We start from the raw sequence: 144,179 nt of genomic DNA, 5'->3' as shown, positions 1-144,179 counted from the left end.
GGCCCTGATTCTTTCAAAAGAGGATTACAGTTCTATTTTTCTTTCCCTTACATCTCTGTAGACCAAGAATAATTCCCAGAGAATGTGGAACCCAAATCAGGCTGAAAATAAAAGAAGCTACTATTATATTCACATCAAGGCTAAAAGCACAGAGGATAAATGAGATGAGGAAAGCAGTGCCCTGCCAGCTGGAATTTTACCCAACATGTACAGAGGGTAGCAACCTCCTACTTGTTAATTCTTGTACCTTTTACAAGCAATTAGATTTCAAAAAAGGAATTGTAATTAGACTCATAATCAACATAAATTTCCTCTACAGAGATTTTGATGGATCAGAGCAGACCAATGAAGGCAGTAAGATGTCTCTTATTTCCTGTAACATCTGGGCTGTCAATACATGAAAAAGCCTAGGTAGTTCACATTTCTCATTTTCTCACAGACCTTCTGTTAATTATTAAAAATACTTCTGACATTTTTAAATACTTAAGGAAATGCTTCTTCTGGTGGAGCAGAATATTTAACAGTACATCTGCACAGATAGGCCTAGATTCAGGACTTAGAAGGTAAATTTCTTAAAATATATGGCTATCTGATAAGACCAATAGCTCTCCTACACCTGCCTGCCTGAGCAGGCTTTTGTTTTAGATATTCATATAGAATTCTGCAAGGCCTAATTTAGAATCTACAGAAAAAAACAGATGAAAAATGTTTTGTCCATCAACCCCCTCTCCATAAATTGCAGTAACATAATAACTATACACATCATTCATGTTTACTCTTAGTTTGGGACTTTATCGGCCCTTTAAACATATTTTATGGACAGAAATTTCTAGTTTCCCCTGGCAGAAGGTTTTATTTTCATTAAGTCCTTCCAGCAATTCAGGTAGGCTAAAATAACCCTGTACTCAGGGTTAATGGCAACCATAAAGGTTCTTTACTAGCGTGCTACTGAAAAATTCCAGCAAATAATCTTCATGAAAAGAACCTTGTTCATGTTGTGATCTATTACATATTGTCCTTTCTTCCATGATAAAAATCATACCAAAAGATTAAAATGAGTCATGACCCAGAATAAGGTCACATTCTCATAGTAAATAACATGGAAAGGGGGAGTTGCAGGGAAACAACAACAAAATTCTCATTAAAAAAACAGCACTCACTGGCTCAATGAACAAAGTACAGAAAGGTAATTTTTAAAAAACTGATTATTCAAAGTGAATGACAGTTTCAACTTAATATAGTTTTAATTCCTCAACAAAACCAAGCAAACTAGTAAACAACCTGTATTCATAATCTAGCTGAACTTTCTTACTAATAAAAAAAAACCAATTCATTAAATCATGCCTGTTTACCTTACTGTAATTTTTCTTATAAGATCTTACTCACAGGAGTTTAATTTTGGTTTTTAGTAAAGGGTCTGATTTTGCATAAAGGGCTTGGATTTCGGTCATTTAAACCACATCTGGACTAAATTTCTTCATTTTAAGATATATAAGCAGGCAGCATGTCTCACGTGTTTCAAAGTCGTCTATTTTTAAGGTGACCAATTTGTCCATTCATCTTGACAGGATCCTTCCTTTTTAAACTCATCCCTATTCCCATGATTTCCTCTGCTCAAGTTTGCCAGTTTTTCTGCCTTTGAAAAAAAAGCTTTGCCATGGGCTCTGTGTAGCTGTTTTTTATAAGAGAAGGTTATCCTCCCAGAAGTACTGATCCTGCATACCTGGCCACTGCACTAGAGATCTAGACTGATGGAACAGCCATTGAGCTCTTCATTTGCCAATAAATAAACTTGGATACACTTACTTTTGGTTGGCAAGGCAACAGGTGCTCTGGGTCCATCTCAACAAACCTTCTGAAGAGCACTGGCAAAACCAATTCAGAGACTAGTCATGCTATTTTTTTTCAAGTTCCTTCTCCCTGTTTCCCTGGAAAAAGATTCACAACACAAAAAACAATATCTTGAGAAAAGACAGTGGCAGCATAGCAGAGGGAATAGACCTAAAAAAGTGCCAGTGGTAACATCAGTTAAGCATTTGGGGGGGGGGGTGTTTTATTTTAAGAGAACATAGTTGCTCCTTTCATGAGAAAGAACAAAAGTCAGCGTATTCATTTGTAGTCTTGAATGCTACAGATGATTTCTGCTCCATATTCCAATATATAAGTACAAATATGTACCTTTTTTTTTGATTTCTAGTATCTCTTCCTAATAGCTGACTGACAGGACACTTTCTTCTATTTCTCTAACAGCGTAATTGTAACCTTGGAACTTAGCCACAAGCTGGCAAGAAACAGTATGGGGCTGGGGGAAAATAGGTACTAAAATGACAACTAGGAGTATTCTTTCTGGTTCATTTCAGGTACCTTTGAAATGGAAAGAGTGATGTAATACAAAACTCCATTATTAAAAAGACCAGAATAAAATAATTATCTGGACCTGAGAACAATTTTATATGACTTGAATAACATTTTACAGCTTATTTTTTAAAAGTCTTTTTTCTCCTCAAGTTAAAATCAACCTTTAAGGCTGCTCAAATGTTTATTATTAATGATGAATCATTAGACATACCTCTCCAAAGTCTTAAGTTTAGTCCTAAAGAAGTTAAAGAACTTCAAATACTATTTTTCATTGTAACATCCATGTGACAGAGGATTACACAAACCATAATCATCCTTTTCCTTGTTCAAATATATTCATTTGTACAGAAAAAATAGAGGCTCTCAATTTTTCAACCTCTAGCCCAATTTTTTTACACTAAAAAAAAGTAATTTCAAGCATGATATAAGTCCCTCATTCTCATTCTTTCAATCTTGAGGAGAATTAATTTAAAAAAGTAGGAATTAATAAAAAAAATTAATGAAAACACTTAATAAAAACAAGCCTTGCATGATGAACCTCTTACTACAAGCCCAAACATTTGGTAACTGAAAACCCCTGTTGTCTTTGCAATTTATCTGGCTTTGTCTGTGTTCACAAGTATCTTTTTGTGGTTCTTTGTGTATTAGCTACAGAAGTCATTGCACTCTAGTACCTGTGAAATTAAAAGCCTACTAAATATGTTAAAGCTAAAGTTGGCAACACGCATAAAAAGGGAAGTGGAGTTACAGTTGTGTAGATGTGTTCTTAGGAATATCCCCCACAGGCAGCATTTCAGTGTTTTGTGATATATTTTAGGCACAGTAATAGCACTGCCACCAGCCTGTAACTCCAGTGTTTTTCAATTTTTTCATTTAACTGCACAATGGGCAAACTCCTCTGTCCAAAATGGGATGGGAGAAATCATTCTCAATCAAAATATAAAATCAAGATATAAACACTTCTCATTAAGCATTTACAACATATGGTTTATACACTCTATTTTCTATTAAATATAAAATCTTTCTATAAACTGGAAGCATTTTTATTAGTGTAATAAAACTTAGCTCATTAATTCCATGTTAATGAATGAAGGTTGACTCCAGGAGCCACTTTTTTATCACATTTATCACTACTATACTACACTAGATTAGAAATATTCATATTTTTGGTTAGCTGTTCTTTAATGCATCCAACAAATACAATTTTCGGCTAGACTGAAAAAGAAACACTTAAAGAAAATCCGCTTATGTAGAATTGATTTGTTAGCTACAATGGATCTACTATATTTAAACCTTCTATGCCCCACCTTTTTCAGATTTTATTTAGATTAATTTAACATTTATGGAATGTTTAAATCAAATGGAAAATAAATACACTTATTAAAGACCTTGTGCATAATATTTTTTCTATTCAAGATTGCCTCAACATTTACTAAAGATCATTCCTTTACCCTCTTTCTCATTTCTGTCCATAGCTAACAGAATCCATTGCCAAATAGGGTTTAAAATAAATTGATTTTCATTAATTCTTTCCTTACACATATCAAAAAAATTGTTCTACCTATAGGCCATATATCCCAGACAGTCAGGCTGTAAAATACATCTATATTCAACTGTGGGGTTGGTTCCTGTCCCAGTTGAGACATGAGGCCTTGACAATCTGACTAGAAAACAGAATATGTCATTCTATTGGAGTTTGGTCCAGTCATGTCATGTTGGTCTATATCATAAAAACATAAGGAATAGGAGAGAATGTGACATTAAAAATTGGATAGTGAAGGTTTTGTAATGTTAAGCAACTCTAATATTTCCTCTAATAAAAACTTACTGAAAGCTGATTAAACTGAGATTACTCACTGAAGTATTGCTACACTTATAGTCAACTGCTTCTTGCTTAACACCAAAGAAGGTTCACGCTTTTAGATAGGCTTATCAGTTGCATAACCATGAATTTCTTAAAATATCCATTATTTTTACTGCAGTACCAAGTAAAAGATTTCAGTGGCTCAGAGACATTTCAGAATGACAAAGCACTGTCAGAAATGTTAGAACTAACTGCAAAAAAAAAAATCAGTATTCACATTCTGAAGAAAAAAAAAAAAAATCTATAAAAATTTTCCCAATTTCCCTTGTGCCCAGGACTTTACACGGCAGAAGCAGAAATTAAATGCAAAGACATGGAGAAACTATGAATCTGAGATAAAGGATACAAGGTCAATAGTACCCACCAGACCTTTAAAATGTTTCCATTTGTGTTTCCAATGTACACCAAGGTTTCTCTGAAATTACTCGCTAGGATAATGGCTTAACAAATCTGTCACATTTCATGCACTTGAGAAGTTATTTAGCCTTCATATTGCTTAGTACGTGCCAAGCTTGGTGATTGAGAAGAGCCAGCATGGATTTACTAAGGATAAATCATGCCTGATCAGCATGATGTTCTTTCCCTGTAACAGGCTGCCCAAAGAGGCTGTTTTGGAGGTTTTCAGGATCCAGCTGGATCTAGCCCTGATCAGCCCAGGCTGACCTGAGGACCGACCCTGCTTTGAACAGTGAGTTGAATTAGAAACCTCCTGAGATCCCTTCCAAACTGAATTACCCCACAATTCTGGTATATCAATATTCAGTGGATTACTTGTATGCATTTTCCACTACATGTGACAGTGTACAAAATGACCTGCAGGTGAATAGGAATAAATTATCTGTAGGAATATAAACCAGGTGTCAATACTACTAGGAATAACAGACTCAAAACACATCTCAGAACACTTCATGTTTTTTAGACTCCACCATGAGAAGAACAAGAGCAACTAGAAAAGAGACTGTCAAAGGGTGAATTACCTGAACTCCTGCCTTTCCATATCCATTCATTTTTAATGAGTCACTATGAAAAATTAAAAAAGGTGCTTAAATTTTATATTCCACATTCTACTGTTCAATGAAATGAATTTCCCCCTTTTTAAGTAGAAAATAAATGTTGATAGCTATTATAAAAACTTTGTTTTTTAACCTAACCATATACCACTATAATACACTAAATGCCTGATGGGAAGTACATGACTATCCAACAGACTGAAACAATCCCAGGTCAGCTTGGCACTCCTTCCCCACCAAATCATTATCCATGCATCACTGAAGGATTCTCCAAGAGATTAATTAAACTTTTTCCTAAAAAAAGGCCCTCAGTGGTAGCATGGAAGGTCTCATGTGCTGGGTCTTCTGCAAAATACCTGATGCAGGAGCTCAATGTCAGACTTCAGATAGGAATGCAGGATATCCACAGGAGCCTTCCTCTAGGAAAAGTCCATAAACTCAAAGCTGTGAGTTTATGGAAAATAAAAATGACTTTTACTGAAATAACAATATAACCAGTATATCCCATAACAGAAACACACAAAATACTCCTACAGATCTCATCGTCAGTATGACACTTCTGTATCAACTGTTTTACTTGCCAATTTTAGTTTGATTAAAATAGCAGTAGCAACCTATAGAGCTTTTTAAAGTTCTGTATTTATATACCAAACAAAAGGCATTTACTTGAATTATGTTAAAGGAACACACCCCATAATAACAAAGAAGAAAATTAAAAAATGGGCCCAGAAAACATTAAACATAAGACAACTTTGCAAGCAAATCATACATTCTCCATAACAATATCATGATCAAGGCAAATCTTTCTTGATAATTACAAAAACCGACCCTCAGCCAAATTAACTGAGGCTTCTTTGCACGTTCCTAAAATGGACTGCTTGCACTTTGAAGCTCTTACCTTGACAGAAGATCCAGACTCCACATAGAGATGGAATCTACCCTGTAGGTGGATGAAGTAAAGAGTCAGGTTCCTACTGATCTGCTAAATCACACTACTGAGACACATATTTACAGAACACTTACCCACTCTTGGTTACAAGTCAACTGAGTTCTGTACACACAAAAAACCAACCAAACAAACAAAACAAAAACCCTCAAAGGTGGTTATATTTCGTAGAGCTTGGAGAGAACTGGCTTTCATGACCCATCATGCCTTTTTAAAATGTAAGCATTTCCTACACTATTCCATAATGGACCTAAGATATTTTGAGATTTTCATGCAGCAAACAAAAAGAGAGCAGCCAGAAATGACTCCTTGTCAGTCTCTCTGCACATTTCAGTCTCATTTATAAAAATAACTGTCTAGGTAACCACCTAGACAGTCTACCTTCTTTTGACTTTCAGATACTTACAGGTCATTTATATGAGAAAGTAACCTTGGATAGGTCAGCATATGATTCCTGAGTTGGAATAGCATTTCCAGATCAATTTTTACAGGCTGCTCTATTTCCACATAAGTTCTGTGCATTTTCCAGTTAAAAAAAAAATAAATAAAAACCAAAGCCACATCTTTAGCAGTTCAAATAATTTATTATCACAAAAAAACCCAAAAACCCCCCCCCAAAAAAAACCCAAAAAACCCCCAAATCACTCTGATGCACAGAAAGGGTAAATGGAGCTTAAAGAATGAAATAGCTATATAAAATAAAAAAATAATATCTAAGACCCCTGGTATTATTTTCTGCAAGGATTGAGAATACAATGGATTCATTCTCTGGAAACATAAAAGAAAAGGTAAAGGATGACCAAATGAAAATGTCCTTTAACTACTGACTTGGAAAACTGTTTTACCTTAATACAAAGTTCTTATGTGATGCTTTGAAAATCATTTATGTATTCTTTGTGTTGCACCACTGCCTGTGAAGTACAATGCCATACAAATTATAAAAACTGTAGTCATTTTAAGCTTTGCACATTAGTCAACTCTTTATTTTTTTTTAATTTTAGAACAAAAGTCCAAAAATAAGTACATTTTGAGTCAAAATATTATTCTATCACATAAAGAAAGAAATGTAAAAAATTCCTTCCAATTAAGTATTTGAGAAAAATATTGAACAACATTTTAGAGGGCAAAATTCACGTGAGCTGGGCAGCCATATGGAATTCACTCTGTGATCCATAGGCAAACTCTGAGCTGAACAGAATGTATCTGTTGCTTACAGGATAAGAAACCATATTCTCAGTTACTTATATAAGGTAACACGTCTGAGGATTTGCTTTTGCAAGTCTGTGCAAAATTATGGTAATGAAGGGTATGTTTCCACATGGCAGCTGAAAACTCAAGATTACCAATACTTGAGTTCTGCACTTCCATTAAGACTAATCTAAGAACTTGATGGAAATTTTACCCATTTCAGTGGTATTGATTCAGACCTTCAAGTTTTTATTTGTCTTTACCCACTGGCACCCTGTGCTCATCATAAACTTGAATAAATTATTGCAGGTTTACTATTCTTCACCAGGTATACAGGGTGAACTTCTACCAAGTTGCACAAATGATAGCTGAATTGTCCCATACTATTTTCTCTTACACATTAGACTTCAAAAATTTTTGACAAAATAATTCTTACACTGCAAATTATACCAAATTATAGCAAAATTACACCAAGTGAGGTAAAATAAAGTTACTATCATTGACACTAGCAGAAGTAAAACAGGACACAACACAAAAAAGGATGAATTAGTGAGTCAGTTTCAATGAAATCACAGAGTAAAACATCAAATATACCAACATAACTTTGAACAAAAAAAGCCCTACCACAACATATCGTGAAAATAGTAAAAAAACATTCAAAAACAGTAATAGACTATTATTGTACAAGTAATAAGTTGAAAAATGGAAAGAAAAAAAAATTATTTATGATAAAACACATTCAAGTATTAAGGTTGACATACATTCACTGCAATAAAGTAGTAAAGGTTCCTAAACCTTATAAAATATACAGTGCATTACAATTTCAAAAAAATGTGGGAACACAGATGAAATCCTTATGGCCAAGGAAGTTTTTTATTCTCCCTCCCTGTCATAAAAATGATACATCTGTGGTTCTCCCTTGGAGAACATACTTACCTATTCTTTTATGTAGACATTTCTCTAAAATATCAGGATTATACATATACACCATTTAGAGAACTCTTTCTAAAAAAGAGGAAGAATGTGTGAATATTGACACCCATTTTCTCCTAATGAACCTGTATTTAGTAGAGGCAATTAAAAAAAATAAGTAAAAAGAAAACCAAAGCAAAGTTTTCTATTTGATGCTACATCACAATTAAAAGTTGTTGAAATGAAGCAAAACTCATTACCTGAAAACTGTGAGTGGTACTCTCAGAATGACATCCTAAATAAAGGCAATAAATGCTGCAAAATTTAAATACCACCATTCATAGTGACCTAATTGAATAATAATTAAGAAAGATTTAAAAAATAAAAATTTATCACAGAAATCTTTATGGAAAAATATATGGAATTACTGTGTTTTCTCAGCAAACCTGTGGAATGATAAGTAACTGTTGTTCATTCAAACATTTTTAGGACTTCTTATACAATATTCGTTTTTAAAAAAACCCAAATCAACAAAACTGGAGGTATCCTTTGTCACTAAATTATTTCAGAGCATATTCAGTGGATGTATCTTGAATAGTTAACAGCACCTACATGCATGTTGCTCATTGTATTACCCCAGCAACATTTTTATTGCATAAAAGCTCAAGTGACTGGAATTAGATGCATATGTTTTCACTTTATGTCTGGTGGAGCTATCAGCTCATTACCATCACTCCTTCCCTTAAATCATTCTTTTAGGAATAAAACCTATCAGACTTATTACCATTCAAAATGACAAGTATTATAAGGCACGGTTCTAGAGATCTTTGAGAGGAGAGAGGGAGCTTGCCTTTAATCTGTAATTGCAGCGGGGACTGTGAATATGAACTATGAGATATTTGGAACGAATACTGCTTTATAGATATGAATTCTTAGTGGTACTGGCTACAGTAAACAATAGTTCAGCATTCCAGTGAAGGAACAGGAGGTGGGGTGGGGAGTTAAACATGCAAGGGTTTCTTCTCCATGGTGCTCTGGAAAACAATAAAGTTTGCTGTTTATTTACAACAAATCACGTGATTTTTCAATCCTTATGCATACAAAATGGGACTTTATATTAAGGTAAGGTGAATAGGCCACAAAACACACATTAAGAACACATCTGTGAAATCTGCCAATGATTAAACACTATAACAAAACAGAGACTCTTAATTGCACAGCTTAATTAGAAAATACATTTTGTTTTGACACATTTATCATTGAATGATATATGACACTCAACCCATTGAAGTATTGAGACATTAACAATATGTCTAAAGTTTAATTGAAAGTCTTGAGATAAATTTTCTACATTTGAGTAATCTCATGCTTACTCTACAGAGCTTGCAAGTTCTCACAAATAAAATATTGAAAAATGCTCAACTTCCTGAATTTGAACTTTGGGACTGCAAACAAGATAGTGTGTCTTGTATGCCCAAATAGCACTGAAGCTTTTCCCAACTGGTATTACTGTCCCAAATAGTCAGTAGAGAACCACAGAATCACAAAGGTTTAGGTTAGAAGACACCTTAATGATCATGTAGTTCCAAACCCCTGCTGTGGGCAGGGATGCAACCCACTAGACCTGGTTATTCAGGGCCTTGGACTCTTCCAGGGATGGGGTATCCCTCACTTCTCTGGGCAACATGTTACAGTATCTCACTACCCTCATGGTAAAAAAATTTCTTCCCAACACCTGACTAAACCTGCCCCCTTCCAGTTTAAAAGCACTGCCCCTTGTCCTGTCACTATCTGCCTGCATTCAAAGGCCCTCTCTCTCTCTCCTTTTTATAAGCCCCCTCAAGGCACTGCAAGATGCTCTAAGGTCTCCCCAAAGCTAATTAACTGTGAAGCTGAACAATCCCAGGTCTCTCATCCTGTCTTCAAGGAGAGGTACTCCATACCTCTGACCATCTCCCTGGCCCTCCTCCATGGCCCTCCTCCAACAGGTCCCAGTGCTTCTTGCATTGAAGACCCCAGACCTGGGCACAGTGATGCAGGTGGGGTCTCACAAGGGAGTTTCATTCAATCTGTATAGCCCTACAGTTACTAAAAGGGCTACAGACATAGGTCACATGCCGAAGTCACCATTTGCTGTGGCCTTTGTCTGGGGAGTCAGAGCACTGGGAAATCACTGAGAGCACAAAAGCACTCCTAGGACTGACCAGAGTGGCAGCTAAGGTGAACATGGGAGACGTGTCTGCATGTCAGACATGCTGCAAAGAAGACAGCATATCACTAAGAACAGACCTGAGAGACATGCCAGAAGACTTACAGTCACATTCTCAGAATTCTAAAATGCAAAGGTGATATTCTTCAGTGGTTTTACAAACTTGCTCTAAGCTTTGTGCTGACACTTTACATGACCTTTATATGATCTTTACTCTTGAAACGGGTACAACTATGTCTACCAGATTTCCCTGACAGGTAAAAAAGATGAATGAGTAAAGAAAATGCATTACAGAGTGATCAGGCCAGCACGTGCTTGAAAAATCCAGGGATATTTGAGCTGCCGTAACCTCTGCTTTCATTTTTAGGTAAGATACAAATACACATGTACTATGTAAACAAGTCCTTATTTTGATCCACATTAACACTTACCAGATGCAAGGAGATCAAGAAAACTTTCTAAGGCTACTGCTGTGGCCAAGTCTAATCTCCCAAGAGACTGCCTGGAAAATCAAATACTTATGTTCATAAAACAAGTGAGCATCTGTGAACCTGTTCCTGGCAGATGAGGAATACAACTGCTGTGCAACTCTGAGCCACTCATACTACAACTACTGAATTGTTGCAACACCTTTAATTTTCGCCCTTAAGACAATATGTAATTTTTCCTATGGCTACTTAAATTAAAAAATATTTTTCATATTTATGACGCATTAATGTATTTACAAAGAATAATAGAACAATTAGTGTTTTCTGAATGTTTATTTCCCTTATTTCAGAAGTCAAACACGCTTCTCTGCAGTGAGATAAAAAAACCAAGACAACAACAACAAAATCCCCACCACCTTTCAGTTTTCAAACCTCCACTGACTTCCACACCAGTTCCATAAGCCAGCATTGACACACAGACTTAACCAGAGCCACATGCTCTGAGGCTTGCCTGAGGGCCAACAGAGAACAACATACCAGTATTCAGGGCACTGAAACTCATCCTGTTCAAATAAGGGATAAGAGCTAACCAATGTTCTTGAGACCCTGTAAATTGTAAACCATGAAAACAAGGGGATTGGTGCATTAGAGGCCTGACACTTGTCGTGCTATAATATGAACTAAAGGGCACAATTCCTCCCCCTCAATTCAATCCACGTTTTATTTCTCAGCTGCACTGCTGTAGCTGTCCTATCAAATACCTTTGAACTGTTCTATTTCAATACAGAATTATTTTACACTTAATATACTTTGCTGGATAAGAAAGCAGAATTCTGAACTCCCATCAAAAAGAGAAAATCATACACTAGAATGATTATCCAGGACTCCCATTGCAGAAGACCAGCCACTGAATAGAAAACCAGCACTTTCCTACTGCAGCCTTCTGGCTTCTCAGCATGCCTGTTCATAATAGCAATTGGCAGACAATGGTTGGGGGTTTTTTTCTGTACAGATTTGATAATGGAAATTTCATTTGAGGTTTGTTCCAGCGGGTCTGGATTTATGGGATAAAATAGAAATAGCACATCTAGTTCATTTACTGAGGAATTTTGTGCCCACTGCACACATAGAAAATTTTCCCAGGGAGTAAGGAATGATGATCAATAAACTGTCTATATACTAGTATATTGGATGACCATGAAAAAGGAGAAAACAGTGGCCTAAAGATAAAAAAACTCTTTTTCCAGAAAAAAAAAAAAAAAAAAGACAAGCCTTGTGTGATTCACATGATGAATAAATGCACAGTTAGACCAAGTATTATTCATGGGTGTCTGTGTTGTCTTGATCTATGCAAAAATCCTAATGACAAAATATCTTGTAGACGTTTTTCACTTGAAGGAATAAATAATGAAAATTAATTGCTACCTCTTAATTGCATGGTTTTTTTCCATAAAAAACCTTTTTTTTTTTTTCTTTTAATCACACCGAGAGAAGAATGAAAATATATTAATCCCCAGACCGGTCAGAACAAAACAAGAATTTACCATTGAAACAAAGATGCTTTTCACAGCTATCCAAAAATCTCAGAAGCTTGGTTCCACAAAGCAAAGCTAAGCAAAAGCAAAAAAAATCACCCTGAAAGGCACAAGCATTTCTGCATAAACAGCTGGTTAAGAGAGTTTAAAGTATTAAGAGATCCTAAATAGTCCCATAATCTCACAACTTTGGAGTAAATTGGAGAGACTCTGAAATTAAAACAGACATGATATTTAAGTGATATGTTAAGCCTCTCCAATTGGCAGATTGCAGTTAAGATGTTTGAACTCCAAAACTCAAAAAAAAATGCAAATGTTCTCTGCCATCATATCCACCAGCAGGTATACTAATCAAAATCAGGAACTGTGGATGATTTTTAGAATAATCAGTATAGTCCCATTAGTCTGTGTAAGACATTGCCCAGCAAGATAATGAACCATTCTTTCTCTTTAATCTTACTTCCCAAGAAACGGAAATATCTCCCACATTTTAGTATAACTTTCTGGGTTTTTTCTCAGACAAAGGAGATTTTTTACATTTACCTAGAAAAAGAAGTCAGGCAATCAGAAAGTACAGTTTTGGTAGAACTGTAGATGCATCTGAGACTCCAATTGAGACCATCAAGGCAGTGTTTATTCATCAGAACAATGCTATCTCCACAGGTCCTGCAGGAGACCTTCTCTTTCCCATACAGTTCAAACCTAGACATTAGAAGCTTTACAGGCTGCTCAGAGGCATTTCTTGTTCTTATACCTGCATCCTCAGGAAGGCATTTGTCACCCTACATTCTTCAGGTTTGGCCCAGGAACTCCACTTTATGGATCAAAAACCAGGGTCCAGCTGGCTAGTCTTTCATCCCACTGTTGATCCCTTCCTTACATATTATTCTGCAGAGAACCATTGCCAGAATTTAGTTCTAAACCAACAATCCCCCACCCCTTCCTCCCAAAAGCAGACTGTAACTCACAGGTACTGAGACAGTCCTGCTTAGTGGCATCAAATGTGCTGGAACCTCAGATCTCTGGTCTCCCTCTGCTGCCCCAGGTTTCTTTTTTCCCTTCTCAATGAAGACTCACACCTACCAATATCAGTTGCCTGCTTTTCTTCCTGGTTTTATTCCCTTTTCCTCCAAACACATTTCCAGATTTGAGAAGCCCCCTGCAACATTTTAAAAGCTTCCACCACTGCTCCCAACTTTTTTACCTTGCCTGAAATCTGAAACACAACTGTATTTTGCTAAAGCTCACTCTTAGAAGAAATCCACAATGCATCATAATGTAGGAAAGCACAAAAATACTGCTCCTAACTATTTTACAGGAAAGTATAAAGATACTATTACAGAAAGATTTGTTTCTATATTACAAAACAGCCATAGACAGAAATAATTCCCAGTGAGTGTATAGAAGTGACCACAGAAAAGTAGTACATATAAAAAATTCCAAGTCATATTTTTAAACCATGTTTCCTGCAATTTAAAAATGGTGGATACCATTTGTGCTTTTTTCTTTTCTTTTTTTTCTCTTTTTTTTTTTTTTTTTAAAGCAGATAGATTCTTTCACCACAGCATAACAAACCAATCATTTCTGAAGGCTGCTTGTTGTATTGGCATGAAGCTCTGAGCCAGAGTAAGAAAAGTTTAGGTGGCTTAAGGCTAAGGAGGGATTAGATGGAATTTGGGCCTCTGGAACACCCTCTCTGCCCTGCATCAAGAGAATTTACTGCCATGAAGATGAGCAGGCTGCAAACTGAAATCTAAGACTAAGCCAAGAGGACAAGTTTCTGGCTGGAGAGCAAACACTGCTATGGGGGCAGGAGCTGTCACATCAGCAGTGGATAAATGGCACATTGCCACCAGTATGAATTCTGAGGAACTGCCACTGTGTGCCCTGACACAGCCAATCACCACACATCCTATGGCAGCCTTCTGCAACTGGATGCAGAGAATGACCAACCTGTTCCTTTTCACTTTTGTGCTTCCCAGGCTGTTCTTAGATTCACAGATAAAGCACACAGCATCCATCTCCAGTTAATGATGCCAGATCAAGCCCTTCCACACAAGATGCTCAAGAACCAGAAATGATCATTACCTGACATGAAACCAACAGTGAAGAGTTAAAAAAAAAAATCTCACGGACCAAACAAAAGGTATCCGATTCTGAGCTTTGCCTGTAACACTGGGTGAACCAGCAAAAGCAGGACAACACAAAAATTAGCAAAAAACATCACTTCACAACAAGTCCAATCATAACCAGCAGTTTGTAGACAAGCCAAAGCCTCAGCTACAGCCAAGGTACACAAATGTCCCAGTTCGGTGTATGGTTTCAAACAAGGAGCCCAGACACAGCCACCACCAGGGAAGAATCCCTAGGAAGGGCATCCCGAGGGAAGGTGAGCCCTAGTTCTCCTACAGGTTTCCTATAGCTCTGAAAGTTCATTAAACAAAAAATTGTGTCCAATTTTAATAGTATTACCTTTATCACAAAATAGCCTAGTCTTAAAAAGAAGTATTAAATTAGCTTAGAAATACTCCTTGACCACTTGACCTGAAAACACATTTTTTCTGCTTTTGGGATCTCATTTCCTGGGTGTATAACAAAGTACACCCTAGCCTTGCACACACCTGCAGAACTAAAATAGACCTGTGGAACTTGTGTTAATGAAAGATCTATCAATGCAAATTAACAAAAGAGACAATTGAGATAACAAATGCCAGGCAAACCCGAAGAAAGAAAACCCAACCTACAGCTCTAAATTCCTGGATGGAATATCTGTAGTCATTGTTAAGTGGTCTCTGTGTTCATGAAGGAGAGAAGATAGAGCACCATCACCTGAAATTCTTGATTTATATTGGACTAATGTTCACAGCTTTGCACATGGACATGTTTTTCAGACAAACATCACTTCCATATCCTCCTTTGGTCTGGAGCATTAGAGTGGTACATTCTTTTTATCAGAATCTTTTACAAAGTGATTTTTGTAACTCTGCCTGCAAACACTGAATTCTAGGAACCTATGACTGGCTATGTACAGCTCTTTTCTAACCTGACCCTGAGGCAAAGTTTCAAAGTCACAAAAGGAACAGAGTAATAACAAACAAACAAAAAAATCATAATTTACAGGTATTAACTGCTAGTTTACATTTAGATTTCAAAATGTTGCACTTAGAACACTTAAACAAGAATTCCGTTTAAGAGATATGCTTCTGACATACAATTAACATCTGAGATGCTACCACAAAAATTTTTATTTTTTTCCATTTTAGCTGATAACTGCTTAAGAGATAAATTAAATATTTCATACTTATGGGCTGCTCAGCAATGGAGAAATTAGATATGTTTACAGTCATATTAAAATCTTCTTACTTTCCCTGCAGCATCTTTGTGAGATTTCATAAGGGAACCATTTTTTATATTTAGAGCCTTTATTTTGGGTAAGAGAAGTCAATTTTTTCTAAACCGTATGAAAGCAGAAGGTTCAGTTCTAAAACGTGTCTGTGCAAGTGGAGAGAGGGGAAGGGAGATAAATTGCAAACTTCTGGTGGGTTCTTGTCCTCTGAATTAAGAGAATAGAATTATGTTACACTTTATATTTTTTTCAAAGAAAAGAGCAAAATGCAGTGTAAACAAACAAGCGAGAAAGAAAAAGGACAAACATGGAAAGTCATACACTCTTGCAGAGAAACAGAAGTCTTGATCCTGAAAAAGAGTACTCTACCTGCAATAAAGAGATGAGAGGTGGACAGAGTAGAAACAGTGACCAGTCACAGCCCATTACAGGACATTCACATCAAGCTTGTTTTGCTGCAGTTGTGACTCACTGCACTTCTTTAATAACTCCCTACATGATTAAACTTGAATGACAAAAAGGATTTCAAACAGCAGAGCATAAAAATCTGTGCTAATATCTGAGTTTTTTTTTTTGATATATCATCCAACAGACAGTTTTCTGTAACTATTTCTATTTCTAGAGTTCATTTTTTACAGTGATTCCACATCTTTTAGCTTTCACACCTCTGAATGTCAAGCCTTCTGTTCCCAGCTGTGGAAAAGCAGGTCCTTGCACTGCAGTGCTGCCAGGCAGCAGCAAGTTCACACACAGCAGCTGCCTCCTCTCACCCAAACCCCAACCCTACACAGGCACTGCAGAGTGTGTCTGCCCTTCCCTAGACTGGGTAGAATGTGGTCACCACAGCAAAGCTAACAGGGGCAGGAAAAGCCTGTGGAGAGCCCCAGAAGCCAGAGCTCTGAGCACTCACTGACACCTCGGAAGATACAGAGTGAATACTTCAAATTAATTTGACTAGTCCCATAGTTCTTGAGTTATTGAAAAGGAAAATATTAAACCGATTTGTCTCAGAGCTTGAAAGGTTAGGTCCAATAAGTAAAACAGAACACAGATGATGAATAGCAAAGGATATACAAGATACCAGAGATATTATTTTTTATAATAAATTGGTTTGTCAACTTCTTTTATAATAGCCTCTGCCCTAAATCAAATTTAGACAAAGGAATGCGAATCAGAGAATATTCTTAATCAGTGCTTTAACTACAAGATTAATGATTCACTTAAACAAATGTCTAGTCTGATAAAATAAAATCTCATTATTTTAAGAAGCTGCCTTAGTCTACTTGATTATTCCATCTAATAGAAACGTAAATTAAATAACAAAACATAAAACCCATTTATCTTATAATTTTTACATTTAAAATAATCTTGTTGTAAGCTGCTGCTGAGTAAACTAGTAATGAAACAGCTACACAATAATTCCAGTTAAAATTCAGCAGCAGCTTGGTTTGCAACGTAAAACATAGCTTAGATATCAATTGCATCTTTCAGTAAAACACACAAATATTAAAATGCTGGCCAGGTTTACAACGCTGGATTAAAAGCTTTCTGCTCATGAGAGACAGTCAGTAGGTTCACTTAATGCAGAGACTGTGGTATTTTATCACTGCATCACATCTAATGAGCACCCTATTGCAAGAATTAGCACCAGTGTTCTCCCTCAAACAGCAGCTTTTTGTACATATGACAATGCTTGTACAAAGGCTTGTGCCAATGTAGCTAATATTTCAGAGGGAAAAGGAAATTGCATTCTTAATGATGTTGCCATTACAGAAATTTCAGTTCAGTGAAAAGCAGGCTGGGGAGTCAATGGAAGGTCAAGCCAGTCAGAAGTCAAGTTCCTTGAAAGAACGGGGTTCTGAAGTTGAATTATTTTCAGGGAGAAGCCTGCTGATAGGTCAATAGCTTGAGTTTTATAGCTGAAAACATTCATGGAAAAAAACTTCCAAGGCTGAATGGGCTATGGACCACTGAACAACAAGACTGGGGAAAAAAAGTAACTCTACAAGTCACAACATATTTAAGATCCCCATTTACCAGCTTTTGAAAGAATGCTACTTGCATGACTGATAAGTAAAGCTGGGTAATGTATCTCTGAGAAGCTGCTGAAATACAAAACAAAAATAAAATGTTTTACAAGACAATATAGAAATCCTAAGATCATATAAAAGTTACTTGATGTTCTAATAGATCACAAAATTTCTTAAATTGAAAGATTTTAAACTTTCTAACTTCTAACTGTAATCTCTTTGCTGTGGGCAGGGACGTCTTTCATTTGCAATTTACCAGTCCAACTATCAACACAGAATAAAAACTAGGAGAAAGACAGGCAAACATCAAATGGAATCTTCAGATTTCAGACTCATCCATACAGACTCTTTAACTGCTAGCAAAACTTACAGCAATTAGGAAGCAAGAATCATTTCCAGTATTATAATCTCAGTGATCTTGTCTGGAATATGCAAGCCCATGCGGGCACCTTCATATAGCATCCACAGGAATTCTTTTCCCCAAGCAAAGTGAAAGACAGAAAAGGGGAAAAGTTTTGAAAGTACTCTGAAAGTATTGAAAGTACTCACACCATTCACTTGTTCCTCAGTAAGCGATAAGACTTACAGCACTCTTGCAGATAAAGTTTAAAAATAAAAATTGGGAAGTGGAGTTGGAGTCAGTCCACAGCCAATTTTTACTTTCTCAACTATCTTCCACATATGAATAAATTAGCAAGTCCTTTCAAAGTACTAATGAAAAACCCTGTTTCCTCCACTTTCATAATCATAGGAGATATATTAATAACTTTTCACTCCAACTGAGTAGGGCTCCCCATCTGCAGCTTCACAGCCCTTGATTGAATTCACAAGGTACTATTTGTGTATTCAGATCAGAAATCTGATTGCCATCTGTATGCACTGATTAGTTAGTGATCAAATAAGGTGCAAAATATATTCAAATATGCAAATCAACTCTCTGCCCACACACCAAAGGCTCAGTTATGCATGGCCACCTGAAATGTGTCCTTTATGTTCCACCATTTGCATAGCTTTAATATTAGTTTTCACCACCATCTCAAGGAATTGCACTACTATTACAAAGTTAGCAACTTGATGTTGGACAAACACTGCACTAGTTTTGTTGGAACCCAACAAATTAGCTAAATAAGACATTTTAGTTGTTTTAGGTTTCCATGCAGCAGTCTGGCTAGAGGCAGGATTGTCTCAAATTACTTCCTTTTTACACAGACAGAACACTGAAGCAGACATAAACTCAGCAAATAAGAAAAACCAAGCGAGAAATGAATACTGAAGTCAACAATATTGCACCAGATGTAGCCTCTACTTGATTTCTATACCCGATTCTACAAAATCAGGCAAAACTCGCTGCTGAAACCACACAATGGTTTAGTGATATGGGAAAGTGTGCTTGTGGGAACTGAGAGGGACTAAGAACAGTCTAAGAGTCTATTCTCTGTGTTATGGCCTTTACATCACCAAGATGACAACTTTTTTCCAGGTCTTTCTAGAAACATCTGACTTGCCCTCATTTTAAAGAGCACAAAATATCCACAAGTATGAGAAGTGACTGTGCATCAACAGAAGTCATGCATGGCCACCTCCTGCCAGGCCTTAAGTGCAGTTAGCTCAGAAAGCATTCTAAGTCAAAGCTATACACATCCTTGACCTTTCCTGCTCCTGCAAACCAAGCTAAATTCATTCTACCATAAAGTGGATGTTCAGATAAGAACAAAACTTTATGCACAGAAGCACAGCATTTGATCTATTATTTTCTCCCTTCTCCTCCTTTAGTGCTAGTGCTAACAGAAAGCCAGAAATTGCTCAGTGGGTTAGTTTAAGGAAAACATTTATTATTCACTTATTTTTTTTTCTTTTTAACCTTCATTTGTTATTTTGAGAAATTCTGTACAAATCAGTGTAATATCAGATATAATCACAAAAGAAATTACCTGAAGGCAATTTAGAATGTGAAATGTATGTTTAAAAAATACACTAATTAAACATTGACAACTAATATTGATTTTGATGTAAAAAGTGAAAAACAGCAAGGCTGAAAATGGTGTAAGTTCCTTAATGGTGGCACAGTCACAGAGCTCAAGACAATCCATCCATTTATTATTTTTTTAATAAGTACATATAAGTTTGTACAGTTCCCTTCTTTTAGTCTAACACATACTAAGCAAAAAAGCAGCAGAGTTTTTAGGCAGACATTATATTCATAATATTTTTTCTCACTAATAACTTTATTACAGGAAGAGGGAAAGCAACCTATTCCTCTAAATAAATGCTGCCTTCCCTGGTGTGCTAGGTCTGGCTGGGATGGAGTTGATCCTGAGTACAGCCCATATCATGGTGTATTTTGGACTTGTGATTAGACCAGTGTCATAAACACAACAGTGTTGTGACTTTCACAGCACCATAGTTTTCTTTTCACTACTTTGCCCACCTCAGCAAGTAAGCCAGAGGTGTGACATGAGGCTGGAAAGGGACACAGTTGGGACAGTGGACCCAAACTGACCAAAGGGACATTTCCTACAATATGCCATAATGCCCTGCAATAAAAGCTCAGGGAAAGGAGGAGGAGGACAGGGCTTTTGGTTATGACTTTCACTTTCCCAAACAACCATCATGTGTGCCTGCTTCTCAGGAATTGGATGGACTTTAGCCTGCCAACAACAAATAGTGAATATATTTCCAATTTACTGTTCTGCTTGCACGTGCAGAAGTTTTGCTGCTTCATCTCAGCCCAGGGGTTGCCAGCCTTTGCTCTTCTAGTTCTCTCCTCTGTCCCACTGTGGGGTGAGTGGCTGGGTGGGTGCTTAGCTGCTGGCCAGTTAACCCATGACACCTGGGCACCCTCAGAGACACTCTTCTCACCATTACACACCCTGTGCTTCTACTCACATTTGGGAATTCTGAATAAAGAAGACAGATTGTGACATTTCTGTTCCTTTTAATCTAACATACTCATTGCTGTTTAAAGGGCAGGGATGAAGATCCAATTTAGAATCTGCAAAAACCAGATAAATATCTCTAAAAACCATGAAACGTTGATAACGCCTACTCTCAGCTACTTAAAGGCAGCACTGTGAAGTCATCGTGCCCAACAACTGATTAAGATAGCTGATGAAAATCATCTAGTGCAGATAGTATGAACACCTCTGAGGCATATAGTCCTTTACACACTATGAAACCTTTAGAATTGAACTGAATTATTAACGAACAACCGAGAAAAAAGGAATTTAGGTAAGTGATGAGTTATAAAACTGGGCCTAAGACTGTGAAGCTGTGATCTAAAGCTTCCTATATTCGACAAATATTGTAGAAAATACTAAAACAAAAGCGAGAGATATATAAATTATTTTTTGCCATCCTTTGTTAAAGCAGGGGTTATCTGTTAGCTACACAGACACATAATTGGGCACAGAGGCAGCACCCAAGTACAAAACAGGCTCTTAGTGAAACCATGCAAGGAAACAAACAAATACAGCAGGAGGGTGGAGTCACTAGAACAACACACACTACATATATAACAATTCTACAGCTGTCCAAACAGCTCAAATTGAAAAGTTCCCCTTTAATAAAAATTACCTTCTCTTTTTCTGTCAAAACAAACAAGGACAGACAGAATAAAGTATCATATTGTTTACATGACAAATTGTTCATTACATCAGATCATACAGTGGTAACCTGTTCACTAAAACAAGTGTAATTATTCTGCTAAGATAAGTTAATGAATTTTTTCCCTTTTCACATTTAATTTTCCTCATCTTTATTGGATCGCCCATATACAAATGATGGGGACATGACTCTCATCTCTATCACTAATACCACTACTTTTGACTCTCCTCAGAAAATTATGTAAGCAAATAACTAGGTAAAAATAATCCATGCCCTGATTTTTACTGGTGTAAAAAAATAAACAATTCAGATTTAATCTCTATAGCCTTAAACAACAATTTAAACAATCCTGTTATTGTCAAAATTACATGGATTATTATTTAGATGAGCATTAAAAAGTATCACGTCTACTTTGTATGCAAGAAATTCATTACTTTAAGACAGGAACTGGATATTTTTTCATTGAGACTGGGATCTTCACCAAAAGTGGCACCAGCATAAAAGCTCTCCTTTCCTTTGAGAAGCACAGCAATCAGGAGGAGAAGCTTCAGATGGGCTCAAGCACAGTATCAATTCACATGACAGTTTTAACCATCAGCCTGTGTGCATTATGCACCTCTTGGTGAATAAATCCACAGAAAGTGTGATTTCCTTCTGTCTTTGCCAGTCTGAAAAGGACAAATAACCTACATATTCCAATTCCACCCCTATATTTTAACCTACATAACGGAAAAAGGTTTCAAGAACTCTACAATTTTTTCAAGTGCTCCTAATACCTTATTACCTAAAAATTACCCGCCCCCCAAAAAAAAAAAAAACAACAAAACACTAACAAATAGGACAGCTTGCTTAATGAAAGAGACTATCATAAATTTTAGGGCAAAGCATAGCAATAAAGTCCAATTGCTCTGTGATACTGTAGCATAAAATGTCAGCTTCAACACAAGGGCAAGTGAACCCACTTAGTTGCTGGTGAAAGCTGAAGTTTGAAGGCATACACTGAGATGTACAGCAGACCTCTCTAACACATCCATTGGTGGAAAGTCATTTTCTCTTTCATAGCTGTCTGGAGAGAGACAGAGCTGTTGGCTCAAACAACAGTGACTGAACACTTTTTCACTCTAGTGCATTCTGATAAATAAAGGCTACATTCAACTGAAACAGGAATGGGCTTCCAAAATCAGTAACTCAGGTTGCTTTGAAATATCCCCTTTGAAACGCAAGGCAAACCTTCTGTTGAATAATATCTATTAGTAAAATTTTCTACCATTTCTGGCAGACTACAAATAAGAATCAGAAATAAGAATCAGAATATGAACCGATTTAAAAGATCTCATGAGATCAAATTTGCCTAGCTGAGGTTCTCGTCTCAAGTTCTGAATGCCTTTGAAGGTGGAGATTACACAATCACTCTCATATTTAATGTCTGACCACACTCAAGGTAAATTTTTTTTCTACTATTTAATTGGATTTACCTCATTGCAACTTCTTTCTGATGCCTCTTGTTCTATCACTGCGCACCTACCAGAAAAGTTTGGCTTCATCTTCCCTGTAACTACCCACCAGACAGTTTAGGACAGCAACAGCCTCTTTACTTCTTCAGGCTAAGCAATCCCAGCTCTCTCAGGCTCTCCTTGTGTGTGATTTGTCCTAGCATCCCAGTGGCCTTTCTCTGGACTCACTCCAGTATATCTATATATTTCTTGTACGGGGGAGCCCAGAGCTGAACACAGTATTTCAGACGCAGTCTCACAAGTACCAAACAGAGGGACATAAGCACTTCCCTCCACCTGCTCTCCATGCCCTTGCTTTTAGTCTAGCATGCAGTTGACCTTCTTTATTGAGAGGATACATCACTTTCACAGGTTCAGCTTGTCCACAGGGACACCTAAATTACTTTTTGCAGTTCAGCGTCTCCAGACTGGATTGTTATAGCTTGATTCCTGTAGACAGTAAACTCATCTTCATTGCTTATGTTTTTAAGAGCATCTGGGCTACAGTATCTCATTTTTGAGCACTTCACACAGTCATAACTCTTCACAGCAAACCAGACAAGCTCTGTTTATTGCTCTACTCTAGCATAGCATGTAAGCACTAAAGGCAAACAAAACCTTTTCATTAGCCAAAAAAGAGCTTGGATTTTCAACCAAGGCCAAGACAGTGCTGGCAGAAAGCAAAATTACTGTGTATCACCTCATAAATCCTGGACTTGGCTCACATTCATAGGGAGTTAGGAAAAGGCTGCTATGAGTCATCTCTCAAATGCTCTAAGGTTACACCAACCTGAGTGTCCTCATAACATCCCCTAACAGCCACAAAATAAGCATTTGGGACTTTTGTTTGTGAACATACTATCATTTACTTCCTCTTCCTTGTCCTGGTCCTTTGGTATGCAATGTACAGAATGTAGTATTTCTTAGTTTTCATCTGGCTCAGAAAAACAAACTCTGTCATGCCACTGGGTGTCTGACCACTAAATTATGTAATTAATGCTGTGGAGGAGGGGTTGGAAGTAGTACTTCATTATGAGCAGACATCAAACCTCAGTCTCATTTTCTTTGCACTGTTTACCTCAATATAAAGATCAATGTATCTGTAAGCAGAAGTTAGAATGATATATAACATCATTCACTGAAAATTTTGCTTTGGAAAAACAAATGTAAGCTGCAAAGCATTTGATATTGTGATTTCCTGGTGTAGCTTACCAGAAGCAGAATGATCTTACCAGCCCAGTATCAAAACTGAATGCCTAATTCTTCACTCCTTTACAGCCTGTGTTCCTACAGATCTGTAAACAATGGCAGCAAAATGTTACCATTTTAGCAAGACACATTTTCTGCTTTTAGCAAAGAGTGAAATCTGTAAAACATTCCAAAGAGATTTTGCCAGGATCTCTATTCATTGCGGCCATTACACCTGAAGCTGATTTTTACTGCTAAAACAGAAGGTTTTGAGACCGTAGTTGAGCTTCCACGAGGATTTAGTAAAATACTCCTAAGGCAGCACTGAGGAATAATTGCAACAATTAAGTATGGACACAACAGCTATCAAAAAATAGCAGAATGGTCATACGGTGCTGACTCCTACTTCTTACCTCCTCTTCTTAATTAATGCATTTAAAAAGGAAAAAAAATATGACTCTCTTTCTTGCCATCTTATATACAAGTGTACGAGTCAATAAAAGCTGTGCATTAACTATGATATATCACAGAGTCACAAACAGGACAGCAGAAAACACCTGCATTGAATACTTTGAAATGTATTACAGACTGGTGATAATATTGAAGAATTTTAGAAGACAAGCGATCCAAGAAAAAACATGTGCTCTACATGTGCTCAACAGTGTGCACATGTAGAACTATAGAATATCCTGATCTGGATGGGACCCACAAGGATCATCCTGAATCCACACAGGACAACCTAGAAGTTAAATCTTATGTCTAAGAACAAACACCTATTTAACACCAAGAGGCCTGGGGCCATGATCACCACCTGGAAGATCCTGTTCTAGTGCTTGACCACTCCCTCAGTGAAGAACTTTATCCTAATAGCCAGTATAAACTTACCCTTTCACGGCTTCAAGTAATTTCCTCATCTGTAACTTTCATGATCAGACACACTATTTTATAAATTATGTAACACCTACCTAATGTCAGCTGTTCCTATTTCAATATCTGCTTTAGCTAACAGGATTCTACAGATTTCAAAGAAATAAAATACTAGTAATCTACATTATTTTCTTGCTATTTTCAACTTTTGTTAACTTGCTTAGCTATTTCAGAACACTAAATATGTACTTCTATACCAACACCAAGAAAAGTTTATGAGGGTATGGCAGTGGTTAAGGCACTCATTACCATGATGTTGACTTAATAAAAGTAATCCATTTTAAAAACTGCAGCACTGTAATGATAATGTAAAACTTTTTTTTTTTTTTTCCCTTACACCTGTCAGGCAGGTGCAGACTCAGGAACTCTATTCACAGCCTCGTTAGAACAAGACTGAGTGAAACAGAGGAATACAGAAAGGGATAACAGAGAAGCACATCAGATGCAATACTACAGCCTGTGGAGGCAGGAGAGTCTTCAGAGCCCCTAAGCCATACAGAACTCTGTGCATCAGCAGGGGGCACAGGGAATAACAAAAGAAGAAGTCACAGCTGATAGCTCTTGGGACATGGCATATTAAGGAGCCACAAAGTTAGATGAATCTCTGAAGTAATCATGCTTACCTGCACAAGGAAGTGGAACAGGAAATGGTACCTTCTGGACATTCTCAGTCTGTACATCTTTGCAGGTGCAGCACTCTCTTTGAAACCTATACTTATTTCACAGGGAGGAAAATAAACTTCAGCTGCCACTCATAAGATTTTTCTTCTTGAAACAGGTATAATACAGACAGATAGAAGAGAGCAAGTCAATTTTAGTTAAATCTGAAGTTCAGGTATGAAGCATGACACAACAGAAGAAACACTGTAACAAAAGCTCACTTCCTGATCCACAGAAAGTGGATAAAATCAATTTTTGAAACATTGAGGGGAGAAAAGATACTGCACAGGATCTGAATAAAATAAAAACTAAAACTTGGGGTTTAGTGTGTTTGAGGATTATTTGTTGCTTTTTGTTTTTTTCTGATTGACCAAGCAAAACTTTTAAAATAAAGACATTTTCAGTATCTAAAAGTAGCCTAAAAGAAAGCTAGAGAGGGACTTTTTACAAGGATATGTAGGGATAGGACAAGGAAAGAAGGTTGGTTTAGAATAAAAATAAGGCACAGAAGCCCTGACTGCTTTAGCTTTCTGGTTAGGCAGCTATTTATTCAGGAAAGCTAGCATGCAACAGCACAAGAATAACAAAACCTTTTTGTTGATGTTTTCACAGCTACGCATTGTACCATTTAAATGGCTACATTCTTACACAGTGCATCAAATTATGATTGAAGAAAAAAGTAGTGTGAAATAAGACTTAGATACTATGTGTATCCCCTGATATTAAGAAATGTTTGAGGGCAATTGATTCTCTGTCACAGCAGCTGAACAGAGATCTATTTCAAGCAGCACCTCTATCCTACGTACAGTATTCCAGAATGCCATTCTCATCCCGAGTGAATACACAGGCATACATCAGACCAGACAAAGTTTCAAATGGTAATATGGTACAAGACTGAGGTTTAAACTAACGCCTGAAACTCTAAGAGCAGATACATGTCACTGTGGTACAGTTTATTCACTATCTTTTATTGATGCACTTTGTGTCTGACTTCCTGCTCTGTACAAAAAGCCCACTTGACTCTTGCTGTGAAATAAACTTAGAGATAATTTTCAGACAACCAGATCTTAAAAGTTCTCATCGCTTCTATGCCCAAATTTATTGTGACATTATATCCCAGCTACAGATTTTTTAAAAATGTGCTCACATGCAGCATATTGCTCGCCTACGCTGCACTGAGATGTTTTTAAGCATTCATTTTTTTTCCCACAGATTACAGGGTTTGACAGATCAAAACAGGATGCAACAAAAAGCCATGCACCCTTTTAAATTCTTTTACATCAAGTGGTGGTTCTGCTATTAAAATAATGGATACTCAGTAAAGATTGAGTATGACCCTCTCTGTTTTGGTAAATGCAACCTGGAAAATGTAGGTCTTTACCACCAGTGCCCATAATCTCTTGGGAGAAAACCTGTCATCTGTTGACATACACTCTGAATAATATTTACTAAAACACTCCATTTTTTAAATAACTGTGAAGAGAATCGTAAAATACTGTTTAAAAACATTTTAATTGCTGCATTTAAACTCTTAAATGCCTTTTTAATAAATAATATGCACCTCAAAGTTACCGTAATTTAAGCTTAAAACTTTAGACAATATACTTATGTATATAAAGTAGGTTTATATTCTATAATTAAAAATATCATTTGTTTTTAAGACTGCACTGTGTTAATTACATACATGCATACATTTCTTCTATTACTACATTATTATTATCATCATAATCATCAAGTTCTCTGTAATTAGTTTACATTTTAGATTGGGAATGAAATATCATGGAGCCAGTATAAGCTAGCATGGATCAGGATGAAGGAGGAATGACAGCATCTCTGGCTTTCCTGGAAGAATCCTCTCCTTGCTCACAGCAGGAACACACCTGAATGTCTCCACAATACCCCAAATACCATGCTATTAGCTGGGAAGTTCTTCTTTAGCCACAGGTTAATGAGAATCAGCTGAGAGTTGATGAAATTTACTGTTCAAGCCCTTTTGTAGTACCCTACTTTTGATCCTTCTGGGTTTATAGTTAATAACTAGTAAACTAACTCCACAGTAAACCATTAGTTGGATTTTGTGTTTAGAAAAGATGCAAGAGGCTTCAGGACTAGAAACTGGTGATAGAAGTTCTCCACAGGCTTTACACCATTAAAGGATGAATTGGGGAGAAAAATTAACTCTTTAACACAAGGAAACTTGTCTTTTAAATTCCTGACTATTGCTAAGCACCTCCAGTGCAGAAAAGTAAAACTGCTTAGAGTATTTTTAAAGGTGGTAACCTAAATACTATATATAGCTCTCTAAACATCTTTTATTCAGATTAAAACTATTCAGCAAATGAATGTCTTTTGTCCATAGCTCATTGACTCAAAAGCATCAATTGTTCGTCTTCCTGAAATAATATAATGTAAAAGTTGAACTTAAGTCATGGACAAAGACCTCAAAGAATGAGGTGAAGATAAATCACTTACAGACAGCATTTATATTATCAGTACCAGTGAGGCTTCTTTGTTTATTGAAAGACTGTTAGAAAATGTATTAATAACTTTTAATTTGATGCACTGCACTTGCCTAAAATAAATCTAAGCCATTTTTAGACCACCACAATTCATCACTTTAACTTATTACATGGGAAGAAATTCTTAATTGCCTCCAGACTAATTTATTTTAAATGAAAGTGAAAAGAATTCATAAATTAATCATCCTTTTCAATTATTCTTTCCCAAAGCAGTGGGACCACTTATTTTCAAGAATGTTTTTCCTACTCACAGAACATAAGACTGCTCAGTAAAACTCACTGAGCACCCAATTTCATGCTCTATTTTGGTTTGTGACACAGCTGCTGCCCTGACATTTTCAGTCTTCACAGTGGTTACAAGAATCAAAGAGAAGCAAGGAAGGACTAAGTTGAAGTCAAAATTGGAGTCATCTCTGATGACTAATCAGTATTAAAGAGCTAAACTTGTATTTAAACCAGTTTATCTTCTCTACAATTACCAACCACAACTTAATCTAGAGCTTGATATTTCAATGAACCAAGTGCATTTGTAGGGTTATTTCATTTGGCAAGCCATGGACAAAATAATTTAGCTTTTTATCATGTTATAACACTCTTTTCCTAGTCCCCAGAGGTGGTAACTGAATAACTGCAGGATAAGTCCAGAAAAAAAAAAAAAAAAACAGAGGCTAAAATCCACTGTGTTAATAAATCTAAGGAAGTCTAAGCAGGCATGCCAGAGGGTTGTGAAACTTACCAATGACCTATCAAGTTTCCATGGTGCAGCACTTCTTGCAATTCTAGTTAGGCGTTATATCTACACTTTAGGAGAGAACTATGCTTGGATTAATAGCAGAGCAGCTGCTGGTCTTTGTCTTCTTTCTTATTTTGATTTGCAAAAGGTTGGAAAACAATCTTCAATTTCCAAGATGATTAAACTAAAGGAGTGATACAAACTATACAGTCTAATGGGATATTCTTCTGCTTAACAAGGAAAAGACAGTGCCTGGCATACTTGGCTTTCAAATGAGATGTCATTGACTAAGGTCTTAACTTTGTGATCCTTAAAATGGTCACATTCTCACTGTGAAGGCAGAAGTCACTCTCTCTCCAATATATTTGACTACAAAAAGAATGTATTTTGTAATGCTATGAAAGGGTAAAGTCACCCCACCCTAGTGGGTTACTTCCTTTCCTGACATGCACTGAAAACACAGCCAGGCCAGGCCTAGCTGGAAATCATCACTCTCTGGCCATTTTCCTGGTGTTGCTTTCCTGTCCTGCTTCCCTGCCCAGCTGGCTACCTGTGTTGCTCCCCACCTGCTGCATAGCCCAGAGGATACCTTCACCTGGGCAGAATAGCACTCAACAGAACAGAAGAATGAGAAATATTAAATTCCCTTTAATAAAATTCCAACAAAGGAGCAAAATTAACCCAAGTCTATTCAGATTCAAAACAAGGATCTCTGAGTTCTCCCACAGCTATAAGACCAATCTTAAGGAGAAGTGCACTCCCAGCACTTGCTCCCCTGATAAGCACATTATCTCTGCAAAGATGAGTTCACAGGGTGCAGCTAGCACAGAGTGGTTGCACACTCCAAAGAAATATACTCTTTATAAAGAAAAAGTCCTGTGGCAATTCAAACTCAGCACTGTTTAAGGCAGCCTGCCCATGTAATTAGTGAGGGCAGACTGTAATATGACAGGCCTGCTGGGAAAAATGAGCTCCTGAAAGCTCTGGAAGCTGGGCTTAGGTAGGCACCTTTTGCCACAGCATTTAGTGTCCATTTTAATTGCACACATGTCCTTGGCTCTGAATTACAACAAATTGTTAAGGCAAATAACATCTCAGTTATTTAATTGCTAGGGCCAGACAGCCTCTGCTGTAAATGGATGACATCTCAGGTAATACATATTCTTCCCAAAACTGGACCACAAAGGTATATAATAAAAATGTTCTAAGCACTCATTAGAGCTCATTTCCTTCTGCAGTCTACAAATGTGAAATCTAATTTTGTAGGTCTTTGTACTCTCTTTGCATTCACTTTGGCTGGAAATGAATGGTGGCATTAACTAAAAATATCCACTCAACATTGAAATTAAGTACATTGGGTTAAAATACATAGTCCAAATATCTGCAGTTCTTCTCAGCTCAAATTATACATTATTTAATTTCACTAAGTTCTCCATCATCTCAAAATACTTAAGCATGACTAACTTAATGGGAAAAACTGTTTTGAGCACAGAAAATACTAACCTTATTGTATATTCATGGTCAACCAAAAGAAGCAGCATGTCTGATTTTGACCCTAAGCAGCCTGGTAAAGATTTTACAATTTTTTTAACCATCCCAAAGAGAAATTATGTTAAGTTCAAAAGAAAGATAACCCTCTGAGTCTCAAAAAAAAAAAAATTTAAAAAAAAACCCAAACCAAACAAATGCTGTCTGCATAGAAACATACATGGTAACATGTCAATAAACAGCAATCCTCTACTCAGCAACTGGCAACACAACCTGAAAAACTAGCAGAGATAATTGCTTCTCTTAGAGCATGTACCAATCTCAGCCACATATTCACATCTGCTCATGAATATTTTGTTTTTGTCAGAAATGACCACACAAAGACAAAAAAAGCATAGTTTCACACAAGGTTTCTCCATCAGTATTAATACCTAGCGTCATGCTGGTAACTCAACACAGACATCTCGGGGGAGCTGGCAGGCTCAAAGTCTGAAAAGCTTCCACAGTTTTAGCACGAGCATCTCCTGTACACATATACAATTCTTCAGACAAAATGTTCCCTCAAGAATTAACTCAATCTATTTGAAAACTGTTGCTTAAAAAAATATTACTCTAATGTTGTTAATGTTAAGTGAAACTTAAATGTAAGTGTTAAATTAGATAATAAATCCTTTTCATGTAATACTAAATATCTATTACTTTGCCTCAGATTCTACCATGGTGTGTACTCATAGCCTTTGGATACTGAGCTATCACAATAAACACACTGTAGATGTTCTGTATATGGCTAGCCTGGTTATTAAAACACCTCTAAAAAATATGAGAAAAATGATATTTTCAGGGGCTTTTTGTAAAAGCAGACTGTATTTCTTGTGTCCTTTTGAAAGAGTGATGTTTCCAATGATCTCTAATATGAAGGGCTTCAACTTGAATGAGTTCTCCATACGCCAAGCTGAGATATAAGAAGGTTTTGCTTTTAGAATGTAACACTTGCCATGATCAGGATTTTCAAAAGAAATTGCCTCTCCAGTTCCCCTTTGTGCTCAGCTACACATGAGAAGCTGTAGTGTGCAGAACAGAATACTAACCCCATCATTAAGAATCTGCCTTTTATTACATATAAAGTTTCTACTTCCTGGGAAAACTAGAAGTGCAGCTCAGTATCTTCATGAACCAAAATAAGTCAGACCTGGCACCCCTTTAAAACCACAACTAACTTTTGCTAACAGAGAAAGGATATTTTAATCTGTCAGCTGTCATTATGTTTTAAATCAACCCAAACACAATAAATATTTGAGTAATTAATGAAACCTTTTTTTTTTTTTTTTTTTTTTTTTGTGCAACAGTTCCTGACATCATCTAATATTTTCAAAACAATGTAATTTAATCATCTGGGAAACTAAGTGCACTGCCATGTATGGTCTTACACAGGAGACCAACTGTAGTGGTTTGTAAGAAGAAAACTAGAAGCTGTAATAGGATTTCTCCCTTCCCCTTGTAGACACAAGTTCAAAGTCTGAAGACAAATATACAAGGCTCAGTTGTGCCCACCATAACATTAATTTCATATCACTGTAATTACACGCTCACACAAAGCTCCTCCTGGTTTGCACCATATAAAAATACCACTAGGACCACAGAATGGTGAAACTAAACTTTTGTTCACAGTCATAAAAAGGCATCAGCTCACTTGAAAAGTCAACATTTATTTGAAATTATGTAAAAATAACAGTTTAAGTCCAAAAGTACATGACATGAAGTACTTTACATGAAGTATAAACAACTACAGGCCCAGAATTTTCTTGACTGCTGCTTTACATATGCATAATAAATTATCCTATGATCCTCCAACTTCAAAATACATTCAAATTCCAATTTATATGATGACTACATTAAGCCAAGTGAAAGGACACCTTTATGAATCCTGAAGCATCCTTCCTTTCTGCATGACAAGAGCATTTTTACCTTTTCTTTGTCTCCAAACTTTTATCAGTGTAAGTATATATGACACACTCCTTTTTTTTCTAAAGAGAAGAATCAGTTCTTGCAACTGAACAAGAGGAACTGTCCAAAATTTAACAAAGGCATCTGTGGGGTCTGTCCCACAGTTGTCCAAAATTTAACAAAGGCAACTGCATTTGAGGTGGAACAACCATACACTCCAGGACAGGCTGGGGGTGACCTGCTGGAAAGCAACTCAGCAGAGAAGGATCCAGGGGTCCTGGTGGACAACTTGTCCATGAACAAGCTGGGCCCTTGTGGCCAGAAAGGCTGATGATAACCTTGGGTGCATTAGGAAGAACATTCCAGCAGGATGAGGGAGCTGATCCTGCTCCTCTGCTCAGCCCTGGTGAGGCACATCTGGAGTGTTGTGTCCAGTTCTAAGCTCCTCAGGACAAGAGAGACTGGTTCAGTGGACGATTACAAAAATGATGAAGGGTCTGGATCACCCCTCTTATGAGAAAAGGCTGAGGTGGACGATTACAAAAATGATGAAGGGTCTGGATCACCCCTCTTATGAGAAAAGGCTGAGGGAGCTGGGCCTGTTCAGCCTTGAGAAGAGACAACTAAGAGGCTGTTCTGGATTGCAAGGCAGGATGTATTCTATTACCGTCTGTATGGCAGGTGTCTAGGTGTTAAGTGGGCAATTTCCCCTTATCTCTCTCCCTGAGAGATCACAATCACTCCTCCCTCAGCAGGGGGCATCCCGTGATAAGAGGCTATTGAATGTCACTGCATGGCTGATAAGAACTGTAACATCCCATTGTGAGATGCTCCGCCCAGAGGGAGGAGCCGAGCATTGCTATCCAGATATAATCAGGAGATTCTGACACACCAGCACAGCTTCTCCACTGGATTCACCAGAGGAACAGCAGCTGCTTCTACTTCCACGGATCTGCGGAGGAAGAATCACCCTTTTTTCTACAGGACCCCCTGCTCCAACAGAACCACACCTGACACCTCAGGAGGACTGCAGCCACTTTTCCAATTGGACTGCTGCCAGCACCCTGACCAACAGGGTGTCAGGTTGAGTTCTGACTCTGTCATTTTAGTGTACTGCATTGTTTTTATTTTATCATTTTATGTTTTTTCCCCCCTTCCCTATTAAAGAACTGTTACTTCCTGCTCCCGTATTTTTTTTTTTTTGTTGCCTGAGAGCCCCTTAATTTAAAATTCATAGCACTTTGGAGGGGTGGGGAGGGTTTGCATTCTCCATTTCAGGGGAAGCTCCTGCCTTCTTTAGCAGGCACCTGTCTTATCCAAACCAAGACAGAGGCGAACTCAGTTCTGTCAGTACCTGAACGGATGGTGACAGAAGGAGAATCAGACTTGTCCCAGTGGTACCAAGTAATAGGACAAGAGGCAGTGGGCAGAACCTCATGCACAGGAGGTTCCACCTGAACATGAGGAAAAACTCCTCTGTGCAGGTGATGAGCACTGGTACAGATTGCCAAGAGAGGTGGTGGAGTCTCCTTCCATGGAGATATTCAAAGTCATCTGGACACAATACTCAGTAAACATGGTCTAGGGGACCTTGCTTGAGCAGTGAGGCTGGACTAGGTGACTGCCAGTGGCTCCTTCCAATCTATCCATTCTGTGATTAAAATACCAGGATAATGACATGGCACTCTTATACCAGCCACAGATGCAGACTGAAGATGACAACCATGGCAGGTTGTGTACTTTCCATGGCAACAAAAGAGGTAAAAAAGGGCATAGTTCTATAGCTCTTTCTCTAAATCTATTTTCCTGCATACTAATCCTCCCATTTTCAACAGGCAGCTGGGACCTAATACCCTCCCCTAGCATGTCAGAGCTGCAAGACTCTTTTCAGAAAAGCTCAACCTCTTTAGCAGCACGTATGGAAACAGTGGCAAAATGGAGGTGCATTTCACACAAGCAACAGCAGGGAAGGCAGGACTGTCACTCCTCTTGTATGAAAGCCTTTTAAACCAAATTTTTAAGCAACAAAACAAGTTAAACTTCCAGCAAAACTTTACACAATAAAAAACTCAACCACTGATGTAAAACAGACCCTCTATTTCTGTGCACAGGTTAGTCATGGACACAGATCTCATGCCTGGGTGCAAATTTGACATTGGTTTTACATTGCTGACCTTCCCACAAACAGCATTGGAGTTCTATGGATAAAAAGCACTATGGGGACAAAGTATAACTTCAATAGCATTACAATCACAGCAGTAAGTCACAACTGATTCACACCAATGTGACTGTAAAATCTGTTATTTTAAGTCCCACAGTAAAACAAAAGAGGAAGGTATTGCATATGAAACAGAGAGAATAATGAAACAGAAAGAATAGAAAGTTGGGATGATTCAACAGCATTTTTGAATTATAATCACCCATGGAGAAAGTCAGCAAGCAGATCCTCCAAAAAGGAGAACAAAATCTATGTAAGATAGAAATACCTTGATTCCTAATGGTGCTTTTTTCTTTAATTTTGTTTCTCCTTTCAGGTGAATTCTGAAAACCCTCTTAATCTCCTGCCGGATTCCTCTACCAAGAAAGTCACTGATGAGGAATTCATGAAGGATATAGAAACAAACTAACTGGAGCATTTACAGACATCTGCAAAGTAGACTCTGTAAAACAGCATTACTTCTACATTTAAGCCCTTTGTCCACATCCCATGGTCAAAAAGTTTGATGGAAGAAATCCGAACAATTAGAGTGAAAAAATGTTTATCTGTACTTGTGCCCTTAAGCAAAGCTGCAGCAAATATTGCCTGAAATTCTTCCTGAAAAGCTGACCACTTAACCCACTTTCTGAAAAGACTGAAAACAAGCAAGGAAAAAGTCAACAAGAAAATAAGATTTGAATGACCTGGATATGAGAAATTTTCTCAGCTGAGAATATTTAATGTGAATTTGTAGTCACTGGCAAGTGGGACTGGCAATGAAGACAGGGCAAATCAGATTTCTCAGAGAAAAGCCAATTCTCAGATCCCTAAAACTGACAAGACTTCTTACTCTATTCTCACTCAGAACAGGTGTTGCTCCTTTCTGCATTTTTATTTTTTGCTTCACTGTTTGATTTTGAATATTACCTCCACTGCCAGCCTTCTTCATTCATAATTCATCCCTTACAGACAAGATTGAGGAAAAACCTTTTAAAAGGAGCTAGAGACTTACTGGTGTTTAGGATATTCAGCTGAGATAAAGTCAGGCTTGAGAAGCAGAGCCTACAGTTATTTCATTATTTGCAAAAGAAGATCATTCTGCCAGGAGAGACTTCATGGCCAACACAGATGTTTGCCATGATCCACCTAAGTCAGCCCCTGGCACAGTTTGGTTACTCCTGCAAACCCAAGTGCTCCCATGTGTAAATTTCATTGCTTCTCACAAATTTTAAGTCCACCTTGGGGCTCAGAAAGGACAACTTCTGAACATTTGCTACATCAACATCACAGGAATACATTTCATCCCAAGATTGCAATTCTCACTTGCTTTGCTTACATTTAATATTTGTTACCAGTGCAACTGTATTAGCAAACAACACCTTTGCAAGGTCCTAAAATAAGCAAATCCTCTAACACAGTTTTTCCCCCACAAGCCATTTTAGGAACGGGGGCTTAGCTCCATCTGCTGGATTTAGACAATTTCTCTCTGAGGCTGAAGACCACACAACACAAATGGATTTCTTTTCCATTTGTTATACATCTTATATGCCTAAAACAGGAATCCAAACTGCTGCTAAGTAAATACCTCTCCAAGTGCTATAAAAGCATCATTTTTACCTGAAGGTCTATTAACACAACTCATTAATGCCTTTAGGAGCAGCATCACCCAATCTTGGCACACCTGTCTCCAACTTAAAAGTAATTTCTTGTATTTTGCCCTCTTTGCTATGCCAATCATAAACACAGAGGCCAGGGGTCACTGAAGCTAGGCTGTCCAACCAGCTTTAATTAACTACTTCAAACTTCTAAGCAAAAATCACTGGAGGAAAAAGCAAAAAGCCTGAGTAGTAAATATAAGCATGATCTTTCAATCTGAACCTGCAATACCATAAAAACCCACCCAGTAATAATACTGGTGGGTCACGAGAAATTTTAGAAATATGTGTTTTGCACCTGATGGGAAGCAAATTCTCTTAGTAAAGGAATATCCTTATTTAAAGAAAACATTTTACAATTATTTTAGAGGTTCCTAAATATATATTCATCATTGTTTCAGCTCATCAAATACTTCTAATGAATAGCCAGAATAGGATAGAGATATGTAAAATTTCAATAAAATATATTTTTAAAAGCTATTTACAGCTATAAAATTTTAAATCAGAAAAAAAAATGGGGGGAAAAAAAGGCATAAAAATATTTTAATCATCTGTCTGTGATGACTAGTGTAACTAATATATGGCTTAACTGTGTCAATGAACCAATAAGAATTGCATCAATAGAGCCTTTAAAAAAACTCAACCGAACAAAAAACCCAAAACAATATACCTAAAAAACACCCCTATACCCTATTCTTTTCATAGGCCTTATTCTTGCATTATTTTTACAAGTGTATTTTCTCTTATCCTAATGAAGCATGGCTAAAACTACACTGGAGTAATTCAAAGCAGTGCAGGGACTGCATGCCTGCAGACTGAGCTCTCTGAGTACTTTGCTGGGTTTTGTTCATCTGAGCACAGGCACAAAATGTTTTTATGGCACAGTAGGTATTTCAGTGGAAAAAGAAAACCATCTGAAACACTTTGGCTGTCAGTCACCTACGCCTGGCTGTGTGTTACACTTTCTTTCTCCTGAGCTAGTCACCAGAGGAGACACTGAATTTTCTTACAATCTCTCCTCCTGAATAAGATATATTGAAACATCTATTTAGTACACAGAGAGCAAATCCAGGGGAAACAAACCTTTTCCTCTTCCTATACTATACAGAATTTTTAATGCAAAGCAATCTGAGATACATTAATGTCCCCAAAATAGGAGGGGATTTTTTTTTTTTTTGCTAGTTTGTTTGGGGGTTATCTATTTTAATTAAAATAAAAATGAAAGCTGTGTGGTTTGTAACTACATTACAGAAGTCCTTTGCTGCCCTCATGTGTTTCACGGGCAAAGTAACCTTTGAAGTATACATGCAAACCAAAGGGCTCCTCCAATAAGGATTACTTCTGTTTGAAAACAGCATAGTCTATACAAACAATAACCGAAAAATAGCTGAAAGTTTATGTCTTTTTCTATTAAAGCTAGGTTGGCTTGTTTAAAGTTTAATGACTATATATTAAAAAGTATTCAGCTTGAGATAATCATAATCCTGGAACAACAGATTTAAAGGGCAGCAGGCCAATTTAGAGATTGTTGATCATGTTAGACTGATGGAAAATCTTAATTTTTTAATGAAAAGTATGTTTTAAAATAAAGCATAATTTCAACATCTTTCTGTTGCTTACACTAACTGGCAAAGTAACTTCTTTCCAGTTCCATTCTACTGCACCATAGAGAATAAAACCCCATGACTGCTGCACTTAGGCTGCTGTTCCTCCCACAGCCAGTACACCCAAAGCTGTGGTGACCATACCAAGCTGTCCTTTGACACTCCTGCCAGACACTGAACCCTGCACTTCTGATGAGGGCCTCAGTGCTCAGTCACAGTTTGATGGAATTTGCTTCAGAATTTGGCTGCTGAGGATCAAACCATCCTTTAAAAGGTTTCACTATTCAGTTCTTATGTCATTCTATTCAGTCCCTATGCTGACTCCAGACCTCAATCTGTCAAGATGAGTTTGTAATAAATTGTAATAAAGTCTCCAACGCCAATCCTGAATTTACAGTGATGAACCGTGTCAGAATAACCAATAAAATCTGCCCTGCTAACAAGCTCTTCCATTCACTGGCTATGAGACATAAATAGCCTTCCCTGTAACAAAACCAGTGGCAGTTCAGCTAATTCCATGGGAGGAGGGCAAATGCAAAGCTGGATTGTGATCCCCACAGGTTTGTTCCCTAAGCACAGCGCTACCAGGTGCGCTACTGGCACCACAGGACAGGGAACGCGTGTCTGCACCTTGTTAACAAGAGGATACGTGGGGGGAAAGCAGCAGAGAGAACTGAAACATACAGCAGTTTTAAAACATACAAATATCCTATCTACAGGCACTGCGTAAAAATGCCTGGTGATGGAAATTAACAAAGAGGGCTCTATTAACTGGTAGCGTCCTAATGGAGCTTTTAAACGCTGAACACCGACTTGCTTACCCAAGCATGTACCAGCATGACCAGTCTCTGAGGAAAGTCATGGTTTCTCTCCGTGTGTATTTTGAGCACCAGCTCTCTCACTAGGACGCAGGGGCTGCGGGCACAGTTGTGTAGCACCGGGCAGCTCTGCTCTGCCCGCCCGTGCCTTCCCTTGCTAAAGCCTCTAACCTGCATTGCTGCAGCTTCCCTCTCCTACTGGCAGCCCAGCTTGCAGGTACCAACTGGCTCTCCTCTCGGAGAAGGGCTTGCACGAATTTATAACCTGGCAGATACCTGAACGCTCAGCATGCCCTCGCCCCTCCCTTGCAGCCCTGCGCGCCTGTCCATCTCCCACATGGAAAACACGGCTGGAAACATGGCTCTGCCCAAGCGCTGCTGAGCGCTCTCGAACACAGCTCGGACTGGGCGCCGGAGCCCCGGGAGAAGGATCCGCAGGCGTGCCCTCAGCCCCGTGCGGCGCTGAGGGAGCGGCGCTGCGGGGCGGGCGCTCCTTGATGCCCCGCCCCGCCCGCCGGGCACCGGCCCCGCTGGTAGTGGCAGTGGGGCTGGCCTCCGGCCGCGGGCTGGGAAGGAAGCAGGGTTCGGCCCCTTTCCCGCTCGGAACCCGTCGGACCTCAGCTCCGCGGGCGGAGGTGCGTGCCCGGGCCCGCCCCGCCATGGCACGGCCGCCGATGGCGGTGCTGGCGCTGCTGCTGTGCCTGCTGCGGCCGGGCAGTGCCGCCCTCACGGGCACCCGGCTGCGGGACGGCGGCGGCCGGCAGCGAGAGGGAGCGGCGGCAGCTCTGCGGGTAGGTGTCCCAGCCCGCGCTGCCCTCGCCATCCGCGCTGCGGGGCTGAGCGGGCTCTGCGGGGCTGAGCGGGCTCTGGGCCGGCTGGGGCAGGCCGGAGGCGGGGGCAGGCGGAGCTCCCCTCCCGCAGGCCCGGACGCGCCCGCCCGCCCGGTGCCGCTCCCGGGGTCACCGCCGGCCGCCAGAGCGGCTGCCCAGCGACATCGGGCCGCCGGGGAGACGCCGAGAGGCCTCTAGGTCATTATGCTGTTCTTTCGCTTCCTGAGGTGATGGGGTTAACTTGTTTCTGGAGACCTTGTTGCATGTCTCTAAACCACAAGGTTTGTTGTCCTGTCAAAGAAGGACATCAGATGAGTTTGACGCAGCTTCTTCTCAGCGTGCCTGTTTTGTCTGTTTCGTGTCAATTTTTTGCACTTAACAAATGCTTTTTTTGGTATCTGTTGGAGGTGAAATTAGTGTAATGGTTTTCCTATTGCTAGGGATACAGGATGAATTTGAGGTGAACAGTTCTTGTTATCTAATTTCATGTTTACTGTTACTGACCTTTTTTTTTTCTGCTCTAACATTTTGTCCCTGCTGCTAACTTAATAATGCCCACGATTATTTTTTATTCCTTCAGGAAAGTGCTAAAAGAATTAGATTATTGAATTCATTATCAAAAGATAATACGACTGCTGTCTATGGAATAAATCAGTTTTCTCATCTGTTTCCTGAAGAGTTCAAAGGTACCTTTTCTGGTTTTCTAATGCCTTTTCTGTCATTTTTTAATTTTTCCCAGAACCTTGTGTCTTTCACACTTACAGATCCTTCCTGTGCTGATAGTCAGCTAATTTACAATGACTGGTACCAAACTGTAAGTACTTCTGGAGGATACAACAATCCTCTTCATCTTCTGTAGTCTTGCAAGGTTGAATTACCCACAGCCTGAATATGTTTATGTATTCAGGCAATTCTGGTTTTCCTTCTTTCTTCTCACTGCTCTTTAAAACTTTCTTGAGTTACAAGAGAAGAAAGGAAGATACATAAGGTTCTTCCTTTTTGAAAAAGGAAGAGAGACAAGGTTCTGCAGTAAGTTCATATTCCCCACCCCGGTACAAAGCTGACTACAGTCCAAACAATGCTTGGAGGTCCATGGCTGTATAATGACAGCTGGAGCTTTCTCAAGCAATATGACATACTTGGTTTTTTTTTTTTTCCCTAGAAAACTCTAGAAAATTTCCCTTCTTGCTGTTCATGTCTGTTGTTACATGTTCCATTTATCAGAGGATTTAACATCTTGCTTTAATTTTAAATAATGAAGCAACATTTTTTAGTGACAACCCAGCAACTTTAAGGTGTTTCAGAATCTTTATTCTCCTCTTATTTTCTCCTTGTACATGGGTAAAACAAAGTATTTTTTAAGTAAGTAAAATGTTTTGGAAATTTTCACATAAAATTTGTTTTAAGGAGTGGTTATGGTTATTGTTCAGCTTCAGAAAATCTTCACACTTTCTACCCACATTCCCTACATAGAGTATTTCTGTTCTTTCTGAACCTGTAGAAATACTTACATTCATTCCGGAGCATAATGACTGTTTTAAAATACATGAATTTTTAATGGATTTTAGAATGTGATACAATCTCGTGTTGGTAATTGCAGATTAAAGTTACCTGTGAATTCTAGTAAAGCAGTTGGTGGGATTTTTTTTGTTCATAGATTTAGATATGTTTATGTTATGTTCTGTTTTTAGCTATTTACTTGAGAAGCATGCCTCACAAACTTCCCAGATACATAAAAGTGCCAAAGGGAAAGGAAAAGCCTCTGCCAAAGAAGTTTGACTGGAGGGACAAGAAAGTCATTGCAGAAGTGAGAAATCAGCAGACAGTAAGTCCTGGTGTTTTCCCTTCCTGGTTCTCAGCAGGTCAGCTGTAGAGCACAGGGAAGGTTTTGCAGGGACCAGCTCTGCCTGAAGGCTCCTTGGAGCGCTGGCACAAGAGCAGCCAGCTGAACATCCACAAAGTCATGTAGCATTTTATGTAAAGAGGTATTAGGCTTAAAAGAATGAGGTGTAGAAGTTGTGCATTTAAAATCTGTAATATACTTTTTGATTTAGTTAAGTGAATCTCCAAATATTTTGCACCATGTGTGTTTTGTATTTTTCTGAAGGAATCAAGGTGGGTTTGGTACTTGGTCTCATCCCACCTGGAGAGGTGTAGATCCTTTCCTGTTGTTTTCCTCCTGTGACTGAATCCCCTTGGCTGGTCAACACCCACATCCTTACCAGTGAATTCCTCAGGGGATGCATTCAGGGTAGCAAAGTAACCAGACCCCACACAATTACAGTTTATCCCAAAGTGGTTATGGGCACTGGTAAGAAAGAAGCTGCTCAGTCCCCAGTGTCTCCTTTCTATGCTTCACATAGGACCTTGTGAGGAATGAATTCTGCTGCTTATTTTAAATGTCACAGTTCAAAGAGCCTAGAATCGCAGTATAGATTGTTATAGTCTAAGATTTTTTTCTATTATGTTTCATTTCACTGTACTATTTCTTAAACTGTAATCTGCTTGTACAAAATTCTAGAAAAACTTACTAATGTGGTCAAAAACTAATTTTACCCTGATCCCTCCCTCCCCTTTTTTTCTTTTTTTTTGAAAATAAGATATCTCACAGTAAAAGCATCCAAAGCATCCTCAGACCTATTGTAAAGAACAAAAATTCAGAAATTCATGAGGAAGGAGTCCTTAGAAAGACACCCATAATGCATTTCTAGCATTCAGAGAGAAATATAGGGGGGAAAACAGTTCAGTATTTTAAATGGATGTTAACATTTCTTTATAATTGCCTTAAAAACAGAGTTCAAGGATGATGTATTAAATGAGGAGCATTGGAAGATTCTTTTGCCTCTTTTTTCATATCAGGCTTCAAAATCAAAGCTGACTTTTGCTTTCTCTGCCATTTCTCTTTTGTCTCTATCAGTGTGGAGGCTGCTGGGCTTTCAGCGTGGTAGGTGGCATAGAATCTGCCTATGCAATTAAAAGAAACACCCTGGAAGAGCTCAGTGTGCAGCAAGTTATTGACTGCTCATACAATAACTATGGCTGCAGCGGGGGATCCACTGTTAGCGCTTTGAGCTGGCTGAACCAGGTTTGAAACTCTTTGTAAAAATCCCAAAAGACTTCATCAGCTTCTCTATTAGCGTTCTTATTTATTGGAAAAAAAACTGATGGGGAAGGTGAAATGTATAGGGGGTTTTTTAACCATATGCGTGTGTATGTATATGCATACATGTATGTGGTTGTGTATATGTATAAATGCTTATTTCTTTAGTTTGAAACCAGGAGAGAATTAGTTCAAGCAGAATTGAAATTTGATTGGAGCTTTATGGTCCATACATGTTCTTGTGAACATAACAAATCAGTCCACAGGGGCTGAAAGTAATGTTCCTGAATTGATTTGCAGGCATACAGTACCAATGTAGGCAGAGCCACCTATGCATATGGTATTTTGTGGATTTAAAGCACCAGCATCTGGGGAAAGGGAAGGATCCTGATATTTTCTGATTTCAAATTTCAGTAGTTTCTCTTGCAGACACTGTAGAATTATGTACAAGTGTGTGTGGAAAACCTCAGAATAAAATGAACTGCGTTTACCTTTGTTTCCCTTGCAGACCAAAACATTGAAAATGCATTCAAAGTTTTTACTTCAGTTGTTGCTAAAATATTTAATTTCATTAAAAATTCAAAATATGTGTCAATAACATAGGTAAATAGAAACATTTTAATATCTTTGAAATAAAAAGTACCGTCTCCGATTGAATTACAAAAATATAAAAAGAATTCTTTCAGTTTTTTGAATTAAAAAACCCCTCAGAATTTATGAAAGCATAATTCTACCCTTGAAGAGTAATATACCCATGGCTAATAACACTGTAGATAACTTGTATAAGTTTGAATATCAAGAACAACAGAGGATGTTCACCTTTATTGCTCTGAAGGAAAATTCCCTCTTGGCAGCAGAGGAACCACAAATGAATTAGGCTGAAGAAGTTGTCATAAAAATGCTGAAGAAGTTGTCATAAAAGTGCTGAAGAAGTTGTCATAAAAATGCTGTACTCCAGAAGACATGAAAAGTATAAAAGCCTGGTGCATTCATCATGTCCTAGCATGAGAATTCCCTGCTAGGAACAGAATTGGACTTTACAGTATTTTATAAAACTTTTTGGGATAATTGTGCTTCTTTAACTGTCCCAAGGAGAATATAATTTTGTGTGTGGAAGTCATTTGAGGAGAATTAATAGTTAATGAATGAACTGAATGAATATCTGTGTCTTGAAATTTACAGGAATGCTTTTTAAACCAGAGGTGCCTTTTAGATTTAGTTTCTTATTTAAAGATTTCTGAATCCCTTCTGAAGCTCAGTGAACAAGGAAACTAGAGCTAGTAAATAGTTATTTCACAACGTGACATTCTAATCTTGCCCAGTACACCCTGAATTTTGAGTGGGTTATGTGGTCATTCTCCATACATTTTGAGGTGCATAGTGGTAAAGTCAAATGCATTAAACTCTTACTTAATTACCTTCTTGCAGACCAAAGTAAAACTCGTGAGAGATTCAGAATACACTTTCAAAGCTCAGACAGGACTGTGCCATTATTTTGAGCGCTCAGATTTTGGAGTTTCAATAACAGGATTTGCCGCGTATGACTTCAGGTAGCTATTATTCATTCTTTTCTTTCACTGTCCTTTTCCTTCTGTGTTCAGCAATTGTGGAGTTAGGTGGAGTGAACAGTGCATTGACCAGGCAAAGGTTGGGAGGTTGATTGCATCAGTTCTGTAGTTCTGTGCTGGAGAGGGATTAATGCATAACATCTTTGAAAGTTAAGGCTTGCCACAATGAATCCACTCAACACTGCCATCACTAAGCCTGTTGAAATAAGAAGGCTTGTGTCTTAAAATTAGGTCTTTGAAATTGACTATAAACTGGAACAGAGAGTCAGTTACTGTTTTTTACTATATGAACATTACACTGCTTTTGTCAGAAACAGTAAATACTACCAACAGTAAGTGGAATTTATTGAAAAAATTAGGAAGCATTCAACTACTTCAGTATTCATGCATTTACATATCTACCTGCATCCTCTCCAGCCCATGACTTTAGAAACAGTGTTGTCAACTGAACTCTGTAAAAACTTCAGCTTTTAAGGTTTCTGTGTGATGAAACTTCATTTCTAATTGTTACCAGTACAGTACAGCTACTGAATAAAGACAAGAAGTATTATTCTTACTAGGGATTGTGTTACTTCTAGATATAAGTAACCAAAATCAGTCATATCTTTGCCAGTCTGTATTTGCCAAATTTAGTTAATGAACATATTTTCAGTGATGAAAATTTCCTGCTCTAGATGAATAAAACTGTATGAGGGTGCTAACGATAAATGTCTGATAGGGGAAATGTCCTGTGTTTTGATATGTATAAACACATACTTAGTGTATTATTATATTAAGAGGTACTTCTGTAGGTTTACAAAACAGTGGAAAATTCTAATACAGACTAATGGTTTGTTCAAAGCTGGTTTTGATTAAGAAGAGTGATGTACAAAAAGTATGAAGTGCTCTCCACTGCCACTGGCTTGACCTAGAAACCTTCTGCTATTTAATAATTTTATGTGTTTGAATCTACACCTGTCCCAAAGTTGGTGTGTCCTATATTTGTATCACTGTGTTGTAGTATTTGAAATACATAATTACTGATGTGTGATACGTAGAACTTGGAGGAAAGAGTTTAATTATTTGAGTTTTAAACTGTTCTTAACAAGTACATTACAATCACTCTAATCACTTTAGTGTGCTAACTTAAGTAACTTGGTATTTTTACTCACTTCTTTTGCAGTGGTCAAGAAGAGGAAATGATGAGGATGCTTGTCAGCTGGGGCCCTTTGGCAGTGACAGTCGATGCCGTTAGCTGGCAGGATTATCTCGGTGGAATCATACAATATCACTGCTCCAGTGGAAGAGCAAACCATGCTGTTCTTATCACTGGTTTTGACAGAACAGGTGAGTTTCCACCAGCTGAACTTCAGCACAGTAGATTTCTTTTACCTGCAACTTGTCTTTTGTGGGATAAGTGATTAAAATCCAAAACTTGGTTTTCTGTTGGAAGCTGTTCGGTTTGATGTCACATCAGTTCTGGAAGTTCTTTGAAGATCACATAATCTTCACATCAGCCAGAAGAAAAACTGTTTTTGTCATTGCTTCTTCAGTTCTGTGTGACTTCATCCTTGTAAAGTCAAGACCATGGCTGTGTGTGTCTTTATGCTAGAAGAGCCCATATCCAGTCTTCCCATACTGGAATATTAGCTGTTATCTACGTGAACAGTAGGTTTCACTGCCTGTATCATCCATCCATCAGAAACAGAGAGATACTGAAATGCTAATTAACTCTGTAAAGTGTTAAGAGGCTAAAGCTTCCCAATTCTCATGTCGTCTCTTGTTCATGAGATGTCTCTTCCAGGTAGCATTCCTTACTGGATTGTACAGAACTCTTGGGGGCCGACGTGGGGAATAGATGGCTACATTCGTGTTAAGATGGGCGGCAATGTCTGTGGTAAGTATGACAAATATTAAGTGGTAAAGGCCATGGGCTGGGATATGTTTCTCAATGGCTATAACAAATTAATATCATCATCATATAATATATGTAATCATGTAATAAAGATATAATGGGATCCTCTGAGGTGGTAAAAATCATTGCTATGCTTTAAAAGAGATTAAAGGAGTCCAGATGGAAAAATAAATGAAGTGGTTTCTAGTTCAACCAAGGCTTGTAGTTGAATGATTGAAAAGCACCATGTAAAGGCAAATCTGTGTAAGACAAAACAAATAATCAAAGTACTGTTGTCCCTTACCATGCAGAGGTAATGGCACTGTAAAATATCCAGCCATGTGTGATGGTTGTAGGTGGGTGCCATTGCTGTACTCCCTGTAGGTAAAACAGCTGCTGTCCTTGTCTGGTAGTATCTCTGGGCTCAGTTTCTCTGAGCCAGTATCTCTAGGCTCAGTTTAACAAACAAATATGAAAAGCTAATCTACCTGGGAATTGTGTACCCTGCTCGTGGCTTTTCTTGTAGGACAGAGATATATCCTTTCAGTGCTAGTTCAATCTCCTGCACTAGTGTTGTTTGCATGATTTTTTTTTCTTTGTGTTTGAGGGATTCCTGTAGCATTAAATACCCAGTTGCTGCTAGGTATGGAGGTAAGGCAAGTCAAGCTCTGGTTTATCATCAGATAGCTGAGCCAAATTGGTGGGATGGTTCCACTAGAGAAGAAGTGTTGTGTATCTGTTGTAATTTTATGTGTTAGAGTAACCCACTGGCTTTCCCTTCCATGTGTGTTTCACAGCAGCTCTCAGTCATTGCAGGAGGTGTTAGATTACCCAAGTCTTCTGCACATAAAGAATAGACAATATTCAGTTTGCCTGGGCTTAGTAAAGATCAGAGTAAGGTATCCAATCACAGCTTTCTCATGTTACTGAATCTTTGTTCTTACTGTTGTATAAACAGTTTGGAAAGAGAAATTTAGAAGAAGTGTTACAGCAAGTCAATTATAGACATGGCAGGGAGAACAGATGTGTTATTTTCAAAAAGCAGGATCTTTCATGTTTTCTGTAGTGTACCTCACAAGAACAATCTAGCAAAGACAGTAATTGCTCCTTCTCCCACAGAGATGTTGTCTTCTGATTAAGAGTTTCTCTGATACCACCAGGATATAAAATTTTGAACATAAAAGCAGAAAAAGGAGGAGATTAGGTTTCAACTATATATGCCAGGAAAGGAAGAAGTAAAGGGGTTGCCCTCCTGTCGTGGCATGGAGGGGAGAGGGCATTATATGAATATGAATTCTGGAAAGTCTCTACTTCAGTATTTATTAAAACCAAATTTCATGTCATTTCTAGGTATAGCAGATACAGTTTCAGCAGTATTTGTTTGACATTCCTCTGGGCCTCTACAACTGGTCAAAGACCACAAGTATCATGAGGAAAGACACTGTATATGAAGATGGAATTCATAACACCATTTTCAAAGATAAGAAATGGCTGTAAGGGCAATTCCTGCAACTCCTGGTTGAAATTTTTAAAAATGCTTTTATTTTTAATTTGTGTTGAATGCCAAATTTCTCATGGAGTAAGAAGACTCGTCTGCAGAGTGCACATATAGGAGCTACAAAGATGGACCAAAGCCTCAAATGCCAGGTGTTGAATACTATTCCCAGAAAAATCTTAAAAGGAAAGAAATTATGACAAATAAGAAGGAATTTGAATCAAAAAATCAATACTATAAGAGTATTATTGAAATCATTTGAGTATAAGAAGAATCATGAGTAACAGTTTAGAAAGTCAGCAATTACAGAATATATCCAATAGAGCAAGTGCTAAATTTCCCTCATTAATTGAATTTAGAGGTGCGACTTGCTGGTAATAAAAAGGTTTTCCAGCTTTGCTGAGCTGTGGGCAAATGTAACGAGAACTCACAATGAAACATGTAATTCTAAAATGCTCTGAATTTTTCACCTCAAATGCTTTACGTGTATCTTTTAAGAAGTATTGAAGCAATTCTGTAATTTTTTGCACTCAATTACTGTACCATGTTTTTAGATTAGTTTTTTATAACTTTTATGACAAATGCAACAAGTATTTATTATTGTATATTGTTAAGTGTTGCTGTTTTATTCCTTCTAATTGTTAATATTCTAAATGAAAGGAAGCCCAAGTGTAATGTTTTTTTACTTCAGGTTTTGCTACTCAGTGAATTTACTTGGCTGAAAACTTCAGTTTTAAAAAATGTGAAGTCTTCTGTGCTCCTGAGTGTTGTGTAATCTGGCCTTGCCTGAATGACTTACAAACAACAGATAGCACTCTTTCATAACTGGAAAGCAAAGTCCCTAGTGGACACAGATAAGAGTAATGTAGTCACAGCAATAGGAAACACAGACGTGCCTCCAGTGTTTTTGAGCTGCTACTGCCAGGTATAAATACCTGAAATATTGTGGTAGAGGGAACTTACCAGAAATTCCAGCCTGCAGTGTTTGTTTCTTTCCAAAGGAAGCACTTAAAAAGACAGAAGTCCATTTAATGAGAAGATGGTACTGCTTTATCAATATTCTATAGCCAAAGTTGCCTTTTATTGTATACCAGTTTGAATAAAAATCACTTCAAATGCCTGTCATACTCTTGTTTGAAATTTATAGTTTGCTTTAGAAGGAGACTTAACAGAAGAAGAGCTTTAATACTGCTTTATTTGGAATGCAAAGTAAGTACATATATCTGCTATTTTTAACAGTATTTCTATGTAAGGGATTTACATTCACATGTAAAGAGATAGCAACATGATTCTTGATGTATTATAAGTTCAGGATGGTTTGGTTTCTGTAGATTCAGGACTTACTTTTATGAATCTAGCTTTTGAAACTTTTAACCCAATATTCCTTTTGAAATAGCACTAGAGCTCAGAACTGAATAGTCTTCTGAAGGTGATGAGATTGATTATATCCTTAACTAGTTATAAATTAGTTAGGCAAGCAAGCAAATACAAAAATATGTACAAATAAGTCATTATCATAATAACTGCATGTAGTTTTCTCTCTCTCTAGGCACAGGGTTTAAGAAGCCAGCTAAGAGTTAAATTGGCCCTGTGTTGAATTGGGGCATCATTTTACTCTTAACATAGGCTAACTCAATACAGATTTATTTTTTCTACAAGCAATTAATTTCTTCCACAAGCCCATTGTACTATTCACAAAGCTGTCGTACATAAATACATATTTACACACCCACAGTCTTGGTGGGAACGGCTGGGAGCACCACTGAAGGTGAAAGTCAGGAAGTTCTTTACAGCAACAGCCTAGAAAGGCAGGCTAGTCCGAGTCATCACTGCTGAAGTAGGAGCTGTCACAGTATTCTGCTGTGTAAAGGAATTTATGAATGCTTGGGTTCATCTTTGGTATCCAGTGTCGTGGCACTAGAAATGTTGAAAGATTGAACAAATCCACAAACACCTTGTACCTGTCACTGAAAAAGACAATTGGGACAATAATTCCATCAGCATAGAAGGCCATATTTTCTAAATCCTCAGTAATCATTCTTTCTCATGCAAATAACAAGATTCCTTGCACTAGCCCTCCTGAATACTGCCGAGCAAGAATCCAGTCCTGACTTCCTAGGGCATAGCGGGATCTACAGTAGCATTTTCTTCTGAAAATGCAGAGTCCATAGGGTGTGATCTCTAGCAGAATTTATCTAGGAACAATAATGTTAACCTGACATTAAGGCAGAGTGGGAGAGCTTTCTAAGAAAAAAAGTGGATATTCAATCCTCAATATCAGTCAAACATCTGCTTTCTGCTCTGCTCTCTGTTCCATTGGTTGTGATAGCAGTTGCTCACAGCACTACATGGTGGTTCACAGCTCTTTGAGAGCCAACTCCAAAGATCCTCTTTTACAGAGGTTGTGCAATTAGAGGTCATGCTAGGGAATAAAGAAACTCTGTCACACAGTAGCTGGGGCTCACTTCCAGGCTGTGTCACCTCATTAACTTGGGCTAGCTGGTACACCAGCTGAACAATGCAGGGTTCATATTATCGCTGTAACACCTGGACCCCTCGACTGAGAATTACAGATGGCACTTTGCATGAGTGATCAAAAGGAGTTCTTTGTGCCCTAGAAGGCTTGGAATTTACATATATATATATATATATATATATAAATGTAAAATAACCAAGGGGAGATATACTAGAGTCCCAGAAGAGAGTCAGCAGCCCTTTGGCCTCCAGTGAGCCATCTGAATTATGTCTCCCAGCACTGGAGTATTTATGAACTGCATTGTTGCAGGTACAGGGGAAACACATTATTTCTACCTCACTGTTGAGCGCAAGTAGTGGTAGCCTGATGAGCCTCCAGTGCCAGCCTTGCCACCAATCATTCTGTGCACCAAACAGACATGGTTATCTAAATGATACAAAAGGAGAAAATAGCACATGTTCAGTACTTAAATGTAACTAAAGGGTCACACTTATTGAAGCTCATTCAGAGATCTTTACAGGGATACAGAACTCTTAGGTGTTCAGCAATGCAGGAGTTAATTCTGCCATTCTTCAGTCAATTATATAAAATTATTGTTAATTCAGAATGAGCACACTAATTATTACACATTACTATGCTCTGTGAATACAGAATTATACATTCACTCATCTATGTCTAGATAGGGAAGGAGGCAGAAGGAATGTTTGCATTTAAAGACATGACATTATGACTTTTTAGGATACATTGAAAAATAGATACCTGTCTCTTAAGTAAGATAATACACTTAAAACAGGTCATAGAAGTGTTAGCTATACCCATATATATCTAATAATCACAGCAGTAGCTCTTTATCTTTGGCTGAAGTAAAACAAAAAGAGTCATTCCTAACGCATGAACTCCAAAGCTCAATACTAAGACTGGGTGTAACTCAGAGACAGAACAATTTATTTGCATCTAGAAGAGGGAGTGTCACAGTCAAACTTACATCTCCATTTAGTCATGAGCACATCGAGATCCATAAGGGAGGTGAGGAGCTGAAAGGGAACCTGGAAACGAGGCTCCTCCCTTGGAAAATGAAAGAGAAGACAGTGAGACCTCTCAGCATAAGCTGTATTTTTCAAAGTTGCATTTCAGCAGTGCTTAGTGACTTAAAGCATGCTTTTTCTAAATTGGTACTGGAATATCACTAGATATTTTAACAAATGATTCTGCTGTGTAAGTCTTGATCTGCCCCTTTATTTTGGAGCTTGAAAAAGGACTCCAGATCTTTCTAGGACAGGTAGAACAAGGCATTTACTGGTTACAATCTGAGAAGCAGCATCTGTTCAAGCTGCCCAGAGGGGATGTGCAATTTCCATCCTTGAAGATATTCAGAACTCATCAGGACATGGCCCTGAGCAGCCTGGTCTGACCTTTCAGCTGTATCTGACTAATCAGGGTTCCTGTGTGGAGGGCTGAAATGGATTGCTTCCCACAGCCCATTCCAGCCTAACTAAACCTGTGCTGCTGTTCTTAACCTTCACCTCTCCTCCTGCCAGTCACCATCTAAGACATCATACAACATCACCTGTAGAAGTAGATCATCAAGGCCCCCTTCAGTGCTTTGTAGGACAGCCGTCTCTCCCCTGCAAAATACAAGTGTCCTCAGTTTGTTGCTCATTCTGCTGCAACTTCAGTGCTATAACAAGCATTTATAAATGACATGTATAAAACATACAAAGTACATATTCACATATGGTAATAAAACCTACCTTTACTGAGCAGATGTTCATGGCGTTTTTCATCAAATAATGAAAGTAATACATCTCTCTGCTTTTGGAATTCAGACAATAAGTCATCTTTTTCTTCTGATTCTGCTTTGGCCTTTGGTATTTAAAACAAAGACAAGCTTTGGAATTCAACAGGGAAAATGGAGCACTTGAATGACTCATTTTGCAGCTTTTATTTAAATAAATACTCTGAAGTTTGAATCTTAGATGTAAGAACTGTATTTTCAAATAAGATACATGAGTCACTGTCCTTTGAAATGTACAATTACCAAGAAATGTACAATTAAATACAACACAACTCAGATAAATGAATATTCAAAAAAACTGGCAATTTATCACATTTCTTGGTCTAGAGGCCTTAAAAAAGTTAATCACAATTTATTCGAATCTTATCTGATTTGTTTTCAAGGCAAAAAAATTACATCCTTGCTAGAGCTGTGGGCAAGAAAATTGTAAATGAAAAAGTTTAGATAAGTTAGAAAGTCATAAACAGATATTCACAGGAAGTTGATAAATTCTTATTTTTTTCATTAAAATGAAAATATTTAAAATGTTATTTAAAGCTACAGGTCTTAAAATAGTCAGGGATTTTCTGGTGCTTATTTGAATGGGATATTAATAGGGACATTCCATATCGACAGCTCAGGAGCTCAAATTTCATATTTCGTCTAGATTGTAGATGCAAGTGCTAACTTATGGTGAAGTTTAAGTTTCAGTAAAATCAGATTCAGCCCTTCCATTTATACTAGTCCATCCCTTTTGCAATCCATATCTTTCCTGTATCTCATGCTTTAAATCATCTTAGATGTCAAATTAAAAAAATATTCCTGTTTCCTGAAGGATTTGCAATTTTTTTTTTTGCTTCTTGCAGACAAAGACTGATGAAGATTATGTGAAGTGAGTGAGAAACTTTGAGCAAGCCAAAAGTTACATTTATGTCAGAATATCATTTTGCCAGATGTCCTTTCCTATAGGTAGTTCAAGAATAAACTACATACCTGTATCAAGGCAAATTCCTCTTCTAGGCCTTTTAAAACATTCTCTTCAAATTGTCCCCAGAAATCAAATTCTTCTGAATCAAGTCCCGGAGTTCTTTCCAGCCATGCCTTCAATAATAATAGCAGCAGTAGTAGTAATAATAATAATAATAACATGTTCAAGCAATAACAGTGCAACTGCATTATCCTAGAATTACAAGTTACAGCAACATAAATTCTACTGCTACAATTCTGGTTTAGCAATAAGATCTTCTACAGCATCCTGTAGAAGTGCTTATTGCTAAATTCAGCATGTCCATGTGGAGGATTTACACCTGCATGATGGTGCCATACCAACCCCCTCAGGTTCCAGGTTGCATGGCCAATGTTGGAAGACAGAAGCACTTTCATTCTAAGGATATCTTTAAAATAAACCAAAGGAAAACAAACCTTATTCCACACATATATAGGAGAAAAGTAATGATAAATCTCAGAAGGAAGGAAGACAGAGCCATCTATAGTTTTTAACCTCTCTAATAGCCATCACTAACAGTGGGACTATTTTTAAAGTTTTTCTTCCAAAAGGGCTTATAGTCATGAAAAGCAATGCAAATGAAACAGTGCATTTACATTCTTAGCTCACACTTCTACAATGCAATTTACCAGTTTAACAGCCAGAATTTTCAGACCAAAGAAAGATGCTGTGAAAAATCAGGAGGTTTACTAACGATTAACTCTCTTTCATCCCAAATTTGTCAAGAATCCAAAACACAATTGACACAGAATTTGCCAACATGCTTGTTTCTCTTTAGGTAGGAGAATTTGTTATTGACACTAATGAAGGACATTCTTGGGAGATGGGGAAAATGAGGCAAGGTCCAAGACAGACATTGTTACCTCCACAAGTTGCAGCAGCGTTGGTTCTTGCTCTGATTGAAGCAGTAGTTCATGATCCTGTCCCTTGAAGTTATCACGGTAATGCCTTCTGTTATAAGGGACTCTCAGGCTTTGGGGAACACCAATCTTGTTCTCCAGCAAGCGAAACTGCAGGCTCTGAAAACCTGAGGCTGGGCTTAGGTAGTATCTTTGGGAACAGGAGAAAAGATAGAAAAATGCAGGATGTTATTTTACAATGCTGGATTTCTCTTGTTCTCTAAAAATCCCCCATATTTCACATCTGAAGAATATCAAATAGCTACCTGAGGACTTTTTTATATGACTGCACTTAGGAAGAGGAAAAAAAAACAAATAATTTTAATGCAACTACAGTGCAATTATAATCTCATTTTCTAGTTCTATATTGTTTGTGCATACACAGGTAGTGCAAAAATAAATGTGTGACTTTGTGCTTTAAAAGGGCAGCTTTGTGCATGTGATGTACAGGAGGCAATGTCAGTGAATATCATTTCCTTTCCAAATAGACTAAGCAGCTGCACCCCAAAAAGCTGTTACAAAAATTTTCACAATAACATGCCAACAACATGCCATTTTTAATAGTCTTGATACACAGCATAATTCCTATATATTATTACATATAAGAGTCTATACATGCAATATATATATGTGCAATATTGTTGTATATTGTCTTATTCTATAGAGTAGAATAATGCTCAGAAAAACTCCAGTGGGTTTTGTTGGGTTTTTTTTTGAGGGATTCATTAATGGAAATCTTAAGAGTTAAACCATCTGACCATGCTGAAAAACAATTATTAGTTAAAGCAACGTGAAATCCCACATTTCTAGGTAATGGTAATGCAATTGTAATGCATTTTGAATTGTAATGCATTTTGAATTGCGAGTGCAAGATTTGACAAAGACACATCATGGATTTAATCTTCTGTTTACTTATCAAATGAGTATGTGGTTGAAAAGCTGAAGCAGGTATGGACGAAAATGGATGATTAGCCCATGGATCTCCCCTGCTGTAGGGTAATTCTCAATTCAAACAAGTGAAGAAGAATCATAGTTCCCTGCTCTTTTCAATAGGGAACATTAAGAGATCGAAGGGAAAGGGTACCAAAATGGGATGCTGGATGGCACTGAGGTCACAAGGCAGACAGATATGCACAAGTGACACGAGCAGGAGAAGAGCAGGGAAGGAAGACAGTGGATGAAGCTGTAACACATGGAAGTGTGGTGGAAGGGCCTAGGTGTAGAGAAGGAAGAGAAAGAAATGCCATGGGAGAGGTGAGATAAGCCAAAGGATCCAGAGAAAGCCTAAGGAGAAGGCAGAAGAGGTACAGCCACTCAGCCCAGAAATCCATTGAGCTGCTACTGGGCAGCAGAAGTTACTGGGAACCAAGGACAGGAATGCTTCCTCCAGCCTCCAAGGCAACCCCATGCAAACCAAGACAGCTGAAATACCTGCTTGATAATCTAGGGAGCATGCATGTCTCTCCCCCAGGCACGTCTATGATTTGCCATAGAACAAGGCTTCAATGTGCAGTGCCAAGTTTCAACTAAATTGCTAGCAGAACCATGAGCTATTTCTGTTGTTCCTGCAGTTTTAACTTTTGACCCTGGAACCAGTCAGCAGCACCCAACACAAAAGAGTCAACAATTCACTTGTACTTTTTTGCAGAACATGCTGGACTCACAGTCAGGGTCAATTTCATAACTGACCCTTGCACTTTAATGTCATGTTTGCCTCTCCAAGGTCAACTCTCAGCTCGCTGACAGACACCAGCACACATGCTAAATTCACAATCAGTTCTAAGGATGGGAATTACCAGCTCCTGGATTGCTGTGGAGGAATAATAAGTCTTTACCTGAAATCAAAGAAGTCCAATGCAGTCATAGTTTCCAAAACTGAGAACTGTTCCACAAGTAATTTCAGAATCAGTGAAATTCTGTTCATTCGAGTAATAACCTTCAGCATGTTCCTCTCATCTCTTACCTGTAAAAAAAAATAAAGATCATAACCAGAATGGTGTTTTGTCTAGATCCTACCAAGTTACTTCCTGTCTTTTCTCTGTTGTACATCACTATAGTTCCCAAGTCCTTCCCATGGGAAATCCATAGAGACAGAATCTCATATGGAATAGAGCACTCTGGTTTTAACTTAAAACTGAAATTCTAAATTTCAAAGATTGAAATCCATTTTTTTCTGACTGATGCTACATTATATGTAGGCCTATCACACAGGGGTTTTTTTCTATGTTTTTGACTAAAATAGAAGTCAAAGAAATTAAATTATAAAAATAATTTATAATTTCCAATAATTACAATATTATTGTAACTTAATACTATATATATGAAAATTATATACCTTTTGTTATAATTACTTCTAGAATTATTTCTAGTCTTGCTCCATTCTGCAAGCCTTAAGGCAGGTAAGAAAATTACTTAGAAGTTGAGAAGTTAAATAATCTGACAGCTACATCAGGAGAGCAATCTAAAAGGTGTTCATCAGAAATGTTCATTAGCAAGCAGAGAAGAAGAGAAAAGACTCCATCTGGTGGGAAATAGATAATATTAAATGGAAAAAAGAACAGAAGTTCTTTTTTTCACTAAATTAAACACTCTGCCCGCAGAGGAGTCTGCTAAAATTCTGTTCAGTTTCAATGGGATTAAACTTCTCTCTAAAATCTGGGCATGCAACCAGGAAATATCAAACTACAAAAAAATGGCAGATGATATTCATTTCCCTAATTGCTTGGCTGTGTATTTGACCTTAACACTGACATTTCAAATTCTGATCACAAGCAAGGCTTCATTTTTCACAAAAAAAAAAAAAAAAATCTTCTTTAGAACTGATTATGGTATGTTACAATTTGATAAAATATTAAACTAAAAGGCCAATGAAATTAGGAATATAATGGACAACAGAGAACATTTTCATTGGACCTTGAAAAGAAGTTTCCTTCTTTCAATCTGGTCTAGTTTCAAATTTGCTGCTTGGACACATGCTAATGATGTACTCAAGGTATTTCTCAAACTGCATGCAGGCAGATTTTTCTGTGGATGTAGTAACAATTTGAGAGTTTTCCATTCTTACCTACTGTTATAATGTGTGTTTAGCTTTGGGCAAATGTGAAGATGTGCTTATATCTGTAATTTTCAGAAATTCTTGCACAGTATTACACTGTTTTGGATTATTGCTTCTCTGTTGGATTTACTATGACACAATGACAAAAATGAGTTCTCCTCACAGCAGATATTGGATGGAAGGAGATAGTATGTAGACTTCAGAAACTGAACAAAGGCAGGAATTAATTTTCTACATAAAAATACCTTTGAACCTTCTGCTTTTCAGTTTTGCCTCTGAGCCTGCTTTTTGGGCGGTAGATATTTCCAGCTTAAGTTTCTGCAATTACCCAGCACTGGCAGGAGAGTATGAGAGCATTTTGGCCAATTAAATTGGCCTTGGAAGGAGATCTACACAAAAGGCATACTTCAGGAGGAAGTAAGATTTTGCTGATCAAAAATCTGTACTATCGGGACATAAGACTCAGAAAAATTTTATTTGGTCTTTTGATGCTGTTTCTAAAAAGAGCATATGCTGCTTTAGGAAACCCAAGTATATCAGACTGAGAGGCAGGAAGCAACAGAAAATCAGGGCTGAATTTTCCCAGAATTCATATTTGTTTTAACTCACATGACCATTCTGAAAGATCACTCGCACGGAGTCCATTTCCCACAAAATCTGCTTAAACCAGAGTTCATATGCTACAACAAGAAAGACACTGTTAGCATCAACTTCAAGGTTACTTCATCCTTCTTAGCACCAAGAAAGAAAAATTCTTACATGTTTATTTGAAATTAACAGCCTACATTGACACTGCCAGTGTGCAGGAAGATACCTACACATAAACTTATTACTTGTTGCAGTCTTCTGTTCCTTACCTAAAGTATTAGGCAGAATAATCTAGAGTCAAGAATACTGACAGAATTTTTTAAAATATATTTTATGCATCAGATATTTGATCTGCAGATTGTTCATTACAAAAGGAGGAAAGAGAAAATCCAGTTCTGATACTTCAATAAAATCTAACTCAACACCTGCTTACAAACTACGTGTTTTCTGTCAAAACCAGAAAATATCATCATGCCAGGGTCTGAAAAACAGGAAGATATGGACATTAGGGAGTGCCTAACTGGTGTGCTGATGTCTAGACAGATTCTAGATGGCTAAAACTGGAATTCCAGAGAAGGCACAGGGCAACACATAAAATTTGCCTACAATAACCTGCATACCAGCCCTGTTGTTTGGATGACACCAAGGTTTTCACTACCTTAATTCCTCTAAGAACAGAACCATCCATATCTTGGTTTACCAAATCCAAATGTTATACTCATGGCTTCACAAGCAAAGAGTTGACTACTGCCTTAAAATTTATATATGAATATATGCATATATAAAAACAGATAAAATACAGATATTGCTGTGCTAGTGTCTGAAATGAAAAAAAATGGCATATTGCATGTGTCAGCACAAATTAACTCTCTGGGACAAAAAAATTGGTCAACCACCGCTGCTCTCCTCCACTTACCTTGATGTGTCACAATGAAAAGATGCTCATCGTGTATTTTTTTCCCTTTCTTCTCACTCTCAAGTTCTTGAGCATTCAATATTTTGTTCAGCTTAAAAATAAAGGTAGAAACTGTTCTGTAAAGCTCTGCTATTAGTAATGGCAGTTTTACTGCCTACAGATACTTTTTGAGAATAATATTTTTAAAAAATACATATACAGACCTCACACTGTAGGTTATATGAGAAATTTGACTAAATTGTCTCAGGTATGACTTTTTAATTAGGAAAAAATCTTGTCTGAAATGGAACACTTAGGTACCTCAAGTAATAAAGTTTTGACAATTTTAACGGTAATTTTAATTATATTTTATATATATATATATATATATATATATATATATATATATATATATATAATGTATAGTTTAAAAATAGAGAAAACAAAATATCCAGCATGTTTTTCAGGTTTTAGATTTCTACTGCCATGTCCCATGAAAACAGAGTTCCTATAGTAAAATTCTGAGTAATCATACAACAATATCAGCATAAGAGCTCTGAGTAGAGGCAGTAATAATAATTTCAGTTCTGACATTACTAAATTTTTTTCTTAGTCAAATTTGCAATCTAATCATAGCTGTATTCAAATTAATCTTTGCAAAATTCTAAAGAGTTTGTCAGCAAACCCAAGCTGACATACTCGTAGTTTGGTTAAAAGCAGGGTAATTCCCTTCAGTTCATGCCATCTAAAAAAAAACCCCAAAATAACTTTTGGATTCTTTTACTACCTATGGTATTTTATTTTTACTTCTTTCTTAATTACTTCTAGCTTTTGCAGCTTTTTTTTGGGTTTTTTTTATGTCCCCCTAGTCATCATCCCACCCCCTAGATTTCTGAACTAGATTTTTCCAGCCGAGCATTCTGGACTTTCAAGGACGTTGCACAGAGCCTGCTGACAGGCAGAAATTGCTGAGTGATTACTGTCAGACCAAAGAAAGCTTTTAGTGGTGTGTCACTTCACAGTTTACCAACATGGATAATTCCCTACCAACCCTCCAAAATATCCCTATTCCTTGCAGGTTGAGAGATCTTCCCACAGTGCACCTTGAGGTCCCAGCTGAGATGGGCACCTGTGCCTGTTACACCTGGGGACCTGTCTCAGTAACTGGCTGGCTGCTGGGAGAAGTGCCAGTCACAGGTGCTGCCTCAAGAGCAACCAGGACAGCAAACATGAAATCATTAAACTTACCTGTAGGTATTCTCCGTAGATAAGCCCACCTTTGCTGGCTTTATTTACTCCTTCTTGAGATTTGTCATCATTTTCATCTTCCAAAGATAGCTTGCTAAAATTAAATCTAAGAAGAAAATGAAGTAAATATGTAAATTGTTCAATTAAGGAATTATGAATATACCTGCCTTTTTACTAACAGATGCATCTACAATTCAAACAATGCTTTATTTTGATAAAGGGAACAAGTAAAGCAGGCTTTTGATAAAAACTGAAATTCCTCTTGTCACAGTAAAGCTGGTAGCATCACATAAAATAACAAGTGCTCAGACAAGTTCTTGTATGCTCTTTACTTATTTAGCCAGAGCTAAATGATAACTACAGCTACAGCTGTCTGTTTGTTGATAATAAGTAATTCCTCTCTGAGATTTCATATTTTGCACCAACACCAACACAATTCATTTGAATTGAATATAAAAAGCAAAACAGAAAGAGGAAGGACTCACAGGTAATTCTTCCCCGCGAAGGGGCACTGGCTCATGATTTCAGGATCCAAACTCGCTGAGCTGCACACTGGGGAAAATACCCTGCTAGAGTTCCCAAACCTGCTGCAGCTCCCTTATATGTAGCCTTATCTCTCTGCCAAGGCCAACCCCCAAATTCCCCTCCTTAGCCCTCAGCCCATCCCCACTATTCAATAATGACAGAAACCATCACAGCACAAAGGTCAGGAAGTTCATGCTTTGTTGGCTCTCCAGGACTGTGTCTTTCCTTGCCAGTTGAAAACTGAATGGATGACATGCTTGTTTTGTCCTGTGGCACAAGCTTTTTGTGCTTCCTACTGCAAGGTTTCCACCAGTTCCTTCTTTGGATGCAGCTGTATGGTGTAGTGTGGAAGGTGCAAGTCAGTGAGAGGTCTGTGTGTGATAAGAAGGCAATATTTAATAAAACCACAAGTTGTTACAGTAGGTTTTTAACCTGCAGCCTTTTGTATTAGGGTACTATTAAGTTTAAAAAATCAGACACAGGGAAAGAGAAAAGAGGGGTGGGGAGAAGGTGGGAAAATGTGTTTCCATGACAGACTAAATAGTGCTTTTTCAAAGAGGTTTGAAGTAAAATATATAATTTTTTAAAATGTACACAGAATAAATAAAGTACCAAAAGCATCATGAACCTCTCATGCTGGTTTTCCAAGTATTTAATTCAGAATAATTTCTTAATGTTTTCTCCTTGCACAAAAGTTTCAGTCTCATTTATTGACAAATGTTACTCAATTCTATCTGGTCATCAGCTAACACACAATGAAGTAACATGTAACTAACATACACTTCTTTTTTGCCTGCCAGCCCTTTCTGAAAAAAAAGTTAATGCTCAGTTTCACTGCAAACAAAACTACAGGACCTCTGTGACCCTAGATCATTTGCTCTCTGCAACACTTACTCTGCTTGGTGGTGTCTGTGAGGTGGTTCCAGCTGTTCCAGTCACTTAAGAGTAGTTTTCTCATTTAAAAAATGCAGATGTAGGATGTGGGTGATGGGATGGATACCCCATTCAGCCAGATGTCATTTGTCAGGCTTTACACAAATCAGCTTAAAATTAAGTTGAGCCACAAGAAATGCAGGACTGCTGAAGCAGCTCACCAAGCAAGGTCAAGGAGTTCTTCCTTCATGATATAAAACCTGACAGAAGAATATAATCCTCTCCTTACACACACCTACAAGTGCTCAACGATGAGGACAACTAGAGATGAAAGTGAGGACATCAGAACCCAAATGTTTCAAGCCAGTTTTCACATATTTGCACCCAAACAGCTTGATTTACAAATGTGGAAATCTTGCACATCCATTTATCCCAAAAGAAAAAGAAGGTTTATCTTGTCATTCCTATGTATCTTCACCTGAAACATCCAGACGGAGCCTGCATAATGAAATCAAGCTGTTATCTTTTCTCATGGCACAAAGAAAGAAAGAACGTGAAACCAGTAAAAATAAGGACAGTCAGAAAATATTGAACTTTGACCCTCACAAAATATGTTAATGTGTGTTTTCTTCTGTAGTTTTGTTTTCTTCTGTGAAATACAGAGAGTGATAAACTTGCAGTGCAATGATCTCTGACAGGCAATCTTTACATTGCCTACCCAGCAGGCAAAGGGCTTTGAAGTATCAGAGCCCTTTTACACTCTGTACCTAACAAAACATTAATTCCCCATTTGGGAAGTACCAGTACCATTAATTCACTCAGGGTTAGCAAACTCACTCAAAATCTAGCTGGAGATATTGTCTAAGCAACAACCATACAAACACCCCTTCCTACTCAGCCACAGACAGGCTTCAGTCAATCAAGCAAATCAGCCAGACGAGCAATTTAGAAAGTTTTTTCCAGTGTTTCCAACATGTCAAGCTCCTTGTTAAAGGACCTCATGGCTGATTGATCCCAAAGGTGTAAACTGACCAATTCCTAAAAATCTGGGTAATATTATGGATTACATTTGCATCCAATCATTTAAGAAAATTTAATCTCACACTAGCTGAATTCCGTTCTCTAACCTTTGCAACTACAATAGATCTCAAACTCTCCAAGATCAGTGGAAAAAGATATCTTGATGAGGACTTGAAAACCCCTGAAATAAAACCATAGACAATGGTTTTCAGACATAGACAAGGTCATTCCTCTTACTGGCTGCCTTCATCTGATCTGGATAAGGCTTCAAAGTATGTAATTAACTTGGTAGTAAAATAATTTAGGTGGCTTGTATGACCTGATTATGAAACTGTCTGTTGGCAGTGTAGATGACAGCACAACTTAAAAGAGCCCTCAGGTTTGGATCAGCTCAGAGCCTTGAACTCTGACATGGCTGCAGACACCCCTAGAAATAAATGTGCTTCCGCCATGCTGCTCAAATTTGGGGCTCACTGTAGGGACCTGATTTTTATTTGAGTGTCCTTGATATCCTGACAGAGATTTATAGCCACTTTGTCATCTCTCCCTACTAGCATAATCATTAACAAGTCTTGATGAAAAAAAGCTCTTCCATGTGAATGTATCCAAAAGCAAAACATAACTTTATTTTAAATTATGGTATTGCTTTTTTTCTCAAAATGTGCCTTCATTTCCCTTTTTCATGTTGAACTTTCAGAACCACAAAGAAGCAGATTTAGCCACATGCTAACTTGCTGTTCATGCTGCAGATGACTGAGCAAGGCTGGGAAAATCAAGAGTGTGTGTGCCCTTGAGCTTTCATTTAGTTATTTGTTAATTTACTTTTAACACATGAAAGTCAGATAAAAAGCCTTCTTTTCATCACAGAGGACTCTAATCTTCAGCAGACAGTGAGAATGTTCTGGTTTGTGACTGGGCTGAATACAAGACAAACAGTTACATACAGCGGGGGCGGGGGATGGGGGGGGAACCAACAAAAAAAAACACTAAAAAACCCCAGAAAAAAAAAAAAAAAAAAAAACCACAGCTTCTCAGAACTGCTCTTTGTGTCCTTCAAATGCACCGTCACAGCCTTCATGACCAAGCCTGGGAATTGTTAAGCACCCCTCTTAATTCACCCTGGCCCCCTTTCCATTCCCCTGCCCTTCCCCAGGTGGGTGTGGGGTGGCTGGACTGGCTGCAGAGACAAACTGAGCTTACATGGACTGACAGAAGTGGTTCACATGGGCAAAAAGGGAGCCTCTCTCCAGCCGAGGGAGGTCCAATGTCAGGCAGAGGTGGCCTGCAGCATGAGTTATGGATACAGCCAGAGCCAAGAGTTTGCATGTTCTCACTGTGGGGCTCTCTGAAACCTTGTGGTCTGATGAGGACAGGTAAGTAAGACTGACCTTCTACACACTGTCATCAATCCAAAAAAAGTATGAATTGGAAGTGACCTGTTCACCCAAGCCAAATCTCAAGTTTTCCTACATGAAATCACTTATGGAGAAGAAAAAGTACACACACACGTGGTTTGGACAGTGTCACCCATTCTACTGCTCAACCTCTCATCCTGATTACAAAATCATCACAAATCAATTTGTTTGTCTAGTGTTTGCTGACTTGAAGAAAGAGTTCAGAGAGCTTCTGACTGCAAACAAATGACGCTTGAAGCTTCCCAACTCTCCTGTCCAACAATTGCAGACTAGGAGCTACCCAGCACACATGGCTTTTACCTATGTAACAATGCCTGCAGTGAGTCAAAGATCCAAGTAGGTCATGCCATGCTGAAAATTTTCAAAGAGAAAGTAAAAGATTTATTTGGAAGAGCTGTTAGAACAAAAGAAACAAATATTAAAAAACAAAACAAAACACTGTCAGCAAAAAAAAAAAAACCAAACCAAACCAAAAAACAACCCCAACAAACTAAAAAGCAAGATTACAGTGCAATAATTTCCCCAGAATATTCATGTAACTTTCCAATTTTGACAGCCTGTGACCTCCTAAGATTTCTGTGTTCTTGCATTTAATACCCTTTTTGTCAATTCTGTTGCTTCACAACCTGCAGCAATGAATTCCACAACTGAAGTCCACATCATGTAAAGGAGTATTTCCATGTGTAAGTTTCAAACTTCCAGACAAATAATCAAGTAATTTTCATTTCTTTTGGTACTAATTCATGGCTAACGAGAAATAGGTGCCTTTGTAGTCCCAGTCACTCTGTTCTGCATTTGTGCAGATTCTGCTGTGACCTTTATGAGACAAAGTACCCAGAAGGAAAATATCTTTTCTACATACAGGTGTTGCATTGTCAATTTCACAAAATTATAGTGATGAAATAATTTTGATAACAAACACACAACTATAATAGTGAAATACAGTGCAGCAGCTACTGTTTGGGTTGACAAAGTGCAACTCAAATTGTAGACTTGAAGCCCCCAGTGTCCTAAGCCAGAACCTCACTGTGCTGGCTGCTCTGCCAGCACTAAACAATAATCACTTCCTCACCCAATAATAACATAGCAAGAGTTATGTGAATAAAGACACGTAAAAGGAAGGTGAAGAGCAGAAGATAAACTTGGAACCAAAATGTGTCCTCTGCGTGTTTTGAGATTTTCAAAACTGGACTTACTATCTAACTAGCACTTGAAATTAACAGTTGGTTTTAAGAAAACTAAAATTTGGTGACTCTAGGCTAAAACAAATAAGCTTAAAGTTGATGCAATATTAATAATCCAATCAGACATTTGTACCTGGGGGAGGAACAGAGATCAAGGTCTTGCAAACTACAAACAAAGATGAGATAGTGCTGGAAAGATTTTTTTTTTGTTTGTTTCTAAATACTGCATTTGTTCAAATTCTTAAACACAAAGAACTGTGTCATCACTTCCCAGAATACTTTTAACTTCCATTTATGTTTCACACATCCCAGCACAACCTTCCCCCCACCGTCTCTCATTTGTGGCTCAGCAGAATGCTGCAGTATTACTTCACATGCTGATAACTTTTGACTGATAATTATTCCCCAAGTATGGAGAAAATGTTCTTTCACTTCTATTGCCTAAACATCCTGCTTTCATCAATGTAAATGGATCAGTGCCAGCCAGAAACGTAAACTTAGGAGAAACAACATATCTTGAACACATTCCACAGCGTTGTCCCAAGGCAAAGCTATCCCCTACTAACACCATGCAGCCATACATTGCAGGGCACAGTACTTTGGAATATAAAGTATATAATCCTTTAGGCTGTTTTTCCCCTCCTGAACACCCCAGTCCTGGTTGCCTGTCAGGTCCAGAGAAGCACAAACCTGGGACCATAAGCTACTCCCAGGCCTCCACGTGGCTCAGCTCGTGTTGCTGTTTACGGTGCAGCTGTCTGGCAAGTGCAAAGGGCTGGTTGAGGACAAACGTTGACAGAAATGTGCTCATCTCATCCTATTCAGCATTATCATTAACTGATGGGGTGATGGAAGAGGTTGTGCACTTCTTAAGCTGACAAATGAGAGCAGCCTGGGAAGTCTAATATCATGCTGGCATTCAGAATTACCTTAATGCACTGAAATTAATAATGTGCAGCTTCTGCAATGCACAGAGCAGTACTTTTGAACTTCAGCCATGATAAACAAGCTTAAAAATAAGAAGTTCTTTAGGACAAATCTTATACTGGAATTTTTAAATAGCAACTTTCTACATGGCATGGAACCCCTCACTTCTATCCAGCATCAGAAAGACTTTATCCATTATATTACGTCCTGTGCACCACTCTTCAAGACAGATGAAGACAATGAGGAAAGGGTTCAGAAGAGGATGGCAAGAACAACAAATGTTTGATGTAGAAAATCTGGCCCCTTAAGAAAGATGGAAAGAATTGACCTGTATAACTAAGAGAAGACTGTGGATGGAAAAGTGAGAAATATTTTCCTTTCAAAAGGAAGGACAATAAGCAACTTCCAATACACCACAGGATGGGAAAAGGAGAAACCAGTTTAAATTATGTCAGGATAACACTGACATATGAAAACAAAAAATAAGGAAATTCTAGTATCTTTAAGCACTAGAAAACAATGATGAGAGCTCATGATTTCTCTAGTCATAGCTAATTCTTCATCAATGTAGAGAGAGACCCAATGAGTCCTCAAACTCTCCTTGAACACCTCCTGCTGCAGCCCTTTCTGCCCCCCATTGCTGAATCCACTTTGAGTACATGCTCTAATGAAGAAGCAAGACAGATGCTTGCATATACTACTAGTTACCAGCATTCCATGAAATGGCAATGGCAATACATTACAACAATCCAGGCAGTGATCACTCCATTGCTTTTTTCCTATTTTGCCTTTTTCTGCAAGTATTTTTGTAAGAATTGAGTAAAAGTATTTGTAGTCTGCCATATTAGCAAATGCATTACTTCTGTCTTAAAAGTAGATAATATTTGAGATGCTTCTATTGAAAGAAAGAGCTAAGTAAAACATCAGAAGCATTAATGTCAAAAAAGCACTTATAGAGGGTGATGCAAGGTAACAGGAATTGGAAACAAACACTATAATATATTCTAAAAAACACAATATTGTCCAATGAAAGCTAAATATACACCAAATACATACCGTGTACGCTTGTATTTTATCTCAGCAACCTATAAGAATTCTCAGAAGACATTTTGCTGCAACTAGGTTATAAAGAATTAACTTTATCAGAAACATGTTATCTATTTGTCTCAGGAAATATCTACGTAGTTACGCTGGCTGCAGCATTACTTTTTAATTTAGCACCATAACAGCAGAACTGAACAGCACTTAAGATTGACTTCAAATAATAAATTGAGTACAAAATTTGCATTATGTGTGAACGCAAAAAACGGTGACCACCTCTGTCAACAGTTGGGTTTTCTATCTTTACTGCACTAAGTATTAGGGAATGTGTGGTTTTAATAACCAGACACATATGCTAGGAGTGAGTGGACAGAGCAAGCTGCCTGTGACCAATTTCCAACCTGGTACCTGTTTGTCCAAGCCATTTGGGAAGGATGAACAAACATAAGATGGTTGGTCTTTGTCCCTTAGTGTTTGCTTAAGAATTAATATAAAACAACCATAAAAGAAAGAAATTTTTCAAAATCAATTTCTTATGTAAAACACAAGGGGACAACATAAGCCTTGTTCATCTAAAGTATTGCATAAGCATGACAACTCTTTGTTAGGCAGCAACACTACTAAAAAAAAAAGTTGAATCACTTGCTGTATAGAGAGCCAAGTAACTCATAGTTTGTACTTCTTCATTCTATACACATAACAGTATAAAGGATTAACATAATTTGTTTTATGAACTCAAGCAACTCAGGCAAGAGATGTTGTCTGGGTTCCGTGAATTACAGCACTTTGCATTAATAGGAGTCAATGGATCTGCAGGGCTCAGAAAATGCTCAGCAGAGCATCAGTTGGGCTCAAACATCTTAAAAACTGCTTGTGTCAACACAAGTGCTGTGCAAAACTTGCCCTGGCAGAGAGTCCCCCCAGTGAGGCAACAGTGACAAATGGAGCTGGGAATTCCAAGCAGTAGACTACAGAATCTTGTCAGCCAGGAATAATTAAACAGAGTTCAGTGCTTTACCTTGTTGCTTGTAGCATGAACAACACATCCAGAAAATAGCAAACAACCAGGCAGTGAGGCACCAAGGACCCGAGCTGATACACCTGGTAATCCAAGAACTCTGTAGGTGACCAACAGGACAACAGAGGAAAAGAGGTAAAGAGATCAGAAAGAGAATGTGAGGGGGCTTTTTTCTTATTTTTTCCTAAAGCATTAATGAAGTACATCCCAGGTTAGAATTTTCTGGCATTTTTATTCACTTTTATTAGATGTTCGGCTCTTTTTTCTTGAAATAAATTTCAAATGAGATAATTTTGCACATTAACAAAAAGCAGCCTCTGTACTTTGGCATAAGGCCTTGCTGGAATGATTGACCCTGCGTGTATATTCATCCTTGCCTACAGGGTTAGTCCTTAGGAGTAACAGCTCATTTTTGCTGAAATGTCCACAAGGGATGAAATCTGGAGCGGGTTATGAAGACAGCTATTCAAAGTGTGGATAAACTGCATCCTGTTCCTTCTAGGAACCTAATGAGAGACATTTACTGCCCTCCAGACCAGGAAGGGGCTCCTTATTTATTTCAAGAGAAGCTATTCAGTTCTGAACAGCACAGTATTTTAGCAAAGATCATAGGCCTTTCTAAAACAAAAGGAAAATATAAGAAAGAAATTTGTAAGGTGATGCAACACACAAGTGCACTTGTACAACTACTAGCATAATAAGAAATTGAAATGTATATAAATGTGCACATCTGATCCTGTAATCAAAATTATCTCCTTCACATTGCAGATTGTGTTAATAAAAGGCAAAACATAGCAACCCCAGGAAAGTAAATTACCCAGTCCCATGTGTCATCAAGAATCACCTCCCATTTAGTGTTCTATAAAAGCCATTACCTAGCAGTGATCACAGTGGTAAGGCAGCTTCTTATCCATTCCTTTCCTTACTGAAATAAGCACGGCCTCATGGACCAGCTCAGGAGATTGATTCAAGCAGATGCCAAAGGTATGTCACTAGGTATATTAGAGTACTTCACCAAGAGCTTTCTTATTTGCCATCTTGTCCAAAAGTAGCAATACCTTGTACCTTTTTAAGATACAACAAAGAAGGGAGAGCTCAAAAAAGCTTGTAGAAAAAAAATTGTATGCTTATTTAAGAAATTTTAAAAGCCTTTAGCTGTTGGCCCTCTGTGTATTTAGAATAAAGCTAATACAGTTTTAACTAGGGAATTGCTAAATAGCATGTTCTAAAGAAATCTGGGAGTAAGGATTCTTTAAGACATTCACAAAGTAGTGCTAATGAAAGCAGCAGCATGCTATTATTGGATTATCCTATACATTAAAAGCAAAACTTAATGTTTTTCTTAGGTGAAACTTCATTTTTACTGACTACTATTTGCTATGCTAGCTATGTACAGGACCTTAAATACAGTTTATTTTCATGTTTGCTTAGATTCAAAGTTCTATCTCTGCTGATTGATGTAGCTAGTGTTTTTTGATGGCACTGGACTTCTGTGTAGGGACATGCTATCGTTCTCATACCTAGCACAGTGCATATAGGAGAAATGAACACTCACAGAACTACCCTTGGAGAAAGGGATCTGACTTGCCTGTGATCTCTTGTTGGAGTATGGAGGCAGCAGATGCAGAGATTTAGGAATGTAGGAATGTACTTATCCCTCTGCTCTGTTTTGGGGAACATGCAAAGAACTCGTCCCACTGCCCACGTGCTAGTGAGAGAGAAGCTTACAGCAAAACCAGAAATCCTCTCCATTCCAGCACAACACCCCACATGGCTGAACAGATTTGCAGTGGGCTCCAATAGTCACTAGAGCTAGGAGAGAAACTTTTGAATGGTTTTGTAGCAGAAAACTGTCTGAGGATAAAACGAGGTCATAGTAAATTACATAACATTGATCAAAGTACATACACAGACCTTAAAAGAACAACACAAAGTAAATTCTTTCCCTTCAGAAACATTTTGAAACCCAGCAGCATCTGGGATTTCATTATCATGGTCCAGAGCCTGTGGACCAAAGAAAGGCCCCAGAGCACTGATGTGGTCACGATGTGGCTGATGTGGCTCTGGCAGAGGACTCTTCCACCCCTTTGTTCCTCTGCCCAGCTGAATAGCCTCAAGTCTTAAAAAGGCTATGTTCTCTTCCTACCACACATGCAAACTATTAAACCTAATTTTTGGATACAAACAGAAGGGAAGCATTTAATTGCTGTTAAATACTGATCTAAGTAATACATTTTCACATATTAAAAACTGTCTCACAAATTTTCTTTGATTTACTGTTCTTATGGACTTAATGCCAAAACAAAATAGTGGATGGCCATCCATAAAAGAAGCACTTTGCAAAAAGAGTGATCCAATTATGACAAGGTACAAAAAAGCTCTCATGATGTTTCCCTTATTTGGATATTTTGGGAGAGAAAATAATGTTTAAATCCATGTCCAAATGATTATTCAGTCATAAAGCATAGGAAAGTTACTGCAGTTCCAGGTATTAATTACATTCATTATTGCTATAGCCCTTAAACTTAGCTTTAAAAATTATTTGGTTTGGCTTATTTTAATATCAGTTTATAAAAAACATGATGCAAATGAAAACTAAACCCATCCCATTTCAAAGTTATGGAATCAGACAAGTGTGAACCTAAGAAAATGAGATTAGATATTATTTTGAACCCGCAACCTTCCAATTCTTATCTTGAAAGTTTTAATAGTGAAAGAGTGAAATTCCCTTTCATATCATTCCTTATCATTCATTTTAAACCTAATTTGTCAGAGCATGTGTGAAGGACCAGTCCTTTATGGAGCTGTTACTGTAAAAATGAGATGTTTAACTTTTCATATAAGCTCAGAGCAACCTATGGTTTTAGACCCCTGAGGTATCTCAAAATCCTATCTTTCCCCCAGAAATGGAACTACTCTTAAATTAAAGTGCTTAAACATTTGTGGGCTTGAAATACTGCAAGATATACTTTATACTCAAGGCAACACTGAGCCTATCTCTTAGCACACAACTCTTCCATCCTCAGAATCAAGTTCATTACCTAAAGAGAGAATTTACAATTAAAGGGAAAATTTACATCAGAATCATGTGGATTCCTTTTTTTAAGTGATGGTTAAATGCTGATTTTCTTGAAATTTCAACTTTGTTCTACATTCAGGAATACTGGAAAAGATACGATTGCGTTTAATAAAGAAACTGCTGCCAGATTTGGATGACAGAAGGAAGTATCACGAGGAGTTTTCCTCATCCACTTCATTTCATGGTGTGCATAACGTGGTCCACACGCAGAGCAAGGCTCGCAGGGCGCTGTGGCTGCTGGTGGTGGCAGGCTGCCTTGCCACTGCTGTCTGGCAGATCTGCAGTCGCTTCATCTACTACTTCAGCTGGCCAACCACAACCACAATGGTGGTTCAGTACGTGGAAAAAATCAAATTCCCCGCTGTCACCTTCTGCAACCTGAACAGGTAAAAAATATGGGTTTTGTTTGCTCTTGAGACACAGCACATCTTTATCTGAAAGCAGTCAGGTTCCACAACTTTTTTGGGCCAATCGCATAAACCAAGGAAAATATGGCTATGAGGGACACATCTTCACACCACCACATGGTACTTAAATGAAGATAGAAATACGAGATTCAAGGAAGGGAGGTTGCTCTTATAATCTTCCCCTTCCTTCAGATGACATGATTTCTAAGTTTCACAACAGAAGTTGGAATAGAAAAACTCTGGTGGTAGTGTTCTATGTATAAGTGTTGCTTTTCAGTGCAACTAAGGGATAGCCATCAGCCACATTCAAGTTAAAAATAAAAGACAAGATTGGCAAATGATTTTAAACAGAAACTTCCTGCCAAGGTAAAAATCTTGGGTAAAAGAGATATTCCTTTTTCAGAGGTGCTCAGCCTTTACAACTCCTGCTGATGTCTGGAGTTTTTACAGGAGGAAAGCATTTGGGTTGTTTGGAAATTGTGTGTCTAAGCAAGAACTTTGCTACAGATTTCAACACCTGAAGACAGTGGCCAACATTCAGTGCAGCCAATTCGAAAAATAATTTAATAAAATTTTGGCCTGATTTTTAGAGCAAAAACATAATTTAGGAACAGTTTTAGAAACACAAAGTTTATCCACATTTTTTTCCTCAAAAATAGTATGTTTTCTCATTTTCCGCCTTTAGCTGGCAGAATCAGCCAGAAGTCCAAGTCTCAAAGACCTGGAGTTGCTCTGCCTCCCTCTGCCACCTCCTCATTTCCTGCATAAAGCTACCCTGGGGTATACCAAGAAGTCCCTCTGGCTGCAGTGGGCTGGCTGTTACAAACATGCCTCACTTCTCGTAGCTATAGCAGCAGCACACTGTAAGGAGTCAGCCACTGAGCACAGCATTTTTCCATCTAAGTAACAATTTGCTGCCATATCCATCTGCCAGTCATGCTGTGCTTATCCTCCCCTCCTGTTCTTATTAACTGGGGCTTTTTCATTAGCAGGACAAAGAGGCACAGCACTCCCTTTGTCTTTATTTTTTGAATCAAATTGTGTGGTGAAGAGCTGTTCCTACCAACCTTCCTTAAACTGGAGCCTAAAGATCTATTACACAAATATGTTACATTAATACATTTTTAAAAATAACTAAAACTTCTGTGTAAAGCCTGACTTTATTTTACTTCAATAAAGAACTTCAGTGCTGTACATAAGGAAAGCACCACCACCAAAGTCTCATCATGTTTTTGAGACTTTTCAAGTGGATTTAAAGATTAATGACCACCTTTGATTGAAGCCACTGTGCCACCAGCTCATGGGAAGGTACACTGTCTACAGATGGGTGTAGTGCCTTAGTAAACCAGGTACATGAGACTACTGCAAATGTGCTTAGAATTCCATTTCCAAATTAAGGAAGACAGCTTTTTCTCTGAAAGGGACAGCTCCTCTCAGCTAGTTTCCCCCATGTAAACTCAGTTGTTCAGCTTGTCATCTGCTCTACTAATATAGGTGTTGGCTTATGTGAACGGTTCAGCTGCTTCAGGGGATTTGGTTTTTAATGTTTAATAAACAAGCACACACAACAGAAATGTTTCCTATATGACTGGAACAGCCATGGGAAGGTGTCTACTTTCTGTTTCCAGATATGGAAGATACATTCCTAGTGGTAGGTACTACATTGTTTGTTCATGTTGTAGAGATTAAACTGCAACCCGTTGGGCAAGAATCACTTATAGTTTGTGAGCAGACAGCAAATTGTGTCACAGTTTTGTCAAAAGCAGCTTTGAGATCAGTCCCATAACTACAGAACCCCAAGCAAGTCTTTCTCTTTCTCACTGACAGGTTTCAAGCTGATGCTGTGAGCAACCTGAAAGTAATTTTTTCAATTTGGAACATTGTATCTGCAATTCTCCAAAAATTTGCTATGGAAGAAAAATATTCCCAGGAGTTAAATGATTTCCTTCTTGGGAACCAGAACTTCAGCATCAAAGACTTTACAAGGAAAAATGGGTTTTATCTGAACAGCAGCACATTGCTAGAATGTGATTTTTTTGGAAAGCCATGTTACCCACAGGTAAATATGTCTATTTTATTAAAACAATAGCATGGAGAGGAAGGAGACATATTCTTATATTCAATTTAAGACATCTAGCTTTGCCACCTGCTTCCCTATGCTCTTTTACAGTCAGAAAATAGAGAACAAAAGTCCTGCTCTAAATTACCCTGAGGGTCTCAGTTCTCCCACTGACTACAGAGGCAGCCTGCTGGACTCTCTGAGCTGTAAGATGGGATTTCAGTTTAAATTGCTCTCTGCCTAATTCCACTTCTGCACAGACAGCAGCCTTTGAAAGCTGTCATACCTCCAGGCTGTATCTAACAACCTTTTCCATCAGTGGCCTATAATGAAGGGCAGTTTGAATGAAGTTTTTTTGCATGACGTGATTCTGTGGTCTTGTTCTTGAGGTCAAGAATACAGACAGCCAGGATAACAGGAATTTTAAATATTGAAAAGAAAATAGCCCATCTTTGGGAATTTGGGACAACAGCCAAAAAATATGATCATCCCCTTTCTATGTCAATTCTTCTATAAAGGAATTCCCAATTAGATAGGAAATGTGAACAAAGAAGTCAGGTCTATATCCTTTCAGTCTAATCTAACCTTTAGAAATGTTCTGGTTTCTAAAATTAGGCATTTAAGACTTCTCTTAACTGGAAGACACTAGTGCTAAGAACTAAAACTAAAGCAATGAGATGCAGTCATATTAAATTATGAAGTGGTTTTGGGAAGAAATGCAAATATTGTACTTTCATATGTAACATGACATTTAGTTTTGAAACAGTCTTCACTAAGTAGCTAACGAAAGAAATTTAGAAGTTATTTTTGAATATATAATTTCTATATAATGTAACAAGTATAGAAATAACACAGGACTTCATTAAACTATTCTGAGTAGCTCATAAGTATTAATAAAGAATGTAAAATTTCTCCTTTAAACTTCATTTTCTGTAGAAAGGGCTGAAATACTTTTGAATATTTCATCAAAACCCACTTTTCTGATTGTAATATTGAGCACTTTGGAGGAAAAAAATACAACAAAATAACACAAAACCAGCCCCAGTAGTCTCTTCCTTGCATTGTAATTAACTAAGGAAACTACAAGTGTTCTTTCTTTCTTTCTTTCACTCTTCCTTATTTTCCTTTATTGAAGGATTTTGAACATGTTTTCACTGAATATGGAAACTGCTTTACTTTTAATCACAATGATCTTTCAGCAAGAAGAGTGAGTTTGTCTGGAAGAGGCTTACATTTGCTTTTTGATGTCCAGCAGGTACAGTTATCCTAAGGATTATAAGCAATGAATCATGTACTAAATAAATTCGTGGAGGGGTTGTTTTGTTTGGTTTGGGATTTTTGTTTGATTTGGTTTACACAGGCTTCCAGAATTTCATCCTCAAAATTCAAAATCAAGACTATTTCCAAATGAGAGGGTATTTTAAAGGAAATACCCAAATAGAGATTTAAAAAGACAGACTTATTAGTGACTCTGTCCCAGGTAAGGGGAAGAAGGTTGTGAGTGAGCATTTGCGTGCACTGCTCACCCAAAACTGAAACATGTCATCAGAAGAGTGATTTAATTTTATACAAGCAGTCCATCTCAATAAAAGGCCCAGTAGGGAAGGTCACCTGGTGCCAGTTGCTAAACAGCACCGAATTTTAGTTACAGAAGCTGCAGCAGCTCAATGCCAGCCAAGACCTTTGCACTGTAAATTGGTTCTGACATTAGAATTGTCTTTGACCAACAAAAAAGCAGAACACAGGGCATATCACCTTGTGAGAACAGGGAAGAAAACTAACAGATTGATAAATTACTTAGACATTGGCTTTTCTTCTCTAGCAATTATGAGTCAGGAGTGAAAGGTTCTGAAGAGAAAAATGGAAAGTTTAGTGAAATGTGATGGGTAGTTGCAAGTAAAAGGAACAAATCTCCAAGTTATGAGTGAATGCTGACCTATGACTTCTTGTATTTAAAATCGGGGATGCAAAAGGAATAAAAAGGTTAAAACTTTTTGGCAACTGGAAGGACACCCACAGAGGTAATGAACAAAGGAAATTCAAGTCAGTTTGCTTCTATACTTTCCTGTAAATTGCCAAAACCTTACTAAACAGCACAGTACCACAATAAATATAGCTAAAAGTTCCGACGGTAAGCAAAGCCAAAACTACTTTAAACAATCCTTTTTGCATCAGGACAAATTCACTGATGAACCTACCCTTGGTTATACTGATGCTGGAATAACTTTTGCTGTCCACCCACCCCAAGAGCTGCCACGCTTTGATGGTTTAGGTTTGCTGACACCAGTGGGGATGCACGCGCAGGTCGCAATCCGCCAGCTGAAGGTAAGGGCTTTGCCCGTGCTCTGGAAGTAAGTGGTGTTTTTTACTGCCTCCAACTCTCTTCTGAAGCACTGACAGTGAATCAGACATTTTGGAATGTAAAATATTCATTATGCCTTAGTGACTCCAAAAAATAACATTTCCTCCGGCCACAAATTAAGTTACTGCTGTTTGGGAGAATATCACTGGTTTTCCTAATTTCTCTATCAAATTGTTTCTGTCAATTGTCTCTATCAAAGTCAGCCTTTATTTGCTGTAACTTTACAACCTCATTGACAGATAATGACAAAAAGACAGCACAGAATTTCCCTGTCAACGCATTCTGCTACCATTAAGGGGGTTTCACACTCCTAGCAGAATTCAAGTGGAGTAGAGTACCATTTTACACTAAACTGTCAGGCCCTACTTTTTCTTTGAGAGAGGGGAGATAAATTTTTAATCCCAAGAGCATGAACTGTAATTGCCTCTAATTAAATCACAATGTTACAGTTTATGTCTTCAACAGGCTTCCTGCAGCACTTTAAAATGTGGAAAAGCAATACCAACGTTTAAAACAGACCCAAAAATTTGTATCTTTTGTTATTATTACCCTACAGTCAATTATCCAAGAATACCCATGGGGAGAGTGCAAGCCTGATATAAAGCTTCAGTACCACAAGATTTATAGTACTAATGGATGTTTGCTGGAATGCAAAGCCCGGTACATACAGGACTGGTGTGGCTGTTTGCCATTCATTCTTCCAGGTATTTCTCAGGAATATCATCATACCACACACTGACCATCTTCCTGGAAGACCTCACATCTTACTGAATAGCCAAAGAGATAGAGCACATATTTGAGGGAAATCTCCAGTTGAGATTAATTAAAATTCCAAGGAAACTAGCATGATATTTGGTCAAGCCTAGACCTAGCATCTGGGTCATTGTCTATTCTTAGGATGCAGTCCAAAAATAAAAAGAAACATTTATGCCTCAGGAGTGTGAGACAGGTCTGTAGTCTTCAAGCTGACTTCCTAAGGAGCTGGAACTAAATCCCCAAGAAGGCATACATTTTCACATGTAATCCAGGCAATTTACTTTGCAGGCAGGTGTTCAGCAACCACAGCAGAAGAGCTTGCTTGAAGACAGAATCTCAGGACTCCTACATGAGCCACAGAAAGAGCCTGGCAGCAGCAAAGGCTCTACAAAAGCCAAAAATGCTCTATGAAGCCTTCTAATCAGCTTCAAATGTGGAGCACCAGGTGCATGCTGTAATACTCCCCTAAAGCATCCAGGCTTAATCACTCTAGAAATGTAAAGCAGTAACACTGAGCTCTCACACCTTTTCAGCATTAATGACAATACTGTCACCTAAAGGAAGAGCTGGAATGTCAAATTTCTGCTCCTGCACCTCTTCTTTAACAACTAGCGGGCAAGAAGGCCGCTAGATCACAAGAAAAGCCACAAGAAAGCCTGTACTTTCTGACCCACTGTATTTTTAAAATATGCTCAAGCAAGGCAGAATACTCTTAGTAAAGCAGACCCATTAATGTGTAATCTCTAGCCTGTTTGCTGGAGAACCCCTGGGAAAGGGGGTTGGCAGTCTTCTGCAAGCTGTCATGGAAAAGGGGTTGCCAACACAACTAAGTCTGGGTCTCCCATGCCTGGGGTGACAGCTTTATACAATTTTATACAAGGACAACTGGTTAAAGGAGAGCAATGCCTTCTGGAACCATGTGCTAATCTGCTACACAACATTTCAGTGTGAGGGAAAGATTTTTTAAAACGGGGTGAAACTGAGGCCAACTGAAAATTTTGCTCTGGATCTCCAAAAAACTCCTGCATGAAGTTCCAAATTTCTGCAGAAACACATGGGATGCAATCTCATATAGAATCTAGTTTAATTTGGGGTTTATTTTCATTTCCACTAGGAAAAGCAGGAATACCTGCCTTTAGCAAGCTAACACAAAGAGTGAGCCAAAAGCTTAAAGGCAGCTCAGGCTGGTACACATAATGAAGGTGTTTGCTCCAACAGCAGCCTCCTGGCTGGGTCTGCTGTGTCTCCCTTCAGCCTGTTCCCCTCCTGGTGCTGGCAACTGCACTGAGCCCAAGTGGGTCGATTTCTCAGTTGTGTAATCATTAACGTGAAGTAGTGAGCAGGCTTTGAGGACATTACATTTCAGTTTAGTACAAATAGAGCTAAGGGTTACATGGTTAATTGAGGCTCCTAAACATTTTTATTTATTTTTAGGAAATGGAACAGAATGTGACTTGCTGAAGTTTTACAAATGTGTTTATCCAGCAGTCTGTAAGTAATAACTTCATATTCATGATTTCCAAGCCAATTACAAATAGTAGACAATATCAATTATGAAAATAATCTGAAACAGAGTACCTCCCAGTTCATTTAATATTCTGAAAACAGAGGCCAGATAGAGCATGAAATATATGCCCATTAAAAAACCAACAAACCACAAAAAAATAGTCCAAAAAAAGTGTGTTTATGTATGCATGTATATATATATGTGTATATATATATATATATAAATATATATATATATATATATAAACTAATAGAAGAAGTCATTTTAGCAATCAGAAATGGTTTGAAATTGAAGAACATCCAACTAATCTGTTTCCAATTACCAAGCCTCTGGCTAGCATTTTCACATCTTCACAGCATCCTTCTAGATCCAATGTTATATTCTTAGTGCAAGAAGAGTGAACAGCACAGTAATGACAGGTTTGTAAACAGGTAAAACATAAATCACTAGCTTTAAGGTTTCATCTTTTTAAAAGTAAATTATAAAGTTTGAAAGCACTTGAAATGCAATTTTTTTCCATAAACAAATAGTCTATGCACAGTGGGTATGAAATTTGTAAGTCACTGCAACACACTGGAAAATACTTAAAATGGTAATCTGAGAAGTAACTTTTCATGAACTTCAGAAAGCTTTCTTTTTTAATTGGTTTGGTTTCTATTGTGCAATGTGACTCTGAGTGATTAGTAGAGTCAGAAGTTGGTGGGGAGGACTGCTTTGATAAGGTGTGTGCAACATTCAGGCCAGATCTACTATTGTGAACAATTACTTTTTTTTCCCTGTAAGCTATTTTAAAATGGTTTTCACTAAGTTCACATTCTTATATAACCATGATCTTTAAAAGCCTGTGATGCGGGAAGATGTGTAATATTTTACTTATTAGATATTCAGTGACTGAATGCCAAAGAAACCACAGAGCAATCAGCAAAAATGACCCTAAATTCCTCTGAAGGACAGCCAGGATTCAGAGCTGGATCCCAGAAGGTTTGTAGATATAGGATCCCTGGGATCTCACTTTAGGAGCTGACCCTCCTTGGACAGTGTCAGAGAGGTAACTCATCTGGTAACAAAATCTCAAGTAACAGCACACTTATCCAGTATCTGCAGGACCCACTGAGAGCATTATTTTAGGAGCTCTAAAGGCTGCCTCTCCAGAATAAATCCACAACCCCAGCATCCCTGGAAAGTATTTCAAATCATCAGCTAAGAGGCTGAGATATCTCCTTCTCTGTGCTTTGCAAAAGTGAGAAGCCCACAAGCAGAGTGAACAGACAGAACCTCTGCCACCCCACAAACAGGACAAAGGGAGCTTCAAAAGCAGGAGATCACAGTACTCATCTCACACTGATGGCTTGTGATTTAGGAAACATTTATGCCTTACAATTGTTCATCCACACTGTTTTCCTCTAGCTTTGCCAGATTTCTGTAATGATTATTTTCTGTAGTTCTTTCTGTAATTCCTTGTTAAGATGAATGGCTCCCCAGTTCCATGGCAGCCAGACCTGCAGAATTTTATGACTTCTCTTCAGTATCTGAAGAGACAAAGCTTTCCCTAAGCCTTTTTAGTTGTCTTGAGCCCAATTATCAAATGGCAGGCAGGGGTTAAGGTAAAGTGAACTTATTTTACCAAGGTTTTTACAGTTATCAGATGATAGCAAAGTACAGTTGGAACTGCTCTGGAAGCTGTTTCTGAGCACTGAAATGAGCTGGGCAGGCACTAAGGCATCAAGATCAAGGATATATACCTAAGTATTTCATTAAAAAGCTAGCACAGAACATGGAAAGTCTTCTTGCTTAACTGTGAGTGAGAAATAATAGGCACATAAAGCCTCAGTGAAGGCAGAAAGACTTAGAGGTGCTGTATTTCTTTGGAAAAATGAGAAAAATATCTCAAGCCTTGTTTTTGTGCACCAGTTTCCCAAATGAAAGTTGCAAACATTTATTTGACCCTTCAGAACTGGCAAGGATCCACTTTTCCTGGGATAATTAATCCACACATTTATCAAAGACAATTAAAAGTAATTTAGTAAGTTTTTTTTTCAAGTTTTTAAACTGTGTGCTCTTAAAGAAATATTATACAAAATTATTTCTTCTGAAATTTCAGATAATATAGAGATAAAAGGATTATGTACAGTAGGAACACACAATTCCACTTGCCCTGCCCCATGTGAAGAAACAGATTATCCTACCACTGTCACCTATTCCAACTTTGGAGGAGAAACAGCCATAAAATATTTTTCTACAAAACTGAAGAAAAGCTCAGAATACATCAGGTAATGTTGCTTAACATCTTGTCTAACAAAGAAATTATCAATTCTTTTTAACCATGCTAGCAGAGAGTATGATGAAAATATGACCTAAAAAAGATATTCTTATGTGTGGTGTTAATAACATTGCTTGTGAGATAACCTAATCTCTTGGACAAAACTGGTTAAGATTTATACAGATTCATATCTATGTTGATGTATGTATGTATTATACACACACATAAATATATATATAATATACTTAGATACACCTAAGACTGGATAACAATAGATAATGCAATTACAAAGTAATATTCTCAATTACCTTCTCTCTCACTAATCTCTGATGACAACGTTTTCTGATCACTGTTTCAATTAGGATTAAAAAAAGCAGGGTTATCAAACCTATTCACAATCAATTCAGTAGAGAAAACCAATCTTCACAGTTCCACAAATTAGGGCAAGGAAAAAACACAAATACATGCTGCATAAAGTTTTTCTCCTTTTAGCATATTCCCAAAGGAAGTTTTGTAAACACTGGAGACCTGGGTTTTATTGTAGCAGCAATGCCACAGATTTAATAACATTTTCTATTGTTAGTAGAATTCCCTAACACTATTTATATTATAAAAGTTATTTAGAAAATCTTTGGTACCACATCAATTCTCACAAGGTAGCAGAAAAGAGAAACAGGATGGTTGTGTGTGACTGAAAGCACTACTCAGAAGGAGAAGGTAGAAAATTTATGCAGTTTCACACACTGAATTGCCTCTTTCTCATAGCCAGAGATGTCAGCAGTACAAGTAAGTATTAAGGTAGGTGCTACGTGAACTCACAGTGTACACAACATCAAAGTATGTTTATAAACAGCTGTAGAACATTTGATTCATGAAATATCCATGAGTTTCATTGTCTCAGTGACTTTGGTTTTCTCACTGTGGAAGCCATCAGTCTGCAAGTGCTGGCTGATATGCTGGCATATGTTTATACACGCACAGGAACTATACAAATCGTAAAAGGGTTGGGTTGGATGGGACCTTTAATGGCCAACTAGTCCAATTCCCCTGCAATGAGCAGGGACATCATCATCTACATCAGGCTGCTCAGAGCCCAGCCCAACCTGACCTTGAATGTTTCCAAGCATGGGCTATTCACCACCTCTCCGGGCAACCTGTTCCAGCGTTTCACCATGCTTCTTGTAAAAAATGCCTTCCTTACCCTAGCCTGAATCCACCCTTAGCTTACAACCATTACCTCTTGTCCTATATCTACAGGCCCTATGAAAAGTCTGTTCCAAATGAACATTATGAAAATTAAACCTGTTATATACAAACAATAATAATCCCTTCAGGACATTTTATCTTTGTTGATTATTTTATTGTCTGCAAACACCACACACAACTGAGTAATTATTCAATTACACAAGGAAACATACAAGAAATTCCCCTGTTACCAGGCCTTAACCAATAAGAATCCTGCCAGCACATTAATGAGTACACATTTCAAACTATAAAACATAGAGATGCAATTATTTCTGAAGATGTTATGAGGAAAAAGTTAAATATTTATTGGCTAATTCTGCTAGCAAATCCATTACAAGGGCAGGAGCCTTATTAACACACTCTAGGAGAATAAGTTTTTTATACATTAGTGCTACCTGAATTTTAGAATTTTCACCCAAAGAGATAGAAGTGATGATTTTGTATAGAATATACTTAATTTTCATGAATATTGTTAATGAGCTCATTGTCACTGCCAAAGCAAAAACCTGTAGCTGTTAACACTTCTGAAGAATCATAGGAGGGTTTGGATTGGAAGGGACTTTAATGACCATCCAACCCCTGGATGGCTCCAACCTGTGTGGACAGGGATATCGCCCTCGACATCAGGTTGCTCAAAGCCCCATCCAACATGGCCTTGAACACTGCCAGGGATGGGGTATCCACAACTTCTCTTGGCAACCTGTTCCAGTGCCTCATCACCCTCACAGCAAAGACTTTCATCCCAATATCTAATCTAAACCTACCCTGTTTTGGTTTAAAGCCATTCCCCTTGTCCTATCCCTGCAGGTCCTTCTAAAAAGTCCCATTCTGTGTTTTCTGTGAGCCCTCTCTAGGTACTGGAAGGCTGCTGTAATTTCTCTCCAGAGGGTTCTGTTTTCCAGGCTGAACAGCCACAAGTCTCTCAGCCTGCCCTCATAGGTGAGGTGCTCCAGCCCTCTGATCACCTTCATGGCCTCCTCTGGACTCTCCCTACATCCTTTTCACGATGGAAGCCCCAGAACTGGACAAAACACTCCAGGTGTTCCATTCTGCCCCTCGACTTCACTCCTGTGGACCTTCCCTCAATGTTCTGGTCACTCTTCCTTCGATGCAGTCCAGGCTGCCTCTAAGGGCTGCAAGTGCACACTGCTGGTTTGTGTTGAGCTTCTCCTCTATGAATACCCCAAGTCCCTCCACGTAGGGCTGCTCTCATTCTATTCCCTGCTCAACCTCCACCTGTGCTTGAGCTTGCCCTGGTCCAGGTTCAGTACTTAGCACCTGGCCTTGCTGAACCATGTGGGGTTTGCACAGGCTCACCTCTCAAGCCTGTCCAGGTCCCAGGTCCTGGGAGGGCATCCCTTCCCTCCAGCACATCAGTCTCACCACGCAGCTCAGTGTCAACGACAAACTTGCTGAAGGAGCCCTCAGTGCCACTGTCACTGTCACTGAAAAGATGTTAAACAGCGCTGGTCAAAATACTCTACTTGGACATTGAGCCATTAACATTATGTGCAGTCAGTTTTTGTGTCGGATTTCTTCCAAACCCACTATTTTTATATTCCATTTAAGACTTAGGCAGAGTCTTTTATGTAGCCAAGACATCATAAAGAGGAGCTCTTCACTCAGTCATTACACAGGTCTTGCTCCAACTGAGATTTACCTACTCTTCCACTTTTGCAGCATGATTACAAGTTTAGGACAAGCACTGCTCTGCACAAGCATGCCTATTGAAATAAACACAATTAAATATGCAGTTGCATGTCATCAAGAGTGGTAGGCTACACTTTACTTGGCATTTCCATTCACGTTTCTCTCAGTGATCCTTTAAAAAATATGAGTCTACCCCACGGTACAGATCTAGAGCTACCTTTTCAACACAGCAGGAAGATCTACTCCTGCTAAACTGCTGTTGTTATTTGGATTTAGGGTTTTCCCCTTCTCTCATGTAACTGATTTGGATAAAACTCACCTAACTTTTCATTAAAAACACCATCCCTCTCCCTGAGCTCAGACCATGCTGACAGATGTTGGTAAAAATGAGCAGCACTCCTGACTGTCTCAAGTAAACCCTTTGTATTTGTCACTAGGCAAAACCTTGTGCGAATTGAGATTAAATATCATGATCTGAGCTACAAAATAACACAGCAGCAGAAGGCTTTGACTATCTCTGAGTTGCTTGGTAAGTAAATGCTTAATATTTATTGTTGATTAATAATTAATCTAAAAATAGTCATTTTAAAAAACCACCAGACCAAAAAAACTCCTGATTTTTTAATTCTCTCACCCCCTGAATAAAAAAAAATATGTGGGCTTCTGAACAAGAAGCACAATTTTATATAAAATAGTAATAATCACATCTGTCTCGTGGTAATTTTTGATACTGTCTCCTGTCATTCCATGAAAGAAGCCTTGGTGTGGACAGCAGCTGAGAGTAAGAATTAAATTTGGCACTAGTTTATGGTTCTGTCACAGACAAGACTGTAAGAACAGTGACCTTTTGGGGATTTGGAGAGGAGAGGGAGAACATGGGAATGAGAAGCTAGGGAACAGCTAAAAGGGCATAGAAGTAGTAAATATTTTAAGTATCGTTTCACAGTAGGATGTCTTGTGTTATACTTGCTTTATTTAGAATTTTCAAAAACACATCACTCCTCTTCAGTAAACTTTCTTAAGAATATTAATTCTGTTTTCCTAAAGTGATGGATTATGTATATTGAATTTATGCAACACTTGAGCCTGGCAGGGTTTTGTTTGCTTGCTAGACTAAACCAGATGCTTTGTATGACATTTGTTTATTTCCTTCTATTACAGCTGATGTAGGTGGCCAGCTTGGATTGTTTTGTGGTGCCAGTATGATTACAATCATAGAACTGCTAGAGTATATTTTTACCAACTTCTGTTGGATGTGCATCTTTCTTCTTTTGAAAGCTCCTGAAATGCCTCAATGGAACAATCCATCCCAGAACCAACCAACACATAAGGGAAAAAAGAGGGGAATACAAGAATGTTAATGGCTTGTAGAAGTCTGGAAGTAATTGGTTTTGCAAATTCCCTTTCTTTTTAAGATACAAAGGAGACTGTAATATTTTACACTTCTCCATTCTCTGCTCTCTCTATTATTCCCTAAAATGATTTAACTGTGCTAAGTAACTTTAAAGAGTGCATTTCACAAAGTCTCACTTTCCTTCTCACATAAATAAAAATGTAATCTTTAACTTTTATTTTAAATTTTTTTTAAAATAGCATAGCAAGTGATGCTAACATATGATAAAATTTAGCATTTATAACCCAGATTTTATCTTCTGTGTTTTGAGTGATGAGAAATAACACACATGCCAAATTATCTCACAGAAATTTCTGGACTACCATAAACATGGAGCACTGCTATTCTTAAAATGCCAGCTCCTTATTAACAACTCTTCTCGTAGGTTATCATTGTAACATATTCCAATGAAGAATATGGTGACTTCACCAAAACAATTAGGAATGTGCTTAATAGCAATAAAATTTACAGTACTATCTCAAAAAATCTCATCAGTCTGCCAGCCACTGCAGAGAACCACAGGGCATCCAAGTGGATGGCAAGTGGGCAAACATGGGTCAAGTTCAGTGTTTAATGTCATGAAAGATGGTGATAAAGGCTTCATCTAAGTCTTACTAAATATGAGTCAGCGTAAGAATTTTGTGGCTTTGGTACTGATTCAGGCTTCCTGAACCTTTATTTCAGTATTCAGAAAAAGCTTCTGTGGTTTCCTGCATCTCTTTGGGCTTATAGAGCAGTAGTGGTTTAGTCCCATGTTTTTTTTAAGAAGACTGCAGTGATTAAATAAAGTAGTTGGTGTATTTACTGACGAGCCAAGTCCTTAAGGTCAGATATAAAGTAATGAAAATGCCACCATTTGGCCATCGTTGGCAACAGCTTCCCTTCAGCATAAGCCCTAGGATTTACTATTCAGGAAACACAGGAAATGTTTTTGCTACCTAGAAAGAGATGTCACGGCTTGGTCCTCTAACCTTAAGCATAACTCAAAGATCTTTTTTCTCAATTCTTATTTATTGGTCACTCCACTTCTGCTGGGACTTTTCCCCCTCACTGTTACCAAGCACAGGCACATTTGGCTCAGCACCCCTATAAAAATGTTGTTCTAAACCCACTGTTCAAGGTGTGCATTAGCCAACCCAGAGGAAGAATGGAAAGAACAGAGCAAACATGCTGCAATATTTCTCCAAAGACTTCTCCCAGCCTCAAACAGATTCTAACTGTGAAATTCTCGAGCCAAAAGAAATTATAGGTTTGGAAGTAGGAACCAGGTATTATCTGACTTATGGAAAAAAAGAAAAGCAGGGTAAAGTTTAAACATAGTAATCAAGCACACCTTGTATTTCAGAGATCAAAGTGTTTTGTAGCTATCAATCACAATGATTTGTTTGCTTCTATTAATAAGAGCTGAATAAAATATCTTTAGTATTGTAAGGACTTAAGAAAACAAAACTGGTATTGTTTCTGTCCAAAGGTTCACGTGAAATGAAGCACAGAACATGCTAAAAAATCAGCCAAAAAAACACCAGCTCCCAGAAAGGGAATGTACTGGAATCTTTGCTTTGTTTAACAAGACTAAAATGACTTTTGCTTACTCCACTGACTTTGGACAAGGACAGCTGAAATCACGGCTTGGTTACAGATTCCTTTAACATACGTGGCAGAAGGAGCTCTGAAGAAAGCACAAAGACTTGTTTTGCCCAAGGTCAAGTGACAGACTTGGATGGGTTTTTTTTCAGCAATGGTTTGTGATAAGATTATATAAAGCAATTGATTCCCCAGCACAGCTAAATTTAGCAAGTATGCTGTGCAGCAGAGCAGAAGTAAGGGTGCTTTTGTATTTTGATGTATGACTACTCCTCTATTATGGCAATAGAATTTTAAAAAGTGTTCAGGACATGTCTGGCTTTACTGACTGGGTGACAATGTCATATCTGTAATGACAGCAGAGGCAGGGTACTTTAACAGTTTGAACAGCTCATCTCCTAGCTTAGCATTACTTTGTCGCTTATTTATTCAGTTTTCCTTTTCACAAGGGCACATCCATGCTCCAAGTAAACATACTGGCAAGCTTTTCCCATAGCAAATGATTCTAAAATGGTAGTCCTAACAATGAAATTAGTTTATAGGATTGGGAAATCTCCTTAGGCTTCTCCCAAGTCTTTGTCTAACGTGCAAAAAGAGATGCAACATAGAATTTTGTAAAAAAAATTCAAAAATACATTTTAAAATACATTCTGTAAAGTCATTAAACTTTAATGCTGTAGAGAATCTCACACTGTTGCATACTTTTTCTGAAGAACAGAGGAAGGCAATTTAGTTATGTGGATAATGACCCATGTTTGGAAGCTCTGAATTTTATAGAGTAGTGTTGCATTCACTTATGAATTTTATAAGTATTTTTCATGGAGTATTGTTTATACATAGAATATTATTTATACATAGTATTTATTTTCAACTGAGTTCCCAGTATGAGGAAGACAGACTTAATACTAGCAGAGAACTTGCCATGAGAGAATGGGGTGGGGGAAAGTTGGAGATAGCTAAAGACATGAATCACACCTTTTGACAAGTTTTTTTAGCTCATTTCCCTTCTTCTAACTGTCTCACAATACTACCATTGCAATGTACATGGCAGATATCCCTAAAGGAGTGCCAGAAAGTAAGGAATTATTCAAGAAGTAATTGTATTTTTTCCCAAAGAGCTCAGGAAACAGCTCTGGCACTTGCTTATTTGGCAAAGCAAAATGTAGAATGTACAGAATGGCCCGTGCAGAAGGATTTGGAGCAGACTCTCATGGTGTAGATGAATTCATTGCAACATTTCACCAGCAGATGCCCCACTTACCTTAGGCTGCTGTTCACAAGGCTTCTCTTGCACAGTTCTTAGAGAATTTCTCAGAGTAAGTGAAGTCAGATTGTTTCCTTCTGCTTAATAATGTATCAGCTGGGGAAATAGTTCAAAGGAGCTCCTGACAAACCTGCCATGATTTAGTGCTGCAAAGATGAGGTCTCTTAGTTCAGTCTATGTTTAGATTGATTTCTGAGGAAAACAAACGAACAAAAGTATACAGCCATCCCCATTCTGCATCAAAATAAGCCACCAAAGCACTTCTTAAAGAGTTTATACAAGCCAGCTGATCTAATGCTGCCTAAGAAAGTGTTGGTTAAGGTAAAATAAATATCCCCACCAACTATTTAGGCTGAAACTATCTGAGGGGGGTGGTGGTATTTCCCTATATAATCACTCAAGTATGAAGGTAGTTAGCTGTGCCTACAGCCTAGCCCAAATATGAGTGTTTGCACTGTGTGTGAATGCAGTGCTGGCAAGACTTCAGAAAAGAACTCTTCCTCACCTGAGCAGTACCTCATGGCAGCACAAAACAGCCAAGTTTCTTACAAATAAACATTGCCTCACAGTTGCTCAGTATTTTGGAAATCCAAACGTGATCATGCAATTCTAAAAACTCCCAGACCAACATAAACCATATTGTTTCACACACGCTGTCTCTCAAAGTATGAAGTGTTTCCAGAACTTCATACTTCTGTACACAGAAGTGAGTAGACAGAAGAAGCATTAGGCTATAAACATTAGTACATCTTGTCATACTAACTGCATCCAGAGTTAAACACATTTTTGTGTTGCCAGTTGGTGTGCTTAATAAACTCAGGATACAGGAAAAATTTCCAACTTCGTACCATGTTAATTACTTAGTGCAACATGGAAACACGACAGGGTTATAAATGATAAATTCTGTATGGTGAGGGTACTGCTGCAGGGTCAGCATCACATCTTGTTCATGTTGCTTATGGCCATCCTGCACTGTTAACCTTCTTGCACTCTGTTCCTTTATTAAGCAGGAGATGCTCACCTCTGTTCACTCCTCACTAAAAGCAGAAGAAGGAAAGATTCTTTAGAACACAAAAACTTCCAAATGGCTCTTCCCATTACACACACAATTGATGTTTAAACAGGGAATACCCACATATCTCTTGTCTCAGGGCAGAAATGCCCAAGGTGGTGGGTTTTGTGGTTTTTAGTTTGATTATTTTTTAGCATCTTTTGGGATCAGGATTACTTCCACAAAACTAGGAGAAAGAGGTTTCACACATGTAGCTATTCCTTCCCGAGTGACATTCTCAAACGCTTCTATCTCCAGAGAAGAATGTCATTTTGCAACAGCAAGCCTGGTTAAATGCATATCTAGTTTTGCCTTGCTAATTCTTGGGATTACTTTCAAAGAAATAACCCTGAGCTCTAGAAAATTTAGTACCACCTCCAGTATGCTTCAAGGTCCTTAATGGAAAGGATGAGAGCCCACATTGTAGTTGTTAGTATTTCTGCCTGGTTTGTGACACTCAAAGCCCCTCTCCCCTTAGCCAGTCATTTTGAGTTAAAGAGATGAACACTAAATAAACACAGGTTGTGTCCCTTGTGGACATCAATCTCAGCACAGCATTGGGCTCCCTTATCTACTTCTACCTATTTAAGACTTGGCAAACAGGTGTGCAAGGCAGGATTGATGATTACACACTTGACCACTCCTGACATACCCCTGACATACTGTGAATCAGCTGAAGGTAAGAAATGGGAACAGTTACAACAAGGAATGCTCTCATGGACAAGCTCTAAAAAATGTGGGTTTGTCAGGGCTGCACACATACCACAGAACATGCTAAAACATTTCATTAAAAATGAAAATTTTCTGGTGTTTTTCAACTGAACCCATATGCCTCCCCCAACAATGACTCATTTCTTATGCAGTTTCCGTAACTGATACTCCCAATAAATTTAGCTGAGAATTTCAATAGAACCCATTTGCCTGGGGTAACCAACAGGTCTTCGTGTACAGTAGCTACAAAGAGAACATTAAAACTTAGAAGACCTCTTGTGAATCCTCCTTCCTGGACTAGGCCGGGAATATTTTCCTGTTGGTCACCTGGCCTGCTACATTTTTAATCCTGAATTACACCTAAATGTTTCTAGCCCCATTGCATAGGGCTCCTATTACTTGCTACACACTTTGATCCAGAGTTCAGCAGAAATTTTCCACCCTTAACATGCCAACAACTTCAGACCATGCCCATGCAAATATACAGTTCACTTATAGATTGTGCATGCTCTAGTCTGGAAGTGCTGCATCACATCTTAATCTTCTCCTGCAACCTGAACAAATGGAATTTTCTGGGGTTGCTTTACTCCAAACATCTAAGCAATGTATGAATAAAAATGGCAAACAATGTCCTACATGAAACAAACCAGGTATGAGGAAAAAAAGCCCTATTTAACTGGAGAAACATCACAAAAGTCTGTTTTAAAACTAATTATAAGAAGCTGCTCACTGTTTAAACATGGAAGTCAAGCAAACAGTAACAAGTAGGAGGAAAAAAATTTTTTAAAGGCCACACTGTTACTAAGAGACATACATAATTTAAAAAAAATACCTGAGAGAACTGAAGTCATAGAGTGCAGTACAGTATCAGATTTTAGAGAATTTATTTGTCCTGAAGCATAAGTTGCTCCTTGTTCTTTTTCTTTTTGTTTCAGTATTCCAGTTCAGACAAGGACTGCTGTGTGAAGCACCTCACAGACCCTGTTCCAAAGGTCCTTCAGCTTTATAAAATTGTAAGGCACCTGGTTTGCTCCTCAACTCAAAGCACCTGTGTGTTTGGGAAGTCACTTTACATGGTCAGATAAGAAAGTGTGGTTAGGCAGGCAACAGCAACTACCTTCTCTCTCATTCTTACTTCTTGCACAGAAAAGTTAAATGTCTCAAAACAAATGGCATTTATAGCAAGCAGAGAAGAGCAAGAGCACTGTCATGTGATAGACATGACTCTGAGTCTCCCTTGTGAAGGCAAAGAGGTTTTGCACCTGGGGTATGAAGAAGGGTGGAGAAACAATGGTTTTGAGTAATGTGGACAGAACTTCTTGTCACCCAGTTGTTTTGATGACATCTTTGGGTTTGCTCCAGAAAATACTCACCCACATAAGCTCTGCTGGTGACACTAGCAAATACTGCATTATGAGGTTTATATCTATATTTGGAAAATAAACAATCTATTTATTCTTTATTGCTGGCACATGGCTGAATTCTCACTGGCTGGCATTGCCAGTTTCTGCAGACTCCATGGGAGGTTTTTAGTACAATAAGCCAATAAGAAACTACTGCCAGAAAACTCAGTCTGGAAATCAAGAACATTATTAGCAAATTAGTAATGGTATTCAATTCCAAAGATGCACCCAAGGGTGAAAACCATCTCTTTAGGGAAGAGGAAGGGGTAGGTTCCAAGTGAAGAAGAAAGTATTTCTCATGATGGTATGGTTTGTATCTCTGAGGAAAATCAGGAGGGCTGAGGATCCAAACAGTTGCTGCGCTAAGGGAAACATCAGACTTTTGCTTTCTCAACCTCTGAGTCTTTCATAATGCCAAACAGGAAATAAACCTTCTAAAGGTATAATCTTCTACTGAATTTGCACCCAGCAATGGAATTCAGCTCTTCAGCTCCATTAATTAACCCCTACATAAAACACTCATCACAATCCCACAGTGTAAGGTCAACAAATACAGTTCTGAACTCAACTGCATAATTCTGACATTTTTGCCTTAATAAAGAATATAAACAAGTCCACAAACTGATCAGTAATTTACATGACATCACAACCAGACCCAGGATGCCCTGTGAGGAAAATATGGAACAGCTACTTACCAATATGAATGTCATTACCAACAAACTATGCAATAGTGGTTGAAGCTAGCAAAATTCTCCAGGATTACATCAGGAACAAAGTTTGACTCCTTTTTTTTTAGTCTCCCTGTCTTGATTTATAAATACTGTGTTAATCAAAAGCTTTCTACCTTCAAATATTCATCAGAAAGAGGTTGAGGGTTTAATTTCTGAGATTGTTCAGCAACCAACTGAACAGAATGGCTCTCCTGCTGAGAAAGCTACAAGTGGAATGGATTTCTATCACGTATTCTTAATGCATGCATTTGGTTTTGTATTACTAAGAGCAGGTTGATGAAATAAAGCATATACAGGACTTGATAATAAAAATGAATGCACAGTTCACATGCATCAAGAGATGAGTATTTCCCCAGGGGCATGAAGGACAGCAGAACAGAAAACAGATGGTAGGTAGCTCTCAGATCCATAAAACAAAACAATTCTTTTGGCCAAGCTTACAGAATTTGTTAGTGCCCAAATTCTGTCCCTCTTTTTCTTGTTAAAAGTGGAAAAGGAGCAACATTTCTTGGTACTGTTGTTTCTTTGGATGCTGATGGAAGATAAAGTCCTCAGAAAGGACTTGGGTCTCCAGCATCTTGCCCAGCTCTCCAGCACCCACAGGGCCACACTGCCTCTCTTACAAGGCAAGGCAGGTGCATCCCAAATGCTGCTGCTTGTGCAAGTGTGCAGACAATGAGAGAAGCCCAAATAAGGCCTCGTGCTCAGGAACAAGAAGTCTCCTTTACTTCACTCCAGATTATCTGCTCCACCTGCCCCTGCAGGAAGGAAAGAAGCATAGTTGAAAAAGCCGTGGCAGTGCTTAAAGTTATTGCCTGACGAATCTGTGTGCTGGTGGGTGGGGACTATTCCTTTCTTAGCCTAATTTCCCACTCAGAATCCTGTTCCACTGATTACTACTAATTTGTTTTTTTGCACCAAGCTGTGCACTGATAGAATTCACCCACTTGCATATCAGCCAGAATAAAGCTGCTTTTTGTTTTTCCACAAGCAGGCAGCTTTCCAGCATATTTTTTGTTTAGGAGCAGGAGATGTTCCAACCTGACCTAGTAACTGCAATTAGTTACTCTAATGACCTGTGGACGTTTTCAAGCACTTGACTGAGCATGTAAAACAGCTCTGATAAATGCAACCCAAAGTTCAAATCTGCTTAACTGAGATGCATAGAAGAGAAATTGTTACAGAAACACATGAGGGAAAGAAGAAAAGACTCTTTAACATCAGTCCTTCCAGTTTGTCCACATCCTCATCATTAACAATGGAAGTAGTTTGAAGGCTACAGAACAGAATAAAAGCAGATGCAGGGAATTTTGGCATGCTCCAGTTATAAGCAACAGCCTGAAAATAACATATGAATTCTTCCTGATTTGCAAGTATTTTTAATTCCTGTCTTCAATTCAGAGACACTTTCAGTAGCACTTGTCTCAACAGAACTTTTCCTGTGTATTTACTAGAGAGCTGTAGAGAAAATGAACATAAGGTACAGAAAGAGATGTGTAAAATGGACTACTCTGCCTCAGGAGTGATACTGCTGGTCAGCAGAGACTCCTAGCAGAAAAGTGAGCACTGTACAATAGAAGCCACTCCTAAAGCGCTGATGAGCTCTTTCAAACACTTAATTAACAGACCAGATACACTTTTTTTTTGCAGCAGTGTTACACTTGCCATGGGCCTTCACATTCATGGGGACAATAAAATCAGTAATGGAAACAGAAATGAACCAAACATTTTTGTATGAGAAACTACACATGAATGATGAATTTGAATGTTTAGAAAGACCTGTCAGTCTTTGTATACCTGTAGTATTTTTGCCTTGTGATTCTTAAATGGTTTGAACAAACTAACTCATCAAATATGACCTCCTATGATGGGACAACCTTTAGTTATTTCTAAGATGCTTTCCTTCTAAGAGCCTCATGTAAATGTAGCTATAGGAATGCTGGGTGCTGCTTGGGCAAAGTTGAACTTCTTTTCTTGAACTGAAGAAACAACACTGCTGTTACATAATCCTTACCAAAAGGTTACCAAGGATCCGTGCCATTGTAACCATGGCTTATGTTAGATGTTGGACTTTTGTATCTTCATTTAAAGTTGTAGCTTACGTTACCTGCTTTTACACAGGAGAGATGTTACAATACAAAATACTGGCACATTCATCAGAGACACAACATTTGATTTGTGTATTCCTGAACTAAAATGTAATGAGCTCCATGATGAATGGGTTTTGGATAGCATCAATAGCACCAGTAAAAGATGAAACAACCACAAATATTGGACTGACTTCTGAAGTCCAAAGCAGAGTCAGCAGACAAGAAGGAAAAGGCTTTTGATTTTCTTCAGGGTGCCACGGGCAGTCAAGAGTAAGGTGAAAATTTAGCACTTGTGAAAACAAAACCAATGAAGTAAAAGGATGGACAGTGTTCCCTGACAGCTATGCAGCATGCTTTGGAAAATAAGGTTCAAGCGAAAACTGAGACTGAGTCTCATAGAGACAGAAATGTCATTAACCCAGCACTTTTGCCCAGGCAGCCCCTCCTTTCAGACTTATAAAATGAGCAATGGAAAGAAGCAATTGCTTTCAAAACTAAATACTTATCTGTATAAACAAAATTGATCTTTCTTTTCTTCTTTTCTTCTTTGCTTTCTGATGAAAGCAAAACAGCAGTTATTTCCATGGTCTTCCTTTGGAGAACTGAGAACCTCAGGAAAGCAAATTCTTTCAACAGCTGCTGACTTTAGAATTTGCAGTCTGTACACCACTCATGATACTCTATGCAAGAGCATGAAGCACTCAAACGTGTGTGTGTGTGTGTGTGTGTGTGTGTGTGTGTGTGTGTGTGTGTATACACATGGTATCTATAAATCCTGAAGGGTAGGATGATGTGGGAAAGGCTGTGTGAAGAGGCATGAATCCTTATTTTGTAGGCAAGTTGGCAAGTTTCTTATCCTCTAGATGGTTACAAAATTGCCCAGAAACACATACATAATGTCACAGACAGTGAGGCTTGGATTTCTTGTACAGGTAGTTGAAGCTCTGAATGCTTCACTGTGCCCTCTGTGGGAAAAGAATACTTACATGTCAAACTCCTAATATGAGGGTTTGGGTTGGTTTTTTTTTTTTTCAAAATTAGGTTGTTTCTGAACACTGTGTAGGAAAGCTTAACCTTATTAAGTTGACTTGCACAAAATACCTGCAGATAACAAGGCATAACAAGCTGTCTTCTCTTTCCAGGAACCTTAGACCCAGTGTTTAGGACTTGTAAGAAATAGATGTGCATTTCTTCATTTAATGCACTGCATATTTCAGTGTGATTTATGAAGGTGGTTTATTTTTCATACACTTCATGCTCATACTGACACAGAGGCTGAAGGCAGCAATACTGAACTCAGAGTTTTACTCCTGATCTGAAACCTATGGCCTTTAGTTTTTGTGGGAGGTTTTGTTTGGCTTTATTTTTAAACAAAGGTTCAAGGACTGTTGGCTTAATTGGTCTCCGTGATTAACACCAGCTAGGAACTGTGATCATTTTCAGCCTTTTGTTGGGGCTCAACTAAGTTCTGTCATTTTAATCACAAGTCAGTTTTTAAAGGACTAAACAGGACAGCACATTTATCAAAGTGTAAAATCAGTTTTTAAAGGCTAGAATGACCCTGACAACCTACAATATAAAAAGGCACAGAGGTTTCCTGCTAGAGCTGCCCAGCATATGAACAGATAGATTCTCAGCCCACAAAATTGCTGCCCTTGAAAGCACAGCTGTCCTGTGGTGTTGAATCTGTATTAGGTAATCACCTCTGGAAAACAATGCCAATGTGAATGCTAGATATGGGGAACAGTCTGGGACAAAACCTTTATAACAGAGATCCCATATATTCATCCCAGAATAATAATCACAATATTGTTTTCACATTCCACTCTTGTAATTATCTCCAAAACAGTTATATTGGCAAAAATACCCGTTGATTATGATGAAACTGAACATTAGCCTTTTCCTGTTAATAACAAAGAATTAATTGGTAGAGACAGCATGTGTTGTTGCAGTTTTTCCAAAGTGTCACCCAAAGTCAGACAGACATCAAAGAACAGTAGAAAAAACCTCAGTGCCTTGTATGTGCAGCTATAGATCAGGGAATGAAATATCTTTGTTTTTGTTTTGGTTTCGTTTTTTGATTTTTGGTTTTTGTTTTGTTTGGGGGTTCTTTGGGTTTGTTTTTCTTTTTACAGTTACATTAGCACAGCTCAGTTTACTGGCTTATTACTTGCTCACCCTCCCATGGTCAGGTCAGTGCATAAAATAACAAAAGTTTCAGACTCTCCCCCAGGAAAGAAAGGATCTTGTTATAATAAAAAAATAAAATCTTGTTAAAATAAAACAGGACTACAAGTCCAGTAACTTCTCCTTACTTGGATATGATAAGCCAACACAGTGACTGGCAGGATTAATTTATAATTGCCCAAAAGATTCCATTCATACCATTATGCTGACTGCCTGGAGAACATGAATACTAAATTCTCTTCAAGTTCTCATAGTGCTAGAATCTGATGACCCAACTTTTTATTTTTTAAAATAATATTTGATGGCTCTAGAAATGCATGGAATAGCCATTTTACAGTGTGTGACAATACAGTAAAGTGTTGACCTGTCTACATGGTGAATGAAAAACACATTTTGGGATAGAGATGCTTCAGGCCTTGCTCTGGCTCCATGGAGGTGTTGCTGGCAAGGCCACAGACATTGCAGAGTACAAGAATGTACATTGTAGTGCACAACTGCCTACAGCACACTCATCAATCAGCTTTAGATTTCACCAGAGCTTTGTTCAAAGCAAAGGTTCTGGGGCCTCCAGCACCACCCAGTTTTTATTCATATCAGATGCTAGCACATCCCTTCCTGTTTCCTTCTTGTGCCTATGATTGTCTTTCAAAAGTGAGCTTGGAACCAATCAGATATGATCTGCACTACAACCTAACCTCACATAATCTTACTGGTTTTGTCTTCATGTGTCCCTCCTGGAGGATGGTCTTAACAGAGAATTATGGTTTTGAAAACAACTCTTAAGACCACCGAGTCCAACTGTTAACTTAGCACTGCTGTGTTCACTGCTAAAACACACTCCCAAGTGCTGCATCAAAAGTGCTTTTTGAACACCTCCAGGGATGGTGATTCCACCACATCCCTGGGCAGCCTCTTCCAGTGCCTAACTACCCTTTCAGTAAAGACATTTTTGTGATAATCCTGTGAGCAGATATCCAAATTAGCATCTCATCCATTGTTTATAATTCTGTTTAAAAAGAAATCAAACATAAAATCATGTCCCCAGATGTTGTTCCTACCAAGGACAGACCCAGCAGTTTGGAAGCCAACTGCAGTGCCCACTTTTAAGACAGCAGTAGAGTCAGGGTCGCCTGCACAGACAAAGCACAAACACCACCAAAAATCAATTTCCCTTGCCTGTCTGATTTCAAAGGAATACATAAGACCCAGGAGATTCCAAAGAACTAAGCGTTCCATATTTTGCAATTTCATGGCTGATCTCCCCTTTTTTCTCCTTGTTCCAGGTTTCCTTTTTTAAACAAAAAATACCAGAATAAAATACATTTATAAAGATTTTTGAAACAGACTTTGATGATTACTCTGCCTCATGTTTCAGCTACAGAGCTTCTATTGAAAAAGCAAATCACTACAGTTAAATAAAAGAGGCAGTAGAACACACATAAAAGAACTAAATACCTGCAGAAGTGTTTAACTGTTAGCTGAGAGTAATATTTAACCAGACTATAAATTTCTTAGTTGAATGCAGCATTTAACTGAAGACCAGTTTTAGTAACAGAAGTGGGTAAGTGCCTAAATTGTACTGAGATAAAAAGCTCTTACATGAACACAATGTGAGCTATTATTCCATGCTTTAAGAAACTGGTTATGTTACAAAGTAGCTTAATGGGAGCTTTAATATTTTGAAATTATTAAGAGGATACAATATAAACCCAGAGCATTATTAAGTTTTCTGGCATGCCATCCTCTATCAGTTTGAAGTGTGATACAGAACTTCATTTTCTTCAGAACTACTTGCATATGAATTTTATCAATACACAACCACAGCTGTCACAAATTCCATGTCTTTGGGAGTCACCATAAAGTTTTTGTAAGCTTGAACAACTTGATCAGTCCACATTGCTGCTGTGGACCCATGTGAAAGAGGGCAACCTCTGATGATGTCTTGGGATGTGCTGCTGTCCAGCAGTGAGATGATGGGGAAGAAAGGATGAGGTTTCCTCCCTTCATTTCCCATTTCTAAAGCTTGGGTTGCTAATGTATATCCCGCTCAAAGCATACAGCTAATAATCTTTGATTGTTAAATATTACCCAAGGGTTTCAAAGGAAGGTTTTATGCATTTTTGTCACCTTATCTACCATTTTTGAAGCATTAACCTCAACATTTTGAACACTACTTTAATTTGAGGATGTAATCCACTAACCTGAATATGTGAGACACTTGGACATTTGCAAACATTGGGACAATGCCTCAACAATTTATTTAAATATGAACTGCAAATTATTTAATGGAGAAAATACCTTTTTTTTGTATCAAGCAATGAAATAAAGTTTTCTACCAAAGGAAAATCACAAGATTCCCAGTAGTCCGTGGAAAAAATAATTTATTGCAATTTCTTTTGCACATTAACATGAAACATTTATACATATATATTCTGTGCTAATAAGATATACTAGATATAGACAATTTTTATACACAAAGTAATTGCACTATTCTATTTTATAATGCAAATATTCAGAAATGATCAGTCAGATAAGAACAGATACTATTCACATAAAAATGCACTATATATTAAAGTTATGGAAGGTCTATGCATCTGAAAACTTGTCCACTTTTACTAACTGTATCAGCTGATGAAACACACTATGTCCCTTTCCAAGCTTTACATCCCTTAATTATGTCATGATGCCTAGAATATTACCAGGTCCTCTCAAGGAATAAAATAGGATCATTTCTGCAATTAGAGAGACCAAACCAAAAGGCAACAGTATCCACCATGTCCCAGCAGCATGCCTTCCAACTCCAGGGGCTACATCAGATGAGAATCAATGCACTATGAGTGGTCTAAAATTGTCCAGCAATCTATTACTAATATGACAATTTAATTTAGTTTATATAAATCAATGAGAAATACATTGCAAGTGAACAGCATTTCAGTAGAAGTACATTTGCACATGCTTCAAATGGCAGTATCAGAAAAACAGCTGCCCCCTTCCAATTCAGATGTTTACAGTGTCCACAAAGGGAAAATACAGGATGATATCAAATGAGAAACCTTTTTCTAACCAGGAATTTACAGAGCATCAAGTGTTATTCACAAAATGAATGAGAAGCATGGTAATAGCAGAACTAAATGTGATACCATATATGCAATAATTTTCGTAATGCTGCTTTAGGGTTTTTTTTTAATTATAGTTCCTTAGGTTCATTGTTCTGCCTTTCAACTGAAATACCTTTCTTTCAAGAAATGTCATCAATTCACATAACCACAGTACTTCAGAGATGAAGATGAAGATGGGAAGCATCAGATTGAAGTGGTTAGCTGTGGCGTGCATACTACATGGTTTCATTCAATATCATCTGGTGGTAGGAATGGTCACATGACTGACATGCAAAAATGCATATCAAAAAAAGGAAAGCTTGAAATACATGCTCATAGCAGAGATATAACAGTACCAAACAATGAGGACAAAAAATCAGCAAGCAAGCCTGGAGAAAAATGGTAAGTATGACTTCAGGAGTAGGGCAAAAGACAGTGGTATTGCACATGGCAGTGGGAGATACAATGTGAAAGAACACCCATAACATAACCTTACTGCCTGGCACCCTATTTGGAGACAGTATTGCACCCTATTCAGCGTCCTCTTCCTCTTCCCTCAGCTCAGAAAGCATCTTGCTTTGTTTCCTTGAGAGCATGCAAGCAGAATTTGAGAAGTAAGAAATTTTCTTTGAAGCAACCACATGGAGAGTTAATGCAGTGACAAAATACATTTTACAACTTGCAACCAGTATCAGTACATAGTAAAAACTAAAAAAAACCAAAGAACATAGGTAGTGCATGTATTTCTTTCATATGTATTGTATGTAGGAATGAAACAATTCCTACATGCTCTGGTGAACTACCAACTCTGCCTGACATACTTCAGTTTGTTCCCACCAGTAACTTGGGAACAGGGCAGAAGAGAAAGATATTAAAAACTGGAGAGGGAGTAAAATTGCAGTCATACATCTGATGCTCTTGGCAAGATTTATTTTTTACAACAAATCTGTTTATCAAGAGAAAAACTTCAGCTGAACCTCTGTTAAAATAATGAAGACAGTAATAATTATTCTTATGCAAACCAGCAGATGCAAAGTGAATAACTGGTCACAGTTGCTTTTTTGTACGTGTATTCCTGATGCAATTCTACTTACTGCTGTACTGGTATCATGGAAGAGATATCAGAGAAAAAAGGTGAAGGAGCAGCACTCCAAACCAACACTTATTTTTGTAAATTAGGTCTTTCTCAAAAGAAACTGCTGCTCATGGGGACTGATATTAGAGATTTCAATCCAGGAATCAAGTCTGATGCATGCTGAGCTGCTTCAGCCCTATCATTTTCTACTGGCCTAGTAGAGAAACAGTGTATTTTTAGCTTTGGTTTCACATCTCTTGTGGCATCTGTAAACATTCTGTCCTTTTTCCTCACTGTGTCCTTATCATTGGTCTTCAGAGTAAAATATGCTGATAGATTTGCAAAAGCTGAGCTAATAACTCTCCAATAGATATAATGAAAAGAAAAATACATCGCTAATGTGCATCGATCCTAGACTGAAGATACTGGAGGTAGAAAACTTCACAGTAACAGCATAATTAGCAGAAGTGTCTTCAGGATGATTTAAGAAATATTTTCATGCTTACTTCTATATGCCACTTCTTGAAATATCCTGCAGTGACCTTTCAGGAAGTTTACCATATCGTTTCTGAATATATTTAAACAAGCCCTTATTTATTCTCACGTACAGTTCCCTTGTACATAACAATAAATGGCACTGCACAAAATAATACATTAGCATTCTGAGAAAAATTCTGGAAAGAAAACCAAGTCTACATGTGTGCATAGAGCAAAGTGATTACTTTAAAGTGATCAAACACAAAAAGCTGGTTATCTGATTTCTGCTTTTGGATTAAAACAATTATGCACGGCCTATAAAGTGCCAGATAAGAACCATGAAAAGTACATTCACAGGAGAAATAGTTCAGAAAATCTTAAAGGAATAAAATTTTGTGCATTTTTTGTGTATGGACAGATGAAATTGTGCAGGCAGTGGAAAAGAACCAAAAGGTTAGAGGAATATACTCTTTCACTTTTCAAAATCACTTCTGACAAAATGATTATCAGTTCACATCTTCACATCAGTGTATTTTACTATTCTCCTATGCTCCCAAACTTAGCACAATTTAGAAGAGATACCTGTCTTGGGAGAAGTCCTTCTGTCTCTAAGAATTACATCTATATCTGAATTTTAAAAAGAGCAAAAACTAACATAATTAGAAAAGCTTTTTCAGTGCACTTAAACTGTGAGTCTTAAATGCTCCTGAAAATCAGGCTCACAATATTTCTCAGTCAGGTTTATTCCTGCCCCCATGTCTCCCTCTACAAAGCTCAATTACTGGATAATAGTATCAGCAAGTGTCTCTCAGGACTGCTGTGAGGATTAACAGAGCATCTCTGAAAGTCTTCAACTACCTGAACCTTATATTCATAGTAAACATGTGTTAGGCTGGAGCAAGGAGAATGCCTACCTAACTCAGTACCTCTCAGATATTCACCTTTAAATTATAATGTGCCTTGAAACAAATGATAGGGCATTTATAAGGCAGAAAAAAGGTGAATGGTGTTTAATTAAAATGTATTTGAAATACAACAATAGATTTGAAATAATGGTAGCCATGTGAAGTTATATTACTGTAGAATAAGAATAGAAAAGTATTCTCAAAAGTGGCACCTAGAATATAATTGTAAGTAATATATATTCAAATACAGAATTAAAATGCAGAGCTAAAGTACAGAGGGTTAATACTGGGAGTAACCATTAAAAAGTCAATATTCATATACTTGGGTAGCAGTGGTAATAAATCTGGATTAGATCTCCTAAAAAGCCTAAACAGTTTAACAGCCTAAATTACACCTTCAGAAGTACATGAGCATTCAGACACATAATTAATTTCCTCTGACTTACAGGAATCATTTCAGCCAAGGTGACTGATAACTTTCATTTTAGTCACGGGTGTTTTTAAGTTTAAATACATAGCAGAAAACTCATTATTTTTGCTTTGGGGCAAAATTCAAGCTATGTAGATTACTTTTTTTTTTTTCCTTCCTGTTGACATGTTGGATGGAATGTATGCACCTGCTCAGCTATGGCAAAGCAGCTGGCATACTGTAACCTTATTGTCTAAGTTTGTAGCACACTTTGAGCGTAGATCTCATTGGCTTTTACTGAAATTCTGGATAATACATGGCCAGAATTCTAAAACTGAGGCATTAGCCTAAAGGTCCTTCAGTGCTTGAAGAGCTCTACCCCACCTCATTTTGAGAAGACAACTTAGGCTGACATGTCACTCACAAGAAGTAGCTTTCACCCTGTGTATTTCTAAAGTGGGACCTCTGCCATGCAACAGTCTCTGTAACAAGCAGGTGCCACCTGGGGTTAAGAGACCACCACACACATCAGCTGTGAACCTGCCTGCAAATCGTTGCTTGACTCTTGCCTAAATATTTGAAAGCACATTTTTTCACTCACTGCAAAAAAGCAAATGGCAAATTTTGAAGTGCTGGTAACCAGACATGTCAGCTAAACAGAAACCGACATTATATTGCAAAATCTAGTACAGTGCAGAAATCTGTAAGAGGGAGATATAAATATTTAAACACTTGGCATTCCCTCAAGGACTTTTTGAAATCAAAAGTACTCTTTCAGGAACTGCACAAACTGCAAAGACAAATAATCAAGGATTTTCAAGTACTGTCAAGATAATAAATGTGTTAATGAAAGAGTGTTGCACAAAACTCTTCAATTTTTTTCTGTGGAACATTTAGTTTTGCAAATGTAAATGTATCTCCATGGTTTAGATTAAATTTTTAATGTTTATGCTTGGAAAAAAACAAAATTACACTCTGGTTACTCATACCTCTGTCTCTGTACTCTTTCTGGACAAAAACCAAACCTGCATTGGTTCTTTTTTGCCCTTCATAGAAACTGGACCTCTGTACTCCAGGTGGAACTGAGGATCTGAATTTTCTGGTGTCATAAGACACCTGAAATTGAAAGAGAAAACATGTAAATGAAAGGACATCGCATGCATGCCACACACTATGCAAAATATTAAACATGCTACATGTACATGAACAGACCATCAAAAGATTCAATTCCATCTCTACATCATTATTCTATTTGCAGACCAATAACTGTGTATTATAATGCAGTTTGCCACACAGCTTCATGAGAACTCACAAACTTAAATAATGCTAGCAGGAGGACTGTCACGTTCAACTCCAAAAAAACTTCTATGGTATGCTAACAAAATGATTTATTTTAAAATGTCAATACCAATCAAAATATTACATCACTCACCTGTAAGTATATTCAGAGACATTGATCTTTCCCTTTTCTCCAGTCGTTTCTGTTCTGCTTGTAAGATTGACCGTATTTCCAAAGAGACAGTACCGTGGCATCCTTTGACCTATGACACCTGTGACTACCTCACCAGTATGGATTCCTATGGTTATCTTTAGAGAGAAAAAATTAAGTCTGAATATTCAAAAGTAATGTAATTAATCTCATGCTTTTGAATAAACACAGGCAACATGCTACTTATATCTACTAGAGTTTATTTTTCCGAAGTGCTACTCCTGCCACTTCAAAGCCTTGCATCCTGTGGGTTTTGTCACTTCTTTGTTTTTTAACTTTAGTACAGTGTCATGCCTCTCCAGAAAGCCCCACAATGAGTGAAATTCCACTAATATACAGTGGTGTCAGTAATCATTGCTGTACCTGTCTATGGAACTGTAATTCTCTTTTTAACACAAAAATGTCTCATTCTGACATGAGGATCTGAGGGGTGATTGAAAATATCAGGGAGGGAATATTATTTTTCTGCTCCTTAAGTTGAAGAAGACTCAACAGACTATACTTGATGCACAATAGGAATTCAATGATTATATTGAAATTGTCAGAAACCAGACATAAATGATGTGGACCTAAATAAGTCCTTTACCCTTTAAAGCACAATAGCATTTTAAGGTCTAGGAACTGGACATGTAACAGCCACATGTGACTTCTCATATTATTTGTATGTATCCGACTCAAAATCTAACAATAACAAGGCCCACGCCTTGCATGGACTAGGACTAGAGCATTATCTTATTCCAAAACATCATCATGCTGTCAAAGAATGGGTTTTCATTCAAGCCCACATTTACTAACCTGTACAGGCTCACCATCTACTTGAACTTGGCCTGCTATTTCCATCATATCCAAAGCCAGGTGGCAGATAGATCGTGCATGATGCATGCAAGGCTCTGGCAGACCACTCACTGTCATATACTTGTCCCCAACTGTTTCCACCTATCAAGATAGATATTATTCAATTACTTCATTATTTTGGTTTTTAGAGTACTAGAATTGATGTAGTGCTTCAAGACTGCTTCTTCTTTAAAAGAGTTCCCTTTTCCTTTCATTCAAATCACTCTTATTACTGTCATCTCTGCTTGTTATTGAAGGGAATTTATCATAAACCCACAATGTAGCAACTTACAATGACTGTGATTGTGTAAACCTGAGTCTCTCTTCTGGTGTCTTCTGAATGAAACTGAGCTCTATGTTTGTTCTGACTCACACCCTTAATTCACATGGTACAGGACACAAAATTCAGTTTTAGCAAGACCTAGGAATGAACTGCACAGATATAAACACACAAGCAAACACGTGTACATATATATGGGATGCATATGTATCTATCTCTGTACCTTCCTGCTACCAGCCACCTTTGCAACTACACCTCACTCCTGAAGTGAATGAAGGAATGACATTCACACTGAGTAACTGAATAGTAAGTCATAATTTGCAACTACAAGACCCAGGAACAGAACTGAAGAACTTAAAGCACAAGGTCAGAAGAATCACAAATGGCTTGTATGAGTTCACATCAGCTAAATGTGGAAGTACAGTTATATGTCCACCTAACGGGTGACTCCAGAAATCGTGATGACAACTTAGCACTTTATGTTCCTTCAGACATTTAGAGATAACCAAAATACTCTTCTGTAGCTATCTAATACCAGGTAACACAGTTCAGACTGAGAACATAAGTTGGTTCTTTTTAAAAGCCTAAAATCCAAGAAGACTGGGAAAGAATGACGCCATAGTAAATTATAGAAAAGTAACAAGTAAAAAGTAATTTTTAGATACTTCAAAAATCTTACGCTTACCTTATAAACAAATGGATTCCTTCGAGAATCGGTCAGAATATCAAATCTTGTGTAAAGATCATTTAAAAGATTGACAATTTTCATGGCTCCCTCTCCAGAGGCATGTTTGCTACAAAAGGCATTGAATCCCACAATGCCACTGAAAAGAATGGTGACGTTGTCGTAGCGCTTGGCTGGAACAGGACGCTTGTGTCTCAGCTCATTTGCCACTGATGGTGGCAGAACAGAGTACAGCAACCTACACAGGTAAGGAAAGAAAGGCAAAAGTGAAAAAAGAGAATCTGGAGAAAGGTGTTTACAGCAGCACTCTTCACATATTAGCTTCCTACCCCCCCCCAGAGTTTATAACATACTCCTGCCATCAACAAGCAATAGAAAAGGTGTTTATTAATAAAGAATATGTTTTTTGAAAAACAGGAAGTGATCTACATCAGCATACCACTTAGAACACATCAATACATCTAAATTACCAACAAAATGAGACATGTATTATTAATTCTTCTGACATGACTTGTTAGTAGTGTCTTGGATCATTTTTACTTCTTTCTGCCACATCCTCAGCTCATACAATATGGTTTTTCTCACAGAACCATAAAAACTGCAAAAAAGACCATGAAGAGATCAAACAGTTTTCCATCTCTGATCAATTCATGCATTTCTAAATCCTTCCTCTCTGTTGAGCACACTGGTTTTAGGGTCTAGAGTGTCTTTTTAATAGTCTATATGATGTATTAACACTTGTTCATATTATAAATTATGCAAATAAAATCCAATCACACACACAGAAATTCACCCTATTCTCATGTGTTTTCCTTCAACTATCTAACTCCTATCTTAAGGTCCAATTCCCTCCTGAAGATCTCTGACTGTTCCACAGATCTTGAACAGCATTTTGTACACAGCCTACTGCACAATCCCTCATTAGTTGCATTTTTGGCAAGTTCACTACTTGAGTTATAATTAGTGAATACTTTTGGCACATCACACAGTAAGTGACACTATCTGTTCCAGCAGCTGCCATGAAGGAAAGAATTCCTGAAGATAAAATGACTTTATAAAGTAAGCCAACAGGAACGAAGACAAAAAATACTTAGGCTTTACTTTCTCTGGTTCTCCTGTCCATCCCTTTCAAGTATTTTTAAAATAATTTCCATTACTCCATTTCAGAAAAAATGTATCTGTCAATAGAATTAATACAGAGATGGGACTGTGTTTTATAAATAAGAGTCAATCATGAACTACATGCTACTTTTCATACAAGCTTTTGTTTAATTTGCCAATCATTGTTGAGCTGAAATGCCCTAGACTAATGACATTTGAAATTGACTTTATAGTTATCTGTAGTATTGGATTTAGGGCCCGATGCACACTTACTGTTATGTGTTATTTTTATGTACTTATATGTAGACAAACCCAAATTTATTTCTACAAGTAACTATTACATCAAATTCATAGCATTAAGCTATTACAAAGTTTCAGCTTTACACAAACTGTTTTCAAGGTTTATAAAATACGTTTTTCTGTTCTATTATCCTGTGCCAGAAAGACAAAAGTTGGTTTACTGAACTCTGTCAAATAAGAGCACTTGGGCATTCATCAAATTCACCTTCCTTGCATGTAAGTTTCCAGAATTTTAGGTAATTCACAAGTAAAAATGAATTGTCAGCTCATTTTTTATAACTTTTCTTGTCAGGGAGAGAGCCATCAAAACATCTAGGCATATAATGGCCTAGACTGTGGGTGACATTTGACAATCTAAATAAAGAAATACCCTATTAAATGTTCTTTCTCATCTCCAAAATTACCAGTCCTGATTATCTCTGATACCCCTTACAAGATTCTCTTATTCTTTAAAGAAAGTAGCTATAAATAATATATTGCTTTGAGTGTTTCAGCCCAAAATTGGGACTTGGTTCTTACGTGTCTGTCTTTTTCTTTTCATCCTCCAGCGCACGCAGTGTGTGCTGCAGTCTGTCGGTGAGGATCTCAAGCTCCTGGGTCAGTTTATATTCCTCTCGGAACTGCTCTCCCAAAAGAACCAGATCACGGGTAGCATCATGCAATGGGATATCACTCAGGTATAAACCTCTCCTGGTTAAATCATCCAAGTTCATCACACTGCAAAGCAGAGAAATATACAATAATATGGGTAAAATTAAACTTGCCAAAGGAGTATTTAAAACTCAAAAAAACCAGCAGTCTGCTGAATAACAGCAGAAACATGAAGCTTCTGAACTTGTGATGAGCTGTACAACATATCCCTTCTAAGAAACACCTTATTTGTGATCATTCATTTTAACCCACAGATCTTGATTTTTGTGTTTAAATACAGAATTCTCAGGAAGAGTTCCATGAGCATATCAAATGTATGTACTTGAGCACAACAAGTGAGATCATGTAAAGAATCTTTCCATTCCATCCTCCATTCCAACTACTTCTTTTTCACCAATCTATTACATTAAAACTAGTGCAAAAATCCATGAATCCACACAGAAAACCAAATCACTGCCACATTTCTTAGCATTCTCTGAGTAAAAAACAAAAGATAAAACTTGCTAAAAAAAAATGGAATATGAGGAATAACCATTTGTACAAACTGGGCCAGAGTGAGCCAATGTTTGTATGGAGTATTTAATACTTAGTCAAGTTCCAGTGTTTAAATGCTTCTACCTCTTTTAGTATAAACACATCACAACCAATTAAATCAATACTTGAACCAATTAGTCTCTGTAGTACTACTCTCGTAAGTGTTCTTAAAATTAGTAATTGTAAAATGAAACTCAGTATTATAGAACTCTCTCTAGGTTTGAAGTACCTTGGTGAACAAAGAAAGAGAATGCTGTCTGCTTCAGGCAAGTAGATCATTTGCCCTTTCAGGCGTAAGCAGCTGATTTCTGTGCCAGTCAGTTCATCTTCACACTCCAACTTTTCCACATCCAACAGCCCCTCCTGGTGATGAAAAGCCACGACTGTGTAAGGGCAATGGTGTGTTATGCACCAGGCCTAGTCTGTAAGTGCATTCACTACAAAGGCAGTCACAATATTTGGAACAGACTTACAGCTTACACTAAACCTTGATTAATTTCTTGTTTGAACACCATGCACTGTCTCTATTTTAATACTACAATTTGCCACCTTGAAGACAACAAAGCATGGTATCCTTCTTTACATTAATGTTTGTAATTCCTTGTTTTCTTCCACACTGTTCCTTAACAATAGCTTTTACAATACTATTGCCTGCTCTGTGAAGTTCTATCTGTGCCTGGGATCATCTCTAAGCAATCATTCTGGTTTCTCTCAGGTACAGTTTTCTTTAAATAAAAAGGCTTCTTGATGCAGAAGGTGTTACTCTACACACTGCATCTGCTCGTTTCACACACCTTGTCTCCTTCCCTCTTTAGAGAACAGGACACAGACCTTTGTATGAACATATGAGCTCAAGCAAGAACACATTTCATATTTGTCTCCCACACTCTTATGAAGTAAAGTAAATGTAATTACCTCTCTACATTTGGTTTGATACAACACCATAAACTAGACTGGCCCCTTGCAGAGAAAGCATCAGACATGAAGTGCATTTACTTCACCATTCCTATAAAACACCCTGCTCAACAGCTATTCACAAATTCCTACCTGTGACTCTCTCTTGGCTCAAGACTCAAAAAGGTCTAGGCATACTACAGAGAATTTTCTCTGAAGACTTCTGAGCTTTCTGCACTTCTTATCTCTCCAAAGCACACTTCCTTAAAGAAAAGCTGGGAAAATATAGTCTAGTTACCTTAGTCCTCAGTACGAAGACTGTATTGATATGGGAGAGGATCCCATGGAAGCTAATATCAATGTGAGGCCGGACCAAGGAGAAAACTGACAACAGACTGCAATTTCCTGGCTGCAGCTAGAATATTAAAAAACAGAAAAAAGAAAAAAAACCCCAACTGTTATGCTTTATAATAAAAATATACAAAGAGCAATTAGATTCCATTTTCTTAGATGACAATACTGAATAGAAGAGAATTTGTACATCTCTACATTGAATAACAAGATTTTTAAATTATTCTCTTACTGCATATGGACATGACCATAAGGAACAAAACTGTTGTAGAATTAGGTTATTTTCAAGTCCTTTTTCTAACAAGAGAAGCACAATTTAGTCAATATTATACACTTACACTGGAATGCTATTAGACAGAGAATCCTCATCTTTATAATCAACCTGTGAAGCATCTATCACTATGAATTTTCTATGGCTATTCATGCATAAGAATCATCTAACCTGTGGAAGGACTCTGTATATAGCATTGCCACACTGTGTGACCACCAGATCTCTGTCAAATATGATGTGGAAAGGAAATGCCTTGCAGAAAGTGTAGGGACTGATGCGAGACTCTTGGGTACCGTTTTCTTCAAATCTGTCAAGGTCCTCATAGTAGTCCTCTTCTTTCGATTCTTTTTCTTCAATTAAAAATTGAATGTGGTCACACTCCTCATTTCTCTGTTGAATAACCTAGAGAAATGAAGAAATAATGGAAAACTGAAAACTCTGCTACTCATTAGTAACTGGAGTGCTACTATGGAGACAGGAATGTATTTAGAAGAGAAAGATAAATTCAAGAATTATATTCACATCTTGAAAAATACCGTATTCTAACAAGAATTTCTGATTTCACAGTCTTTGTAATTACAGGTGAATAATTATGCCTTTGCTTAGCCACAGTTGCTGTCTGCAAGAGCAACATATTGAAGATCACCCAAACACAATTTATTAAGCCTGAGTGAAATGCAAATCCTGAAATGAGGAGTCAAGGCTCAGGTTGTGCTTGCTTTTTTTTCTTGCCAGAAAATAGGGTGGGCCCTTCCCCTGAAATGAACCTGTGTGAGCTTTGAGTCCCACAGAACCCCTGAATCCTTATTTTGATCAAAGCTGTTTGCAAGGTCTGTAATACAGCAGCTAATAGTGCTGACTGTTTAGTGATGACTAAACAGTGCTAAGAGGGTGGGTGTGTCACTGACAGCAAGAAGGAAAGTGGATGGAGCACATGTTAGGAGTACAGCCCTTACCATTCCAGCAGACTGCAAGACCTGAGCTAACAGACAGAACTAAAGCAATCTTCTCTGGGCTACAGAGCCCAGATTTAATTCCATATTAAAGGAAATGACAGCAAAACTAGAATCATCTACATCAGTGGAATATCAAAAAGGTCTCCTTAATACAGCATTACACTCTTCAGCAATTTTATGCAAAGTTAGTAAAAAATATGAAATTAATAGGCATTATTTTGTTTGCAGCGAGAGTCATGTATGGCAATATAATTTAAGCTAATAACTAGTAGAATAACATCATTTACCCTGAGAAGCTAAATCCACCTCTTTTCAAATTTAATTAGACTTAATGATTGGAAAAGAACAATTCTATTTACATAGTATTGTTTAGCAGCTTTTTTCTGGAACATGTTCCACCTGATTCTACTTTCATGTTGACTCTGATCCTAAAGTCACTGAAGCAAAAAAAAAAAAATTCTTAAAATTTCTAAAGCATCCTGATTTTGCCCTTTACACATAGCCTTAACCACAGAGATTAACAGTTACAATTTGAAAACAGAACAGATATGCACAAACACTGCAACTGATCCCTAAGATGTTAAGTTTATTAAATATTTGATCTCCAAAAGTGCCAAAAATAGTATTTGATGGGCTAGGGAATGCTGATGCCCTTATTTGCTCCTAAAAAAATGGAGGAGTGTAAACAACAAAACAGTATTTTATTGTTCACTGATGATTAATTTAAGGTGACAGTGTTCTTTGATCTACAAATTGACTGCTCATTTGAAGGAATGAGAGGCTATTCTGGGGACAGTTTAGAGGGAGAGCCCGATTTAAGTGCTCTATAGCTGTGTGCTGCATTATTCTCCTCTGTTGCTTATGTAAGAAACTTAGAGAAAGATCAGCCTGCTAAATTTACCAGCTAATGTAGGTACTCAAAGCTGGATGTACAAATAAATTCAAATGTTGATGATGAGAAAACCTAACTGCCTCAAAAACTGCACTGGTAATGCACATCTCAGTGCATGACAAAGATAAGTGGGAAATTATGACCTAATAAGAGGTAAGCCTCAGAAAAAATAAACAGTGGTCATCTGAGGAAAACACATTAAGTGGGTTTGTCTAGGAGAAGGGAACATAGTAGATGAACACCTAGTTTTCCTCTGAATTCAGAATTTAAAAGTTTTTCAAATCCTCCTTTAAATCATTATCCCTGAAATTGTCAGTGTGGTCATATTGAAGAGTATCAGAAGGCAGTTTAAGAGTCTTAGTTCTTACTTTCTATTACTCATGCACACTCCCAGTCCAAAAGGTTTTATTTTAACAGTACCATTACTGTGGCCAGAGATAGCTGAGATTATGCACAGAAACCTTTCCCAAATTGTGAAGATTTATCTCTAGAACTGACCTATGCTTCCAGATTATTTCCAGTCTTGGATCTTACTTTAAAGTGTTGCTCTTGCCAAAAATGGAAAAAAACCCTGCATATTTTGGATGAAAACCTTCTTAATTCAGCAAAGCTGATTTTAAATAAGCTAATAATTTTTAAGGATTTAGCCATCTCATGGCCTTTAGCCATCTTACTCACTACACACTAGTACTCTGTTACCAACCTGTACTTACAGACTTTTTCCTACGACAACACAGCATTTAACAGGTTCCTTTAATAACTTCCCATTTTATTTCATTTATTATAAATGAATGATGCATCAGTAAACAAAACTCAGGCTTAGATTAAGAAAACTACCTATAAAAATAGAACTGCTACATGCTTCCAGACATCTAGCTAGTTTGAGCCATGACCCTCTGGAGATCCTACAAGCTCACACAGTGACAAAGTCAGTCCTCACACATGCTGTGCTATTTTCCTAACCTTTAGAGATTAGAACTGTGCCAGTAACAGTGAAAAGCTGCAAATTTCCCAAGAATCTTCAAGTTCATTTGAAACACTATTTTTGACCAGACTCCAGAGCATCTAGAAATGCTTGCTGTATTAGTGCAACGTGCTAGTGCAGCACATGAACACCAGGCCAAACACATGGACATGTGTCAGACCTACAAGACAGACACAGAGCCAGCAGCACATTCCTGGTAAACATGATAAGCTGTGGACATGGCTGGTTTATGCAATTTTAATCCGATCATTCATGCACAGACACTTATTAACAGATGTTTTAATCATACCCCTCTCCAGGCTACAAAATCTACTGATGCATCCCTAATTAACTTCCCAATAGATATGCAATTTCATTATGTCTTTTCTGCTCACACAACTTAGGAACTATCTAATCTTCCTATCTCATTACGTCATCCACTTTGTCAGCAAACTCAAAATAAGCACTTTTGACGGTTAACATAAGATACTAAATTCTATTCCTTCACCCTTGCACCTATGGATCCAACCTAACTGGCCAGGTATTTGTTTGGCATAAGGACCTGCCCTAGATACTCTGCTAAGCTTAAGCAGAATAGAACTTAGCTACTGTTATAGAATAGAACTTAGCATTCTGCAAGCAAAGTTTGCAAGCCACACAATTTCAGTATCATTTAAATATTGTTGAAGAAGCCTTCTGATAAATGCTTGACAAATCAAAGTTCAGTCACAAAGCAACAAAGCCAGCAATCAAGTCTAATTCTTCCTCCCCCCACAGTCTTAGCTGGTGAAGTGACATCAGTTCACAATGTCTAAGAGCTCAATCACCATAGTAACTGCAGTTAAAACTGAAGGGAGAAATCACTCTCTTGGTTTCAAAGAGAATATATAACATCTAACTGCTAACCTGCCTGTGCCTTCCAGGAGATGTAGCTTCAGAGTTTGTCCTTGCCTAATCAAATGAAAAGTAACACCAATATTTCAGGGAATAACAATTGACAGAAAAGTTATTTTAAAATGAGTGTGGTTTAATGTATTTGGTGAGCTTCACACAAGATATTAAATCAAGAAGTACTGCTGTGATACAGAATATATAATGAGCACATGCTATCTGCTAAGCTGTCACTATGTGTCTACAAGACTCAGTTCTGTGGATCTGAGCATATCCCCAGGACACACTCGTATTTCAGCATGGCAAGATAGGATATCCTTGGACAGGGTTCTTTTTTGATGAGATTGTGAAAATGAATACAAAAACAGGGGGGTTTTGCCCTTTAAAGGCCAATACAGCATGAAATTCTTGATCTCCTCTGATCAAAACTGACTGTGCAATGCTGCTTAACAAAGTTCACTGTAGCTGCTTCAGAATGATACCAAGACAAAGGAGTTCACTGCAGAAATGGAACTGGAAAACCTTCAGTTTTGCATACCCAAAGATAGAACCATGGGGATATCTGTCCCTGGCAGCTGGCTTCAGAGCAGACTGTCTCACTTCACCAAACCACTGTGCCTGGAGATAGTGAAGTTTACAGCTGCCCCAGTGCCAAAATTAGAGTCTGATCATGCTCCATGACTGACTTATCTTCACACAGAGTTAGCATTGTAATGTGTGGACCCGTACTGCTTGTCTTCCATGACAAGCACCCAAGTATGTTTTAGATCAGCTCTCCAGCTGGTCACATCCTCACTTTGTTTTTTCACACTGCCATTAGTAAGCCTGAAATGACCATCTTGTCAAGGACTTCCCCTGTTATTTTCTCATTTTATATTGTAAAACATCTTCCCTATGTAAAAGATTTTGATAGTCTGCTCTCCAATAACAGAACTGCAGAAATCTGCTCTCCCAACAGATTTTTGGACTTTCCTGGATTATGTACAACACTCTTTGTTGACCATATCATCAGTAGCCTTGAGGGAATCCTTGTCCTGACTTCACCTTCACAGGTCACCCTCATTTATATACAAACAACCTCTGACAAGAGAAGCAAGAGAAGGCATAGCCAGTAGGCTGCTAACAGAGATCTCATGACAAAGTTTGTCACCAGCAAGCATTGTGATGATTTTTTAGTTCTCATACTGAGACTGGCAGAACATGAACATTCTCAGCGCATACACAAAGTCAGCCACAATTTTTGAGACAATACCTGCTGCAAAAATGATTTAGTCTTAGCTCCATTTACTAAAAGTGGATTACCATATCAGAGAAGATAACGAAAATTGGATTTGAACTAATTAATCAGCAATGTCAACTTGGGCTTTCCTGAACTATTCAACCAGAATTCTGAATCCAAGTTCAAAACAAATTGGTTTCTTTTCAGTACTAACAACATCTAACAGAAACAAAATTACACTTTCCCCCCAACCCCGTCCCCCCTTTTCCTTCCACACACACATACTCTAGATGTTAAAAGAGAATGCATTCTTCCCAAAGGACACTATTCTGGAAAAAGGAGGCCCTACTTTATTTCAGAAGAAGATGTTTGGTTTAGATATATATATATATATACACACACACACAAAATTGTTCTGTGTGAGACTGAAGAAGGATGATAAAATTAAAACTTTTTCTCTTCAGCTATTTCTCCACCAAAAGAACCAATGTGAGACAAAACAAGAACAACAGTTCTTTAAGATGTATTTTCCTCTTGCAATCATTAGCTGGTTTTCTCTGCAGGCTGAGGAAGGTGATCTTTCCCCTCTCCTCAGCACCTGAAAGGCCACACCTGGAGTGCTGTGTCCAGCTGTGGGCTCCTCAGTACAAGAGAGATACAGAGCTACTACACAGAGTCCACTCCCTCTGGGGAGGGCTGCTACGATGATCAAGGCACTGGAACATCTCTCAGAAGAAGACAGGCTGAGACAGCCAGCACTGTTCAGCCTGGAGAGCAGATGGACAAGAGGCAATGGGCACAAACTGAAACGCAGAATGTGTTGTCTGGACATCAGGAAACACTGTTCTGCTATGAGAGAGATGGAGCACCTGTTGTCCAAAGAATTTGGTAGCTGAAAGATGTCTGAGCATGGCCCAGAACAACTGGCCCTAGGAGGCCAGCCATGAGCAGGTGAGGTTGAACAAAATGACCTCCAGAAGTTTCTTCCAACCTCAGCCATTCTGTAATCCGTGAAATAAAATCTAACCACTTAATGAAACAAAACCAGCATTATCAAAAACAATTAATCTCTGCTACCACCTATACAGATTTGTAATATATTAGACGAACTCAAACAAAGTATCCTGAAAATACAGGATTAGAAGCATGTATTCTCTCAAACAGATTTATATAAGCATTTGTTCAAAACAGATGGAGAAGAAAAGTGGATAATGAAGTATTAAACATCAAATTGCAGATATCAACATTATAGTAATATAAAGAGAACTGCAGGACTTTCTAAGTCAGTCCTGTGTTGGACTGTCATGCAAGTGGTTTGGATAAAGAAATTTGAAAGGACAAATCAGGAAACTCTTTTTGCCGGTCAAAAGGCTACTCCCGTAATAACATTGGAAACCTTGAGCTAGGCACTGAGGCTTTTATGAGATTCAAAAAACCCCCCATTCTTCCTTAAGCAAAATTCTAACTGAGGTTCAAACCAATAATTTTACAGTAGAGGAACTGATTGGTCCACAAAACCTGAAGGAATTAAAAGCAATTTCATTGTTTTCCTGTGCTGTGCTGTCTCAAACAACGCATTGCTAACAGACTAAAATGCAAAAGCATTAACTCATTAAATTATTAGGCAAATAATGGAGATGAAAGAAGTTGGTCTATTTTTTCTCCTATTCTCAATATTTTGAACAGTGAAGCAATGCCAGACTTCACTTTAAAACCTTCACTCCATACCATTCCTGATTAATATCTGACCTGTGGAGTAAGGGAGGAAGACTTTCAGTGTCTGTGGATAAGCTCCAACTTTCAGCTTTTTTTTTTTTTCATTTTTAGAGAATAAATTCCCTCCTTATCTACCACTGAAGTTTCTGAGTACCTGTGGAGTACAGCAGTGTCTGATGTCCTAGAGATGTCAAGACATAGGCTTTATTAATCAGGAGAGGCATGAAAATGTTCAGGGTTAAGGGTACATTCTAACAGGAAGAAGTTTAAAACTGGGGTAACACACAAAATAAGACAATATAAACTTTCTTCATTTTAGAGGTTAATACTATTTCTAGGCACCTATGTGCTTCTACTTCAGACAGTCTAGAAAAATAGTACAGATTTAATTTAGACTTTGCAATTATTTACAGTAGGCTTGACTAATAGTATTAAATACCGATTTACTTACAGTAGAACTGTAAAATTTCCAGAAAAGCCTAAAACAGTTAAATTAAAACAAGATGAAAATACATAATAAATATTTAAACCTCTTTAGAACATATATTATTTGTGAGACGATGTAGATGGATATTAATACAATTTTCTCAGCAAATAACCTTAGATTGAGAGGACAGTTCATCAAAAGATTGTGCTGCTAGCTGCTTTGGACAACAAAGATTTCTCCTCTGCCCCATGGATCACTTTTGCCTCTGTGTGGACCTCTGAGAGACAGAACATTAAGCCATGTAAAGGAACACATGGAGATTAAAAAAAAAATCCAAAAAAAGAAACCCTGTTGTTTTGAACCCAGTTCACTTCCTCAGTGCAGTTTATTTTATAACTTGACACCAGCTGGAAGGCAGAGCTGAAGAAGCTGCTGAAGGACAAACCTGAGCACTGAGAGAACAGGGACTGCTTAAGCTGCTACCAGAAGAAATGCTTGTCAAGAAACAGCTTCAGCACTTTTGCAGCCAACTTTCCAACATGGTCCTCTTTGTCTGTCTCAACACTTCAAATAAAAAGGGATCTAAAAAGAAGATTGTTTTGATTGTGTTGTATCCTTCTGTATCTGATTACTAACACCTGCTGCAAAGTTTGAACTGTGGTTTTCTACAAAACAGAATCCAAACAAAGACACAAGTATATCACCACACTATATACAACTAGACATCTACTATAAACCTGAGCTAGCTTAGAACAGGAAATCTAAAAGGCAAATACTCCGATACAGCAGTAAAAATATCTTTGTCATTGGATTGCTTGCAAATCTCTTACCTGAGCAAGATCATGTTTTTGTGATAAAATAATGAAAGGATTTTCTCAGCAAGCATACAATGAAACTGTGCCAGAAATGTAGTATGACTAGGGAATATTTAAAAAACCCAAAGAACGATTGGTGTATCTGCTTAGATTTTCTACTTGATGAAAAAACCTTCATATTAGTTGCAATATTTCTAATAGCAAAAAGCTTTCATTTTTTGTTTCTCTCCCCACATATATCTACACCTTGGATCAAACTCTGATTTTACACTATTACATATGCAAGACCTGATCAATTAAATCTTTCTGTTGCTCTGTATGGGCAAATAAGAAGCCTCTTTCCCATATCACAAGTGACAGAGCAATCATGTCATTACATTACCTCTGTTACTGAGGAACATTTTTTTCATTTCTGTGGCTCTAGGTGCACATCCAGTCACATTTCCCTGCAATGACAGCAAGAAGCCACAAACATATCTTTTTTTCTGGGAAGAACCTGGCATGCTGGCTGGGAGGAAAACACTGCTTGCTGCCCAGGTCTCATCAATGCACATCAGCCTCACAGTCTGCACACAGATGAAGAATTTAGGACAAAGAGGAAATGTCTGTGTTCTCAGAGAAAACACAGCAGACAGTTAGAAATATATGCCAAACATAAAATAAAAGGGGGAAAAAAGCACCCCAAAATGAGCCAGTATCTAATTTCTTTACACGTCCTCTTTACAATCCTTTTCTGAATAAGGGGATATTGTTCTGTACTGTTCCCAGTCAGGTCTGCCTGCCAATTAGAGCTGGCATTCTCAGCACATAGCTGTGTCCTTCAAGCAACACAAATGATGATGGCTCTTCCTGAGAGTCAGTGCTGATGCCTCTTCTTCACAGAAGACAGCAACAGTGAAAATTACTGCTTGCATCACTTCACTTTTGGTTTTCTTATTTTTTTCCTGTTGACATAAATTTGCAATGAGTATACAGCTTCAGACATTACCTTCATGTCTATTTCTGTTCCATGGATCTGTTGAGCTACTGTTTTGATGATGCCAATGACAATATCCTGCAGACCTTCTCTTTCAGAATAGTAATGCAGAATGAGTCCCTTCCCCTTCTCTGCATCAGTGCATCTGAAGGAAGGGGCTCGCATACCCGGGTAAATAGTAGCGAGGTGGTCATGCAGAGCATCCAGGTTCTGGAAGAAGAAATTAAAAACATGCTTATAAGGCATTCACTTACTATTTATTCAGAAAGTAAGCACATATTTTGTCCAATCAGAACATCCCCTTTCTCCTACTGCTCATACTTCCACACATTTGCCCTATTCTCTGTACAAGTGCCATCACAGCAGGCTTTTCAGGTAGCCCAAGATGTTCTATCTACCATGGAAACATTTGATCAATGAATGGCATAAAAATAAGGACCGTTATAAATTACTCCAGATAGTAAGAAGTCGTGCTTGACTATGCTGTATTTTGAAACATTCAGATGATTAAAGACCTTCTGTGTGTTTCTCAGTCTGGTAACTCATCCAGTTTCATTCCTTCCAATTCTTGTCTCTATAATCTCCTCTTGAAGTATTAATTCAGTAGCCAAATACAAATAAGCATGTCTGAATAAACATAAATCTTTGTCCTTATTATCAGTGAAAAAGCCTAGTTCTGACACCATAAAATCAAGTTTACAGGGCCTGACAAAGTTCAAATTTTAAAGTAAAGATTTAAATGCTTGAAAGATCAAACTCAAATATATCTTTTCTTATGACAATAACTGAAAAACTCCACAAAATAAATAGAAATAGCACAGCTGCTGTAATAATTTATCAGAAAAAGTTCTTCAAGAAAGGGCAGAAATCTTTTTTCTTCCCTGCTACTTTCCCAGATATCTCATATATTTAACTTTAAATTTTAACCAGACAAATTGTGATCTGGAGAGGAAAGCTAAATTATAAACTGATAGGCATACCTAATCAGGATATTAAAAAGATCAAAATCACACTTAAAACACAACAGTAGATTCAACTTTGATTGTGAAGCAATTATCAAGGATCCAAGTTGCCATTTACCGTACATTTAACATAGAAAGAGAAACCTAGTTTGCAGGATAGAGCTGCAACCCACAATTTTTTTTATTTATGCTGTAAAATTCATACAACTCTTTATATCTTAAGTCCAGAACATTGCTGCATATTTTAAATGTTGTTTTCTCACTGCCCTGCAAGTGACTGCTACCACCAGGCTTTGCATATTGTTTTCTGCCAACATAGGAAGTGAAGTGAAAATATTTTCAATGTGCTGTCTGGGAAATTCTCCACCTTTCATGAGCATCTGTCGATCATCAAATTTGTGGAGGCACACTGAACTTGATTTCATGTGAGCTGTGAAGCGCTTGAACAGCTGCCTTTTCTCTTGGAGACCTCCAGACAAAATGACACTCTTAGCAATGAATTCCGTGGGATGCACTTAGCCTGGAATTTCCTCCTTCAGTTTTTCAGCTTGTTTCAAATTCATGTTTTTGTTGCTATATCAACATCTTCAAATTAGAACATGAAGAGGCAACAATCTGAGTGTCAATTCATTCCAGCTGTTAGTGGGCATTGACAAAAAAACATAATGCTTGAAGGCAAATTCTCTAAGAACTTTGCAGGGTTCAAGACAATGAAATTGGAAGAGACTGCTTTGAAAGAGTGTAGATGAGAAAAGAGCAAGAGAGATGACTGGCTCTGAAAGATTGCCCCACCATCTCCTTCAATGGATGCAGAGCTGCAGTTTCAGTAGATATGCCTCAGAAACAGCTGGGATATATTGACCTTTTGGAGAAAAACTCTCAGGGAGATACATGGGAAAAGACAATAATCTTTTAGTTACACAGTCACCAGCTGAAGAATTTCAAACAGGGAACAGCCAATGTCAAGGACAGAATTTTTGTAAAATGGTTGTCTAAGTATTAACATTTAAGTCTGGCACAAGTGTGACTAGCAACTGGCAATAGCCCCACTCTGCAGAACCACTTTGCCACCCTTCCACTCGTTTATGGCCAACTCTATCAAAGCAGTGTCACAGGTGAAGTCCATGTGATGTGTCCTTCAGCTTTTACTCTCTAATCTTCCAGAGTGGGGGACTTACTGTATTCAAAACCTCACTTTGACACACAGCCAAGGAGTTTTTCCAGATCATGGAGCTGAAATCACTCCTAGACCTAGACACTGTCATTGTTATCCCAACTTCTATTTCTTTGTTGTGTTCAACACATTCTAAATTGATATTGCAGATTCTGAAAGAACAAATGTCTTTTTTCTTGTATGTTCACCTGCTGTGAGACAGAGATTAGGTCAGGTACAGATTATAATAGGCTAAGCTCTCTCCCTGAATTCCCGGCTCCTAAACTGCTCAGATGTATGCCAGAGCTTGTGCTGGGACCAAAGAACAATTCCAGAGCTATGAAGAACAGTTATCAGCACCATGGGGAAGCACAAGGGAATCTCCAAGAAAGAACAAGCAGTCATACTAAATGGAGCTTTTCCTGGCCTATCTAAAAGCGAGCATGGTGGTTGGCACCTGAAATACAAAAATGTGCTGTTCAGTGCTATGTGGTACACAGCACCTGGAAGCTGATCTTCAAGAGGAGTTAATCCTCTGAATTTCAATGCTCTGCAAGTATGAAAGTCTAAATAGCCATGTAAACAATTCCTTAAATGAGAAAACTAACCAATTTGATTTTCATTCAATAGAAAGCCACTAAACTGAACACAGAAGCACACTCTGGGCTTCTTAGGAGCTACCTCTTTTTACATTGCTTCTCTTTGGCAGAGAGTCTTTCAACATGATTTGCAAATTTTCCATGCTTGAGTTTTTCACATAAAGTATAAACATTTGATTTAGTTGCCCTTTTTATTTTCCTCTTTCATGAAGCTTGAAGTACCTGTGTTTCAACTATGAATAAACTAAATTTTCTTGAGATGTCAAAGGAAATGGAATATAAATGTGAGATTTATTTTTATATATTTTAAAAAGCTGCAGTTCTCAATTATTTTGTGTATATCCTGGACTCAGTATACATTTCAAGAAGCAGCTTTTGGAACCCTATTATGTTAAGAATCTGAGAAAAGTTTGGGACATTAAACCCAATCTGCACCTATTTTTGTAACAGGTATATAAAGTAGTTTCCTGACCTAATATGACTGCTGGAAGATGCAAAAGTAATAAATCATAGGTATTGTTGATTTTCCATTGCAATAAAAAGCTAAAAAGTACACTTCTGTCACAGCTACTGATATGTTAGTACTGTTAACATTTAGAAAAGTATATAATAGCCAATGTCATCTGTTAACACTGAAATTCAAACCAAGCAACTTAAAATACTGCCATTAGAATAATATAAATGTAAGCTGTTCCCACTTTTACAGATGTTTGGTGTGTATAACAAACATGTCCAGCAACCAAAGTTACTCCTGTATAAAACCAAAGTATCTGAAGGCTTGCTTTGAAGGCAGCTTGTGAATGAAGCTATGAAATATAAAGGATGTCACATCCCATAGTGATTTACAGATTGCTCATGATATGTTGGAACATCCATATACCCTGCTCTGCCCAGCAACTACAGTTTGTGGGATTTGTACAAGAAGTCTGGGTTGACTACATCTAGGATGCTCTGGAATGATGCAGGTTTTGGGGCAGTGAGACACACAAGAAAATATTCAAGCAATCCAGCAAACTATGATTCTGCTCCTTCCCTTAACGCTGGAGATATTTTAAGGGTACAGATGACAAGAGGCTCCTATATATTCAGAGAAAATAAAAAATTTTGATAGTCAGCTTTTGGGCATTCTCCAGATTAATTCTTTTAACCTCATTACAGTACACAGTCCTCTCTGAGAATCATGTAGATCACAAATCTTAAATACAAAGTGCTTACAGAAGTGAACAATCTTCAGGTGACAAAAAGGCCATGTTTCTACACCTAGAAATAACACTCCAGAGAAGACCCTACATTTCTTCCATGCTATTAAAGAATCATTTTCATTTTGTTTGTGTTTATAGTGCAGAATCATGCTGTTCTGCAGTATCCCACCCTCAGTCCATGGATGAAGGATAATATATTAAGAGATAAGCTGTTATGAGCCCTAGCTCTGTACATAACATACTATTAGAAATATCCAGTATCTACAATTAGTCAGAGATAATAGTAGAAGTATCATAAAACCTGAAGATCACATTTTCTGTTACAATAAATAAGGTAAGTTCACTTAACACAGACCACCCCTGCAATCTGTTGCATATGAATACTCCTGTTCCAAATTTCTCTATGGAATTTCAAATTAAACTTCTGTTGACTAGGCAACAATTCTGTCTGGTATCTGAAACAATTTTGCACAAAATTCTTACCTGCAAAAACTCTCTGACATTTGAGCCCAAGACACGTAGAATTGTATCATAACCAGATTCTTGACAAAACACAAAAAACATCTTCCCAAACATTTGAAGAATTTCCCCAGCATTTAAATCTGGTTAAAACAGGAAAATAGGATTCAGTCCAAACACTGTATTTCATGCACTTACTTAATTCTTTACTCTTGCCTTCATAAACAAGAAAGACAGTACCTAAACACTACCCAGATCCAGTAGGTTAAGAACAAAGCAAGATTCAGGGTTCATATGGCAAATAGAGAGTACCCAATACAGGAATTTCATTAAGATTTACCAATTACTATTATTATTTCACCACACTGTGCATTTCACACATGTATAGCATTTAGATTTTCATACAGAAAAATGAATCACTTCTTGAAAATAAAGAACTTGGTTGTTAGTAGTGCTCGCCTCAGCAGAGTTAATTCCAATTTACAATAGCATGAAACCACATCAGCTGCTCCAATTCAACATTACTACAGTCATCAGTCTTATAGATTCTTGGCTAATTACTGATGCAGAACAATTTCATAGCGCACTTGGGTCTGCAGATAAAATAATGCTGATGGGCATAATTCTACCTTTTAAATTCTAGACCAGAGCTGCAATGACTGAAAATGAATGCAACCCAAATCAATGGCTGATATGCAAGTAAATGAAATGTGTCCATGCCACAAGGTTTTCTGTGACTCAGCACTGTTCTTCAGCAGAGATCAAGGATTCATTCATTCATTCATTCGTTTATTCATTCATTTATTCATTCACTGCTCTTGCAGCAGTGGTTGAAACTTGCAGTTGCAGCAGGATGTTGTTACTTCACAACTGCTTGTTACACTGCCCATGTTGTGTGGATGAGGTATATTTCTTCAGTTTAAGATGGAATACTTTGAAAATTATAAAAATCATTTCAAGCAATAAAAGAATAAAATTTTTCTTAGAGAAATAAAGAAATACAATTCTCTCTCCTAAGATTTTAAAAAAAATTCTCTGACCAATACTCTGTTTTCACTTCCCTTGTGCTAAATCCTGTTCCTCTCTACTGCACATTTTTGGGGGCCAGGAGGATATTACCTTTTTTGTGATGAATAGGTAAAGAAGATATTTGCAGAACTTACTAAGGACCTTGCTTGCAGCTGCAACGAGGTCATAGGTTTTGGAATCATCGTAAATTATTCTGACCAGAAACTGTCCCTCTTCATCCAGCTGTGCCTCCTTCCTAAAAAGAAAACAGAATAAAATCTTTTTGCTTGAGGGAAAAGCACCATACGGATAAAAGTCTTTTAAAACAAGTAAGTCTGTAGAGTTATTTCAATCAGAAAATTAGAAATAAATTTGTTCCATATACCAGTCATTAGTGTACAATACAAATACTTCAGACCACAAGTGTTCTGAAAATAATAATTAGCTACAAGAAAATAAACATGATTTTTCAATACAGAGCTTCAGAAAGAAGTTGCTGTACTAATAATGACAAAAAGAAGTTGCTGTACTACTAAAGACACGATTTGCATTTTAAAATAAGAGACTATCCAATAATGCAGCCCATGATGGGCTCTTTAAACACTTCTGCTTTTTCATTCCATCACGATTTAATTACACTTTGTTTACAAAAGGCGTGGGATGTTTCTAACAACCATTTGCACATACGTCTAAAGAGGAATTTAAAATACACATGCAGGTACCAAATCAAAATATCTTTTTTCAGAATTCTGCACATGCCAAGCACATAGGAAGAAAAAGGATGCTAGGATTTTGCAAGGCCTTGTTCTCACATCGCACACCTATTCTCACGAGTAAAATGTCACCACTTAGCTAAAGCACAATAAAAATATACATTTCTTTACTAAAGGAAACAACTCTCTACCCGAGGTTTAAGACAAGACTCACTAAGTCCTGTGCACACTTACACTAAGTAAGAAACCAAAACAAAATGACTGCTTTGTTTTTCGGGTCCTTTACTGATCTCTTCCACTTGAACATCAAGTCAGCAGCTTGTCCAAAAAGCAGCACAAATCTGTAGGCTGTATTTTTTACTGAGCAAAACGAGCTGATCCCCCAGACAATGAATGAACTGTCGTGCCTTCCAAGTTTTGCATCCGGCACAAGTGACTTACTAGGGAAGACCCACATGAGCCTTCCTCCCTGTTTTACCCCGTCTGCACAGCACAGGAGCCAGGTCACTGGTGCTGCAGGAGTGGCTGAGTCCCAGCCCTTGGGAGGGGGACAGGGAGCACCTCCATGGGCAGGCAGACCCCAGGACACTGAAGAGGCAGCTGCCCATGGGGTTGGTCCTGCTGAGCACAGAGCATGCCAATGGATTCTGCCCAGTTTCGTATAAAGCAGTATTCTGTATTTGCTCCTATTTCCCTTGCAAATTTTCCTTCAGCAAATGAGGAGATGTGCAGAGAGTCCTGCTGTGTTCCCTGATGAAGTCGTGCCCTGTTTGTTGAAGTCCTCATCTGGAAAATGAGCACAGCCTCCTTTCTCAGAATGCTTTTTTAAATTAGGTGTTCACCTCCCATGGCGTTGACTACTATGACTCTTAATAGAGATAGTGTGCTTTGCAGAAATAATGATGAAAGAGGACACATTTGTAAGTACTCATGCTCTAATTGATGTACTTAGAATACATTTTGGCTCAGCAAAACTAGTATGATCACAACATCATTACTATATTTGAAGGTGGAAGGTCACAGCTACCTCATTTAAAAGAAATTATACCCTTTCATGTCAATGCATCTCTATGCTGCAGTTCATTTCAGGAAGTCAAAAGAAAGGCAAAGAGACAGCCTTGAAGTGAATTACTGAATCACATCTTGCATCACACCAAAAAAAAAAAAAAAAAAAAAAAAAACCAAAAAAAAACCAAAAACAATCAGTATACAAAGTTGCTCTTAAGAAAAATACCCTCAGAACTAGAAAAACTATAAAAAAGGCAGATTATGAGGTAGGTTCTTAAAACATTCTAAGGACAAGGGATGCAAATCCAGACATTCCTCAACTTGGTAGTAGTATAATTATTTTTCTAATGTACCAATTAAAGAGGACAGTGAGTAAACAATTATTTACTTAGCACCATGGTAATGAAGAGCTTTTACCAGAGTATGCCTGGTAAATTGAGTAAATACAAAGAAATGCTCTTTAAGATACGGCTCAAGCCTACAGAGTCGATATTTCTAACTTCTGAATTTCTCTTGGTCACCAGAGGAATTATAAAGACCTATAAAAAGTAGAATTCTAAATCTACTATGTAAAATCCTGCATCCACTTTCACATCAAACACTCTCTCCATTATCATAACATAATCACCCATAAATTAAAATCAAATTCTTTGACTGTAACTCAGGTTTTAATTTCCTAAAATGGTGACATTGATTTTAAAAGTTAATTAATACAAAATAATAATGCCTGCAGAACAATTCAAGCATTTACAGATGCAGTGGAATTATCCATCCACAGAAACAGAAATATTTCCTGAGGTACTCAAAGGGGAGAAGTCTGAGAATTAAGTACTCTTGTTGATCTTAAAACTGCTAGATGGGAAATGGTACTGCTGGGAAGGACTGATTCCCATCTCATATGGCAGTATTTTATTGACCTAAGTGAAATGACTTGTCATCTAACCCTCCAGTTTGTAATCATCAGTCTTTGATAATCTGTTCACTTAACGGATATCTGGAACCCATTATTTTCTTTTTCCTCTTCAACTTCCTTTAATCTTGCTCCTCACATTCATCCTACTGTCCAAAAAATACACTACACTGTTTTTTAAAAATATATTATTTATTATTCTTGGAAGTATTGAAACTCTTACTTGACATAAACATTTTTATACTCACTCTAAGAATGATGAACTGAACACAAGCAGAGCAATTTTCCTAAAGAAATATGGCAAGGCTATAGGGGAAGTGTGACTAAATATGCCTCATAATTCCACCTAAAAGAAACATCATTCTCTATCCAATGACATGAAAAATACTGTAACAACCTTAATTAAGCAGGGTCTTAAGCAGGAGGAGAGGTGGGAAATGATGTCTTGAAACATAAGAGATCAGTCAGGGACAAGAAGGTAAAGTTTACAACTCCTAAGAATGGAACTGAAATGAATATGAGAAAAGAAAACCATCTTGATTCTTTGGTTCTCATAACATGGTATGTAACAAGAAGCCAGCTCCAGTTTGGAGGGATGTTTGCAAAGGGTGAACAAACTTTCCCACATCTCTGATACATGCTGTGCTTTCTTTTAGTCTCTCTGATCTGAGCCAAACCACAAAGGATAATGCACACATCTGGAAAAGCAATGAACATCCTCAAAAATACTGCATACTTACACAGTTCAGTAGAGACAGCTTTTCTGTGTGAGAACTTTCTCTATAAAAAATTGACCCAGTTTGATAATGTTGGTATCTCTTTCAAAACTTCTTGCATTTTTTTCCAAGTGCATTGACTGGAACTTTTCCTGTTTGTTTACTTCTCTGTGCCAAGCCATGCTTCTAGTTTTCTTATTTTATTTGTCTTTAGTTTACTTTGTCAAAGTTTTTCTTCAATACTTGAAATTTCTCTGAGCCACCACTTTTTAAAATCACCACTGGTTATTTCAGTTACTTCATTCTACTCCATTTAATTATTTTAACTATTCTTTTCCTAGTTTACTCTAGATGCTTTGGATCACTCAGCAGCCATCATCTCTGTAGCCTTACTGATCTATTTCCCATTAAAAAAAAATTTAAGTTGAGCAAAATTTTCTAGAAAATTTGTCAAAGTAAATATTTACTCCTGCAGGGGATTACACTTCTCAGTTACTTCTCATGCAGGCAAAATTTTCTTTGCTTGTTCTACAAATATGGCAAATAATATGACAATGGCTAACCTAAGTCTGTGTCAAAAGATAAACTGCCTTTTTAAGATGCATGCTTGAAAATTATTAAATTTCAGAACTTTCTTCTTCCATTCCATGTCCATTCCTTCATACTTCTGAGATCTGTTGTGATGGTGCATCCCAGCAATTTAGATAGGTGTTGAGCTGAAATAAAATTCAGTTAGATATCTGTTTTCTGTATTATTTTTCTACTAGATGAATTTCCCTGTCTGCTCCATCACCTGTTCACAGAAGTTGCTCTGCATACAGACAACATGTAGGCACAGTGATTGTGGACAGGCTTCCAAAGCCCTTCAGCTTCCCTCAGTAATCTAACAGCAGTGAGAGCTTCCAAAAGTCTTTCTCTCTGAATACTACTCTTAAGACTATATGTAGGGAAAATGCTGCTGTGAGTTTATCTAAAATGGCCACTACAAAGTGAAGGCAATCCTGTTTTTTCAGAGGCACTGGTCCTTCAGCAAGTCTACAAAATAGCAGGGCCTCTAAAGACCTTGTTTGAGAGAGCATCACAGCTGTCAGCACCAGAGAGGCTGACCATGACTGACCTCCAGCAGCCCAGGAAACAGGACAGTGTCATTCAGATGAATACCTAAAATTGTTTCCCCATGGCTGCAGTTTTCCCACCCTACCTGATTTCTCAAAGCTGCCTACACTAAACACTAAGGAAATGGTTTTATAACAAGGGTGATAGGAAGAAATAAATGATAGTGTCGTAATTATACTTAATGTTAAGAGTGAGGCTGCTTTGTCAGATTTGCAGAGCTGCTGTCCATCAACTGTAATTCCTTACATTTGTATTTGGCTGACCACATTTTAGAGAAAACTTCATAATCCATAGCTTTACAAAAAAACTGTGGCATTTCCTTTGAAATGTTTTGCTGCAATCTTAAGTTACAGTTTTTGACCAGATAAAATTGTGGGAGGAAATTAGCATAGTTCTAATGTTTTCTGCAGACTGTGGTGTTTGATCACAAAGACATTAACAGCAATAACATGTTGGTAGCTTTCTTAAGAACTTGACAGGAAATGAGCCAAAAGCAACAAGCTCTGGCAAATTCCCAAGCCCTGCTTATTTCTCTAGTGAAGAAGCAGTATTACAGTAGCAAACTTCAAACTTTTATATGGCTGTTCCTTCAAAATAAGTTTCAAGTCAAATAGAACAGAACTTACAATTAATGTTTCATTTACATTTGTAGAGACAAAATAAGTGTGGGTTTTGCTCCCCTAAAAATTTACGTTCAAAATGTCAAAACACCCCAGGATTTTAATGCTCTTCCCAAACTGAGTCCTGTCACACGAGATGTGATGTTTCATGGCTCAAAACTTACATCCTATGACATGCCTGCCCTAACTTCTACAGTCTGGCAGCCCTTTTTATTTACTCTAGACTAATTCTGAATGATTACACAGAGCTATTTCAATTGTGGGAAACAAAGATTCCAGCACAGACTTTTCTAAAATGCTTTTGTTTTCCTCCAAAATGTTTCTATTATCCAGGTTAATGTGAGGCAGTTTACTTGGGCAAGAGAAGAACCTCAACCATTGCACCATGGAAAATAACAGCTATACAGAGGATATTTTTCACATAAAGATTTGGCCTTGAAATCAGTGGAAAAATTCCTATTGAATAGATCAAAGCAGGATCAACTCTTAAAGCAGCCTTTCCTCCATCAGTCATGCTAACACCTAAAAACTGCTGTTGATTTAGCAGCACAGAACAGCATTACAGGTGATACATCTGTGTACAATGGTCCCTTTGAAAATCTTTCCCGTTGTGCAACTAGTTTAGTATTTGTAAAGACACTACTAATGTTCAAAGGTGATGTTAATAATTCACAGAAATGGCTGAAATGCTATTTGTGGGCAAGCATCTGGAGAAAAACTACTCTTAAAATCAGAACAGATCATGCACTTCAGATTTTTAAACCATAGGATGCACACATTTTTATTTCTCATAGAGGCTTGATGCAGAAAGGATTTCTTTTGCTATTTTTGGAGATTTTATGGACAGCACAGCTGGACAAGACGTCACATCAGGATGGTTTTACTTATATAGGGCCCATTCTGCACAAGGTGAGTTTTAATGTAGTTTTGCAGCCAGACTGTAGTATTTAAACTAAATTTGCATAAATCATACTCAGGAAGATTGCTGCTGACAACACTTTTTTTTCCCTGTGAAGTCATACTTGCTATCCTGCCTCTGCAGCCAGTCAAAAAGCTGGAATCTTAAGAAATTCTTACAGAAGAAGAACCCTTCCCATTTGCATGCAGCAAATATTGACAAAGAATATGGTAGAAGACTGTATGAACAATTATTTTGCATCCTGAAGATGCACAGGCTTCTCTGTGATATAACATTATTACTTAGAGGCTGCTGGTGTCACTTTAAGAGACCATCCAGCATCCCAAAAGCACAACTGGATCTCTTCCTACCAAAACTCAGCCCAAAGTGTGTGCACTGGGTGTGTCACCTTGAACCACCAAAAACAGCAGCTAGTTCCAAGACCACCTCCAGGATTTCTTCCATGATACATATTGTTTCTGCTGGGACTTTTGCCACCATTGTGCTTCACTATTCTTGGTGTACCAAGGATGGAAAAGTGCTCGTTAAATTGAAGAGATCAGTCAAAACAATCTTAATGACAAAATAACTCTACTGCACTTAGAAACACTGCACGGTTCTGATCTCACTGATAGGAGCAAGTCAAGTTTAATTCCGTTCCAAGAGTAGCACTCTTGAACAGGATTACATGGGTCAGACCCAAAGATGGTATCTGTGAACCCAGAATCATTGCCTTTGCATCTCATTTACATTGAAATGGCAAACTCACTGCTCATATTACAGACAGTTGTTTTTTTCAAAATGTTTTGAGTCTTTTTCTCATGTATTTCACAAAGACGCTTTACTAGAAGTTATTAAAAATATTGAGCCACTATTCTGAAAAGGAAGAAAAGAAAACAGACTTGTACATGTTTTGGATGGTCCAAGGATATTTTAAAATATCCAGCTGGGAAGAACATAAATTATATTAAGTTACAAGATTAAATAAAAATGGGAATCTGTCCAGGAAAATGATGTTCTGGGTAAATAAATAGGTGTATTTATAGACTTCACAGTTCTGAGCTATTTCCCAGTTTTACAGGCTGGATACGGGAGTGTTTAATGTAGGTTTTCAAAACAAGATAATACTAGAAGATACAGTTAACAAAAGTACAAGTTCCTTGCTGCTACTACAAACACTAAAAATATTATTAAAAATATAAAGCCAGTATTATTTTGCTTCCTTTTACGTAAGTGGAATAAAAAGAATGGTATTTACAAAATACTCTTTGGTGCTTTTCATGAACAAGAGTGACTGATGTGTTTATAACACCTGTTATCCTGGCACATCTAAAAGCACTTAATTCTGGGAAAACTGCAAAGTACCTGAGAGATACTGCAAGAACACTCACACCAAGTTTCATAACATGCCAGTGTTTCCTTTTAGCCAACCCTTTCCCAGAGGAATTAAATAATTTGGCATCCACTTAGTTTAACTCCTGACCTTCAAGCAGGTCCTTCCGCTGTGAGGAACTGAAATAGCAGGAATTATAGCGTTCTGACCCTATGAAGCTTGTAAATATCAACCTCCCTACCCATGAAGAATAATCTAGTCAGCACCACTTAAAAAACAAAATAATAAAATACTGGTTAGAACTTTGGAAGAGCATGAAATAAGGGATTTAAAACAGAAACAAAAATAAATGTTGCTTTCTTGATAAAAACTCAATAATGTTAAAATGAGTATGGATTAAAAAGAATCATGTATTGTCATTTCACCACTAATGGCTTTCCAAAGTGTCTACAGATTTGTAGGCAATCTGTATTTTTTTCAGAATTGTTGGGATTGGTCAAACAGAACATTCCCTTCAGCACTGGGTAAAGCCACATGGTACTGAAAGAGACAGCAAAACCTCCTATTTCTTGCTTTTTAACAGATCACTGCAATTATTTACAAGTGAGAACAACATGACCCAAAATAAGAATGGATTCACAATCTAAACTCTAGTGACACAGTCATTTTTTTTCACCAGTGTTCATTGTGACAAGACAGTTAAAATAATTAACACAGGATGTCTGCAACACTTTTGAGCATGAAAGAATCAGTAAGTAAACTGTAAAGCAATCATTCTTTACAATAATTAGTTGTGGGCTGGGAAAAGGAAATACTGAGCAAACTCCCAGCAGTCCAACAAAGAAGGAAAGAAGATTCACAGGGACTGACTGCCACCACTGCAGTACACAGATATGTATGTGGGTCTACAGGGTAAATTCCATAACTCACCTGTTCACCACCCAGAATTCCACAGTTCCTGGGGGGAGAAGTACAGAAGAAAGGAAAGACAGCATTTTGATGGGAGAAATCCCAAAGGCTTTAATAGGATGAATAAAAAGGCTTTAATAGGATAAAAAAAAATTGAAGTCCGAGACACACCAAAAGCTACACTTAGAAATTTACAAGGAGTTTTGCACTGAGGTTCTCCTGCAAATCAATCCCTTGACAAGAAATGCCAAAGATAACTGGAAGGCTTTTTTCACCTGCTTCCACTACAGATGATAATTAACTGAAGTGCCCCACCTCACATTTTGTACAGATATTTGACTCTTATTTCTTATTTCCTGTTTAGTGTGCATTTTTATTGCCCAGGCCACATGGTGATTATGTAGACATAATATGCACATACACATAGGCATGCACATCAATATTTATTTGCATACGTACCTACAACCAGAAATAGATTTTCTCCAAAAGCCTTACATTCTAAGCTGATGATTATCAAACTTCTCTCCTACCAGAAGTGATGCTGTTATCACTGCAGACAGACTGCTACAGACTATGGCACTGTTTTGCATGCTTTCTAAAGGGCTGCCCTATATATAGAAACTACAGTCAGCTGAAAACTTGAAAAACACTTTCCAGAACAATTACAAAGAAATAAAACATGTCTCATAAAGAGCCATAAGCATCTGGTGAATTTTTTTTTTTTTTTTGTAGTTCAATGAAAGCAGGAAAGATGGACTCGGGTCCACTCAGCAACATTAGAGCAGTTTGCTCCAAGCACCATTTCCCTGTCTGTTCCCGAGCCTGTATGACACAGCATCCCAGGCACACCCATGATCCCACAAAGCCTGGTCCTTCTCCTCAAGTACTGAGGCTAGATCCTACTCCATTAATGCACAACTATTTTGTGCTTTGTTTTATCCCATTCCTCAATATACAACCTCAGGCTTGATTTACAGCAGTTTTCAAATCCAGTTCTGAAGAGAGAATTACTCCTTTCTAATAAGTTTTCCTGTGGAATTGATCTCCACTAATTGCATGCAGAAGCATTAATTAGGTCTCCAACAATCTCATGAGGCCAATTATATCATTTTCATTTAAAATAGGCAAGAACACCACAGATCAAAAAGGTTTCATTCATTTAGGGTGTCCAGTATGTGATCTGGTTCTGGTTTTTTAAGCTACTAAGCACTTTTTATGCTGAAAACACAACTTTCATGGACTTTACAGCCTACCAGCACCAGACCTACAAAGTATCTAAATTCCCACTAATCTTAAGAGCTTACTATTGCAACTTAGAAGAGTCTTTCACTAGAATTGTGGTGCATACTTTCCTGACTTTCTGAAAGGCAAACTACACTATAGTAGGAGCTATTACTACATCTGAACACTGTGCTAAGCAATAGCAATTGGCCAAAATCTTGATTCTCACAGGATTTGTCAACAAATATAAGTTGTGTTTTGAAATATTAGTAAAAAAAAAAACATCTCTGACAAAGTGACATATGAACACAGCATAGAAACATAGAAAGCCAAGCTAGGGCCTTCACTCTACAGATAAAGAAATTTCTTATTATTTGCTTTGTTTAAGCAGCATAAAAATGGACAATTTTGCTGTAAGAAATTCCCAAGCAACAATTCAATCCAAGTCCATCTCCTGTAAAAAAAATTATAAAACATTTTTTCAGAGGCATTTAATATTTATTTTATATTATTTATTTATATTATTTACTATTTTAGAATTGTAAATTCTAGGTATATTACAAATATAATTACTCAGAATAGCACATCCTGTCAATGAGTTCCTAATTATCTAAATGCTAGGGAAATCAATCAAGTGCCATTTTTAGACAGGTAAATGAACAAAAGCATCTACCTTTCCTGACTTAAGCAGGCAACATATGAGACTACTAATAAACCTAACTGCTAGGCATGCCTTTGAAAATTTACCCCACAATATGTACTTTTAAATCACCTACATCTAACTGCAAAAGCCACACCAAGTCCCTACAGTGTGACATTATGTTAACCTTCAGCAATAGGATGTAGAAGTTTCTGTCTGTTTAGTTTTCACTTTCAGGCCCTGCAGTTTCTTTCACTTCCCCAAATGGTACAGTCTTCTACCACTTCACCTGAACCCAATTTGAAACCAAGCAGAGCTTTCCACTTTCCTTTTCCACACTGCACCAGACTAATTACTCAATCCTCAGTGTTTCACCATTTTAACCATACCAGGAGCTTTACAGAAAAAAAAGCTTTTAAGAGCCTGGAGCCTTGGTAGGTGATAATCTGTGAAACTTGGGGAATGAAGGTTTCCTTCCTCCTAGGACAAGCAATTGACTTTTGCTCTTCCATAGTGTGCACTTCCAGACCACTGAGTCCCTGGAGAGTCTGTGCTGGCCAGAAGGCTCCCCAGACCTAGAGCCTTGGCATTTAAAAGTGTGGACAGTACATGCCATCCTACTCCCTCCAAAGGACAAAACAGGGCAAAGGCAGGAGCAGATGCCTTAATTCTGCATTAAGCACTGAGCACCAGGGATGTAAGGCTATTACTTGATTTCTATATCCCCATGCTAAGGTACAGACAGCAAAGGGGCAAAAAATGCCTTTTTTTCTACTGTGTAAGTTTGAAAACTTGTCCAGAAGCAAATAAAAAGTGTTTTCACCTCTAGGTAGCTGCTTTTAGCAAACACTGAGTTTCAACTTCCACTCTAGTTTTTCCATACTGTTTTTGTGGGAACTTCTACCATTAAAACAGAAGGAAGATGAAGACTGTGGCTGACTGGTTGTGCTATACACCTGTGTGGGAAAAATATTAATTAACTCCACAGGCTTGTGATGAAGCATTTTAATGCATTTATTAGATTTTTGAGTTCTCATTCATTTTCTTGGCAGTATGTTTGAAAGTGTCACAATTTGAGCATCTAATCTGGCCTCAATTCAGATTTAGGTGCCTGTGGGAAAATCCTGTATTCATTTAATCAAACACAGAGGAATAGTGTTGGGAAACAGGAAAAAAGACTCTGTACATATTCCCTGCTGACAACATTGCTCTAGCTCCCACATACTGACCTGGAGCTGTTTCAAGAAGACATCCCTGTCAATGCTTGTTAGACAATTAAACCCTTAGAACTGCTGAATGGAGTGACCAGAATTTCACATATATTGGCTGTTCAGCTCAGCCATAATTGATACCTGTGGCATAAGAGCTCAAATTTTATGGTAGAGGCCTCTTTTAGAAATGTACTATCACACACCATAAAAATATGCCCACCATAGAAATTTTATTCCATAGTATGCTATGGAATACAATTTCTTAAGCCTTAGAAATTTTTATTTATTTTGACAATGTGAGTAATCTCTCTGCATTGTTTTGGACAGGTACATGGACAGTAATTCCATGTGCACCACTTACATTCATGTGCACACACTACCCTATCACCCAGCAGTACAAATTTGGCCTTAAACAGACATGAGCACAGAATTGCATTTATGTGGGAATGGCCAGGCCTGACAACTTCCAGTTTATGTTGGCTGCAGAGGACTTGAAGATATCTAATGCCAATCTTGAATCTTGAGAACCACCCTGAGAACCAGCCATTGCAACTGTGGCCACACAGTCTGAAGCAGCCCTCTGAATGGAACCAGTACGAAATAAAGGAGTCACAAGAGGTTTTCTCTTAAGTATGAAAGGAACAACTGAAAACTGTTTTCTCAGCAACAGTGTGGTTAACAGTTCTAGGTTAACTGTTTGTCTACTAGTAACTCTTTGCAGAGTGAGTGAAGCACTGATCAAAGGAGTCTGTCTCCAATGCACTGCAGGTCCTAAGTGCTCCCTTCCAAGGACTGAAATGGTCAATGACAGTGAGCAGTGCAGCTTACAACTGCCAGTAAGTGAAAGAAAGGACTGTGGTCAATCATCTTCCCTTTCCACCAAGAAACATCTGCTACTGCAGAATTCAGCAACTACAGAAGGACGTTCCTATCACTACCTCTTGCTCATCCAGCTTTGCTAAATCCCAATAATGATTCTAGGGCTTCATCACAAAAACCCTGTCCATTAGTTCAATTTCTCAATTCTGCAAGTGGCAGTCAGAGAAAACCCTAAGGAGAAGCAAATTTTTGAGACTTTGCTGTTGAGAAAATGAGTAAAGCTTCTATAAATCAAGATGAACTTTCATTACTTATGTGCCAGCTTTCCTAGTCTTATTTTAAATTCAACCTATTTGGGATCCAGAATGCTAGTTCAGAAATAGAAGGCTTTGAACCATTTTGTGTGTCAAGCATTTTAATTCTAGTTCTTTAGGAATAACAAGCCCTGTATCAAAGTATATACTGTAATTTTTCCATGAACTAAGTGCCTAATTATATTATGTGCAAAAGAGTCTGTTGTTCAGTTACGCTTTTTTTTTTTTTTTTAAGTGGGTGAAAAAAACATGGAGGCTAACTTTCCCAAGAATTCCACTCTGGGCCATTAAAAAACAGTGAATCTTTTTCTGATGAGATCATGGTCTTACAATAATGCTGAAAAATGAAAAAACTATCAGGGCCAGAGACTTGAAATCATCATGCTAACTCAGGTAACAGTGATGGCACTGAAAACACCACTCTTGTAGGAGCATCAAATTCAACTGTTCGGGTACCCAAATTCTCTATGTAAGAACTTCATTCAATACCACTTTTGACTGAACAAGCCGCAAAAGAGTTTCCATGTTTCAGATGGAGAATACCCTTTCAATTCAGCATTTAACTTTTTAAAATGCATTTTATGTAAAGAATGACCACATTTCATTACTTCAGTTTATTTAGTTCCATGTTTTCTGTCACCTTCTATCAATAGTAAGTACAAATTCACCTGTTGGCATTTGAGAATCATTCAGCAATCATAACCCACCACTCTGCACTGCTGATTCACATCTTCTGTGCTGACTTCAGAGAGGACAAAACAGCAGTATGTGATCAGCTCAACATTGCAAAAAACCAAAACCAAAAAAGCTTAGATAAGAAGTTTTGTACTGAACTACCCAGAGACCTCTCTATTTCACAAAAATGCTGAAGTTCTATTGCAAATTCAACCTTACGAACAGTGAAAAGTTCCTCATGGTTTTTTTGAAACAGCCAAGGACTGTTGACTTCAGTAATTATTTCTCCAGTCATCTGTGATTCTACTGATTCAATTCAGCATGCCACAATACTGTTCTGTACTTTCTTGCTGTTTCCTAAATGATTAACAGTTATAACAAAAAAAGCCTTTGCAGGAGGTTTGTATTTGCTTACAGAAGATAAAACATCCAAGCTTTTCCCCAACATCACTTGGCTACCAGCTGACACTACCATTCCCAAATCAGCACCATTATAATGTCTTCCAGTGAGGGCTGGTTTACTGGTTTCTGAACTCTAGGATGCACAACTGAGAAATCCTGCTGAATAAATTCCCCATGGTGACCAATTCCACATAGGGAGCTATGGCAGCTGTTGCAAATGCACTGGCTCCTTCTTGGAGATCACATTCCAGTCCTCTGCTGGGTGCTGTCATGATGCTTTCCTTCCAAAGAGCCATCTTCTTGTGAGCTAACAGCAGAGCCTACCTGCTGGGCTGCTACAAGACACAAATGGTTCTCATTTGAAAAGCAGAAACAGGATGTACCAGCTTCCTGAATTTTCACAGCTGACCTTAGAAAATTATTTTGTATATTTCTATTAGATTTCTCCAAAATGTTATATGAGTAATATTCCTCATGGGCTTTAGTTATCTACAGTATTCTATCAGGTGTTTCCAAAATCTAAAGAGACAGGATGCATCAGGAATGAAGTAAGCCTACAACTCTGTAAGCTTTTACATCATCTTAAAAATTTTTGTTGTAGTTTTGCCCAGTGGTTCATACTACTATTTTTAAGGTAAACAGAATTTTGTTTGCACACTCATTTAAAAGTTGTAGTGCAATGTCACAACTTATCAAAGGTTTAAAGTGAAGGCAGTCAATTCCTGAGAAAAACATTGTACCACAAGAAAAGCAAGGGCTGGGCTCAGGAAACCAGGTTCAAGAAATGAAGCCAAAAACCATTCTTCTTACATCCTTACATATGTACATCCTCTTTAATAACCAGTGACTGTTTTGATTTCGAGCTGAGGACATTACCAAAACCTGACATTATTTTAAGACAGTGTTTATTTAATAAACACTATCTCTTAGCTCCTTCAGGGATGCAGAAGGATGCAACTGTTGCACGGTTCACCTCGTGGCCTGACGCAAGGACAGCACTTCTGCCACCTACTCCTTAGAACCGAGGGAACCGCGGCGATCAATGCCATCCCCGCCGCGGCTCCTGGACACGAGAAAGATGGAAGGAGGCGGGTCTTGGAGGCGTTAAGGGAAGCCGCGAGCAGGACGAGGTGCGGCAGGAGCCGGGCTGGTTTGTCACGGCTGGGAGCCGCGTCCTGGGTGCCGCTGCCGGCCCGCAGACCCGCCCGGCATCGCAAACGGGGCGCCGGTACCCGGCCCGCCCCGGCTCCCGGCCCTGCGCGCCCCCGCCGACAGGCGCGCACACAGCCGCGCATCCACAGACAGACACACGGACGGACGCGCGCAGACACGCGCACAGACACTTACTTGATGTCCTCCCAGACGGCGGGGCCGTAATTGCGGATGACGAGCAGCTCCAGGGCGTGATTGACGAAGCCGTACTGCGGGGCAGGACGAGGCGGTGGCACGGTCAGGCACCGGGCGGCAGGAGAGCCCCTTCCGCCGCCGCGCAGCATCCCACCCCACCCTTCCCATCACCCCGCCGGGAAGCGACCCCACCGAAACATCACCCATCTCCCCCGAAACAAAGGGCTGGGGCCCGGCTGCCCGCTTCCCAAGGGGATTCAGCCCGTTCCCCCCACCGCGGGCCCGGCCCCGGGCAGAGCGGACGCGGCCCGGCCCCGGGCAGGGCGGGCGGCCCGGCGGAGCTCACCATGGTGCCGCCGTCGCCGCCGCCAGCAGAGGATGGGCCCGGCTGCCTCACCACCTCCGCCGGCCGCCGCCGCCCCGAGTGGCACCCCCCGGCAGCCAATGGCGAGCGCGACCGCCGCCCGAGGGACCAATGGTGGGCGCGGGCGCCGCGCTCTCCGCCAATCACAGGCGGAGGCGGGGCTGCGGGAGCAGAGGGCAGCGCGGGGGCCGCGGCCGGCGCCGCCCGGGCTGAGGGGCGGCCGCTGCCCGGAGCCGGGGCTCAGCCCGGGGGCCGGTCGGTGCTGCTCGTACCCATCCTGCACGCAGTGCTTGCGTGGGAACCTCTAGGGCAGTTCCCTGTGCAGCGGCTGCCTTCGCAAGAATGTTTCAGTTGTTTCTTGTACCCATGCAACCACTTAATTTTTAGCATGGAAAATGTCCCCAAAAAAGGGAAGAATCGGAGCGGCAAAGTGATCCCAGACATTTCTGCTCCTGTGCATTCATTTCTCAAAAAACAGTGAAGTTAAAAGCATAATAACGAGTGCTTTCAGTAATGGATTTTTTGTGTGGTTGTGAGTCCTTCTTCCAGGTGTCAGTGTGAATAAATACAGTGCTGTATCCTTAACCGACTGAAGATGGATTCTTAGTTCTCTAAGTAAGGTATGACCCTTAACAACAGGAGGTTTTGAGCAGGGACAATATGCCAAAGCCAGTTTGGGAATAACACACTCTATCATGCTGTCATATACAAGGAATAAAAAAAGATTATACAGCACCGTATATTTTAAAGCCCTTTGTACAATCAAAAGACCTGGTCCGGCCCCAGTGTATGAAATAAAAAAATCTAAGGAGACCACTAATTTTTTAAAACTTCTTTAAGAAGAATCGAAACATATTAAAAAATAATTACTTTATCTAGGAGTATAAGGGGATGAGTACCTACTACCAGTGTAGTAGCTCTTGGGCAGAAACCTTGCTACATGAAGCCATAACCACCAGTCAGACCAGGTGGATTCTAAATGTAGGTAAAATTACAGCAGTTCAGACTTTAGTAAAATAGTGCAAAATAAGTTTAACATTTGAACTGTTCCTGCAGTTCTTGAAAACAAATATGAATCATTGATGTTGGAAATTCCATGTAAATAAGTTTTAAAATGGCAGCATGTAAAATCTTTTGAAATTTCAACTACTGCCTGGTGAACTTTTGAATCTGTGTTAAGAGCTTTTAAAAGTTCTAGTAAGTGAGTATACAAATGAGTGGGCATTAGAAATTTGGCAAAATCATCTCAGCAGACATTCCAAAAACAGCAGAAGCAAACTCTAGTTTTGGGTCATGTAGGCATAGTCATCAATTCTACTTAACACAGTCCAAATCTACTGGGAAAACCAATTTTAGGTTTTTTAAAAGAATGACCAAGAACAAAAGCTTCAGTATAACCAGTTAAAATCATACAATTAATATGCTTATTTTGAAGGGAGAAAGAAAATGTTTGGATAAATTACCAAAGTATTCCAAACTACTGGTTGAATATCTCTGTGTAGAAAACCAAATAAAAACTGAAGAGATGCAAATCTCTAAAAATCTCTTCAATTTCCAGGAAACTGGTGACAGAGATAATGTAATAAATCATACTGCTGGAACCAGACCAAAGGCTGTGCTTTGCTGTAGTTAAAGAGGGCTTGTCACCAATTTACTAAGATTTTTACATGCCAGGTCACTATCTACTTTTTACTCTTAGGTGGGAAGTAAATTTTGGGAAAATGGGAAAACTCAGCCTACCATACAAACGTTGTAGTTACATCTTTGTGTGCCTGCTGCTGGTAATGAAAAGACAACACCTAGGACTTCTGCCCTCCAGTGTGGTTAGTCTTCTCCCTCAAGCACTTACAAAACAGTTTTGAGGTTACAAATGGCAAGGAATTCCTGGTAGCACGTCCCAGGCAGGAAACAAGTCAACTATATGGAGAGTAGGTGTAAAAAAATATTCTTCACAGGTTTCAAGGGATCCACTTTGCATATGGGGTAAGCCCTCATGCTCATGAAGTATTACAGAGATTATAGGAAAATATTTTTGGTTATGGTTTTCAGAAGGTGGATTATCTGGTGATTTTGTGTACCTGAGTGACACTTTTTTGAAAGTGCTGACATCTACAAAGGTCAAAATTGCCTTAGATAAATATGAAATTGCCTTTCTTCTGATTTGGTTCAGGCTTGGTAAGTTGCATTTGCAGGCTGTTCTTGTGACTAACCCATTATAATAGAAATGGAAGTTCTAGCCAAGGTGAGATTTGTAAAATGTGAAGTGAAAATGGCCTGGCCAGAGTAAAAGCAGGCAGTGATTGATTTAGTTTTCTAAATCAGGGGTCTACTTTTGAAAGTTTGGAAGATGCTGAATTAAAGAATTCAAACTAGTGGTTTGCTGAGAAGGACAAGCTTCCATTCCAGATACCTGCTCAATCAAGACTGCCTGGAAGTCATAGGCAAGAAGATTTGCTTTCATCTGAAGGAGAGGCTCAAAGTCAATAAGATAAATGTCAAACTAAGCTGTTAATATTGAGATGTGTTTCCAAGGCCCAACCATGTCAGTATCAGGACTGTTATGCCACATGCATCATGCACATCACACAAAAATTTGGACTGTATCTGAGGCACTTCCACAAAGCCTTCAGCTTATTCCACTATAGCACACAATCAAATTCCCATTTGGTGACCCTCATGCACTAGGTACATGTTATACATGTTTTATTTTAACATGTTTCTTCCTGATTTGAGATGCTGGCTTCATCTGGCAATTCTTGGTGAGATTCATGAAAGCAAAAAGTAGCATAGGATCCTTTTATGCTGTGTGAAAGGGCAGCTGCTGAGACAGTAACATTCAGCTCAATATGGTTTGTGTTAATTCACAAGCACTATAAAACAAAGGAAGTATTTTAATAAGTTGCATTTTTTACTTTGGACTTTGCTTTTACAGTTTATTTTGTTACTGAAGTCCTGAATAAAAAGACTGCCTTTTATGGTATTGCTGGATTCCACTTACTGAAGATGGAGTTACTCTACTGACATGGACTGGACTATAGGTATTTTCTAGTTATGGTCTGAGACCTGACATTTGGAATTGTCATAACAAGACTTCTCAGGTGCAGAAACACCCTTGCAAATTCACTTCAGCATGATTCATTATTTCTACTATACAGTGTTCTCCTATACCATTACATTAGTTTTTCAGTCCTAGTATTGACAAGCTATGATGAACCAGCCCTAAATATTCCCATGCTGTTCTCTAATGCAGTAATATGTGTACATTTGAGAAACAGAGAGCTCCATTGCATCTTCCTATTAGAGGAATGAAATCTTAGCCATGCAGAGTGAACTAATCATTTGTATGAATTTTCCCAAACATCATCTGCAATCAGTGGAAAGATTTCTGTTCATTTTCATGTGCTTGTAGTCCAAAGCCCCTGGGAATGCCTTTGTCCTTGATACTTCTTTGGCAGGTTTTGTTTGGGCTGAAAAATCAGAAGAGTGGAAATGTTTCTATGTCTGAATGCAGCTCTTTTCACATCCTTGGGATGTTACTGCATGTATTCTCTCAGTTATTTCCCACTACGTGCTGCTGTGTATGTAGGATATGCATTTGCTGTAGTGGCACAAAAAATTGTAATTTTGTACTGCTCAAAAACTGAGAAGCAATTTTAGCACAGATCTTCAAAGGCCATCTTATAGCTAGGCTGCAAAGCAATGTGCTCATTTACATTTATATTAGGAAACCACTGGCTTGACTTTGCTTTCAGCATCAAAAGTCTGCCAAAGCAGATGAGACACACAACTTTATAAGGTTGTTTACTTTGTTTCAGATTCCTTCACAGTTTATTATTTCTTTGACTGGCTTTACAGATTATGTTCCACCCTAACTGCATATTTAACATTCAGATCCTCCTGTTTGTGCTCTGGAGAGGATGTATCTTTAAACTGTTGCATGTGGACGTAGCAAAGGTTCCAGACTCATTGATTATCTTTCTTCTTTTATTTGTGTTTCAGTATCAGACCAATGGCCAGTAACCTAAGACAGGGGCTATTACTCTCCCTCCATGCTCTGCAGAAAAGGACTGCCAGTGAACATATGCAAATAGGATTGGAAAATTTAAAATAAAACCAACACCAAACAAACCTCATATCTGACTATTTTCTTCCTATGCAGTTGTAAGCAGCCACACAATCAGAGGTGGTTTTAGGAGTCTCAAAAGACTGTTATGGCACACACCTTGCAGACTTTAGAGACAGAAAAGCAAGTCCTAGCTCTCATTCCAGAAAGTTATATTTGGTTTCTGCCAAGCTGACTAAAGATAAACTGGAGCAGAGCTTTGAAAGCAACTCAGTACCTTGTACACTCTATGGCAAACAGCCACAAAAGTCATTGCTGTTGCAGGAAGCAAATCTCCCACCACTTTTGCAGAACAATGGGCAGGCATTAAAAAAAATGTTAGCAGATGGAGTGGCCTGTAGGTTGTAGGATGGGTGGGGTTTGAAAAAGGCTCCCCTTGCCAAGATTCAAGAGCAATTCCCTTAATTCTGATGGCCTTTAGGTGGAAATACTGATTTTTGCCCCGTGTACTATTAATTGCAGCTGTTTCTGGAAAGATTGCAAAAGAAAATGATGGGAGAAATAAACTGGGTTTGGGGGAGGTCTGAATTCTGCCTTCACAAGTTTTCCCAGGAAGAAGTAGATCTGTCCCTGGGGCTCAATTATCTGTGCACTTCGCTGTTCTGTCAGTTTCCGTGGCTCCCTTTGCTCTGGTTTTGCACAGCAGTTCAGAGAGAAAGAAAGCATCAGCTCTACACTAATTGCACTTCCTCTGACACCAGCAATGCAAATTTTTTCTGACATCCCCCTGAAATCTTATCAGGTCATGCCTGAATGAAATAAAATTAATTGAATTCTTTTGGTATAGCTTTCACTTTAGCTATGTCAGTGTTAAGATTCAAAGGACCCACTTTTTATTTCAAGGGCCATTTCCACTTCTTTGGCAAAGAAATTGCAGTGATAAAAAACGTATCTTCCATCACATAGTGTAAGTGTGAAAAGGAATCAGACACACAGAATCTTCATGAACTAAAAAAATAAAATTTCACACATAACAAAACTGTTTCTGGACATAATACTAAGGTATTTTTATATTCATATAAATAGCATTGCATAGTCTCTGAAAATTTTCACAATATCATACACTATACTACAGAAGAGATCAACTTAAAAACAACTCTATTATTTTCTTCCAAAATGTCCCAGTATTGTGTCAGCTAAATTGCCTTTCTTCTGTTTATCTCAACAATTTGCTTATTAGCTTTCTGATTCCTTTTTTTTTCAATTTAAATGAAATGATTAGTTAAAAGGTGAAAGGAATATTTAGATCTAAGTGAAATGATCTAATAAAATTTTTGTCCCTTATTGAATACATATTTATTCAGCAAAAGAATTTAAACAGAGGAACAGTTTCAGTGAGACCTAAATTCTTAAATTATGTTTAAAGCTAAACAGACTTATGAGGGATTTATTGTAGAACAGGTATGAACAAGAGTGTATTTTAAAGCATTTTCAAGAATCTTTGTCTTAAATATGTGCCTAAATCCTATTTACTTACCTTAGACTCAAGCATGTTGCCCTCTGTGCACACTAAAGTACCTTATCAGAATTCTTCCCAGAAGGCTGTCATCTAAGGAAGGTTATCAGGAGCTGCCATGATGAACATCCTACCTAATGACAGATTTATATGGAATTTGGCTTTGAGCATGGCCCTCATCCAGTCAGCAATAGCTGTCTTCTAGGGACAAAAGGAAATTCCCTCCTAAACGTACTTCCCATTCAGTAGATCTGAGAAATAAACCCTTTTTATATAAAAGTCTATTTATTTCTTAACAGGGATGGATAGATTCATACTGACCTCATTAATTTCTGGTTTAATAACATAAGCCTACTGAACTGTCAGGAGTCAAATATTCCCCCATGTTCTATATCCAGGGGTATCCACATAGGGCTGCTAGTAACCTCGGAGTATTTCTCTCAATAGAACAGAACTATCTGGCCAATATAAGATCAGTCTCCAAGATTTGCATAGTTCTTGTTTCCTTAAAACACTGGGGTCTAAAGTGTTACAAATAAATGTGCCTGCAAATATGTATATATATATGTGTGTATATATATATATGT

The 144,179-nt window shown here is 38.1% G+C and overlaps 4 protein-coding genes across 4 annotated transcripts; 2 read left to right on the top strand and 2 right to left on the bottom strand.

The window, feature by feature from the left end:
- Window positions 1-39,181: 39,181 nt before the first annotated feature.
- CTSO (cathepsin O) lies at window positions 39,182-48,641 on the top strand. The gene is made up of 8 exons (XM_059844440.1): window positions 39,182-39,446; window positions 40,066-40,171; window positions 41,177-41,310; window positions 42,403-42,570; window positions 44,014-44,135; window positions 45,316-45,479; window positions 45,937-46,029; window positions 47,377-48,641. Exons 1-8 carry the CDS (start codon window positions 39,315-39,317, stop codon window positions 47,409-47,411), a joined length of 954 nt encoding a protein of 317 aa, XP_059700423.1. The 5' UTR covers window positions 39,182-39,314; the 3' UTR covers window positions 47,412-48,641.
- Window positions 48,642-48,902: 261 nt separating this feature from the next.
- On the bottom strand, window positions 48,903-60,047 carry TDO2 (tryptophan 2,3-dioxygenase). Its single transcript, XM_059844439.1, has 12 exons — window positions 59,948-60,047; window positions 59,463-59,568; window positions 58,236-58,326; window positions 57,341-57,411; window positions 55,512-55,639; window positions 53,641-53,827; window positions 52,765-52,872; window positions 51,749-51,860; window positions 51,565-51,622; window positions 50,983-51,062; window positions 50,333-50,423; window positions 48,903-49,488 (listed from the first exon to the last, which is right to left on the bottom strand). Exons 1-12 carry the CDS (start codon window positions 59,980-59,982, stop codon window positions 49,335-49,337), a joined length of 1,221 nt encoding a protein of 406 aa, XP_059700422.1. The 5' UTR covers window positions 59,983-60,047; the 3' UTR covers window positions 48,903-49,334.
- Window positions 60,048-68,409: 8,362 nt separating this feature from the next.
- On the top strand, window positions 68,410-84,185 carry ASIC5 (acid sensing ion channel subunit family member 5). The gene is made up of 10 exons (XM_059845626.1): window positions 68,410-68,449; window positions 70,624-70,930; window positions 72,779-73,010; window positions 74,146-74,265; window positions 75,186-75,335; window positions 75,929-76,076; window positions 77,563-77,619; window positions 79,737-79,905; window positions 83,228-83,319; window positions 83,952-84,185. Exons 1-10 carry the CDS (start codon window positions 68,410-68,412, stop codon window positions 84,149-84,151), a joined length of 1,515 nt encoding a protein of 504 aa, XP_059701609.1. The 3' UTR covers window positions 84,152-84,185.
- Window positions 84,186-97,568: 13,383 nt separating this feature from the next.
- Window positions 97,569-138,100, bottom strand: GUCY1B1 (guanylate cyclase 1 soluble subunit beta 1). The gene is made up of 14 exons (XM_059844438.1): window positions 137,996-138,100; window positions 137,650-137,723; window positions 122,953-123,053; window positions 121,814-121,932; window positions 117,427-117,624; window positions 108,730-108,960; window positions 108,235-108,351; window positions 107,272-107,405; window positions 106,377-106,574; window positions 104,457-104,694; window positions 103,453-103,593; window positions 102,601-102,755; window positions 102,158-102,284; window positions 97,569-98,887 (listed from the first exon to the last, which is right to left on the bottom strand). The coding sequence occupies exons 1-14, from the start codon at window positions 137,996-137,998 to the stop codon at window positions 98,864-98,866; spliced, it is 1,860 nt and encodes a 619-aa protein (XP_059700421.1). The 5' UTR covers window positions 137,999-138,100; the 3' UTR covers window positions 97,569-98,863.
- Window positions 138,101-144,179: the final 6,079 nt, after the last annotated feature.

This window comes from Haemorhous mexicanus, chromosome 4 (assembly GCF_027477595.1).
Source record: "Haemorhous mexicanus isolate bHaeMex1 chromosome 4, bHaeMex1.pri, whole genome shotgun sequence".
NCBI classification, from domain to species: Eukaryota; Metazoa; Chordata; class Aves; order Passeriformes; family Fringillidae; genus Haemorhous; species Haemorhous mexicanus.
Note: the sequence above shows the minus strand (reverse complement) of the source record. Positions and strands in the feature narration are given on the sequence as shown.

What these genes read in the sequence shown, in the direction of transcription:
- ASIC5 (XM_059845626.1), top strand. Translation starts at nt 68,410, where the DNA reads ATGGACCAGCTCAGGAGATTGATTCAAGCAGATGCCAAAG. An exon ending in GAAAGCCATGTTACCCACAG is followed by an intron (nt 73,011 to 74,145) that starts GTAAATATGTCT and finishes CCTTTATTGAAG; the next exon opens with GATTTTGAACATGTTTTCAC. An exon ending in ATGTGTTTATCCAGCAGTCT is followed by an intron (nt 77,620 to 79,736) that starts GTAAGTAATAAC and finishes CTGAAATTTCAG; the next exon opens with ATAATATAGAGATAAAAGGA.
- CTSO (XM_059844440.1), top strand. Translation starts at nt 39,315, where the DNA reads ATGGCACGGCCGCCGATGGCGGTGCTGGCGCTGCTGCTGTGCCTGCTG. An exon ending in GAGCGGCGGCAGCTCTGCGG is followed by an intron (nt 39,447 to 40,065) that starts GTAGGTGTCCCA and finishes TTATTCCTTCAG; the next exon opens with GAAAGTGCTAAAAGAATTAG. An exon ending in TTTGCCGCGTATGACTTCAG is followed by an intron (nt 44,136 to 45,315) that starts GTAGCTATTATT and finishes CTTCTTTTGCAG; the next exon opens with TGGTCAAGAAGAGGAAATGA.
- GUCY1B1 (XM_059844438.1), bottom strand. An exon ending in ATGTCAGAGAGTTTTTGCAG is followed by an intron (nt 117,625 to 121,813) that starts GTAAGAATTTTG and finishes TTCTTCTTCCAG; the next exon opens with AACCTGGATGCTCTGCATGA. An exon ending in GAACAGAAATAGACATGAAG is followed by an intron (nt 108,961 to 117,426) that starts GTAATGTCTGAA and finishes TCATTTCTCTAG; the next exon opens with GTTATTCAACAGAGAAATGA.
- TDO2 (XM_059844439.1), bottom strand. Translation starts at nt 59,982, where the DNA reads ATGAGCCAGTGCCCCTTCGCGGGGAAGAATTACCT. An exon ending in TCTACGGAGAATACCTACAG is followed by an intron (nt 58,327 to 59,462) that starts GTAAGTTTAATG and finishes TTTATTTTTAAG; the next exon opens with CTGAACAAAATATTGAATGC. An exon ending in TTGATGATCTACTTCTACAG is followed by an intron (nt 51,063 to 51,564) that starts GTGATGTTGTAT and finishes TCATTTTCCAAG; the next exon opens with GGAGGAGCCTCGTTTCCAGG.